General features: G+C 38.0%; 8 protein-coding genes, 1 long non-coding RNA gene, 12 other non-coding genes and 1 pseudogene across 24 annotated transcripts; 8 read left to right on the forward strand and 14 right to left on the reverse strand.

Moving 5' to 3' along the window:
• The first annotated feature begins 656 nt into the window (after window positions 1–656).
• On the forward strand, window positions 657–5,004 carry LOC141614628 (uncharacterized). The gene is made up of 9 exons (XM_074433377.1): window positions 657–909; window positions 1,274–1,366; window positions 1,466–1,547; window positions 1,666–1,722; window positions 1,953–2,017; window positions 2,117–2,212; window positions 2,342–2,428; window positions 2,528–2,608; window positions 4,080–5,004. The coding sequence occupies exons 1-9, from the start codon at window positions 739–741 to the stop codon at window positions 4,704–4,706; spliced, it is 1,359 nt and encodes a 452-aa protein (XP_074289478.1). The 5' UTR covers window positions 657–738; the 3' UTR covers window positions 4,707–5,004.
• An 11,822-nt stretch (window positions 5,005–16,826) lies between these two features.
• LOC141614635 (uncharacterized protein At5g41620-like) lies at window positions 16,827–20,390 on the forward strand. 2 transcript variants are annotated; one of them, XM_074433385.1, is made up of 3 exons: window positions 16,827–17,738; window positions 18,147–18,251; window positions 18,866–20,390. In XM_074433385.1, the coding sequence occupies exons 1-3, from the start codon at window positions 17,220–17,222 to the stop codon at window positions 20,114–20,116; spliced, it is 1,875 nt and encodes a 624-aa protein (XP_074289486.1). In that variant the 5' UTR covers window positions 16,827–17,219; the 3' UTR covers window positions 20,117–20,390. The 2 variants fall into 2 exon arrangements, with proteins under 2 accessions (XP_074289486.1, XP_074289491.1); XM_074433390.1 differs by having other exon boundaries at window positions 18,150–18,251.
• A 5,910-nt stretch (window positions 20,391–26,300) lies between these two features.
• On the reverse strand, window positions 26,301–28,333 carry LOC141614644 (pentatricopeptide repeat-containing protein At4g32430, mitochondrial-like; annotated as a pseudogene).
• Window positions 28,334–32,518: 4,185 nt separating this feature from the next.
• On the forward strand, window positions 32,519–35,679 carry LOC141619247 (NAC domain-containing protein 60-like). Of its 2 annotated transcripts, none has more exons than XM_074436300.1 (4): window positions 32,519–32,938; window positions 33,705–33,958; window positions 34,041–34,325; window positions 35,103–35,679. In XM_074436300.1, exons 1-4 carry the CDS (start codon window positions 32,665–32,667, stop codon window positions 35,586–35,588), a joined length of 1,299 nt encoding a protein of 432 aa, XP_074292401.1. In that variant the 5' UTR covers window positions 32,519–32,664; the 3' UTR covers window positions 35,589–35,679. The 2 variants fall into 2 exon arrangements, with proteins under 2 accessions (XP_074292401.1, XP_074292444.1); XM_074436343.1 differs by having other exon boundaries at window positions 32,521–32,938; window positions 35,286–35,679.
• Window positions 35,680–37,585: 1,906 nt separating this feature from the next.
• Window positions 37,586–41,378, forward strand: LOC141614649 (uncharacterized). The gene is made up of 3 exons (XM_074433398.1): window positions 37,586–37,734; window positions 37,860–38,038; window positions 40,968–41,378. The coding sequence occupies exons 2-3, from the start codon at window positions 37,880–37,882 to the stop codon at window positions 41,133–41,135; spliced, it is 327 nt and encodes a 108-aa protein (XP_074289499.1). The 5' UTR covers window positions 37,586–37,734; window positions 37,860–37,879; the 3' UTR covers window positions 41,136–41,378.
• A 1,804-nt stretch (window positions 41,379–43,182) lies between these two features.
• LOC141614657 (putative calcium-binding protein At1g02270) lies at window positions 43,183–46,252 on the forward strand. The gene is made up of 10 exons (XM_074433405.1): window positions 43,183–43,397; window positions 43,521–43,616; window positions 43,729–43,834; window positions 43,935–44,155; window positions 44,250–44,323; window positions 44,506–44,620; window positions 45,249–45,374; window positions 45,480–45,590; window positions 45,678–45,788; window positions 45,894–46,252. Exons 1-10 carry the CDS (start codon window positions 43,323–43,325, stop codon window positions 46,122–46,124), a joined length of 1,266 nt encoding a protein of 421 aa, XP_074289506.1. The 5' UTR covers window positions 43,183–43,322; the 3' UTR covers window positions 46,125–46,252.
• Window positions 46,253–46,373: 121 nt separating this feature from the next.
• TRNAC-GCA (transfer RNA cysteine (anticodon GCA)) lies at window positions 46,374–46,445 on the reverse strand. The gene has a single exon. It is a non-coding gene; the product is annotated as a tRNA-Cys (tRNA).
• A 3,063-nt stretch (window positions 46,446–49,508) lies between these two features.
• On the reverse strand, window positions 49,509–49,580 carry TRNAC-GCA (transfer RNA cysteine (anticodon GCA)). Its single transcript has one exon. It is a non-coding gene; the product is annotated as a tRNA-Cys (tRNA).
• Window positions 49,581–50,683: 1,103 nt separating this feature from the next.
• On the reverse strand, window positions 50,684–50,755 carry TRNAC-GCA (transfer RNA cysteine (anticodon GCA)). The gene has a single exon. It is a non-coding gene; the product is annotated as a tRNA-Cys (tRNA).
• A 1,095-nt stretch (window positions 50,756–51,850) lies between these two features.
• Window positions 51,851–51,922, reverse strand: TRNAC-GCA (transfer RNA cysteine (anticodon GCA)). Its single transcript has one exon. It is a non-coding gene; the product is annotated as a tRNA-Cys (tRNA).
• A 1,105-nt stretch (window positions 51,923–53,027) lies between these two features.
• TRNAC-GCA (transfer RNA cysteine (anticodon GCA)) lies at window positions 53,028–53,099 on the reverse strand. Its single transcript has one exon. It is a non-coding gene; the product is annotated as a tRNA-Cys (tRNA).
• Window positions 53,100–54,192: 1,093 nt separating this feature from the next.
• Window positions 54,193–54,264, reverse strand: TRNAC-GCA (transfer RNA cysteine (anticodon GCA)). The gene has a single exon. It is a non-coding gene; the product is annotated as a tRNA-Cys (tRNA).
• A 1,101-nt stretch (window positions 54,265–55,365) lies between these two features.
• On the reverse strand, window positions 55,366–55,437 carry TRNAC-GCA (transfer RNA cysteine (anticodon GCA)). Its single transcript has one exon. It is a non-coding gene; the product is annotated as a tRNA-Cys (tRNA).
• Window positions 55,438–56,505: 1,068 nt separating this feature from the next.
• TRNAC-GCA (transfer RNA cysteine (anticodon GCA)) lies at window positions 56,506–56,577 on the reverse strand. Its single transcript has one exon. It is a non-coding gene; the product is annotated as a tRNA-Cys (tRNA).
• Window positions 56,578–58,561: 1,984 nt separating this feature from the next.
• On the reverse strand, window positions 58,562–58,633 carry TRNAC-GCA (transfer RNA cysteine (anticodon GCA)). The gene has a single exon. It is a non-coding gene; the product is annotated as a tRNA-Cys (tRNA).
• Window positions 58,634–59,785: 1,152 nt separating this feature from the next.
• TRNAC-GCA (transfer RNA cysteine (anticodon GCA)) lies at window positions 59,786–59,857 on the reverse strand. The gene has a single exon. It is a non-coding gene; the product is annotated as a tRNA-Cys (tRNA).
• Window positions 59,858–70,553: 10,696 nt separating this feature from the next.
• On the reverse strand, window positions 70,554–70,625 carry TRNAC-GCA (transfer RNA cysteine (anticodon GCA)). The gene has a single exon. It is a non-coding gene; the product is annotated as a tRNA-Cys (tRNA).
• Window positions 70,626–76,753: 6,128 nt separating this feature from the next.
• Window positions 76,754–77,467, reverse strand: LOC141590294 (uncharacterized). The gene has a single exon (XM_074410896.1). The coding sequence runs from the start codon at window positions 77,465–77,467 to the stop codon at window positions 76,754–76,756; it is 714 nt and encodes a 237-aa protein (XP_074266997.1).
• Window positions 77,468–82,826: 5,359 nt separating this feature from the next.
• Window positions 82,827–82,898, reverse strand: TRNAC-GCA (transfer RNA cysteine (anticodon GCA)). Its single transcript has one exon. It is a non-coding gene; the product is annotated as a tRNA-Cys (tRNA).
• Window positions 82,899–96,740: 13,842 nt separating this feature from the next.
• On the forward strand, window positions 96,741–98,391 carry LOC141619361 (pentatricopeptide repeat-containing protein At1g77405). The gene has a single exon (XM_074436398.1). It carries the CDS (start codon window positions 96,842–96,844, stop codon window positions 98,192–98,194), a length of 1,353 nt encoding a protein of 450 aa, XP_074292499.1. The 5' UTR covers window positions 96,741–96,841; the 3' UTR covers window positions 98,195–98,391.
• A 275-nt stretch (window positions 98,392–98,666) lies between these two features.
• LOC141614661 (iron-sulfur assembly protein IscA-like 1, mitochondrial) lies at window positions 98,667–104,702 on the forward strand. 2 transcript variants are annotated; one of them, XR_012529360.1, is made up of 5 exons: window positions 98,753–98,949; window positions 99,077–99,271; window positions 99,854–99,971; window positions 101,436–101,829; window positions 101,886–104,702. XR_012529360.1 is itself a non-coding variant. In XM_074433408.1 (4 exons), the coding sequence occupies exons 2-4, from the start codon at window positions 99,079–99,081 to the stop codon at window positions 101,527–101,529; spliced, it is 405 nt and encodes a 134-aa protein (XP_074289509.1). In that variant the 5' UTR covers window positions 98,667–98,949; window positions 99,077–99,078; the 3' UTR covers window positions 101,530–101,853. The 2 variants fall into 2 exon arrangements, 1 of the variants encoding a protein (XP_074289509.1); XM_074433408.1 differs by lacking the exon at window positions 101,886–104,702 and having other exon boundaries at window positions 98,667–98,949; window positions 101,436–101,853.
• Window positions 104,703–110,843: 6,141 nt separating this feature from the next.
• On the forward strand, window positions 110,844–112,214 carry LOC141614667 (uncharacterized). Its single transcript, XR_012529361.1, has 2 exons — window positions 110,844–111,362; window positions 111,652–112,214. It is a non-coding gene; the product is annotated as an uncharacterized LOC141614667 (long non-coding RNA).
• Window positions 112,215–144,179: the final 31,965 nt, after the last annotated feature.

The raw sequence follows: 144,179 nt of genomic DNA on the forward strand, positions 1-144,179 counted from the left end.
TATTAATCTATAAATAAAATCGTACCAACCAAGATGAATAACAATTTGACTCGTAAGTCATAACCATCTGATGCTAAACAATTCAAATCAAACCTTACCATACTCAAAACTCAATAAATGCAAATTCTCATTTGTGACGGACTCTATTTGGTCACAAATTGTGACGGACTAAAATTGTAACCATTTAATTGAGATATACGAAGTATTATTTAATGGTAACATTTTATGAGTGATTACTTTTTATCAAGTGGTCACATTTAGCACTGTCACCATTTATAACCACTCACAAGGGAGACCAAGTGCTCAATAAAAACACATATTACGCATAAAACTCAATTGACTCTACCCAAACGACCCGCCTCAAGAACCTGATCTGAACCTAACCCGATACCTAAACTGAAGATCTGAACTTATCCCGAACCCAAATTACCTAAACCATATATAACCCGACCCGAATATTCATTGTTGAAAACTGATCGTTACGCATAAATAACTTGAAAATAACCAACTCCAAAATGATCCGAATTTTGTTAAACCCGAAATTGACCCTACTCTGACAAAAAACTGTTTTAACATACCCGACCCAATCTCGAACCAGTTAACCCGTTTGCTGTGTCTAGTTCTATCCGACTCGAATCCGAACCAGTAAACCAAATTGGTGCCGTCCATTGTAGGGTTTAGCTACGATTCGTTCAGCCATCAAAACCCTTCTTCATCTCCTCCGCAAACAAGACAACAATGGCGTCATGGAGCACAGAAGACATTCTCAGAGACAAGAACATAACTGATCCAAGCTCCATAACCACACTTTCTCTAACCCATAAACCTCTCTCTAATGTCTCTCCTTTACGCCCTTTCATTAACCTTGAAAGACTTGATCTTTCCTTCAATAATCTTTCATCTCTTCAGGTTTTTCCTTCTTTTTTCATTTAATTTGATTCATTTTATTATCTTTTGTTCAAATTTTGTGGAAAGATTTAATTTTTATTGTAAGCGTGAAACGGGTCTAAAACAACTCATATATCCGGGTTAGTAATTAGCATTTGTTAATTAATAACGGAAAATGGCTCACTAAATTAGCTGCGGTTTTTTAATATCTCGCCTTATTCCCTCTGTGACTACGCCCCAATTATTTGTTTACCTTTTATTAAAATGTGTATTTTTATATTGGGTCAGTCTGTAAGGCTGTTACATCCGACCTCCTCTTAACTCGTCATTTGCGGGAACTATTGAGGTACTTGGGTAATGTTGGTTGTTGTTGATGATGTTGTAGGGATTGGAGGTGTGCGTCAAGTTGAAGTGGTTATCTGTGCAACAGAACAAGCTTGATTCTCTGAAAGGCATTGAATCCCTCACTAATCTTACTGTAATTTCTCTAATTAGCTTCCTAATTGTGGTGTGTTACTTCTGAATTGGTGTTATTTTTCGAAAAGGTTGGATTTTGATTGGTTTTGAGTTGAATTAGGTGTGTAATGCTGGGAAAAATAAGATCAGATCAATGGATGAGGTTAAGAATTTGGTTAAATTGTGTGCCTTGATATTAAATGGTGAGTTTTCGGATTATTGGATAGTTTTGCGTTCGTGGATTCAGCTAATGCCGTCTATGTAATGTGTAAACATTGGTGGAGATTGTTATGAGTTTTATGTTTGTTCTGTGACCTGCAGATAATGAGATTTCCTCGATTTCCGGGCTTGATCAACTTTCCGAGTTGAACACTCTTGGTATGTTTCTATTGTTTCACAGTTATCCTTTGTCGAATTGTGTAATGTGTCCCCATTTAATTTCTGTGTACTGCACTTTGAGGCTGTTATGTCTTTTTGTTCTCCCAGTTGCTAGCGTGAGACATAATTTCTAGGCGTGTTAGCTTGTTCATCATAAGATATATTTGTACACTACAATGAGCTATGCTATCGTGTTTCATGTTCTTATATCTGAATTACTTTGCTTGTAGTTCTATCAAGGAATCCGATAAGTAAGATGGGTAATGCATTTGCTAAGCTGAAATCAATTGTAAAGGTGAGCATTTTATAGAGAGATAATTGCTGATTATCGAAGTAAATACAAGTGTGCAAATACTAATAAAACATTTGCTTCTTATGTTATTGGGTGCTTTAGATTTCACTCTCCAACTGCCAGTTAGAAGCGATTGACACATCAATCAAGGCGTGCACTGAACTAGAACAACTACGTCTATCTCACAATGATATTACGGTGTGTATTTGACTTTTTTTTCCTTACTCCACTCCGTTTCTTCCCTCTCTCTCCTTTTGTGATTGCGGTTTTCTCCCTAATTACCAAGAATGGGCAACATTGCTCATCAATATACTTGTTTTCTAACAGACGCTACCAGAAGAACTGAGTCACAATAAGAAACTTCAAATTTTGGACATCGGAAATAACATGCTTTCTAGGTGGTCTGATATAGAGGTATGCTTTGATAGGAACGCAGTAGCATTTCCTTTTTTTTGTCTATTGGTGTAAACTTTTTCTTTAATTATTTTTTTTTGTTTTTTTTGTTTTGGGCAGGCACTTTCTTCATTACGGAATCTGAAAAACCTGAATGTACTTGGCAACCCCATAGCTGAGAAGGCAAAACTTCTTAAGAAGGTAAGGCGTTTTATGACGCTGGCTTCATCTTACATGATTGTAATTGCAGTACAACAATAACAACAACAACATCAGAGCCTTAATCCCAAAATGATTTGGGGTCGGCTGTCATGAATCATAATTGCAGTGATGTTGAACGTACACCTCAATGCGAAAAAATAGAAAAGAAAAAGTGAAAAACAAAAGGAGAGTGAAACATAATACAAAAGTCAGGTAAACTTATAGGTTTTAAAATCGAAGTCCGGATTTCTTTTATAAAATCTTAGAATTTAAATCGAGAATAAAGATTAAAACGATTTTGAAAACTGAAGCAAAACTTGAGGGTCCAGAATAACGATTAAAGTGATTGTAAATTGTAATTGGGTTAATTGACATGAATACTCTGAACTATAAGGGCCCTTCTCAAAATACTCTAGACTATGATTTAACTACCAATAAACTCAACTATTATACCCATTCGCTTTGAATATAATTGGTGTCTCTTTAACCTATTGTAGCAGGTTATGTTAGTTGCGGGCCCAATCATCGTATCCCCTTTTAACATACCTCATCTTCTTCCTTTTCAAAATTAAGATTGCAGGTCATGGTTGAGACAATAAGCTGCTAAATTGTTTCAATCAGTTGAAGAAGACTCGAAACAGCAGAAATATGAGTCTTTAGATGTTTACTCATGTAGTAGCACGCCTCACACTGCCCAGAAATTCGAAACCAATTTCAAGCTCGAAAAACCAAGAAAATTCGCGTCCAATTTGCAGCACAATTGAAAATTTCAAACCCATAAATCCGTTCAAATTAAACTTAAACCCCTAAAGATCGTTTAAATTGAACACTAACTCGAAGCACCAAATCAACCCGGACTTTATGAGAACAAATAAGGTAGATTTGGGGTTTAGGGTTTTCGTGGTGCTCGCCAGCGACAAATGAGGTAGACGTGGCGGTATTGCATCAGTGAGCGACGAGGTGGGGTTTAGGCGGCCTGAGTAGCGGTGTCCTCTGAAAGGTACGGCGATGAGACCTGGCTGGTGGTATGTGTCGTAGCAGGAGACGCATCGAGGAGGAATATGCGTCGCATTAGTGAGCAACAGGGCTGTGGTGGTAGGAGCTTGATGATGGCGTGATGTGTGGAAAAAGGGTGAGAATATCTTGAGGTTGAGTGAGAAAATTGATGGGTGACATGCTTATCAATTAATCAAATCGAATGAGTATAATTGTTGAACCCAGTTAACAGGAGAAAAGAAAAAGGATAGGTAAAAAGAGTTTTAAAAGGAAAAGTGACCGGCTTAACAGGTAGCCAATCAACATATTATAACATAAGCGAATGGTATAATAGTTGAGTTTATTGGTAGTTAAAACAAAGTATAGAGTATTTTGAGAAGGACCCTTATAGTTCAGAGTATTCATGTCAATTAACCCATTGTAATTGCAGTGATGTTGATTGATCTGTGTTAAACTGGTAATGCATTGATTGCAGATCAACAAGCTAGCTCCTAGTTTGCAAATACTTAATTCGAAAAGAATAGAAACGCTGAAAGATGCTCAAAAGAATAAGAAGGTCGAGCATGAGCGGAATGATGTTGAACCCCTAAAGAAAAAGAAGGATATTGGCGAGAGATTAATGGAGAACACTAAAGCCCACAATTTACCAGAAGAAAAGGGAGACTCCTTAAAAAAGCAGAAGTATTCGAAAGATCATGCAGCAAACGAAGGTGCTAACATGGAGCTCAATGAGGAGAATCAAATAAACAAGGGAAAGAAGAAAAAGAACCAGGTCGAGAAAGAAGTGCCAGTGCAAGAAACTGATAAAACTAAAACAGAGAAGAAGGCGAAGAGAAACGCAGAGAAAGCTGGGATTGATGATGTTATCGATGATAAGGAAAGATCTTTTATGGAACTTTTAGATTACAATACCCCGGAGAACATGAATGCTGATGATGGAAAAAGGAAAAACCGCTCTGTAGAGAACGTGAATTCGACAGGTGCTGTGGTAACTTTCCCGGCAAAGAATAAGAAAGCTAAGGGAGCTGGACTTTCTGCCTTTGAATTTATCGATCCAGCTCCAGATGTTGGGTTGGGTGGCCCGTCAGCATGGGATGTGTGAACAAATATTATCTCCCAGTTTCCGCTTTAAAAATTGCTGAGTTTAAGGTACATCCTTTTTCTCGTTGTTTTCATTATGTATTGATTGTTTCAAATGAACGATTCATACTACCCGACCCCAATTTCTCGAGGGCTTACGCTTAGTTATTGTTTGTAATCTTTTCTAACTCTTGGCTCTTGGATATTTAGTCAACATTTTGTGCCTTCATTTCTCCGACCTCTCTTTTACGTGAACATGTGGTTTACACTGTACACAAGCAATTGTGATTTATGAATACAATTTGTGATATTATATTGTATTCTAATATGAACATCTTATTCTGATATGATGATTTATATATTGTGTCTATAAAAATCGGTAGACGAGTAAAATCTGTAGGTTGACTGAATCAATTATACATTAAAATATAATTTTTTTTTATGATGATTGATGAATATCTTATTATACTATCCATGAAATTGTAACTGTTGTTGGAAAATGTTTTCGGTTTTGTTGATCAAGACTTGTACCGATTTTTGATCTGGCCCAGAAGGCCACAACAAAACCTGGTCATTTGCCCGATTCAAAGTCTGAACTTGTACTGTGTTCATTCAGACTATTTGAACCGGTCCGTGGACAGTCTGATCTGAACATTCCCAACTCGTTTGAGCCACCACACTAAGTTAGCCTAGTTTGTAGCCGTTTATTTCCGCTAGAGGTTATTAAATAAACAGCTGGTCTCCCTTAAGACGGCCGCATTTGTCCCGTGGATAGATGGGACAAGACTCGCCCATTCCATAGGCATTATGCTTTTTGCATCATTTATGTATTTGACCCGTTTCTTGTTTAAGACGGATATGTTCGTCTTAAACAAGAATTTATGGTTTTGCAATGAGTTAGCTGACTGGTTTTTACAGACCGGACCGGTTGGCCAATTGGCAAGATGCATAGTCCGTGCATGGACAATTAGACTCTTTGCGGCGCTTTTGGGGCCGAGGCCGAGATGGGTACAATGGCTACTAGAGTCCTACCCAATTTCCCGGTTTATTGTTTATAATGGAATACAAACCACGCTTTCTAGTTTCCGTTTCTGTCCGAGATGGATTTGTTTTTTGGATCTTGTCGGGTTTGGTCACTCGAGCCGGATCAGAGTTGCCAAGTCTATAATGTCTAGATGGGTCCTATGAGTCTAGGACTCCTACCCAATTCCCCGGTTTAATGGAATACGAACCACGCTTTGTAGTTTCTGTTTTCTGGTTGGTAAACACGTGAACAAATTGCATTATCAAATTATATATGATTATTGTGTTGACTAACTTTAATTGTAATATCACTAATATGTAATTATAACACCTGTTTAGCTACTTTGCGTGTGTATATAAGCAATGGTATTGATCAACGCCCTTCTTACACAAGCATAACGCATTTTGCGTGTGTATATAACAGTAATACGTTTCTTCAAGCCAAACCCCCCTTAAACAGCAAGCAAGCTTTTGCAAATGGGTTCTACAACCACCCTACTTTCTAATTCCGATCACGGTGAAACAAACGTGATCTCGGGCATCTCGGCTGTCCACCGCGACATCATTGAAGGCAACGTCCTTAGTCGGCTTGATGGGTTGTCGCTAGCTTCGTTAAGCTGCACTTCCTCGTATTTTAACATGCTCTCGTCTGAGGAATCACTATGGAGGAAGGTTTGTACCTCGGCGTGGCCCTCTATCAACCATCCACGTGTTCACCGGCTTATCTCGGCTGTCCCTAATGGTCACCGTAGATTCTTTTCGGATTCTTTCCCTCTGTTGACGCCGCATGAACAGGTAAGAAATCGTAACTGTCCGACGCTCCCTTCGGAGATCATCTCGGCTGTTGATATTTGGTATCAAGACAAGCTGATTTTCTCTAGGGTCATAGAATCAGAAACAAAGTCTGATGGTTTTTTGCGTTCTTCATTTCGGGTTAACCTGCTAGACTTGAAAGAAGTCTACCCGGCAACCCGAGTCAAAAAGGAGTGGGATGGCGACCCTTGGTTAACCATATCCGAGTTAGAAGAGAACTTAACATTGAGTTGGATCATATTTGACCCGGTCACCCAAAAGAGTGCGAATTTCTCAAGCATAACCCCGGTATCATCAGAAAGGCACTGGAACCCAGGCGAATATGATGTCGAGTATGCAACCATATTGGGTAGTCAACGGGTCGCGTACGTGGAGTGTAAGGTGGTGGTCACGTGCGGAGGGTTAGACCAAGGCGAGTTGCACGTAAAGGAGGCGTGCTTACGAGTAAAAAACATGGATGGGAAACACTTGAATGGGAAAGAGAGTTTACGGTATTTGGTGAATGCTATCGAATTTGGGAAGAGGAAAACGAGGAGAAGCGGAGACGAAGGGAAGAATATGCATGAAGAGTATTTGAAAAGGAAAAGATTGAGATGGGAAAAAAGGGAAAGAGTGTTAGCGGTTGCTTGTAGCGGCGGTGTTGCGGTTGTTGGTGTTGGTGTAGGTATTGTTGGTGTTGTTGGTGTTGGTGGTCTTCTGGTTTATAACATACTTTGCCAAATGATCCAATATTTCATGTAACTATGCATGGTAAATTTTGTTTGTAAATTTGAAGGTGTTACCAACTTATTAAGGAGTTGAGACGTTGAATCCAAGTTAGATGGAAAGGTGTCATGTCTTTGTAAAATAGTTATTACTTTGTTGATAATTATATAAACTTCATTTAATGACATTAATAAGAGTTCCCTTCTAAGGGGATATTGTATAATGATCTTACCAACATCAAATGTGTGTGTATAATTTTGTGAAGTATACTTGTAAGTAGAGTAGGCATTTCGGGCCGGGCCAAGGCGGACGACATGAATCCGGCACAAGTTCGGCACGATACGGTGAAGAAAACGAAGTGGCACAGGTCCGAGACGACCAGGTAAGAGGCAGGCCGCGATGCCAAAATTCGAAAAAAACCGTGCCTAGGCACGGCCCAACACGAGGCACGATCGGCCGGGGCACGACGGTTTTAGGAGTAATAATTAAAAGACCATTAAAAATACCCCAAGCACAACGGGCGACACGAGCCCGACACGACTTTGCCCGGGCCAAGGGACGGACCGTAGTAGGGGGTGAGAAAAGTGGGCCGGCACGACCCGAAAGCACGATTGACTGTGCCTGGGTCGGGCCAAAATTGTGGCTAGGCACGACGAGCAAGGACCCGGGCCGGCACAGCATGACACGGCCCCTTCCCTTTTCTACTTGTACGGAAAGGTAGGTTATGACTTCAAATTCAATTTGCTACCAACTTATTGTAGATGGATAAACAGTAGGGGGGTAGCATTAGGTTCTGAACTTAGAATTTCGACAAGTCATTTCAACTAACTTATGATTTCAACAAGTCATTAATAAGCTACCTTTTCAACTAATAAACAAAATATTTTTAATAAGATTAGCTAGTTTATTAGCTTCTATTTTTCAGCTATCAACTAGATTTTCAGGTTTAATTACGTTTTTTAGACGTCAACTAACTTTTCAGCTAATTTTACTAAACAAATGCATAATAATTTTATTAAACAAAGCCGAAATGAGACAAATACCACATTGTAAGGCCCATATAAGGACTAGTTCAAACAAGTATCCCCTCTCCCTGGCCCAATTCAATGTCTCATAAAGAGCTTGAAGTCCAGCCCAATTAAACAAACACATACATCTTCTCGTGTAGTTGTGTGTGATTCCTACTGCCGTAATCGGCCCCTTAAAGTCTGGGCTAATTGAATACGTTTTCGGTTTTGGTTTCGGATTGACATACCCTAAGAAAATAAAAACGTAAAGAATCAGTAAGTTATAGGGGCTGATCACCGATAACCATAATAAACATAGTATAGTTTGATCAATCACATTCCTAAATAAAACTAAATCAATAATGAGTACTCGTATTACATACAGTAATACTTATGTCTCATTAACAAAATCTACAACATTTCGCTCCTTGTCCGATCTCAAAAGAAAATGAAAATAAGACTTCGATTATTAGAATCTTAACAAGTACTTGGTTCTCTTTCGTTGGGTTAAGGGGCTTGTTGGTTTCCAAATGAGGTGTATCACAGCCAAGGAGATGAATCTCCGAGACGCTATCTTGAGTCTTGTTGCAGGTATTTCTCTGAAGCTGTATCGTTTAAGACGAGTAAAAATGTGTTTGTGGGGGCTCGTTGGTTTTCTGAGGAAGATTTTCACAGCCAAGGAGATGAATCTCCGAGACCCTTGTTTGGGTCTTGTTGCAGGTATTTCTCCGAAGCTCCATCAATCAAGACAAGCAAGTATGGGTGTTTTCCTTTGACCAACGCTGCTCATCCATTAGAGAATGTGGTAGATGTTGAGTTTGAAGAGCGTGTTCAGACTTCAGTCGTACGCCATCAACACGACTTTGTTAACCGATGCAAGTGTTACCTTGTTTTAGCTTATGTTAGTAGTGGTAGTCTTATGTTTTATGTTGTAGTTTATAGGTATGGTTTTAAAACTCTTTCTTCACAGCTGTAAAAAAAACAAAAAACAAAAAAAAAGTACACACTGAGTAGCTCAATATACTCGTCAAATTAGCAAGTTTTCCAAGTCATGTCGAGGCTTATTCAAATAATTTGATCGAGTTGTTCTCATTAGTTATCACCTAATCGCGCCTTATATCTTTTACTCATCAGCTTTAAAAAAAGGGATGTAAAAACACTCTAAGAAAAATGTATGGAATCTCAATTTTCTCATCCTAGAATGTATATTACAAAAAATCCAATTTACTAGAACTACACTTCCACTTTTATCTCATCTTCTATTCAAAAAAGTAAAATTGTCTCTTTCACCTAATTGTTAGCAAAAGCTTAAAAATATCACCAAATTAACCCTACATTTTTTTTTTCTTTTGTATGATTCTTGCCAGTTTACTGATCCAAATAAAGTTAAAGGGTCCCAAATCTTGAGTTGTTTGAAAATATAAAAAAGAAAACAAATAATGGAAAATAAGAATATATGCTATCTCGTCTTTTGATGAAGATAAAAGTTGAAGAAGCATGAGGAAATCAATAGGTTCAAGCAACATCATTATTTTTAGTTTACTTTAGGGACTAAATATATTCAAACTCTTGTATTTTATTTCACAAATTATACTATAAAATTATTCGTTGTTGTCTGTCGTATGGTTCGATCACTTAAAAAGTGATCATTTTATGGTAAAAGGTGGCCATGTTATATTTTTATAAAATTAATATGGAGTACTTTTTAAGAGAGATCATTTTTTTTAATATAAAATGCATTTTTCATTTATCGCATCATACAACGGTCGCACACAATAACTAATTAACCGTCTCTTTTATTTAATTAGGCAAGTACAATTGAACTCTAATGATTGATAGAGGTTTTGTAATCAATCAATTCAACTTTAATCTTTTGTAATCCCAACTTCTAAACAAAAGCAATTATGTTATGATTTGGTGGTTAATCATCAAAAGTTGGATTTGTGTTTGTACCAAAGTACGTAACCTATGACTGATCTTGAAGAAAGGAGGACTTGTTTTGAATGTTTGAACAACAAGTCTCTCTTATGACGACGGTTGTAGACTTTTACGCGTAAAATAGTTACAAAAGCTCCTGCTTGTCCCTCCCTGATTCCAGCACTGTTTGTTTACATTTAACTAAACTATTTTTAGTAAAGTGTAAAAATAATAAACAAATGAATAAGACGTAAGGGTATCATGTAATGTCAAGTTTGTGCATGATTTGTTATTAATGTCATGTATCCTTTAATGTCGAGTTTGTACACGATTTGTTATTAATGTCACGGCCCTGTTCTTTTGGACTTAATTTCAGCTCATTTCAGTTTAGCTTATTTTTATTTAGTTTAGGCATCTAGCCTCTTCACTAATTAATTATTATTTCAGTTCAGTTTAGTTCAATTTCATATAAATTCAGTTTAGTTCAAAAGAACAAAGCCCTAGTAATATTTTGAAACTAACAAGTTGAAGAATAGCAAAGGAAGGTGTTTGGCATGGACCACGAGTCCACAAAGAAAGAAATCGTAGTACAAAGCCCAAAATCAACCTTAAAATTGGTGTAACATGGACATATAAAGAGAGACTACATGAGCTGTTCTGTGCTTTGTTAATAATCATTCAGGTTTTGTATGCACAGGAAATATATTTTGGTCCCCCTAATCTCACTAAAATAGTCAGTCAAAAGAGCCTTATAATTTCCTACTTTGTTGTGGGATTTACTTGATTTACTTTACCTATTTCACGACATTAATCAAAATCACTTCACATTAGTTGCTGATTTAGGGGGCTCGTTAGTAGAGGGCCTCGTTCCTGCTAGCTGAGGAAAAAATTGGTGATGAATTTACGTGATATTATTACTTGTTTGTCTCCTAATTATAAATTCTGGTTCCACCAATACTTCACATATTTTGGTAAATGTAATAAAATGAACTTAATGTAGAAAAGGGTATAATTATGTACCGTAATAAGAGTAAAGTACAAGCATAAGTGCATACTCCCTCCATTCAACTCCACTTTGCATGTTTCTCTTTTACACACTATTCACAAGCGGACATTCAACTTCAATTTTCTCTCGATACATAAGTTAAAATATATTCATGTGGGATCTTATTTGATTCGTCTTTAAGAGTACATTAAAAATATCTAACTTTTATAATTTTTGCAAATACGTAGCTAAAGATATTTACCGCGTAAAAGTCACGTTGACAAACGTGATAAAACAAACATGTAAAGTGGAGTTGAATAGAGGGAGTAATAAATACCACTTCCTCCAGACTAAACTAGCAACTTTCAAAATTCTCCGTACAAATTTGTGGGTAGTAACTAGTGACTAATGAGTAATTTGATCAAGGTAAAAAAAAAGTAACAATTTGCGTAATAGTAAATCTCCTAAAACAAAGGTATTTATCTTATAGCTAAAACGGGTTAAGTGCTCCTTTTTAGATAGACGAGTCATACTTTTGTAACTCCCGAGGTACTCTGTATTATTCTTTTGTCACATCCATGTAAGTGAGCAATACTTATCTCGTTTCAACTATAAACAGATATTTAAATAAGAATTTGAGTTTTCGCAATTAGGTATTGTAAGACCCTGTTTTTTTGGGCTGAATGGAGTTGAACTGAACTGAATTGAGCTAAAATAAGTTGAACTGAACTGAAGTGAGTTGAAGTGGACTGAATAGAGCTGAATTGAACTCAAGTTAACTAAAATAAATAGAGCTAAGTTAAACTAAAGTGAATTGAATTGAGTTAAGTTTAACTGAAATGAGTTAGAGTGAGCTGAATCGATAAACTTAAGTCGAAAGAACATGGCCTAACAATAGGTCTTGGTATAGACGGGTGGGGCGAACAGACGGGTAAAGACCTCTAATAAAATGGATAGGGGGGACAAGGTGGGGCACCCCCATGTACTTCCCACTTTATGGCAAATAGGTATTTTGTGAGGAAAAATAATATCCGTTTATACGTATAGACGGATAGTGTCCGTCTATAATGAGAATTTGTGATGGCCTAATACCAAGGTATTGGGGATTAAAGGTATCGGGGATTAAAGGTATAGTAGGATCATGTATATAATACCGACATAGCACATAGGTTGCTAAGTAGCACAAGATTAGAAAGGAGACGATGACTTTATTATTTAGGATGGTACGTAGCATTTTTGATTTTAGTGACGTATCATAGGCGATTTAGGTACATAGGATAGAAATGCTAATTCTAGTAAACACATGCATGGGCCTTCTTACAAGTGCCAATAATCGAACACTATAATGTGCTAGTGTCCCCTACTTTGTTCCGAGTACAACCATAGCCTAAATAAGGACATTAATGCTTACTTTCTTAACTTAGGCTATTCTCTTTGAATATTGAAAATGAATTTAAATTAAACTGAAGTAAGCTGATTGAATTGAATCGAAATTTACCAAGATAAATAGAGCTGAACTGAATTGACTTGAATAAGAGCTAAAATTAAATACTCCGCAAAAAAGAACAGGACTTTACCATACCATGCATGAATTATGTTCCTAGACCTGGCCACGGACTCGGCTCTACTAGTTGAGCTCTAAATCAACTTGTTATGCCCTATAATTAGGCTAGCTTAGACTTGGCCATAACCGACCTGTTATGCTATTTCTTTTTACGGGTTAGGGCAAGTCGGGCTAGAAGCGGGCTGTTGAATGTTAGGGACGGGCTGTAAGGATCGGCCATGTCTCTTCCTAGGTGGTGTGTGGACGATTTACAATTTCTCGGTTTTTTCCTTTTAAAATAACATTTGGCTCATTTGTACACACTCCATGAAGCTATATTCAGTCGCTGAATCAGAATTTTACATTTTCTTTTCAGCGAATCGAGTGTCCCTACTAATCTCGGTAGTTCCGCCGCAAGTTATATCCTTTTCTCAAAGTTGGAGAATAGTTAATGTCACATTTATTTACCAGGTTAGGGAAATCACTTAAATGAGAAATTGAATCTAGAATTAATTTGTAGGCATTTAATATAGAAGATGAAGTATAGTACTACTAGAAAAGAGAGGGGAGGTTGCACTGCCATGAGGGCCAACTTACTGACTTAAAAGGGTACATACGATGGGGTCAGGATATATAACATGGCCCCATTCGGTACGGCCACCCCAAATTCACTGTCATGCTACCATTATTTTTTGAACAGCAAGTCTCCGTTCTAATGGGCATATTCGTTACAGATAAGCTTGCAACGGGTTAATTATTATAAATAAAACAAAACAAATTGCTACTCTTTATACAATTTACTTTTGTCTTATTTATTCGCATGGGTAGTACTTGACTCGTCGCAAGTTTACGACGAATATGTCCGTTACAAATGAGAATTTGTGTTTTTTGAAATCCAAAAATACCAAAAACAATGATAAGACCAACTTATGTTCATTCAAAAAGGGTAATTGAAAAATCTATTTTAATAGTCATTATTTTATAAGGATGGCTTATATATTCAGTTCAAAATTCGCAGTTTAAATATAATTTGTTATTAGCCTAAAATCATTAGTAAATATACAGTTAATTTAGATGGTTACTCTTTTTTTTTTAATTGATCTTACACTATTAGCTTGTCTCAATAGGATTAGAGATGGAAAAAAGTCGTACCTTGTGTCGGGAAGAGAAAATGGCACGAACCAGGCACGAGAAAGTGAGTTTCGTGTCGTGTCGTGTCGTGTCGTGTCGTGTCGGTGAAATGGAAATGGCGGCCCAGACACAACCCATGACGTGTCATGGCGTGCCTAGATCTGGCAAAACTGACATGAATAAACCGAGCCGAACTTGACCCGCACCCGAACTAAGGACCCAAAACTGACTTGAAAACCAAATTAACCTGACCCTATTCTACCCGATCTGAATGTCTATTATCACTAATTGACCGTTTTTTTCCCAAAATACAACCTACTAGAATATGATTTGAACCGAAAATGACCCGACTCAGCCCAAATTCTTGCAAACCCAACCCCGAATTAACCAAATCCGATTGACCCGCTTGCCAAGCCTAGGCATTGCAACTCCTTTTTTTCGGTCTTATTTCTTTGTATTTTGGGCATTGCCTAAGCATGGAGAATTAATATACAGAACACTCGACATAGTCAATCAATGTAGATGGTGAAATTACTAAGCGGTGTTTATAAGATATTAAGATGGGTTTGAAATTTGTCAACACAAGTACACATCCAATTACTTCAAAACCCTTTCTTTAAAAAACTTATAATTAAGGTTTATTGCATATGTTACTAACTTAACAGACCAATAAGTCTGATGTAAAACGACTGTATGCATACAATCAAGTCATTAACTCATTAGCTCTACTACAAAATGAAAATATAACATGAAATAATATGAGTTTATTCATACAACCATGCCAGATAAGTTAAAATTACGTTGTAACTGTCACAGTCTTAAACTGTATCAAACATGATTCGATACAATAGATGACTCGACTCCACTAAACCCCAAAAATAATACGATTTCTCAAATCCCGACCAAAAACCGACCCAAATAACTCGATTACTAGCTCCATGGAGGACCTCCCTCAACAATCCTCACTGTCAAGTGAACATTACATAATTGAAATCCAAAAACAACAGCAAATAACACACTTAAAAATCCCAACGAATCCATTTTTAAGTGCAAATCAAAATTATGAGCAATAGAGGATGGTAGTGAGTGGGACCAAGACCCTCGTGGGTTGTAAGTTGTCTGCCTTGTAATTTTGTGAGAAAAATGTCCTATAATAAAAATAAAGGACAATTACTCTTTCGAGTCATCTTGTTCTTGCCTAACTCTACGTTTTAAATGGTACCTGTAAAATTTAGGTTTTAACACTTGAAATCTTCCCCTCTTGTGTGTAAATGTACCTTCTCATATTTGCTAAACACAAATTCGTCAGTTATAGACGTACTAAATATCCATCCACTTTAAGCATAAGACAAATAACAAGTTTTATGATGGGGCCTAAAAATGTCACCACTTTAAGCATATTTGATCCGTCTTTCATTTTAAACGGATATATCCATCTATAGTGAGACTAATTGTTTGCTAAATCTTTAGGACTATTCCCTACCCTTTGCAGGTAGTTAATGCATTTGTACAAGAGGGGAATTGTGAGTTATAAATGAGTGTATTATACTGATGAGATTCCAGTGTAATGGTTAAAATAGAAGTATTGCAGGTAATATGTATCAAGTTCGGAACCCCATTACCTATATTGCAATCTAGGAAAAACAAATTCTTTTACCATCTAGCGTGTCTAAGCGTCGCTCAGATAATTAGACGTGGACAGTGGGCCGGGCTAGGTAGCGCTGGAGCGGGCCGTGTTGGGAGGGTTGAGCCCGAGTCCACACCAAGGGATGGGTTGTGGTGGGTCGGGTTGGGGGAGTGACGGCCTAGACCAGCTCGGTTGGGCAAAGTGGTTGGCGAGCTGGGTAGTGTGGGTTGGGAAGGAGAGAACCCGACCCCATCCCGAGCAGATGATATCGGCCATGCAGGCTAGGGGCTGGTCAGTGGGCTGAGGTTTATTGAGCCCGGTTAGGAGGCTGGGCTAGTGTTGTCTAGGCCAACTCACACCGATGTCTGGCTCTACCGATGATGACCCGTCCCAAACCAGACCCTACATGGCACATCATTTGACTTGAAATAACCCGACCCGATAATGTCCCGATCCGAACCTGACTCAACTCGAAAGGGTAGGCTGGCCGAATATGACCTGACCCGACCCCAATAGCCGCCTCTAATGTTACTAGGCTGATACATACTCGATCTAAGCCTATACTATTGTGAAAGTAGCTCAAATATAAGATTGGCTAGCCACATCATAGAGAACATTTAATGCATTTCTTAACCAAGTTAAATTCTTCCAAATAATAAATGTGCTAGTAATAAATGAAAGGTAATTTAAGAATTCAAATACGTTATTTCGAAATTCGTAGAGTACCTGTTATGATGTACAGAACACATTCTACACAACAGCCATAAAGATGAGACAAATCAAACTGCAAGATCACATACACACTCAAAATACCTATGCTTACGTTACACAAGTGATAAAATACATTTGAACTGAATTACGTTAGTCTAGTGTAAAACGATTCACAAATTCTTGTTTACAACCGTTGTAAATGTACAATGAGAGTGTAAACAATTTAAACAATCACTTTTTTTGCATACCATTCATTTGTTATAATTTAGAATCCATTTTATAATACTTGTATATTCGTTTAAAACACTTATGAGTATTTAGATCAACTGAAAAATGAGTTGTTTTAACTTAATCAGAGATCTCGTATTCGAGTCCTAAGAACTCAACAGTTTATAACTCATGAGATTATGAGAGAGAGAGTTTCATCGCCTTAGTGGTCTTATCCAACTTCGCTTTTAACTTAAAACATATCACAATCTTCTTTTATTTTCCTCTTTATTCTTCAAGTGTAATACCATCTTAAACTATAACCGTCTTAAACAAAAATCGTATTAATCGAAACTTATCTCACATTTCTTAACCCCTCAACTCACACGTCCCGTCCTTCTAAGCTCACGTGTATGCCACATCCTCACCCTCTTTTTTCCCCTTTAAAACCAACTTATTTATTTATTTATTTTAATCAAACCATTAAAAGTTATACTTACTTCTCTCTCTACTCTACTCCTCCTTTCTCTCTCTAAAAAACTCCTACAAAAAAAACAAATCTTCAAAAAATAAATAAAAACAAAGCAAATTAAACTCCCAAATTTTATTTATTCATCCCAAAATTCTATTCTTTGTAAAGTTTCCAAATGTAGGGTAGTAGGGTTAGCATTTTTACCTCCTTTACATAATTACATTATTTTGTATATTTTTATATTAGTATTATTATTTCCATAAAAAGTTTGGCGTATACAGAAATATAAATTCTTATTTAAGACGGAAATATCTGTTTTTTAAGGGAAGGGATATGATCATAGTAGTAGTAGTAAGCAACATTGAAAAATATTTGAGAGAAAATAATATTGAAAATGCCAAGATTTTATGAGGAAAAAATCACAAGAAGTGGGCATTGTAGAATAAGGAAAAGGGTATCTTCAAATTCATCAAATTCTTCTTCAATAGTGAAAAATTATAAGTTTAATAAAAGGGTAGTTTTGTTGGGTAAAAGGGTAAATAAAAATAATTACTGTTCTACTAGTGGTACACCAGTTTTACCTACTTGGAAGGTAATTATGGCTGCAGGTTCAAAGTCTCCTATGCAAAAAATGTGTAATTTTGAAGATGGTAGTAATAATAATTACCATAATAATAATAATAATTACCATGGTAATAATAATAATTATGGTAATGGTAATAATAAAGGGAAGGAAGCACTTTCAGCAAGGAAATTAGCAGCAAGTTTGTGGGAAATTAATGGTATGCATTCACCTAATGGGGTAAAAAAAGATGATATTTTTGAAGAAAAAAGAGGAAGGAAAAGCTCTGAAAAATTACATCAACAACATTTGATGTTAGATCAATTTCCTCATCGTAGTCCTGTTTGTGAGGTTAGAATTTTAATTTAATTACTGTTTTTGTTTTGTTTTAATTTACGACTGTGATGATTTATGTTAGCCGACCCAAACAAACTCATGTGTTGATATTATTATTAGTGGGGGAGTATGTTTCTTCTAGTCTTGTCCCATGTTTCGACTAATTTAGCTGATAAAGTTATTGTGTCGGAGAGTCCATTATAAAAATGTTTGAAATTTGTTAGCATCAAAATGTTGTCTAAGTGACAAAAACAATAAATAACTATTGATCTGGACGAAGGGAATTTATTTTTGAAATTGCTTGCTGGTTCAATCCCGAGCATACGTGATAGCTTGCAAGCCCCGTAAATTTGATTGTTTTAATGATTAGAAATTGGTTTTTGATAAAAATGTTAAATGAATGATTAATGTGATGATTTGCAGAAGATGGTTGGATCAAAAGTGGGAAGTCACAGAAGAAGATCTTCAGCAACTTCACAAAAGCTTCAGATCACAGAGTATATGGCAGGTGGGCTACAACCTATAGAGGTACTTACTGTTCACACTGACAATTTTTCAGTTTATTATTTATTTTTATTATTATTATAAAGTTTTTCAAGATTTTGATTTTAATATTTTTCAATTTTTCATCCTTTGTTTGACAATGATATGTTTGTTTTCACATCACAAATTTTCAAACCTTATTTAAACAATGTTAAATACTCCCTACATACCAGACCAATGGTAACACGGTAAAAAATGGGGGTTTTTAAGAAAAAAAGGGTAAAAGCAGGGGCAAATATGGAAAGTAAGCTGAATATAATAAGGATTAATGTTGGGTTGGTACGGCCGTATTAGGTAAGTGTTACCATTTGTCTGGTATAGAGGGAGTAGGAAACAGGGTTCTGAGACGTTAGAGGCAGGTGCCCGTCACAAGTTTGTGATGATTAATGATTATGATTTGTGTTGAGAATGATAGAGTATGATATTGTCAATTAATGTCAATTTTTGTATATAATTTTAGGTTAATAATTTGGAGTACTAGTGCTTTTTGGACCACCTGTGATATTGTTGAGCACTTTTGGCTGACAATGAATTTAGGAATCTTAGGATAATGCATAAAACATGAGCTGATGAGCATGAGCCTCTTTCTAATCATGCAGGTTTCGAACCGTGTTCCGGGAGAGAACAATCTGAATGTCGAAACCCGGTTAAAGGATGTTAATAACAGTCTGATTGCTTCAAAAGAGCTTGTAAAGGTTTTGTTTCGGATTATGTCGCATGAGGAGGAGCAATCGTCGAGGCTGACTTTAGTCTCGGCTTTAAGGGTCGAGCTGGATCGTGCCAGGCTGCAAGTAGATCAGTTGATTCACGAGAAGCGGTTTGATTGTGATCAAATGGAAATGATTTTGAAGGAGTTTGCTGAGGAAAAGGCGGCTTGGAAGAGTAGAGAAAGGCGTAAGATTAAGGAGGCTGTTTCGTCTTTGACGAGGGAGATTGAGATTGAGAGGAAGTTGAGGAGGCAAGCGGAGAGACTGAATAAGAAACTTGGGGCGGAGTTGGCTGATACTAGGGATCATTTTGGAAGGGCAATGAAAGAGCTTGATGGAGAGCGAAGGGCGAGGGAGATATTGGAGCAAACTTGTGACGAGTTAGCGAGAGGTATAGGGGAGGAGAGGATTGAAGTTGAGGAACTTAAGAAAGAGTCGGAAAAAGCACGGGAAGAGGTTGAGAAAGAACGACAAATGCTTCAATTGGCCGATGTGTTACGTGAGGAGAGAGTTCAAATGAAGCTTGAAGAAGCTCGGTATGAATTTGAGGAGAAAAACGCGGCTTTAGAGAGGTTAAAAACCGAGCTTGGGATTTACTCGAAAAGTGAATCCAATATAGAAAACGGATTAGTTGATGAAGAACGGAAAAATGAACAAAGTGATGGTGAATGTGACTCCAGCGACAGCGAGCTGCATTCAATCGAGTTAAACATGGACAATAGCAACAAATGCTATAAGTGGAGCTTCGTGCAGAATGAAACGGGTCAGGCTGATTCAAGACGGGATTCAGTAGACGAAGTATTCAAGGGACGGAGATCACTTTCGGAAAAAATTCAATGGGAAAGCATATGCTTACAGAGAGACACTTCAAATGGCATAGAATGGGACTTCACTGCTGCAAACCTGAAGGTTAAGGAAAAGTCGGAAGTTTGTGAAAATGGCGACAGCAATGAAAAAACCGAGGAATTCAAGAGATATAATCCTGTCAAATCTCAGAGGCTACCATCCTTTCAAGGTGTTGCTAGCCCTACAATGTCTACTGGTAGCACGTCCCGCTTAAGGGAGGCTTGTAGCGCGATTTTGCAGGATTTAGCAGCAAGAAGAGAGCATCTTGAAGGGCAATGTTTAGGAAGCAAGAGATGATTACTGGCTTTACTGCGATTTCCGATACAGCATTGTTCTATCCTCTGTTATCTGCAGTATCAGTGGAATGCTGCTTAAATTTTATTTTTACCAGTCTAATTTTTAATCTTAAGACAGTTATATTTCTTTTGTAAAATTAAACGGGGTCGGAAATATTTATTTCTTTTTTCTACTCTCTTGCTACAAAATTTTGTAAAATTACAATATGTGAATAGAATTCTTGTACAATATATGCATTATTAAATATTTAAATGTAGTTCAATTTTCTGCATTAGCATTACCTGCCACCAATCTCCTTTATTGCCTACTTAATATGATGAGCTTCATTATCACAGCAATAATTACTCCCGTTTCAAGTGAGCCTGTTACTATTAGTTATGTCACTCAAGAAATAGTTACTCCCGTCCCAGGCATGCCCATATAATTATCACCTTAGGATATATTCCATCATCGTATACAATATAGTGCAAAAGTGGTAATTGATCCCAGTTCAAGTCATTTGTTTATCTTTTACTTCGTATATATTTTGGGAGAAACATAATAAGCCCAGTTCAACCTTTTGTGTGCTTAATTACAGATTAGTTATAGCATGTCAGAATTGTCAGCAGAAAACATGAATTTATTCGACATAGATTAACTTGCTTGTGCATGCAATCATCAAGTGTCTGTCTATAATAACATGGAGTAATGCCAATAATCTCAGTTATGATTATTTATTAATTATAAGTCAGAATTAATGATCATGAAGTATGTCATCAACACTAATGACCAACAAAACTTAAATATTAGTCTAATTAATTTTGCCACAGCTCTAAATCTCTAATGTACAAGGACAAAGAAGCTTGTTCTACCTTCATTGACAATTATGACTTCCAAGTCTCTCTTAAAACGATAATATCAGTCTTAAAATTAAAACAGGTTAAAGTATACCCCCACTTCGACCACTTGTATACATGGGAGAAACATTTGTTATTTAATACTATGCAGTATTCTTTTGTCTCATCTATAATACTTAATCCATCTTAAGCTTAAAACGGATGTCTTAATAAGAATTTATATTGTTGTTTTACAATGTTTTCATCTGACTGTTTTTTTTATTAACGGAAGCTTATAGGATAAATCTCTGGGTATCGTTATAGCTTGTAAATCACGTATATCAAATCAATCATTCTTTTTACCAGGATGACATGCTTGAAGTAAATAATCCGACAAGGTTACTTTTGAACAAGCAGGGACATGAGATGGTGAGTCTTTTGTAATTTTACCAAATTTTAACCACTAAACTTTATCTTCTCGGGCTTTTTTTACCCCCTGATTTTGTTATGAACAGGAAGAATAAATAGAGCAGAAATGCATGTGAAATACAGGAATAAGGTTGAGAACTTGAGATGTGTCCAGATTGGTGAGAAGGGCATGTGCTTTATGTGAATGTGTACACGTTGCATTGTCAATTATTTGTTCATACTAATTAATGTAAAACAAATTAAAAATTAGGATTTTCAGTTTTTTTATTGGTTTAGAACTCATTAACACAGATTTTTTGTGAATGTAGTCTTAAAACATAATTTTCGTGTATGTGGGTAACAAATCTCCAAAAGGGCCAAAATGTTATTTGGAGACAAAACATTTCTGACATGTTCAAGCAAATTTCACGTTCCATGGATGGATTTTCGACACCCCGGATTTCGATTTTGTGGGCGGTACTACATGATACGGATCCATTACAACTAACTTTTCACGTTTGATTACAATACTTTTCAAAAATGAATAAGAATCGAACACTAACGATACAACTTAATCTCAAAATGGTTTGGGAGCCGACTAACATAATTTTAAACTGAAAACGTCAATGATAAGTAATTTTAGAAACAAAATTAAAAAAAAAAAAAAATTGACACAAGAGACGAGAAAATGATAATTATTTCTCATTCCGAGTTTCTGACTTAACGGAGATTAATACGTATATGTGTCGATGTCGTGTTTCAAGATTAATGTGTATCAAAATGGTAAACTTTACAAAAGGCACATCAAATTGAAGTATACAAATATTCCTCACAATTTCTAGTACCAACATTATATTACAATAATAACATTACCCCAGTGCTTCAATGGCTCCCGCAAATTGCAGGGTAAGGAGGTTGGATGTAAAGAGCCTTACACTAGTGTTAGCAATACAAAGATGATGTTTCCAAAAGACCCAAGAAGAAAATTGCGTCCAGAACTGCACCGAAACAAAAAAAAAATACAAAAAATAGTTTAGGAAATTAAACAAATGGCTCAAATAATGCACCTTAAGATTTTCTAATTCCACCATAACACAAGGAGGTAATGCCATGATATCCAGTCAAAGCTTTTGCTTGGCAAATGAAAAGAACAGAATATATGGTTCTCTTGATTCCGACAGATCAACCAAGGCATATCCAAGACTATATTACTACTATTAAACTGCTCCAATAACCAAACAAAATACTCGTAATCTGCTGCCGAACAATTAACTAGTTAATCACACATGATAAGCAAGATTATAAGAAGATTATTAAATCAATGTAAAATAGTAAGTTCAGCAAGTCAAATGATGCGCAAAGACGTGGGAGTTACAAGAATAGTCAAGAGACCCTTAATTAAGAGTATTCTAATATTTCTAATTTTGATTATATGGGTAATTAGGACCGTCTCACATCGTGAGTTGCGAGGGTAATCATCTGAATCACCTTAACTATCACTAAGATGAAGCAAATGGAGCCATGAGATTGGTTTTTGACGGTCAAAATAGCATTATTAGAGATGGAGAAGACATGGCATTAGAAGTTAGCATAATATAAGAGGTTTCAATACCGCAATACGACAATAAGGATGAAGATAAGATTTCCGGAATGACAGATATATAAAATAGCTGCATATGACTTAATCTCAGGAATATGAGTGTAATTTATAGGGATATGATTCCAGTACAAGTATAAAGTATTCCTATTATCGTGGCATCGTTTGGTCCTTTGGACTCTAGTGTTAATGTTATCCAGAATCATTACAGAAAGTGAAAAAAAAATAAAACCGCGTCTATGGGTAATGCATCTCTACGTGCATGCATCAATGCATGTAAGAATTGAAGACAGTATGTTTATATGCAAGCATTATAAAAATCATTACAAAAATCTAATAAAAAATGTATTTGTATAGAATTTAAAACAGTGAAAGCTAAGAGGACGGTAAGGATAAGGAGCGTTCGGCTCCGTTCCTAGTTCTCCAGGCACGCCCATTTAGAAAGAAGGGTCAAGGCGCTGCTAGAAAGAAATGCTCATTTATATTATCGATATTCAGTTAAGAGCAATAGCAGACCCAGGAAAGAAAACTTGGCGATTTTTCAGATATTTGGAGGGATAAATCCGCTTTGATCTTTCTGACTGATGATCATTCAAGGGATTAGGAGAAACACCATAGTTAACTATCAATATCCTGTTGCTTCTAATTGTAACAAGTATATCTACAATGCTAGTATAAGTCTGGACTGTAGATCACAGAATGCTATTTTCTTCATGTGCTTAACTGACCTACAGACTACAGCACGAAGAAGTCAAGAAGATACCCGATGGCCTAAGATTAAATGAGCATATTGTCACGGATGGGTTTTCGTCCAACCAGGTTAAGAATCATTTTGTGAGAATAAACTCTGTATTTTATAATACACCATTATCCATTATCAACAATGAGGGAACTCAGAGTCAAGATCAGAATACATCCAAAAGAGAGAAACAGTAGTTAATTACGTCGATTTTGACAACACAACAAATCATCATTAATCAACTCCTTAGGGCTAAACCTACCTACAGAGACAACCTTGTGACTTCCTAGAGCAAAAAAATAATCAAGTGGGGTTGTATAACAATGAATGGAGGATAATAGAACAAGTATGGTGCAATGAGGTCAAATAAATATGCCAAAAAGAAAATCAAAGGTCACCTTACAAATGGAATTCCAGGTTGTCCATGAGGTTCACCTCTAGACCTATGATGCAACAGGAATTATTTTGATGTAAGACCTTCCAATCTTTCGTTGCATCCTTCATAATTTCCCATAGAAAACCTGTCATGTGCTGATTGCATCACTAGAAGCTGAGAATCAACAGATATAATTAACATAATGCACTCAAAAGGTATTCAGATTTATTAATTTTGTAAAAAAGAGAAGTGCAACGTAGTTCGAACACCAAAAATGACGCTGAACTAATGAAGTATCAGAATTCAGAAGCTACTGCAAATCGGAATAATTTTGATGCAAAGACCTTCCATTGCTTCATCATCAGAAGTGAGAATCAATAGATATAATTAACATAATGCACTCTAAGGTATTAAGATTTGAGCATATAAAAAAAAAGGGCAGCCCGGTGCACGATAGCGTCCCCGCTAGGCGAGGGTCCGGGGAAGGGTCCCACCACAAGGGTGTAATTGGGGCAAGCCTTCCCTTGCCTTTTTGGCAAGAGGCCGCTCCAAGGACTTGGACCCGTGACCTCATGGTCACAAAGCAACACCTTAACCGGAGCGCCAAGGCTCCCCTTCAAGATTTGAGCATATATTATAATTAAAAAAAAAAAGATAAGCGGAACACAGTTCGAACACCAAAAATGACGCTGAACTAATGTATCAGAATTCAGAAGCTACTGCAAATCGCCAAATCGGAATAATTGTGCATAAAAAATGCACGTGTATTAGACACATCCGAGTAACATTTCAGGTGTAAGTTTCTTAAGAAGAACGATGTGTGTTAATCACTGTCGAGAAAATGTCCCCAGTATACCAACTACAGAGAGGTAAAAACAAACAAAAGCATAAACCAAAGGCAAAGCCTATAATCACAAACATAACATGCGTGCTAATCTTTGTATGATAAAAACTCTTCGTTTTCTTCCCTTTGTATGATTCAACATCAGATTAGATCAATGACAATCCAATGCATCATAAAAAAAGGGTCCTGTTTATTGTACGGAGCTACCTAGAGGAAAATATTGTATTCTAGTGCACAAACAATATATATTGAAAGCTCCTGTAGAAATATCAACGAAATAGCAACCTAGTATAAGGATATCAGTGTGTCCATGTTTCATTCTCTCTTTGAAACACTGTATGATAACTACTGGGATGAGTTGCATACTTGCATAAGCAATGTTATGTCAACATCAGATTTCGACAGTATTTTTCTTGACCTAATTTTGTTTTAAAGCTCAAAATTTAAATACCTAAAAAACTGGGTCCGATGTGAAACAAATTATCAAATATGAGTCTAAATAGAATCGGAGAAAAAAAAGCCACTATTTTTCAATGTTAAGGTCCTCTGTTCTGGAAGGCATAAAGCAGTTCCAGGACTAATTTGTTATATTAAGAGAAAAAACTCCCATTTTCAGGCAAGTAATTTTTATTTAGGCCAATAAATCAAGGGTGTGTAAATAAGGAGCACCGATAAAGCCGCCAAGTACCATGCCAAGTTCAATAAGCCTAACGGGACCAATCCATTGAAAATACATCACATTAACTCAAAGCAAAAAAAAAATACCAGTATAAGGAAACTCACAATCCCGTGAGAGCTTTTAGGTTGTTTGATACAGGTTAATTGTCAACAATTTTTGGAGCCAACACCAAATAATGTTTCCTTGATATTGAATAGAACGAAGGATCCCTTAACAAGCTGAATGGAGATAGTGTAAGAGAATGTGCTGAATCATCATAACATAGTTTGAGATCCCTGCAAAAGAAAAAATACCACTAGTTTCGTTTAAATTTATTTTCAGTTTCAAATATTCCTTGGAAGTGTCATAACATGGTTTGAAGAATTCGTCGTTTAAAAGAAAATGGAACTGACCATCTGCGCGAATGAAGGCATAAGTTCTCTGAATCATTTTGAGAGTTTGACTCCTTTCAAACTTGGCTTCAAAAAAATGGCACCTTGAATGTAACCTTTGCAATGCTCGATTAACTCATCAAACTTACAAACTTGAAAATCCCATATGGGGGATGTCGTTAGTATATGTAAGATAATCTAAGAGGTAAAGTCATTGAGAATTTGAGAGGCACTACTAATGACTTGGGTTAAAACTCGTCAACTTCAAAACTACCCTTAAATTCTCATGGCTCCCATTACAAGAAAAAAGATAGGCATCAAGAGCTAAGCTTCTCCAAAGCGGGCTTTGACAGCACAAAATATGAAAACCATTCCAAGACTCTTCAACTGCAAATGCATGTGGGGCATACCGTTTCACCGATGACCACCAAGCTCCTATTAGGTCTCACCCTCTAGTCCTATGCGCCTAGCCAAATGGTAAATCTCCACAGACCTCAGGGATGTGTCATCCAGAAGAAGACCGTGCATAATCAAGGAACCATCAATACTACCCACATTAACCCAGCTCAATCCAGCTTCCTTTCTAACTCTCCTATCTCTCATTTGTCTCCTCATTGCCGCTACTTTATCCAGCCCCCTTTCTCAGCATATAAATTTGCATCAGAATATACAAGACTGATTCCTCAGGCTGCAATTCTTTCAATGCATTTGCCAATCTCTCACTCAACTCCATATCCCCATGTGTCCTGTACGCCCCTAACAAACTCTGCAATGCTGAGAATGACGGCTTCCCGAGAATCTGATGAACAAACTCTTCTGCTTCTTTCAGTTGTCCTGCATGACCTAACATATCCACCGTACAAGCATAATGCTCCGATACCGGAACAATGTTATTGTGCTTTACCATTATGTCCCTTCCATTTCTACAACATGCGGTAAGCAAGGACAAGACGGTAATTGAGTCAGGTCTTACCCCTTTGTGCTTCATCTAGTAATATATTGTCATGACTGAATCATAGTCCACATGCCTAGCCTTGGCTGATATCATTGATGTCCAAGCAAATTGAGTTTTCCGAATGCTTCCTTAAATATCCCAATGGTCTCGGAGAGACTTCCTCGTTTTGCATACATGTCAGAGAGGGCAGCTGAAACAATTAGATTGGAATTTAGTCCCTGTTTGAGGTTTGTACAGAGAGAGTGACATCTTTGTCCCTATCTTAGTGAAATAGCTTCAGCGGATTTAATTGCACTTAATATGCTCCCAAATGTATATTGATTAGGACGGGCAGACATTGCAGATTGAATGCTTCAAAAGCTACTTGCTACAATCTACTTTGATCATACACAGATATCAGTATTCCAAGATATAACATCCCTATAATGGAGCTCTCCGAAAACCTTCACTGCATCCCCCATTGACTCAGAAGTCAGAAGTTTGCGTACACTGAAATAAGACTATTCGAAACATTCAACTTCGACAATAAATTAATATGCAGACAATAACCATGAATCATTTGACCTTCATTGACCATATTCCTTCGGGTAATTGCACGGAGTAAACCTATGAAGGTCACCTCATTAGCGTAGACCCCATTCACTCTCATCACATGGAAGAGGCTAAGTGCTTCCTCCGGAAATACTGAAATCATTGTATTCCAAGAAACAACATTTCTATCGGCCATGTCTTGGAATACAAGTTTTGCATATCCATTTACCTCACACTTTGCATATGCTGACATCAAAAGGTTACAAACCAAAGCAAATATTCCATAACCCATCTTTATACTCAAACCATGTAGCAACCTCCAGCCTCTAAATTTCCTTTATGTCCACAAGCGGAAATTGCAGCAGTTATAGGAGCTTGCAAAATGTCCACATTGTTTCAATTCCGCAACTTCCCACTTTGCTATACCCACACAATATTTCATTCCAAGATACATGATCCTTGGTGCATCACTTACGAAAACCTCGGAATCCAACCCTGATTTTAGTATGCTAGAATGCAATTGAAATCCAAATAGAAACCCTTGATTATCCACACTAAACGACAAAGCTATAGTACAGGTAACAGGGTCGAAAACAACACCATTTATATTCATGTGAGCAGCGAAACAATTTTAAGAGCACAATCGAATTTTCCAGCTTTACAATACATGCTCATCCATGAACTCGAAACTGACTGATAATGCTGGATGACACAGCAAATCTGTGGAAGGCGGCACTGCTTTCGGGTCACTACGGCCAGCTTTGATAGCCATAGCAGCAACATCTTCATTGATACAAAGATTGAAATTATACAGCATTTATGTCTTAAAGGCTGGAAGGGCTTTAGAACTACAGTTTCGGTGTATCTAGGTGAGCATGACATGGTTTTTGAGGTATGATTTAGATAACCAGTACCGTGCATGGGTATATAAGTTGTCAACTTCTTGAGCCAGCTCGAAATTCTCTATAGCACCCTGATGAAATGATCATACAAGGGAAAATTAGAAAGTATTTGAAAATTTATCACACGTAATTCACGAGATCAAGTTAATCACCATGGGCCTTGACAAATGTTCGAAACTTTAGAGAATCACAACATAAGGAATCAACATGTATGAAATGGCCAAAAACAAAGTTCATGAAGAACCTGAAATTAGCACCCTTTAGCAAAATATTTTTGTTGTACGACGTACTCAGCCTAAAACGAGGTAAGAGACGCTTATCATAAGCTTCACAGTAATCAAGGACTCTATCAACTTCTTCATAGCACTCCACCATGTTGCTATAAACTCCATACCTTTCTTGTTCATGCTATACATCCCTCTCTGTAACGCTCAAATGCTAATAATTTCGGATCACAAACTAATACAACTACCAGCGCATTATGAAAAAACTTTGGACTTTCTCCTAAGATATTCATCAGTAGAGAATACCTCAACATGTTTCAAATAAAGTTGGAACACAAGTAAATTAGCCTTAGTGCCTTACATGAAGCAAGTCTTGAACTATGTTACTCCAACTCTTCTTATTTCCTCTTGTACCCGTGTCCGACACTCGACACTTAGGCATAGGTACGACATTCGCACACATCATTTTAAGCGAATATAGGCATATGCTGCGTATTTCATAAAAAAAAAAAAACGAGTCTGACACTAGGACAAAACCTGGGTTTGATCCTTCTAAACAAGTGTGAGTAACATAGCTCAAGACTTGCTTCATGTAAGGCAAAATATTTTTGTTGTACGACGTACTCACTCTAAGACGAGGTAAGAGACGCTTATTATAAGCTTCACAGTAATCAATGACTCTATCAACTTCTTCATGGCACTCCACCATTTTGCTATAAACTCAATACCTTTCTTGTTCATGCTATACTCCTATACATCCCTATCTGTAACGCTCAAATGCTAATAATTTCGGATCACAAACTAATACAACTACCAGCGCCTTATGAAAAAACTTGGGACTTTCTCCTAAGATATTCCTCAGCAGAGAATACCTCAGCATCTTTAAAATAAAGTTGGAACACAAGTAAATTAGCCTTAGTGCCTTACAGGAAGTAAGTCATCAACTATGTTACTCCAACGCTTCTTATTTCCTCCCGTACCCATGTCCGACACTCGACACTTAGGCATAGGTACGACATTCACACACATCATTTTAAGCGAATATAGGCATATACTCCGCATTTCATAAAAAAACGAGTCCGACACTAGGACAAATACCTGGGTATGATCCTTCTAAACAAGTGTGAGTAACATAGCTACATAGGTCGTCAATCTAACAGTGTAACCGAAAATTTCAACATAATCCAGAAGAATGAGGATCATCTGTTTCATTTCCACGTCCCATCTTGTGTCCCATTACTAAACGGATAATGTGTCAAAAAATAAACGTGACGACTGACGAGATACAAGATGGAGTACAAAAGTGGGACAAAGAATCCGCTCTCGACTCAAAAACCCACAAATGCAACTGTGCAAGACAAACAAAGCAACATTCTGTAGACAATATGGAAACATTACATGGAAATGATCCAAACAAAAATTAGAAACTATGGTTCAGGCAATTCATCAGACAGGTTCTATGCAACTTTATAATGACAGCAAAACACAACCAAGCACATCAATTCAGCAGTTAACATATTATATAGAGATTTCAGCATGCAAGTATGTATTGATAATTAGGTACAGCAATCAATTGAGAGTAAAAGAGGGTACCTACAGTAGTGGTAATGGCGTACAAAACGGAAGCACTATCAAACTAACTTTAGCCATGATTTTGTTTTCTCCTACGTGTCCTCTCTTGTTTTACGACGGAGTTGCTACGAATTCGGTTATTTCGGGTCTGGTGTATTTCGGTTTGTATGGGAATTTATATGGGCTTCAGGTCGGGTTAGGGGCGGAAACGGGTTAGACTATCACCTTTTTATGGATGTTTGTTTTCTTTATTTTTAATTTCAAAAATATACTCCTTCCTACTCTAATTGTTGGTTCCCTTCCTTTTGGCAGCAAAATTGAGGAAATGGATTTGGACTACACAAAACACCCTAACCCACATAGAATTGAATTTGGACCACACAAAACTTACCAAAAAAGGAAAGGAGAATCAACACCCGACTAACATCGGAAAGAAAAGAGGAACCAACAATTAGAGTAGGAGTGAGTAGTTATTTTCAATTTTTATAAATACATAGGGGGTGTTTGGTTGGAACTTTTGGAATGGATTATAATTAATTCAAGTCATTCTAGTGTTTGGGTTTGGGGGTTTTGGAATAGAATTACATACCCAATGGATTTTAACTTCATTCCAACCCATTGAAATCTCATATCGGTATGCACCCAAGTTTCTTTTAGAGAACATTACGGTATAATATATCGTAATCGGAATAATATCAATATTATTGAATAAGTTATTATATTACTGATGTTAGAAGATATTGTGATTGTGCTCAGAGGCTTTTGAGTACTATAAATACCGGTCAATGTAATCGTTGGAAATACGAACAAACATCAATAATATAACAATCGCTTTATGAATTCCTCCCTTCTCCGATTCTGTTAGTTTCTAGATCTATTCCTCCCTTCTCCGATTATGTTGGAAATACGAACAAACATCAATTAAACACTTGTAAATAAATATAGACTAGTGTAGAACCCGCGTAAATGCGCGGTTTTTTAGATAATAATGTAGAAAGACATTAAATATTATATCTTGATACATGCTTAAACGGTATAATAAGAGAGAATATTTGATACTCCCTCTATTTTTTTATATATGACTTTGTCACATTTCGAGACACTCCCTTCTCTCTTCAATATCTCTTAAAATATAAGACTTAATATTATGATATGTATACTCATATGAAAGAGTTTTTCGTAAGGAATTTAATGGTACCATTTTTATATTTTTTGAACAAATATATTTTTGTAAATATTAAAGTCAGAGGCTTACCTTGTAAATGCAAAACGTCATATATAAAAAAATAGAGGGAGTAGTTTTCACACGAAATAAGATTGACTTTTTAGTTGAATATAATTATATAAGTTACTTCATTATTAAATATAATATATTATTATACGATTACATTTATCAAAAGAATAATCTCAGGTAATACTTAGTTATACAATAAAATTAGAGAATTCGCAAAAGGAGATAGTCAACCTATAGTACATTTGTATCAAAAGATAGAAAAATAGAATTAAGAAAAAAAAATTGTGCAGCATATTTTGTCTCATACGTATTATTAATGCAATACCACGTGTATAATAGAATCAAAATATCTCATTAATGTGTGTTTACAAATTAAAATTAGTAATAGTTTTTTCTATTTATGATATAGAATTAATATGATATAATTATGATATAATGTGAGGAGTGTGGATCAATAATAGAGCGGGTGTGGGGACCAATCATAGAACATTTCACTTAAGCAGGAAAATTTTAGAGAACTTTGGGGTCGTTTGGTTGCATATATAGGAACTTGTATTGCCTAGGAAGTCATAAAACACGTGAATTGCAAAAAAATGTTTGGTTGCCATGGAGGAAGTGCAATTCATGTAGGCATTCTAACTTACCTAAGGGGGCCTAGGTAACTTCCTCGTGGAGAAATTGGAATTCATGGGAACTACCAAGTACCAATTCATGTGAATTGGGGTAACCAAACAACATACCTATTTTGCAATTCACATGAATTTAAGTTCCTGCATTATTTAGTGGGTAACCAAACAACCTCTTTTATTTATTTAGTAGTAGGAAAAGATTCTAAATTCTAACTCCATTCCTCTATAATATCGCAATTTATTCCATTCCACTTTTATCCCTCGTTGCAATTGTAAAATAACATGGATAAAACCGATAACCTTGCTCAGAAGGAAGTTGTGAAACGGGGTACAAGAGTAAAGGTCCGGTACGAAGGAATAGACACGTAGAAAAAGCGGCAGAAAAAAGAGCGGTGATCAACATAATAATAATTCATAAAATACATAAACTTACGTCTAGCAGAATTCCAAAGTTGAGCATCTGAAAATTATGTTGGCAGGCAACATGCACACATACACTTTTGGCCTTTGTCCACCCTACCTTTTCTTACTCGTCCAAATTTTGGCACTTCGACCGTCTTAATATTCTAAACATTTTCCTTACTCATACTGTGCAAACTCCATAACTTATACAAGTAAATTTCTATACATCATTGATTACTTAACATATATAGTTGGAGAGATTAGTATAAAATGCCGTCGATGTTAAGGATCGACAATAAATTTGAGATGGAGAGAGTAGTTAACAATAGTTCGATACCGCCTTACAAAAAAACCGGTGTAAGAATGGAGGAGGTAGAAGGGAAAATAGCAGCACCGTCGTCAATGTTTCCGGGATTTAGATTTAGTCCAACTGATGAAGAGTTGATATTGTATTACCTCCATAATAAGATCCATGGGTTTGATAATTCTGTTCAAGTTATTCCTCTTGTTGATATTTGTAAATTTGAGCCTTGGGATTTGCCTGGTATCTTTCTCCTCTCCTCTTCCTACTATCATATCTTATTTATATTGTCCTCGTTTTTTTTGGTGTAAAGGGAAACATAAAGACGATTTTGATCCTAGTGGGAATTAAACCTAGGTCATGAGCAGGGAGCACTGTCTCTCATGACTTTACCAACTAAGCTAGTTGATATTTGTTTTGTCCTCGTAGGCAAACCCAACTCAGTGTTAAACCTTTCATCTCAATCATTTATATATATTTGATTAAAATATACTCGGTAATGATAGAGATTGAAAGGGTAAACAAATGATTGGAACGGAGTGAATACTATTTATATTTCGATCAAGATGACTCAACTTTATCATTAAAGTCAAATGAAAAGACTATAAAAGAAATTGATTATGTGTTATCAATGTATTGAGTTTTGATATTGTAATCCCTATTTTTGGTCATTAATTCAGCTTTTATATTTTTTACAAGGCGTATTTTAATCAAATTAAACAAATGATTACGATGAAAGGAGTCAACAATGTTTATAGGATTCAGATTGCTATTATTGTACGCGATTCTTTTTTCACAAAAACTCCGGAGAGACGGTCTCTCAATAGCGTTATTGAGAGACTTTTCACATGATAGGGTGATGGATCCACTGAATTTCCTTTTTCGCTATCATGTCTCCCACTAAATTAGTGGGAGACGGTTTCTTATGAGACTTACTGTTCTTTTTTTGGACTTTAGATTGTGGTAGTTGATTTAGAGATTGATAAGTGGTGGTTATGTCCCTTACTAGCCAAAGCTATTATCAAATCGGATCAAGAATGGTTTTTCTTTTCGCCCCGTGGAAAGAAGTACCCAAATGGATCGCAAAGTAAAAGGGCCACCGAAATTGGCTATTGGAAAGCTACTGGGAAGGAGCGTGCAGTCAAGTCAGGTTCAAATGTGATTGGAACAAAACGAACTTTGGTATTCCACATTGGTCGTGCTCCCAAAGGGGAAAGAACGGAGTGGACTATGCATGAGTATTGTATGATCGGAAATACTCAGGTATTGGTTATCTCCTATGTTAGCTAGGGAGTATTAGGTACTAATCACTCTTTAACAGTTAACATGGGACGTGATTATGTAGGATGGTTTGGTGGTTTGTCGCCTTAGGAAGAAATGCGATTCTCACATGAATGATGGTTCTAGCAGTGGACATAATAATAATCTCGAGCCAAATTCTTCAGCGATGAGTAATAGCGTAACAAATTCAGGGTGTGGTTTGGACCCTCTAAATAACAATGAAAGGAACAAAACGATTCAAAGTAGTCATGCTTCCCATTCGGTGGAGCAGTTTGATTCTGCATCAGAGGCAAATTGGAAGACTAAAGATGAGATGTTGCAGCATCAATCTTTCACTAATCACACTAAGGTATGTGCTTAATTATATTTGTTGCGCTTGTTTCATTTCGTTTTACCATCAGCGTTCCAAGTACATAATAAAGTCGAATGATTTACTAAACCTTTCATATTTGCAAATATTCGCTAATTCGGTAGCTAAGCTTTCTAAAATTGCGTAGTAATGTTTATCTGCAAATCCCGTAGCGGTGATACTAATCACCGTTTTTGAATGCTGTCGGCAAGTTGCATTTGTTGCCCCTTTCACACAATTAGAAAACGTGTATCAAAATAATTAAGGGAAAAGACTACATAGTTACAGACTTACAGTACATGTTTTCATGATTTTAAATTTATTCAAATTAGGAAAATGGGTTGGCGCCATCAGTTGACACTCAATCTCGGCGCCGCCCTCTCTCATAGAATAAGTGGGGACCCCTACAATAAATGATTAAACGAGGGTGACACCCAATCTCGGCGTCACCCGGTGGCGCCCACAAATAGGATTACATCAAGCTGTACCATAAGCATTGTACAACCAAGGTATAAGAATTTGAATTTATATGTATTTTTTCTGAGCTAATTCAAAGTTCGTATTTTTAATGCGTAAATGGATGAACTCAATACTTTCTAATAAAGCTCATATTCTTTAACATAAACTCGGATACTTTATCAGAAAGCTCAGATTCCCCATACAACATATAGAACCGGTTGTATAGTCCATGAATTGGGTGGCGCCCTATCATTATTTCATCATGTTATTTTACTCATACTAGTTTCGGTTTCTAAAATTGTCGTTTGTGTGAACTAGTATGAGAACTTCAGCTATGAAGATGATCTATATGCTGAAATACTGAACGATAACATCGTTCAGTTAGATGAATGTCCACCAACTTCATCTATGGTGTCTACTACCACTACGGTGGCTATAATCCCGCGCGTCTATAGGCAGCCAGGCCATCCTAGCTTAGCACGGTCATATCCTACTTTTCAGGGTACTTCAAATAGAAGGATAAGGTTGCGAAAAATGAGGCGACTGAGCCCTCACAAGGAGGAAACAGAGGAGCAGTCGGACGAAAACATGATTGCTAGCCCAACCTTGGAGCGATCTTTGAGGAGAAGTATGTTGGGAGGGCCGATGAGGCTACGGATTCGTGGCGGTTACAATCGTCTGTATGTAGTCCTGATAACGATAGCTATGGTGATCATGTTTCTTAGCTATGGCACTAATCCTGCTGGACTCGTCCCCTATACGAAAACGCCGCCATGGCATGTAGTGTCAACTTCTACAGTTTGATGTTATCTTTCGGTTTAAATGTATGTTTACCAAATTGTATAATATTCAACGTTGAATCTTTCAGAAATTTGTACGATTATAACATGTTTGTGTTATGGTTGATGCAAAGTTTATTGGTTGACAATTTGACATTTTTTTTTTTTTTTGACAATATAATAATATTATTAAACCAAAAAACTTGAGGGAGTGTTTGTACACAAAATATGCCAAGGCTGCTTATCAAAAGTACTCTTAAGATATGAAATTGTATGCACTAAATGAATTGAGTGAAGTATGTCTCGAAGCTTGTTGCTCTGAATAATAAAACATGTTTCAGGCAGTCATGAAAGCATCCTGTAAAGCTACTGCATTAGCGTGAAGGAACGATCTTTGACTACCTTACTCTGTTTCGCTTGTTGCTGTAGCTGTGGTTGATACTTTCTGAATTGGTGCTGAGTGTGTACTTCATTATCAAAATATTGGAAGATGACTGTTGGGTTAACCTTTTTTGTATCTTTCTTTGTAAAACTGTGATACAAGCAACTTGGGATTGTTACGAATCCTTCAAAATTGTTTGAACAACATTGCTTGATTTAAGATAGGCAAGCTTCGCATTTCAATTCCTCCTTTTTCTTTCGAATTGTGCAGAACTGAGGTAGGAAGCCAATGAAACGCCTTTCTGCTGAAGCTTTTCCGCCACCAGAACATAGTAACTAAAGCTTCAATTTTTGAGCAGACCTGCTTCGGTAAAGGTAGAACAGATAGGATATGATTAAAAGACGCCATGAGAATCATGTTTATTAAAATAATTTTAGCAGCTTGCGAAAACATTGCTGGCTCCCAGGAGCGAATTTTTTTTTTGGCCACTTTGTCGATCATAAACTGGAATGCTGGAAGTTTCCGCTTCTTTATGTCAATAGGAACCCCCACAATTTGACATATTTTCAGTACTAAGAATTTCAGATTTTGGATATTTGAACTAAGCAACCCAGTACTCCAGTGAATTAGCAGAGACAGAATTTATCGCCCATGAAATTTATATTGATCTTGTAATTTCCGAATCAACCGTACCATCCCTAATTTAATTGTTTTTTTGTTACTTCATTCGCTAAAAAAAGGTTTGTTACAAAGTAATTTGTTGTTATTAAGATTAAGCACAAGAGAATTACAAGATCAATATAAATTCATGGGAATGAAGCTTATACATTGTACCTTAATTATTACTCGGAATGAAGCTTATACATTGTACCTTAATTATTACTCGGAATTTTTTTTATAAAGGTTTTAAGTTCCTTTTATGCATGTATACTTCTTTACTAATCCATGAATTACACTTTACTACACTTTCCCATTATAGTAACCCTTCAATGAATAAACCACCGTACATATGAGCATTTAGAGCGACTAGTAAGAAGTTGTTCTATCCTAAGGAGAGGTATCGAATTTAAACTTGAGAATTGTAGCTTAGAGAGATTTATTGCCCAAGTAGTCCTACCTAGATTTGGCAAAACGGGTCAACAGGTCGGGTTCGGGTCAGACCAATTCGGGTCTTTCTTGGAGTTGGGGTTATTTCGGGTCGGGACGGGTCTTTCCGAATTTCGGGTTTGTTGTTGGGTCTGATTCGGGTCAAGCGGGTCGGGTTATTTCGGGTCAGGTCATTTTCAGGTCAATGAATAATAGAGAAATAGCCCTTTCAAGTCTTTTCGGTTCAACTAGAGTTATATTTTGTCGAGTCATTTTCGGGTTTGGTGGTTTTGGATTGGGTCATTTTCGGGCCGGGTTAGTTAGGGTCAAGAAAAATCGGGTCATATTCGGGTCGGGTCGGGTCCAATTCGGGTTTCGGGTGATGTAGTTCGGGTTGCTCCGGGTCACAGGTCAATCTTTTCGGGTCGGCGCAATCGGATCGGGTTACTTTTGTCAGGTGACTCAGGTCTAGTCCTACCCAACCCAAATCTGAACTAAAATGAATGCTATACACAAAAAAATAAATAAAAAATAAACCAACACAGTTTAATCCCAAATATTTCCCTTCATAGCATTTTCTCTAAACTTTCTCTCTCTAAAAAAGAAAGAAAGAGAAAAACTCCATTCACTACACTGAGCTTGCAAGAGTTGCAACCAACATTGAATCCCTAAATTGGATTCCCTCAATTCCACCTTCTAATTGGTAATTAATCTTTCTTCAATTCCCCGTTTTGATTTCACAATTAGGTTTTCATGATTCATCATTTCATCCCCAATTTGTTAGGGTTTCTTAAATAATGATTGAAATAATGCGGTTTTGATATCTAGGTGGTGGCAAATAACGAAGAATGTCGAGACCAATGTTGTTGGTGTTTTTGTTATTGGTAATGATAATTACTTCGCAATTTGAGTGGAGACAACAAATAGTCACTGATGTTGATGCTAATCATAGTTTATCTCAGAAACAACTTCGTGTTTCGAAGCGAGAAGAAGCTGTTAAAGAGAAGGTTTCTTTCATTTGATTCAGTTCTCGACGTAATTTTCATTTCGGTTCATTCGGATATAGTCTCTTTTTGTTGATAACCCTCCTAACCTGGAATTTGTAGGTGCCCTTTAGGTATTGGGGTAATGTTGTTGTATGAACGGTAACTATTACTCCACCATCCGAATAATTTGTTTACCTTTGATTAAAATACCATTTTCCATGAATATAAAAGGTAAACGAATGATTGAGACGGTCAGAAGGAGGGATTATTATTACTATGTGTGTGTAGCTGTTTGTGGTGTGTTAGGGTTTAGGCTGCATTTAGAGAGTGTGAATTTGGGAATTTAGATGTATGGGTTTTATATGTGGGAAATGCCAAAATGTGGAGTACTCCATAACAATTATTTGATGCAGTTCTAGACGTAATTTTCATTTCGGATCAATCGGATAGTTGGATACTATCTCTTTGCCTTGATAGCACAAAGACAAGACTGGGTACATCTGCCCCTCTTACTCCACAATTTGCATTGATTTTGAGTTTGGTGGTCTATGAATGATGATAACTATTATTCCTAGTATGTGTGTGTAATTTAGGGTTTAATGTTAACATTGCAATTAGGAAGAGAGATTTTGGAGATTTAGATGTATTTATGTCGGGGAAGCTGAAACGTATCTTAGCTTATCGGGTTGTGAGTTGTGTTATGGGTTCCTTCTTCGGATTGTTGATTATTGGTTTGATTCTGTTGATTGCGAATTAGCCGAAATGTATACATGGAGGAAACTGAATTTGGTTGTCATTCCTTGACATTAAGATTGGTGATCATTGGTTTGATTCTGCTCGTTGCGAATTAGTTGAAATGTATACGAGGAGACTGAATTTGGTTGTCATTCCTTGGCATTAAGGGGGCGTTTGGTTGGTCATAGGGTAACGGAATGTAATCAACTAAGGGAAAGGAATGGAAAGGAAACTGATACCCTTTGACTGTCGTCTTTGTTTGTTTAGAAAAGGTAAGGGAATGAGAAAGAAATCTGTCAAACCTAATCACCACCAACACTCACCGCCAACCACCAATACCCATCACCAACCACAACCAACATCACCCTTGCTGGCATCATTGTGATTGCCCGCCGCCGGCGGCTCCGCTGCCAGTGGTGACTCCATCCCACCACACTCGACACAACTTATCCCCTCTCTCCCAAATTTCGAAAGCCCTACTCCACGCCATAATCACCACCCAAAACACCAATAAAGTAGTTTCCCATCACCTGAAACACAGATCTGGGTGTGGTAGACTGGTTTTTTTGTCTTTTTGGTGGTGGTTATGGGGTGGGACAAGGGTTTTGAAGGGTGGAAGAGGGGAGTCGAAGCAAGGAGGCGGAGTCGTCGGCGGCATGGTGGAGTTGCCGGCAGTGGGCAACCTCAGTGGTGCTGTCGACGGTGGTGTTTCCTGTTGGTAGTGGTTGATGCTGGGTCTTGGTAGTTGGTTGTAGGCGTTGGTTGTTGAGTGATGGGTAAATGGGGTAATCAGGAAAGGGTTTTGGAAACCCTTGGGGGGGTGGGGGAATGGATTCGGGGGTATGAAGGGTACTCCTATTCTCCAAAAGGGGTAAAGGGAATGAAAAAATTGATCAACCAAACATTAACAAAGGGAATGGACAAATTATATTCCCTTTCTTGTAACCAAACGCCCCCTAAGATTGTTATAAAGGATAGCAAAGTGTTAACAACGTTTTAGTGGAGAATAGGTTGGGATAAAATTGCGCATTTCTTTTTCCTTTGTATATCAAGACGTTGATCTGCCATAGGTTACGAGCATGGAAAATCATTGTGAAGAATTAACTTTGTTCTCAAAGAACTCCGCGGGAATGTTTTTATGTTTTTGGGAACTATGGGAGTCTTGGTAGTGTATACTGTATACCTTCTTTTAGCTTAATAGATTATACTATGTTAGAGATGCCTCTTTCTTTGTTTATTGGAATCTTTGAAAACTATGGCGATACTTAACTTTATTGATCGCTACGGAGTATATGCTTCTCAATGCAGAGAGCTAATGAACCCTACGAATTACAATGCTTGTTGATTTTTGTTAGGTCAGTATAGTCAAACCATTCTTTATGGGAATTACATTATGTTTACGGCTGCTTTTCTTTCATTACCCAGTGTAGATAGTAGAGCATGGCATTCACATGCCCAAGTTGACGAATATGCATTCCTTATACCATCATTGCAGAGTACTAGTGGAACTTTGATGCTTATTTTTCATTTTGTTCTTTTGAGGGTGTTGGCAACCTACTATACATATATATGTTCCTTTTTTTTTCCTGATTTTTCCCACAGCCACTACTTATTAGCTTTGTTGAAGATTCTTTGTGGCATAAATTCCATTTTCTTTTGAGCATTTCTTTCATGGACTTTTAGGTGTGACATTCATTTGTGAGAATATTTGGACTAATGTGAAAATGCTAGAATTTTAGCCGACTTTTTTAGTGTGAATGGAACTAAGAAAACTGAAAATGTCTTTAAGTTTAGGTAGATATAAAAAAGATAGGATCTTTATCAATAATATGGTATTTGGCTGCCAACTTTCATGTGATGTTCTCGTAATGTTTAGAGTTGCCAAACCAATGAATAGTTATATTTCTAGTGTGATTCTATTAATGTTCGGATAAGTCAGCTGTCTAATACTTTTTATTCAGCCATGTTTTCGGACAGTATCTTTTGAACCTGGCAAATTGTCAATTTGTCATGCACCTTCAGTATCGATAGTTAAGTTATGTACCTTCAGTACACTCTTGAACCTGGCAAATTGTTATGTTTCTTCTATATCTGAAGAGTGACGATTTCCTTTTCACTTGTTAACATTTCCATTTGGTATTCCAAAACATCGCGACTTTCTGGATGTGGTCAATAGTTAACGATATTACTTAACACAAGATCTGATATGTAACAGATAATTTTATCTCAAGAGAAGAACATTCAGAAACTGAATGAGCTTGTAAGGAGTCTGCGGGAACAGCTTTCTGAGTGCCGAAGTAATAATGGAAGTACAAACAGTAGTTTGAACAATTTGACAGAAACTATCTTAGAACTCGAGCGACAACAGTTCTTGGAAGATTAAATGTAAGTGCATCTCATCACTTCGTATGTGGACAGACCGTACTCCAACTGAACGGATTCCATGCTTTTGCCACCTGTGTGTAATTCATGTAGTTTTTAACATAGTAGATAGCTGTAAAATGTCCAACTCCTTGTGTTTTCTAAATCTAAAATCGTTTTTTTTTTACGCTGAAGACATGTAACTGCTATATATCGAGAAATATCTAATGGATGGTAATATATGAGAGCTTCATTGATTGTGAAATTGGTACTTTCGGAAATCCAGCAGGTGTGTTGTTACCTACCACCTTCGTCTTCACTTCTTGTTTTTGACGCTTTGTGACTTCACCCACATGTCGAAAATTTAGTGTGTGAAATGCCGGTTAAGGTCATTGCCGCCCAGACGAGGACTGGCGGAAAATGTTCTTCGGCAGTTTGTATTTGCTACTAGGCCAACTTGAAAGAACCAAAGCTGAAAGTAAGATTGTTTTTCAGTACTTGTATCTGCTACTTGGCCACAACTTGGAAGAACCAATGCTAAGAAGATTCGTCTCTATCACGAGTTTATCATAATACTGCAGAGGTCCCAGAGGACAATTTCATGATCTTTGGCTCATGGCCGTAACCTGTGCTATGGCCTTAATACTTTATTCGTCTTATTCATTTGTTTACTTTTTATTTTTTTATTTTTTGTGACGAGTATTCTAATCAAAGGTAGGTATGGTAGGGACGGAGGGAGGACAACATTAAAAATCATAATTAGAACGTGTACTCAAAAGGCCATACTTGTAAAATCAGTATCAACTTGTTAATGTGCTTGATGTCATACCTATACGGAACACTATTCTTTTGCACAAAATCTCATTATAGACGGCACATATCCGTCTATAACTAAAGACGGGCCAAATACAATACCACATTCCTAATAGGACAAGCAACAAGTGGGGTGGCGGGGGCAAAAAATGTCACCATTTTCAAGTTATTTGACCCATCTTTAGCTATAGACGGTTATATCCGTCCATAACAAGACTAGCTGATTCTTTTGATAAGTTCCGCAAAAAATTAATCGTGAGACGACCTTTCAGTCTCACACGAGTAAGTCTCGTAAAAGAACGTCTCACACAAAAATGATTTAAGGTAAAATCATCACACGCTAAAAACTACTGCGTAACAATAGAAATAAATACTACTCCGTATATGAGATGTTATTATGATAAAATTATCATGAAATCGTCTCATATGTGCATTAGTGACATGACATTGCATACGAGTGGGTAGTTTTGTCATTCTTTTTTGGGTTTTTTTATAACTATTACCTTTGTACTACACTGTTTTAAGAACCAATTGGTCTCCCTTGTGACGGGTTACCATTTGTGGCGGATATTTTGTGAGTTAAAATGGTAACAAAATGGGTTAGTGGAGAAAGGGGACCACATGAATAGTATTGCAGAGAGAGAAAAAGTGGGTACTTTGTGAGGTAAATGGTATCCGTCACTCAAGAGTGACGGATATGTGCCGTCACAAACAAGAATTTGTGTTTAAGAACTACTACCAAAATAATTTTCGTTTAAAAACTACTACCACTAAGTTTGATTTTTTTTTAAAACACTACCAAATTTCATCCAAACCCAATAAAACACAATCTTAGCCATTTATTTTTGAATTTCCATCTTAAATAGTAGTTTTCAAAAAACCCTTCTTTTTTTATTATTTTTGATCGGTATCTAGTCCTATAGTCCTATATTATCCGACGCTATATTATCTTAATGAAAGACGGTCTCTCTACCGACTAACCGACTAACCCTCATGTAACAACCATGGTCATACATTTGAAAAATCAGTTACTAGACGTTAAACTTCACATTTTTTTCAGGGGTTTATTTCTGACCTTCTATACATAGCCCTCTTTCTCCTTGTCCCCTTACTTCCTTTTCAATCTTTTTCAGTATTATTATGCGACGCTTCGCTCTTTTGCACCACCACCACAATTTATGCTTTTATCTTTTTTTTTTTTTTTTTTTTTTTTTTCCATTTCAACATTTTAAATACTTTTGCATATTAATTTCCTCACCCACATGTTATTCTTCCCGTGTAGAAGTATTTTAGTCCTCAAACATCTAAAGCTGAACTTCGCAGAATTATATATTTATATTGTCCTCATTTAACTTTCCGCAAAAGGTATAACAAAGTTTAAGATCATATTGACAGTATGAATTGTCCACAGACGATTTCCTGCACGACTTTCAATATCCTCGCTCCTATTTACAAGCGTCTAGGAGGAGGGGTATGTACTATGTAGCCAATAGTCGTCTACTCGTCTGGTCGGTTTTAGTTTTTTTTTTTTGGTATGATATGTTTTTTTTTTTAACCTTTATTGATGTTTTGAAGGGTTTGCTACTGTTTTCAGATGCGCGAAAGTGACTTTTCAGAGTCTTGGCTTAGTCGAAATGAGAACATATTGGATAGACTGCTTCACTTGAAATCCTCTGTCATTTGCTTGCAGGTGATTCATTATATTCTGATTAGTTTCGTGTTAAAGTCGATTATATCATCATAGGCATTATTAATACAGTAATTTTTTTTTTTTTTACAAAATGGTTAAATTTTTGTTTTAGGAATTTTGGATGGGTAATGAGGAACTGGTGAGAATGTATGAAAAGCGACTTGGTGATGCTGGTTATCTAACTTACAAGCTTGCTCGTACAAACAATCGCGGTGATGGTATATATTGTTCCAATACCTGTTGAAAATCTTACTTTGTTTATGTGCTTCTTCAGTTTTTTCTATGATTCAGGTGTTTATAGATAGCTTATTATTGCAGGTCTCCTTACAGCGATACATCAGAACCATTTCCGGGTGTTAAATTACAGGGAACTGTTATTCAACGACATTGGTGATCGCGTAGCTCAAGTTTTACATGTCGAAGTTTGTGGGAATATTTCTCAGAATGGCAAAATCAACAAAATGAAGGAAGCACTAATTGTAAATACTCACTTGATCTTTCCACACGATTCTAGATATTGTTTCCTACGCCTTCAGCAGGTTCCGCCTTTAATGTCCAGCATAAATTTCTTACATTCCGATTATAATTTACATATCTGCTTTTGTAATTCTGTTCTGTTTTTCCATTCCAAAGGTTTACAAGATTTTACAATATATCAGGTCATATGTCGAGAACTACTCCCTATTTGTACCCGTCATCCTTTGTGGGTATGAATTCAAACTCGACCTATATTCATTGGGTCCAAAATTTAAATTTTTAAAATTTTCTTATCTACTGGATGCCCTGGACGGTTTTAGATGATTCATGTCAGCTGACCCCAAATCATTTTGGGACTAAGGCGCTGATGTTGTTGTTGTTGTTAAGTTGTGTGCTTTGTACATATGGATAGGGATTGGAACGGAAGTAAGAAGGGGCATGTGTATAAATTCTTACGGTCACAAGGCTTCGAATCATCCTATGACATTGCTCACCATTGCGAAAAAAATACTGATGACTTTCAGAAGGTTAGTGTTTTCCCTTTTATGTCCGGTAAACCTAGGGTGAGCAAGTTTAGGTCCGGACCGGAAAAATGGACCGGACCGGACCATTTGGTCTGGACCAAACCCAGACCGAATTTTTTAGGTCCGGTCCTCGGTCCTCATTTTTTGAGTTTTCGGTATTCGGTCTGGTCCGGACCAAACCCGGATATTTTAGGTCCGGACCAAATGGACCGAATTTATGTTTCTAAAGACTATCATTAGAATATTATAATCTAAATTACCATTTTATCTTCACAAGACATTATAAATTAATATTGAGTATTTTTTTCTCAAAAACAATCGTCTAATTATTCATCGACATTTAATTTAGTGAAACTTAAATGTAATTATCATACACGAAATAGTGAAAGAATTAGTTCTAGGTCCATTTCGGTCTAAGACCGGACCAGACCGAATATTTCGGGTTTGGTCCGGTCCAAGACCGAAAGTTTTAGGTCCGGTCTTCGGTCCACAAAAATTTTATTTTCGGTCTTCGGTCCGGTCCGGTTTGGTCCGGTCCGGTCCGGTTTTAGACCGATGCTCAGCCCTACACTAGTGTAAACTATGTTATGTAAGTTACTGAAGGAAGAACATTGTTTGTGCAATTGTGCAGTGGGTGAGTCACCGAAACCACAGAGGTAATATTTGCGGGGTGGACTTCATTTGGCTCCAAAATCCTCGGAAATTTCACAAACCTTTAAAAGAGAGTTTCATGGAAGCGATTTTAGGGAATATAAAGGTGTGTATTTTCGACTTTCCAGTTTCCACCTTTTAGAAACCGTATACATTGTGTGTTGCATCAGTTAACCTGACAGTCGATTTTCTGTAAACATTCAATCCAAAGAACTTGCTGAAAAGCGTCATCACAGGAAGCGGTGGTGATCAGATGTTCGAGATCTTCAGAATCAAAGGGAGTTGCATTACGTACTCTGATTTCTGTGAAGTCCTTGAAGAGGTAGTCTTTGTTTTTTGTTCTCATTTAGAACATTTTAATTATTGCGCTCATTGATTAAACGCGTGACAAACACGGTTCATTGTTTAGTTAGGAATATGTGGACACCCATGCGGAGGCCTAAATGAAGAAGATATCAAGGAAATATGGGAGCGTATAGATGAAGATGGCGATGGAATTGCTGACGTGCCAAACTTTCTGGTAAATTATCACCTAGTTTATCTGGTTAAGTTGCTGACGGGGTTTGGAACCCGTCAGCACCATAAACTGGCTTTACTAATAACTCTGACATTCCGAAATTGGTAGAGGGCATGGAGCTTGTGTTCGGACTCTTGGAATGAAGAACGTGACAAAAAGAGCGTAGAAGAAGTGGGAGAAACTCGAAGCTCCAGAGCTACAATCGGATTTGTGGTAAAAAAGGCCACATTGTTTCCTAAGGAAGCCGAAAAAGGGACATGGCCCGAAAGTTACATGCTTTCCGACCATGCACATTTGACTGTTGAATTTGCTGTGAAGGATGTTCACTGCACTTTGTAGTAATACACTGACATTTTCAAGTTCTCGTGTTCTGTTCAAATAGAAGTATTGTTTTGCGGCCTTCTCGAGTAAGTCGAATCTACCCCGTTCGCAAATCGCAATGTATCCAAAAAGTTCTTTCAAAATATTCAAGTTCTCGTGTTCTGTTCAAATAGAAGTATTGTTTTGCGGCCTTCTCGAGTAAGTCGAATCTACCCCGTTCGCAAATCGCAATGTATCCAAAAAGTTCTTTCAAAATATAAAAAAATAAGGGCCCAACCGGGTTCGAACCGGTGACCTCTTGATCTGCAGTCAAATGCTCTACCACTGAGCTATGGACCCTTTGTTGTTTAGAGAGATTCTCCCATCTTATATAGTTAGTACTCACTTCGTTTTTTTGATGATGTTCTCATTTCTTGAATATATACGTGAGGAATATTTTACCAAAATATAAACATCATAAAGATATAGAGGCAATTTTCTTTAGTATTCAATACCCCTCAAACGATTTTCAGTAATAAATTTGGATGTATAAGAGCATCTCCAATGGACAGCTACAACACGTTGTAGCTTGATTTGCCAATACGGTTTTTTAAGCTATTTTGCTCTTCGACTACATACCGCTCCAATGGTTGGCTACAACACTTTCTAGCTTTATGGGTCCTACAATAGAATTTTCCTCCAATTATAAATTTTACTTTTTTATTTTATTTTTATTTTTTAAAACCAAGCAACATGCTTGGTAGAGCTACAATGCTCATAAACTACATCAATCTTTCCTCACTCCAATGGTAAGCTACTTGCTTGCTATTTTATAAAAATTGCAAGCAAGTCCCTAGAGCAAACCATTGGAGATGCTCTAAATCAACTAGATTTTGTGCCCGTGCGTTGCATGGGTTTCTAAATAATGTTTTATTTTTAACTAAAGTGGTAGAATATGTAAGTTCTTGAATGTGAGAGCGGTAAATTTGCTATTGCTATCGTAAAGTAACTAATGACTTTGAAAATAAGTGTAGTGAACGTTGTGAATTAATTTCAGTTATTCACTCTAATTTCAATTAGTCTTCCGTACGATTGTGTTATATACTGCTCCGTATTATACGGTCTTCATTGGCATATTATGAAAATATTTATTGTCATCTTAGATGATGTAGGTTGTGCCCTAATTATAATTAGCAAGTCTCAATTGTGTCGAATCCGTTATAAGTTTGCGAAGAGTCAGGTACTACCCATGTGTTTAGTTAAGACAAAACAGATTGCTATTATCTAAACACTATGATTTTGTGTTATGTACCCTACATGAGTAGTATTTGACTCGTCGTAAGTTTGTGACGGATATACCCGTCACAAATGAGAACATGTAAATTATAATATGATAAGGATTCCTATATGTCAAACTTCACCCATGCCCGTCTTATATGGCTTAGGAGTTGGGTCTCTAGCAGGATTCCTACGATTTTATTTTAATCAAGTAATTCTCTTATAACTGAAGTGAGATATATGTGGAACTCATATAATTGATGTGATTATTATTTTACCTTCTCAAATTTTGATAGTATTTGACGTGGTAGTATGTAGGACTCTAAAAATAGCTGTGATTATTTTACCCCATTAAATAATTAGATTAGATTAACAATATGGTGAAAATTCAATATAAATGCAAATTAAAACTTAAAACTACTTTTTCTTTTGAAAGAGAAAAGTAAATAATAGATTGACTCGGCGGAAGTACTGAGCAACAATGAATCGTCACATTCAGATTAACCTAACACAACAATCTCGTGATGTAAAAAGTTAAGTAATATCCAATTACGATTCTCGTAAGATTAAACATGCAGCTAATTAAGTCTGGAAGATAATTAGTTACTTAAGTAAATACCTCATCTTCACAAACCACAAAGAGAGTAACATACAAATATACAATGGATCTGTTTTCGAAATCAGTTGATTTAATTTAAAAAGAACAAAATTATGCAAAACATTCATAGAAATCATCTGCAAAATTATTAACCCATCGTCTCCACAATATTTGAAACACATTAAATATGGTTATTGTAATTCAAAGTCCAATTCTTTAAATAAATGTTCAAACAATACTCACTAATCATAAAAAAAAAATGCAATTTATGAAGAACTTATACAATCATCTGGTACACACCGCCGCTTTCATAATCTTGCTTCCTCTTCTAAATTGATTCCAAACAATAGAAAAGAGACGCAAGAAAAAAATTATGAAACATGCGGTGTTTTAATCTCTAAGATGCATGTATATATATACACAATAAAATTGTAGTGTTTGCATTAACATAGGCTTTGACTACTATGAATATACGGGTAACTTGATATATACAATAATATATTATCTTTTATTTTATCTTTTAAGATTAAGATTTATTTTTGGTATTTATTAATATGATATTTATATTTCTAGATTAAGATTAATATTTACAAATTCTGTTTTTTTTTTCTAAGACTAATATTATTTTTTTAATTAGAGTGTTTCAAAAAACTTGGAGTCTCTAGAATTGCCTGAAAAAAGCCTCTTTTATATATATACATTGATTAATAGCATTTTTTTTATCATAAAAACCACTTAAAAAATCATTTTACAATCTTCATTTAAACAGAAGAATTTAATCAATTTTTTATTAATCTGAATTTTGTTGTCAAAAATCACAATGTCAGTTACACGTCTATGATTCATCATGAGGTGATCTAATCCATGAGTCATATGGACTTGATTGACCAAATGACAAACCCGCGCGGCCACACGAAATTAGTGATTTCAACTTTATATAACATGGTATAATGATTTATGAAGCATAATAAGTTGCCACAAAATCAGTGACGGCGATTTAAATAGAATATAACAACAATTGACAAGATACAAATAGTTGATCCCCGTAAATTTTCAAACTTTAACACCGGTACCAAATACAGTTTGGCCGATGTTAAGATTGTTTGAACAAACTTCCCTCATATTTTTTCGAATTGTACGTGTTATTCTACTTTTTTCCAAAAAAAACATCAATGATACCCTTAAATTTAATGAAAACCTATCAGAATACCCAAAGTGCACTAATCCGCCTCTTTTGAACATTTAATTATGCACATGTGTTGGCCTTTTGGCAATAATTTGTCATATCATTAACATATAAAAGCATATAATTCAAGATCAAAACACCTATTTATTAATATTTATCTATAAAATATTGATATTAATTATTTTAATATAATTCTATAAACAAGTTTCTACAACTTATGCAAAATTTAGGTTTTCTCGTGGCAAATTATTTGCTTTTCATTTTTGCTTTAATTTATACTTTTATGACTATTTTGTTAACGTCAACCAAAATCAATGAATAGCATACAGAGCAAAAAAGTTTTTACAAAATATAATAAATAAAGGCCCAACCGGGTTCGAACCGGTGACCTCTTGATCTGCAGTCAAATGCTCTACCACTGAGCTATGGACCCTTTGTTGTTTAGAGGGATTCTCCCATCTTATATAGTGTAGTACTTCCTCCGTTTTTTAATGATGTTCTCATTTCTTGAATATATATGTGAGAAATATTTTAATAAAATAGAAACATCATAAAGATACAGAGGGATTAGCTATTAGCAAATATGTACTCATGTAGTCATGTGAGTCATATACATCAAAACTCAATTTTCTTTAGTATTCAATATCGCTCTCGATTTTCAATAATAAATTTGGATGTATAAATCAATTAATAGCATTTTTTTTGTCATAAATACCATTTAAAAAATCATTTTACAGTCTTCATTTAAATAGTGGAATTTAATCAATTTTTTAATCATCTGAATTTTGGTGTCAAAAATCACAAGGTCAGTTACACGTCTATGATTCATCATGAGGTGATCTAATCCATGACAAATAAGGACTTGATTGACCAAATGACAAAGCCACGAGACCACACGAAATTCGTGATTTCAACTTTATATAACACGGTATAATGATCTATAAAGCATATTAAGTTGCCACAAAATCAGTGATGGCGATTTAAATCAAATATAACGATATTTGACAAGATACAAAGAGTTGATCCCCTTAAATTTTCACAACTTTGACACCGGTACCAACAGAGTTTGGTCGATGTTAAGTTTGTTTGAACCAACTTCCCTCATATTTTTTCGAATTGTACGTGCTATTCTGCTTTTTTCCAAAAAAAACATTAATGATACCCCTAAATTTAATTAAAACCTATCGGAATACCCGAAATACACTAATCCGCCTCTTTTAAACATTTATTTTATGCACTTTTGTTGATCTTTTGACAATAGTTTGTCGTATCATTAACATATAAAAGCATATAATTCAAGATCAGAACACTTATTTATTAATATTTATCTATAAAATATTGATATTAATGATTGTAATATCATTGTATAAATAAGTTTCTACAACTTATGCAAAATTTAGGTTTTCTCATGCCAAATTAATTGCTTTTCATTTTTGCTTTAATTTATACTTTTATGGCTATTTGGTTTAACTTTATTTTAACAGTTTCGGTCAACCAATGAAGTTACAAAAAAGTTTTTACAAAATATTAAAAGTAAGGGCCCAACAGGGTTCGAACCGGTGACCTCTTGATCTGCAGTCAAATGCTCTACCACTGAGCTATGGACCCTTTGTTGTTTGGATCGATTCTCAATCTTATATAAAGTAGTACTCCCTCCGTTTTTTAATAATGTTCTCATTTATTGAATATATATGTCATAAAGATATAGATCAGGGAGTAGCTATTAGCAAATATGTACTCATGTAGTCATGTGAGTGATATACATCAAAACTCAATTTTCTTTAGTATACAATACCGCTTAATCAATTTTCAGTAATAAATTTGGATGTGTAAATCAATTAATAGTATTTTGTTTTGTCATAAACACCATTTAAAAATTCATTTTACAATCTTCATTTAAACTAAGGAATTTAATCAATTTTTTAAAAATCTGAATTTTGGTGTCAAAAATCACAAGGTCAGTTACACGTCTATGACTTATCTTGAGGTGATCTAATCCATGAGTCATATGGACTTGATTAACCAAATGATAAACCCACACGGCCACACGAAATCTCTGATTTCAACTTTATATAACACGATATAATGATCTATGAATCATAATAAGTTGCCACAAAATCACTGATGGCGATTTAAATCAAATATAACGATAATTGACAAGATACAAAGAGTTGATACCCGTAAATTTACACAACTTTAACACCGGTACCAATAGAGTTTTGCCGATGTTAAGATTGTTTGAACAAACTTCCCTCATATTTTTTCGAATTGTACGTGTTATTCTGCTTTTTTCCAAAAAAAAACATCAATAATACCCCTAAACTTAATGAAAACCTATCAGAATACCCAAAATGCACTAATCCGTCTCTTTTAAACATTTATTTTATGCACTTTTGTTGGTCTTTTGACAATAATGTGTCGTATCATTAACATATAAAAGCATATAATTCAAGATCAAAACACCTATTTATTAATATTTATCTATAAAATATTGATATTAATGATTGTAATATCATTGTATAAACAAGTTTCTACAACTTATGCAAAATTTAGGTTTTCTCGTGGCAAATTATTTGCTTTTCGTTTTTGCTTTAATTTATACTTTTATGACTATTTTGTTAACTTTATTTTAACAGTTTCGGTCAACCAAAATCAATGAATAACATACAGAGCAAAAAAAGTTTTTACAAAATATAATAAATAAGGGCCCAACCGGGTTCGAACCGGTGACCTCTTGATCTGCAGTCAAATGCTCTACCACTGAGCTATGGACCCTTTGTTGTTTAGAGGGATTCTCCCATCTTATATAGCGTAGTACTTCCTCCGTTTTTTAATGATGTTCTCATTTCTTGAATATATATGTGAGAAATATTTTAATAAAATAGAAACATCATAAAGATACAGAGGGATTAGCTATTAGCTAATATGTACTCATGTAGTCATGTGAGTCATATACATCAAAACTCAATTTTCTTTAGTATTCAATATCGCTCTCGATTTTCAATAATAAATTTGGATGTATAAATCAATTAATAGCATTTTTTTTGTCATAAATACCATTTAAAAAATCATTTTACAGTCTTCATTTAAATAGTGGAATTTGATCAATTTTTTAATCATCTGAATTTTGGTGTCAAAAATCACAAGGTCAGTTACACGTCTATGATTCATCATGAGGTGATATAATCCATGACAAATAAGGACTTGATTGACCAAATGACAAAGCCACGAGGCCACACGAAATTCGTGATTTCAACTTTATATAACAAGGTATAATGATCTATAAAGCATATTAAGTTGCCACAAAATCAGTGATGGCGATTTAAATCATATATAACGATATTCGACAAGATACAAAGAGTTGATCCCCTTAAATTTTCACAACTTTGACACCGGTACCAACAGAGTTTGGTCGATGTTAAGTTTGTTTGAACCAACTTCCCTCATATTTTTTCGAATTGTACGTGCTATTCTGCTTTTTTCCAAAAAAAAAACATTAATGATACCCCTAAATTTAATTAAAACCTATCGGAATACCCGAAATACACTAATCCGCCTCTTTTAAACATTTATTTTATGCACTTTTGTTGATCTTTTGACAATAGTTTGTCGTATCATTAACATATAAAAGCATATAATTCAAGATCAAAACACTTATTTTTTAATATTTATCTATAAAATATTGATATTAATGATTGTAATATCATTGTATAAATAAGTTTCTACAACTTATGCAAAATTTAGGTTTTCTCATGCCAAATTATTTGCTTTTCGTTTTTGCTTTAATTTATACTTTTATGGCTATTGGGTTTAACTTTATTTTAACAGTTTCGGTCAACCAATGAAGTTACAAAAAAGTTTTTACAAAATATTAAAAATAAGGGCCCAACCGGGTTCGAACCGGTGACCTCTTGATCTGCAGTCAAATGCTCTACCACTGAGCTATGGACCCTTTGTTGTTTGGATCAATTCTCAATCTTATATAAAGTAGTACTCCCTCCGTTTTTTAATAATGTTCTCATTTCTTGAATATATATGTCATAAAGATATAGATCAGGGAGTAGCTATTAGCAAATATGTACTCATGTAGTCATGTGAGTCATATACATCAAAACTCAATTTTCTTTAGTATACAATACCGCTTAATCGATTTTCAGTAATAAATTTGGATGTGTAAATCAATTAATAGTATTTTGTTTTGTCATAAACACCATTTAAAAATTCATTTTACAATCTTCATTTAAACAAAGGAGTTTAATCAATTTTTTAAAAATCTGAATTTTGGTGTCAAAAATCACAAGGTCAGATACACGTCTATGACTTATCTTGAGGTGATCTAATCCATGAGTCATATGGATTTGATTGACCAAATGACAAATCCACACGGCCACACGAAATCCCTGATTTCAACTTTATATAACACGATATAATGATCTATGAAGCATAATAAGTTGCCACAAAATCAGTGATGGCGATTTAAATCAAATATAACGATAATTGACAAGATACAAAGAGTTGATCCCCGTAAATTTGCACAACTTTAATACCGGTACCAATAGAGTTTTGCCGATGTTAAGATTGTTTGAACAAACTTCCCTCATATTTTTTCGAATTGTACGTGTTATTCTGCTTTTTTCCAAAAAAACATCAATAATACCCCTAAACTTAATGAAAACCTATCAGAATACCCAAAATGCACTAATCCGTCTCTTTTAAACATTTATTTTATGCACTTTTGTTGGTCTTTTGACAATAATGTGTCGTATCATTAACATATAAAAGCATATAATTCAAGATCAAAACACCTATTTATTAATATTTATCTATAAAATATTGATATTAATGATTGTAATATCATTGTATAAACAAGTTTCTACAACTTATGCAAAATTTAGGTTTTCTCGTGGCAAATTATTTGCTTTTCGTTTTTGCTTTAATTTATACTTTTATGACTATTTTGTTAACTTTATTTTAACAGTTTCGGTCAACCAAAATCAATGAATAGCATACAGAGCAAAAAAAGTTTTTACAAAATATAATAAATAAGGGCCCAACCGGGTTCGAACCGGTGACCTCTTGATCTGCAGTCAAATGCTCTACCACTGAGCTATGGACCCTTTGTTGTTTAGAGGGATTCTCCCATCTTATATAGCGTAGTACTTCCTCCGTTTTTTAATGATGTTCTCATTTCTTGAATATATATGTGAGAAATATTTTAATAAAATAGAAACATCATAAAGATACACAGGGATTAGCTATTAGTTAATATGTACTCATGTAGTCATGTGAGTCATATACATCAAAACTCAATTTTCTTTAGTATTCAATATCGCTCTCGATTTTCAATAATAAATTTGGATGTATAAATCAATTAATAGCATTTTTTTGTCATAAATACCATTTAAAAAATCATTTTACAGTCTTCATTTAAATAGTGGAATATAATCAATTTTTTAATAATCTGAATTTTGGTGTCAAAAATCACAAGGTCAGTTACACGTCTTTGATTCATCATGAGGTGATCTAATCCATGAGTCATATGGACTTGATTGACCAAATGACAAAGCCACGAGGCCACACGAAATTCGTGATTTCAACTTTATATAACAAGGTATAATGATCTATAAAGCATATTAAGTTGCCACAAAATCAGTGATGGCGATTTAAATCATATATAACGATATTTGACAAGATACAAAGAGTTGATCCCCTTAAATTTTCACAACTTTGACACCGGTACCAACAGAGTTTGGTCGATGTTAAGTTTGTTTGAACCAACTTCCCTCATATTTTTTCGAATTGTACGTGCTATTCTGCTTTTTTCCAAAAAAAACATTAATGATACCCCTAAATTTAATTAAAACCTATCGGAATACCCGAAATACACTAATCCGCCTCTTTTAAACATTTATTTTATGCACTTTTGTTGATCTTTTGACAATAGTTTGTCGTATCATTAACATATAAAAGCATATAATTCAAGATCAGAACACTTATTTATTAATATTTATCTATAAAATATTGATATTAATGATTGTAATATCATTGTATAAATAAGTTTCTACAACTTATGCAAATTTTAGTTTTTTCATGCCAAATTAATTGCTTTTCGTTTTTGCTTTAATTTATACTTTTATGGCTATTTGGTTTAACTTTATTTTAACAGTTTCGGTCAACCAATGAAGTTACAAAAAAGTTTTTACAAAATATTAAAAGTAAGGGCCCAACCGGGTTCGAACCGGTGACCTCTTGATCTGCAGTCAAATGCTCTACCACTGAGCTATGGACCCTTTGTTGTTTGGATCAATTCTCAATCTTATATAAAGTAGTACTCCCTCCGTTTTTTTAATAATGTTCTCATTTCTTGAATATATATGTCATAAAGATATAGATCAGGGAGTAGCTATTAGCAAATATGTACTCATGTAGTCATGTGAGTCATATACATCAAAACTCAATTTTCTTTAGTATACAATACCGCTTAATCGATTTTCAGTAATAAATTTGGATGTGTAAATCAATTAATAGTATTTTGTTTTGTCATAAATACCATTTAAAAAATCATTTTACAATCTTCATTTAAACAAACGATTTTAATCAATTTTTTAAAAATCTGAATTTTGGCGTCAAAAATCACAAGGTCAGTTACACGTCTATGACTTATCTTGAGGTGATCTAATCCATGAGTCATATGGACTTGATTGACCAAATGACAAACCCACACGAAATCCCTGATTTCAACTTTATATAACACGATATAATGATCTATGAAGCATAATAAGTTGCCACAAAATCAGTGATGGCTATTTAAATCAAATATAACGATAATTGACAAGATACAAAGAGTTGATCCCCGTAAATTTACACAACTTTAACACCGGTACCAATAGAGTTTTGCCGATGTTAAGATTGTTTGAACAAACTTCCCTCATATTTTTTCGAATTGTACGTGCTATTCTGCTTTTTTCCAAAAAAACATCAATAATACCCCTAAACTTAATGAAAACCTATCAGAATACCCAAAATGCACTAATCCGTCTCTTTAAACATTTATTTTATGCACTTTTGTTGGTCTTTTGACAATAATGTGTCGTATCATTAACATATAAAAGCATATAATTCAAGATCAAAACACCTATTTATTAATATTTATCTATAAAATATTGATATTAATGATTGTAATATCATTGTATAAACAAGTTTCTACAACTTACGCAAAATTTAGGTTTTCTCGTGGCAAATTATTTGCTAATCGATTTTGCTTTAATGTATACTTTTACGGCTATTTTGTTTAACTTTAATTTAACAGTTTCGGTCAACCAATGAAGTTTATACGTTTTTAAAAAATATAAAAAATAAGGGCCCAACCGGGTTCGAACCGGTGACCTCTTGATCTGCAGTCAAATGCTCTACCACTGAGCTATGGACCCTTTGTTGGTTTGGAGGATTCTCCATCATATATAGTGTAGTACTCCCTCCGTTTTTTTAATAATGTTCTCATTTCTTGAATATATATATGAGGAATATTTTACTAAAATAGAAACATCATAAAAATATAGAGGGAGTAGTATTAGCGAATATGTACTCATGTAGTCATGTGAGTCATATACATCAAAACTCAATTTTCTTTAGTATTCAATACCGCTCAATTGATTTTCAGTAATAAATTTGGATGTATAAATCAATTAATAGCATTTTTTGTCATAAACACCACTTAAAAAATCATTTTACAATCTTCATTTAAACAGGGAAATTAAATCAATTTTTTAATAATCCGATTTTTGGTGTCACAAATCACAAGGTTAGTTACACGTCTATGACTCATCCTGAGGTGGTCTAATCCATGAGTCATATGGACTTGATTGACCAAATGACAAACCCACACGGCCACACGAAATTCGTGATTTCAACTTTATATAACACAGTATAATGATCTATGAAGCATAATAAGTTGCCACAAAATCAGTGATAGCGAATTAAATCAAATATAACGATAATTGACAAGATACAAAGAGTTGATCCCCGTATATTTGCACAACTTTAACACCGGTACCAATAGAGTTTGGCCGATGTTAAGATTGTTTGAACAAACTTCCCTCATATTTTTTCGAATTGTACGTGTTATTCTGCTTTTTTCCAAAAAAATATCAATGATACCCCTAAACTTAATGAAAACCTATCAGAATATCCAAAATGCACTTATCCCCCTCTTTTAAACATTTATTTTATGCACTTTTGTTGGTCTTTTGACAATAATTTGTCGTATCATTAACATATAAAAGCATATAATTCAAAATCAAAACACCTATTTATTAATATTTATCTATAAAATATTGATATTAATGATCTTATTTATATTAATACAAAAGACAATACTCAATCCTCAGCGTGCCACGTCATTAATGCAGTTTTTTTTTTTTTTTTTGAAATTCATGTTATGGTGGGACCCGTGAGTGTGCAATGTATTTATTTCTTCAGATTTTCGTCTTTTTAAACACGCGATAAAATCCGTCTTACAACAAATTCTATGAAATAATATTATGAAAAAATTCTATGAATTAATATTATGAAATAATTTTATACATTCCGTGTAAATAAAATTAATAACATATACGCAGAATGAATTACAAATACGAGTAAATGAAATTGAATTACATAATTTTTAAAACAAAATTACATAATAATAAAATTACATAATTTCAAGAAGGAATAACATTTATATACGAGATTGAACATAAAGCGCAAATGAATTAAATACATATGTTAAAGTTGATTATATTGGATTATATTTCTTGGGAAATGATAAATACAACCCACTAGGTTGTATTTAATTTAATACCCTTCTATATTTGGCATTAATTTAGAAATTAGTGAGTAAATTACACATAAATCAATGCAATTAATGCATATATTAACTATTTATTTCCTCTTTTAGTTGCTTAAATACAACCCACTAGATTGTATTTATCATAACCCATATTTCTTTTATCCGGATGTAAAGTTTTTTTTATGTATGCAATTTTTATTTACAAGAGTAGATTACGTTATTTCCTTATAAACCAGTGTATGTGAACACGTGTTTGTAACAAATTTAAACATAAATTATGTAGATCGTAGATTTAGACCAACTAGATAAGTACAATAGAAATGTAAAAACAAATATACATCCAAAAATATTAATACTGGCCCAAATACATACCCGTGCAATTTTGCACGGGTTTAAAACTAGTTGTAGTATCATTGTATAAACAAGTTTCTACACTTTACGCAAAATTTAGGTTTTCTCGTGGCAAATTATTTGCTTTTCGTTTTTGCTTTAATTTATACTTTTACGGATATTTGGTTTAACTTTATTTTAATAGTTTCGATCAACCAATGAAGTTACAAAAAAGTTTTTACAAAATAGTAAAAGTAAGGGCCCAACCGGGTTTGAACCGGTGACCTCTTGATCTGCAGTCAAATGCTCTACCACTGAGCTATGGACCCTTTGTTGTTTGGAGGGATTCTCCATCTTATATAGTGTAGTACTCCCTACGTTTTTTAATAATGTTCTCATTTCTTGAATATATATGTCATAAAGATATAGATCAGGGAGTAGCTATTAGATCAGGGAGCAAATATATATATATTTTTTTTTTTTTTTTTTTTTTTTTTTTTTTTTTTTTTTTTTTTTTGGAAAAAAAATATGTACTCATGTAGTCATGTGAGTCATATACATCAAAACTCAATTTTCTTTAGTATTCAATACCGCTTAATCGATTTTCAGTAATAAATTTGGATGTGTAAATCAATTAATAGTATTTTATTTTTCCATAAACACCATTTAAAAAATCATTTTACAATCTTCATTTAAACAAAGGAATTTAATCAATTTTTTAAAAATCTGAATTTTGGTGTCAAAAATCACAAGGTCAGTTACACGTCTATGATTTATCTTGAGGTGATCTAATCCATGAGTCATACGGACTTGATTGACCAAATCACAAACCCACACGGCCACACGAAATCCCTGATTTCAACTTTATATAACACGATATAATGATCTATGAAGTATAATAAGTTGCCACAAAATCAGTGATGGCGATTTAAATCAAATATAACGATAATTGACCAGATACAAAGAGTTGATCCCCGTAAATTTGCACAACTTTAACACCGGTACCAATAGAGTTTTGCCGATGTTAAGATTGTTTGAACAAACTTCCCTCATATTTTTTCGAATTGTACGTGTTATTCTGCTTTTTTCCAAAAAAATATCAATAATACCCCTAAACTTAATGAAAACCTATCAGAATACCCAAAATGCACTAATCCGTCTCTTTTAAACATTTATTTTATGCACTTTTATTGGTCTTTTGACAATAATGTGTCGTATCATTAACATATAAAAGCATATAATTCAAGATTAAAACACCTATTTATTAATATTTATCTATAAAATATTGATATTAATGATTGTAATATCATTGTATAAACAAGTTTCTACAACTTACGCAAAATTTAGGTTTTCTCGTGGCAAATTATTTGCTTTTCGGTTTTGCTTTAATGTATACTTTTATGGCTATTTTTGTTTAACTTTAATTGAACAGTTTCGGTTAACCAATGAAGTTTATACGTTTTTAAAAAATATAAAAAATAAGGGCCCAACCGGGTTCGAACCGGTGACCTCTTGATCTGCAGTCAAATGCTCTACCACTGAGCTATGGACCCTTTGTTGTTTAGAAGGATTCTCCATCTTATATAGTGTAGTACTCCCTCCGTTTTTTTAATAATGTTCTCATTTCTTGATTATATATATGATACCGTCGTTTAGTATCAAAAATAATATTTATAACCTAAATACTACTAACAGAAGCTAGTGGCAGTCAGGGTCGAACCACAAGGAGGCAAGCAATTTAAAGTTGTCTAATTTATGTCTAAAGTAACAGTTTTTTGGGGGGTTTGATTTGAATAATCCTATAACTAAAGGCAATAAAATTAAAACTAAATTAAAGAAAATAAATGAGCAATTAAAGGAAATAGATGAAATTAAATATTAAAAGGATGCTAAGATGATCGGTTCACTGTAGTTTCGACGGCAGTATCCTAGGTAAGTCTGAAATAATCACGTAAGACGGGAAACTAATAAGTCCTCTCGGTCCATTCTTAACAGGTAGCATCTTTCGATCATAGCTACGGGTCCCTAAGTATCACTAGTACTAACTCTCGCCCTGAAAAGTGATTCTTAAAAGCCTAAATTTTACCTATCTTTCGATCTCAGTATAATTTAGTCGTTTCAATTGGTAGTCTAATTCCCTCCCCTATCTTTCGATCTAATGGGTCGTTCAATTACTAAGTATTCAACTAGTCGCGTGCACTCGATTTGTCAAATTAAGCAATTTAATCATTTAAAACGGAGCTGATCTCACGTGAGCCGGTCGATCGACCATCTAAGGCAGTCGATCGACCATGACGCGACTCAGGTCTACGAAATCTACGCCGCCTACAATACAGGCCCCCTACATCTTAGCACGAAGGGTTTAGCTACTCATGATAAAATTCATAACAACAATGAAATTTACGATTAACGAAATTTGATGCATGATTAAATAAACTAAGCAAATAAGATGCATAAACGAAATAAGGCTTTGGGAAACTACTCTATGCAATCCTAATCTATGAATGAATAAAAGCAAACTGAAATTAAGGAATCAGAATTACCGAATGAAAGCAGGAAGAAGAATCCGAAAGCACGAACTTTATTAAAGAAAATAAAGCTAATTGTATTGAATGTTAAATGAATGAAATCTGATGCTAAAATCTCTATATTGAATCCTAAAATTAATTCGATCTTGAATCCCTAAAATTCTATTATTATTCTATAATTCGATGATCGTTCTGAAATATAGGGTTCACGTTATATAGGAATATATCGGGACTCTTATTCCTAAAACCTAATTTGCAATGGGCTTCTAACTCTCGTCTTTTAAATTGCGCGTCAGTCTCGTGGTGCGGTCGATCGACCACTAGGACCAGTCGATCGACCAACCTTCGCTGTACAGTAGCTTCTGATAATCGTGCTCTGGTCGATCGACCAAGGGCATCAGTCGATCGACCGCTTCAGCAGATACTTTGCTCCAAAAGCCTCGTAAATTTGTCTTTCAGGCCTCGATACGCGTACCAAGTACGCCTCCCGAGTCTTTACTTCACGTCAGGTCCTATGCCTAGTACTCAGGGACGGATTCGGCTCATTTTCCGCTACATTCTTCCCATTTCTGCAATATTACACAAAAACACGAAAGTAGACGGAAATAGGGAAAATAGTAGCATAAACTACATAATTGAGCTCTGAAATGCATGTAAAATCGGGTGTAAGACATCATATTTAGGACACGCATCAAACTTCCCCAAACCAAACCCTTGTTTGTCCCCAAGCAAGAACCAGACTCGATCTTAAAACCTAATGGAACGCGTTCATTCTCAGAGCTAAATGCAAACTGCAAAGCCTAAACCAGTTTAATGCTAAAAATCAACAATCAATTAGTAATGTGAATCATGCAAACGAGTTATATAGTCGTTAAAAGTTGCTGAATTATCAACTATAAAGACTTATAAAATTGGACTCTCACGGGCCGCTCAAATCACTCAATAAACACAGGTGAATATATGTAAAGATAGAAAGAAGTAATTTTGTAATGACTCTCACCTGACTACGACCTATAAGAACATGCCTGCAATTTAATATGAAAATAATCTCTACAACCGTACATATGCATTCCAACCATTAAAGACCATGACACATGCCGAGCTAAATTTGGATATGTGAGGCTATGGGTAAGAAGAGGCTAAGACGAATTTGGTAAAACAGAGTTATAAGCCAAGCTAGTAATTAAGGGAACCAAATTAATAAATCATTCCAACCTCTTGCTCAAGATTAAACAATAAAGCGGTGCTAACAGTAAGCACAAATCTCACATTCTCCATACAAACTTAATTCCCCATATGATATTAATAGCAGTATGGGAATAAAAATCACCATCTACTCAAAACTTCAACCATGTGATTTTTTTTCCTTTTCTCGGGCTTCAGCAAGCAGTCGATCGACCAAATGGGACGGTCGATAGACTGATCCTTTTTTTTCGAATTCCTGTTTTTTTTTTTTTTTCTTTTTCTTTTCTTTCCCTTCAACATTTCACCAACATATTCTCAACACGAGACATAAAAACCAAAATGCAATACAATATTCCCGAACGACTACCAATACTAGCTGAGCAAGGGTAGGCTAAATATGGAATGTAGCTTATGGGACAAAAGGCAAATTTGGCTTTTGTGGGGCTTATGGGTAAAATGAATAAAGGGGAACCTCTTCCACATGTGTCAACATACCACAAACCCGAATGCATACAGGTATTAAGCAGATCAAGTTCATATTTATGCAAATTGATATAACATGTCTTATAAGGAGTAATTACTCACATCCTAAATGAACTGGTCATGAATGACACCAGTTATAAAGCTCTAAGACTCAGAAAATGATGTAGTTTGCCAAAAATCTAAGTTAAGTCTCAAGATTCAGCGAATAAATTAACGAAAACTCGTAGATATGCATATGTGATTCTACTAATAACATGTCAATTAAGCACGGCTTAGGCATAAACAGATGAAAATGCAATGTCATCATTGAACTACTACCGTTCCAACTCGACCTACATGCTAAAATAAACGTGCAAAATTTTTTGAATTTTTGAAATTTTTCAATTTTTTTGAATTTTTGGATATATATAGGAAATGAAATAAACAATGCAAGACAAAAACTAAACGTGAATGCAAAACAGAATGAATGCAACGCAAAACCCTTCCCCAAACCAAATCACACAATGCCCTCATTGTGCAAAATTATGTGAGAAAATAATCAAGGGAAATGGGAATTTGCGATAATAATAACTGAAAGGACATGAAGGAGACATGGGGAACTCACAAGACTTTAAGCGCGCAAAAGGAAACCTCCCCAAACCAGCGTGAGCTAGGAGGTTTCAGTAGCCAGCAGTGCTACCATAAGGTACCTGAAAACACAAAAGTACCGCGCATAATTCCGAGCAAACAAAGTTGAAGCGGTAATTATGTGCAAAGAATTAAGCTGAAGAAGGAGATAGATGAATGAAAAGGAAAGAAAATAAGGAGAAAACTCCCTAAAACTCCCTTTCGTGCTCCGCAAAACGACCAAACACAGCAGAGGAATGATCGAAAAACAGTGCGAATGGCGGGAAGCGGTCGATCGACCACACAGGCGGTCGATCGACCAGGGCATCAAAAGAAGCTCCGTAGGCTGCAGTGGTCGATCGATCGACTACACACAGTCGATCGATCGATGATATACCGACGAGGACAGTGCTTTCTTCGAATTAACTCAAATAGCGTGAGTCAATATGGTCTAACAACCTACAAATGCACATAATACAGCGCCCAAAATTGCGCTAAACCCAAATTTAAAGTCTATAGCCTAAATAAATCCTAAGCAAACCAAATTAAAGCGAAGTCTCGCGCACACCAAAAAAACAATAAATAGTCTTAACAAAAAAGTAAATAAGTTGTTTTAAAAAGATTTGATCAACTAATAGTTGATCAAGAATGGCCACGGAATAGCCCACTTGCTCGGCTTCTGGCTACAAGAAGTAGCCTCTACAGTGCTCATCCTCTCAGTTGCACTCCTAACAACTCCAATATCCCCAGAACTCAACGGATCAACATCTCTAACATCTTCCCAATCACTGACCTCGTCTGGCTCATCAAAATCCAAATCGGACTCCGTCACATTGACTGGCTCCGCATCCGGCTCCTCATCAGTTGCATAGCTCAGACATCCTAGACCGCCTCTCTGCACAATGGGCTCTCTCACAACTGGAGCAACATGCGGCTTTAAATTCCCCAAACCAACTCCTGCAACAGTCAAAATAGAAGGATCTTCCACCAGTTTGCTCCCAATCTGGGGCGGAGGTGTTATAGCAGAAATAGGAATATGGGCAGGCATATCAGGCAACACAACATAAGATTTAGCTACATTGCAAGTTACTGGGTACATAGCATCCTTCTTCTTATAGGTCTGGGCAAAAACAATGGACTGTTTTTGTGGGAAATAATCTGTATACTTCCCTTAATTTAGAAGGATTATAACGATATAATAAAGATGATCAATGGTCATAAAATAAAATACATAAACAAAAGTAAAGGATTCAGAAATAACCTTTGGTCCTAGCAAATTTGGCCTAAGAACAATATCAAAATTGATATTCGCCTATCAGTTGCACCCAAGACGATATGAGATATGCCCTTTGATTATGCTAGAAATCAATCCAAAATTTTCTGTAAAATTTAGGTTTTTGTGTTTTTTCTGATGAGAGAGGAGGCTAGGTCAAGAAAAGGAATTAGGTTAGAAATAATTCTCTACCTTTCTTTTTATATAGACCGAAACTTGGAGTCAATTAGGAAAGGGAAAATTCTCCTAATTTTCGACCAAGTGAACCGTGACAAGGAGTATTTCCTCCTTAATTTTGGTCTTTCCAAAAATATATAATATGTGTTGAATTGTCATCTAGTGAGGATCGAACCCATGACCTCTTGATATGTGTACCCTCACTATTACCACTATGACACATTCAACTTGTTGATATTAAATACAATTGATTATATTTAATTACGAATTAACAGATTAATTCGTCCAAGCTAACATTATATATATTTAATTAAATATAACTTATTATATTTAATTTACGAATTGGCAGTTAATTCGTCTCAACTTAATATTATTTAATTTTCATTAAATAATTATCTCATCAACACATTGACTAAATTTTTAGTCATTTTGGGTATCAATGTAATTATATTTCTATAACCACATTTCTCAAACACGTCCTATAGGTGTGACCTTTAGGGTCCAGTTGATCACCGCCATCTGTATGATAATAACGTCAAACTTTCTAGCAAGCCAACCGTTATTAGGTAAACGTTAATCAACTGATTAAATATACGAAGTATACTCTTGTGAACCTGTAAGAGATTTACAAATGTTATCACACTAATTTGTGGAGGACACCAGCTCCAACAGTTTTCCTACCTTAAAGGTCAATGTCCATGAGCCAACATCTATAACTGCACCAGCAGTGTGCAGAAGTGGTCTACCCAAAATGATAGGAATGTGAGCATCCTCGGGTATATCTAGCACAATGAAGTCAGCTGGGAAAAAGAACTTTCCTATTTCCACAGGAATGTCCTCTAAGACTCATATAGGCTGAACCGCAGAACGATCAGCCATCTGTACAGTCATATTAGTAACTGCAAACCTAGTCAGTTTCAATTTCTTAGCAAGACTCAAAGGCATAACACTAATACTGGCCCCTAGGTCACACAATGCCTTCTCAATAGAAAAGGTGCCAATATTACATGGGACTGAAAAACTACCTGGGTCTTCTAGCTTATGAGGTGTAGTACGAGTCAAATAGGAAGATGACTCCTCAGTTAATGCGACAGATTGGACAGTATCAAGTGACTTCTTTTTAGACAACAACTGCTTCATAAATTTCATATAGGCAGGCACTTGATTGACTAATTCTAGGAAAGGAACTTGCACATTTAAACTACGAATAACATTTTCAAACTTGTTAAATGATACCTGTTCCTTTGGCGGCACCAATCTCTCTGGATAAGGGGATGTAAGAAACAACTTAGCCCTCTCCTCTAGGTCTCTCATACCGGCATCAGTGGACTTAGGCTGAAAATCCACTACTTTGTCCTTGTTGTAGCTCGAACCTTCTTCAGACCGTCTCAGGAATGAACCATTAACCGTCGTAGGGTCATACTTTGGAACCAGAACTGACCCATCAGCATTTGGATAATCTTGCCTCAATAATTTCGGAGTTGTCGTACCCCGAAATAAGTACTCCCTCAAGTTATCTGGCATTGGAGGACGAAAATGTTCACAATCAGACGTATCTTCAGTCGATCGACCATGTAGGTCAGTCGATCGACTGGCTTCCTCAGGATCAGAAACTTTACTGTTACCCGAGCTGGTCGATCGACCAGGTGTGTCAGTCGATCGACTGATGTACCTGCTGATCGTCTTTTTCTTGCTACTGTTCATTCCAGCCTTTTTCTTGCTTGGTTCCGCCTCATCTTTTTCAGTAACATCTTCGACCATAGTGGGCCCATCAAGGGTAGACCCACTCCTCAAAGTCATCGCATTTAGAGTCTCCTTTTGATCCGGCTGCGACGGTAAGTGCTCCGGAGCTCTAGTTGCACTTTTGCTTGCTAATTGGGCAATTTGGCTCTCCAACATTTTTGTAGAAGTCTCTCTAGCTAGAGACTCCTTTTGCATCAAACCCGACAAATTCTGAACCATGTTTTTCAGTTCAGAAATATCAGAACTTTGAAATTGCTGCTGTTGAGGCACATAGGGAGGCTTTTGATATTTGTTTTCTTTGCTTATGAGGGGGCACATAGTTTTGCTGCTGCGGTGGTGGACCCGGATTAAGGACATTCTGGTTAGTCCACCTCAAATTGGGGTGGACATTAGAGGGATCGGGATAAGTATCAGTCTGCCTAAAATGTTGAAAGGCAGCACATGTTTCATTCGAATTAGTACAAAACTCCGAAACATGTCCCTCTCCTCCACATCTTTTGCATGTAAAGGGACCGTCTGAAACTGCATTAACTTTATATATCCCACCTTTTTGGGATCCCCCAAAATCTAACTTGTCGAATCTCGCGGTAAGGGCCTCTATTGCAGCTGCAGCAGGAGATTCAGCTGCTCTTCTCTGATTCCCTCTAGAATTCCCATGCTCAGCTTTATGGGTGGCCATATCTTCAATAATCTTCCACCCCTTAGTCTCTCCAACATTCTCCTGGAATCTGCCATTAGCTGCAGCATCCAGGATAGCCCTCTGATCATCATAAAGCCCATTATAGAATTGATTACACATGCACCATTGCTCGAACCCATGGTGCGGAATAGATCGCACCAGCCTCTTGAAATGGACCCATGCCTCATGAAAATCCTCATCAGAACCATGTTTAAAGCTTATGATCTGAGCTCTAATCGCATTGGTTTTCGATGCAGAGAAATATTTTTTATAAAATGCTAGGGCCAGCGAATTCCAATAAGTAATCTCATTAGCAGCTCGATCCAGATCTCGGTACCACTCCCTAGCAGCATCACGGAGCGAGAATATGAACATCGTCTCTTTTATCTGGTCCTGGGTCACACCTTGGTGGGGGTATGGAACAACATGATGAGTCGGTGAATATCTCCATATGTTTATTTTGCATCTTCATTTGCAGCTCCCCCAAATTGGTTTCTCTCAACCAAGTTAATGTAGGACGGTTTCGCTTCGAATTTTCTATCCGTCCCAGCTGGCAACGCGAATCCCTTATAGAGATTCTCAGCTTTTGGCTCGGAGTGACTGGCTATACTTGCTTCTTCAGCCATATCTGGAGATGTAACGGTCTCAGCTGAAGAACTAGAAATAGAAGATGAAGGTGGATCCTCCTCAAATAACTCGTTCTCGTAATAACTGGACAGAGTACTCAGCTCTTCTTCTGTCGGCAATACTCTAGATGATCGTCTCAACTCACGCAAAGTCTTCTCGATCTCAGGATCTAACGGTACTAATTCACCACCTTGTGACCTGCGCATAAGAGGAAACTACAAGTAGAATATGAGAACAGTTTAAGAAACGGATGTCCCTTAAACTAGGAAAAAGACTAAAATAAAAACAACTATAAATTAATCAATTGCCTCCCCGGCAACGGCGCCAAAATTTGATACCGTCATTTAGTATCAAAAATAATATTTATAACCTAAATATTACTAACAGAAGCTAGTGGCAGTCAGGGCCGAACCACAAGGAGGCAAGCAATTTAAAGTTGTCTAATTTAAGTCTAAAGTAACAGTTTTTTTTTAGGGGGGGGGGGGGGGGGGTTGATTTGAATAATCCTATAACTAAAGGCAATAAAATTAAAACTAAACTAAAGCAAATAAATGAGCAATTAAAAGAAATAGATGAAATCAAATATTAAAAGGATGCTAAGATGATCGGTTCACTGTAGTTTCGACGGCAGTATCCTAGGTAAGTCTGAAATAAGCACGTAAGACGGAAAAATAAGAAGTCCTCTCGGTCCATTCTTAACAGGTAGCATCTTTCGATCATAGCTACGGGTCCCTAAGTATCACTAGTACTAACTCTCGCCCTGAAAAGTGATTCTTAAAAGCCTAAATTTTACCTATCTTTCGATCTCAGTATAATTTAGTCGTTTCAATTGGTAGTCTAATTCCCTCCCCTATCTTTCGATCTAATGGGTCGGTCAATTACTAAGTATTCAACTAGTCGCGTGCACTCGATTTGTCAAATTAAGCAATTTAATCAATTAAAACGGAGCTGATCTCACGTGAGCCGGTCGATCGACCATCTAAGGCAGTCGATCGACCATGACGCGACTCAGGTCTACGAAATCTACGCCGCCTACACTACAGGTCCCCTACATCTTAGCACGAAGGGTTTAACTACTCATGATAAAATTCATAACAACAATGAAATTTACGATTAACGAAATTTGATGCATGATTAAATAAACTAAGCAAATAAGATGCATAAACGAAATAAGGCTTTGGGAAACTACTTTATGCAATCATAATCTATGAATGAATAAAAGCAAACTGAAATTAAGGAATCAGAATTACCGAATGAAAGCAGGAAGAAGAATCCGAAAGCACGAACTTTATTAAAGAAAATAAAGCTAATTGTATTGAATGTTAACTGAATGAAATCTGATGCTAAAATCTCTATATTGAATCCTAAAATTAATTCGATCTTGAATCCCTAAAATTCTATTATTATTCTATAATTCGATGATCGTTCTGAAACATAGGGTTCACGTTATATAGGAATATATCGTGACTCTTATTCCTAAAACCTAATTTGCAATGGGCTTCTAACTCTCGTCTTTTAAATTGCGCGTCAGTCTCGTGGTGCGGTCGATCGACCACTAGGACCAGTCGATCGACCAACCTTCGATGCACAGTAGCTTCTGATAATCGTGCTCTGGTCGATCGACCAAGGGCATCAGTCGATCGACCGCTTCAGCAGATACTTTGCTCCAAAAGCCTCGTAAATTTGTCTTTCAGGCCTCGATACGCGTACCAAGTTCGCTTCCCGAGTCTTTACTTCACGTCAGGTCCTATGCCTAGTACTCAGGGACGGATTCGGCTCATTTTCCGCTGCATTCTTCCCATTTCTGCAATATTACACAAAAACACGAAAGTAGACGGAAATAGGGAAAATAGTAGCATAAACTACATAATTGAGCTCTGAAATGCGTGTAAAATAGGGTGTAAGACATCATATTTAGGACACGCATCAATATATGAGGAATATTTTACTAAAATAGAAACATCATAAAGATATAGAGGGAGTAGTATTAGCTAATATGTACTCATGTAGTCATGTGAGTCATATACATCAAAACTCAATTTTCTTTAGTATTCAATACCGCTCAATTGATTTTCAGTAATAAATTTGGATGTATAAATCAATTAATAGCATTTTTTATCATAAACACCACTTAAAAAATCATTTTACAATCTTCATTTAAACAAGGAAATTTAATCAATTTTTTGATAATCCGATTTTTGGTGTGAAAAATCACAAGGTCAGTTACACGTCTATGACTCATCATGAGGTGGTCTAATCCATGAGTCATATGGACTTGATTGACCAAATGACAAACCCACACGGCCACACGAAATTCGTGATTTCAACTTTATATAACATGGTATAATGATTTATGAAGCATAATAAGTTGCCACAAAATCAGTGATAGCGAATTAAATCAAATATAACGATAATTGACAAGACACAAAGAGTCGATCCCCGTAAATTTGCACAACTTTAACACCGGTACCAATAGAGTTTGGCCGATGTTAAGATTGTTTGAACAAACTTCCCTCATATTTTTTCGAATTGTATGTGTTATTCTGCTTTTTTCCAAAAAAATATCAATGATACCCCTAAACTTAATGAACACCTATCAGAATACCCAAAATGCACTTATCCCCCTCTTTTAAACATTTATTTTATGCACTTTTGTTGGTCTTTTGACAATAATTTGTCGTATCATTAACATATAAAAGCATATAATTCAAGATCAAAACACCTATTTATTAATATTTATCTATAAAATATTGATATTAATGATTGTAATATCATTGTATAAACAAGTTTCTACAACTTACGCAAAATTTAGGTTTTCTCGTGGCAAATTATTTGCTTTTCGTTTTTGCTTTAATTTATACTTTTACGGATATTTGGTTTAACTTTATTTTAACAGTTTCGATCAACCAATGAAGTTACAAAAAAGTTTTTACAAAATAGTAAAAGTAAGGGCCCAACCGGGTTCGAACCGGTGACCTCTTGATCTGCAGTCAAATGCTCTACCACTGAGCTATGGACCCTTTGTTGTTTGGAGGGATTCTCCATCTTATATAGTGTAGTACTCCCTACGTTTTTTAATAATGTTCTCATTTCTTGAATATATATGTCATAAAGATATAGATCAGGGAGTAGCTATTAGCAAATATGTACTCATGTAGTCATGTGAGTCATATACATCAAAACTCAATTTTCTTTAGTATTCAATACCGCTCAATCGATTTTCAGTAATAAATTTGTATGTATAAATCAATTAGTAGCATTTTTTTTGTCATAAACATCATTTAAAAAATCATTTTACTATCTTCATTTAAACAGAGGAATTTAATCAATTTTTTAATAATCTTAATTTTGGTGTGTCAAAAATCACAATGTCAGTTACACGTCTATGATTCATCATGAGGTGATCTAACACTACTACAGATACAGGCTATAACAACGGTTAAAAACCGTTGTTATATAAAAAAGCGGACGTTGTTAAAGCGTCCGTTGTTAAAGGTTTTAACAACAGTTGGTTTTTCTAAGAAACCCGTTGTGAAAACTATTAACAACGGTTATAAACCGTTGTCGTTACGAGACATTCGTTGTGAAAAGTGTGACTATTTTTTGGTGGGAAAGTTATAACAACGGTTACAATAGAAAAGACTGTTGTTATAACTAAAGACAACATGTTTTTTTTTTTAAATAACCGTTGTTGTTGATTTAAAAAAAAAAATTATATATTACTAGATGCATTCATTATTACTGCCTCTTATAATTTCGATGCATGCATTATTACTGCCAAATCCCTGCATATGAAAGGACAATATATAGAATGAGAAGGGTTATAAGATTTGAAGCAGATATGATGACACAACTTCCTAAACATATATTAATTAAAAAATAACTCAAATGACACATTACTAAGTATAAATTCATGCATTATCTCAATAACCGTTCCATTATATCACTATCTCCACCTTAAACTCTCCAAACCCTAAATCTTTAAAACCTAAAAAACTCCAAACTTCCTTCAACAATGAATGATACCATTCGTAATACATGCATTATGACCAAGTACAACAAGAGTTTCATACGCCGGTTGCTGGAAATCGAGAGGAGGTACATGAGCTACCTTGAGGAAGCTCGGATCGCACTCAAGGACGACAAAAAAAATGGCTTGTTAGAGCCGCAGATAATGCAGCTATATGACGATATAGCATCTGCGGAACGAAGCCTCCAAATAGCAAAGGAGGAGAGGATGAATATCATAGAAGAGAATGCATCTCTCTATGAACATCTAAGAATTGTATTTTTAGCAATGAAATAAGTTTATGTATATATATGTATATATATATATATATATATATATATATATATATATATATATATATATCAATAATTAATTAAGTTTATTATGCATTCCTCTCCATCATCTTCTTCTTTGTTTTATTTTATTTAATTTGTTTTACTAATAAACGCAGAAAAAATAATTAAGCGAATAATAATTCGAGAAAGAACAATAATGATCGAGAAAAACACATGCAAATAAATTATTAGATAAAGAACAATAATAACGGAGATGATGACAAAACCTAAAATCATAAAGCGATAGATATTTACCTAATAATTAGAGAAAGAAAGAGACGATGACAACAACAGTGACGGAGATGATAAAGCGACGATGAGAAAGAGACGATGAGAAAGAGTGTGGTTGAGTGTTTGTGTTTGTGTTTGTGTTTGTGTTTGTGTTTGTGTTTGTGTTTGTGTTTGTGTTTGTGTTTGTGTTTGTGTTTGTGTTTGTGTTTGTGTTTGTGTTTGTGTTTGTGGCTGTAGCTGATGTGTTTGTGTGGTATATATGATGGAAAGTATTGACAACGGTTTTTACACATAAACCCGTTGTCATTAGAGAATATATTAACAAGGGGTCCTTAGAAAACCGTTGTTAAAAAGTATTAACAACGGGTTTATTTATCAACGGTTGTAATGTATTACAGAGTAAACTGTTATTATTAGTTTTTATATTAACAACGGTTGTGCAAGTTTGACCCGTTGTTAAAACCTATAACAACGGTTAACAAGACATAACCGTTGTAATTAAGTTTAGTAAAATTCGCGCCATTCATTCTACAACGTCTTATGGTGATTTTCGTTTATAAGCGTTGTTAAAGGACCGTTGTAGTTGCCTGGATTTGTAGTAGTGTAATCCATGAGTCATATGGACTTGATTGACCAAATGACAAACCCACACGGCCACACGAAATTCCCGATTCCAACTTTATATAACACGATATAATGATCTATGAAGCATAATAAGTTGCCACAAAATCAGTGATGGCGATTTAAATCAAATATAACGATAATTGACAAGATACAAAGAGTTGATCCCCGTAAATTTGCGCAACTTTAACACCGGTACCAATAGAGTTTGGCCGATGTTAAGATTGTTTGAACAAACTTCCCTCATATTTTTTCGAATTGTAAGTGTTATTCTGCCTTTTTCCAAAAAAAACCTCAATGATACCCCAAACTTAATGAAAACCTATCAGAATACCCAAAATACACTAATCAGCCTCTTTTAAACATTTATTTTATGCACTTTTGGTTGTCTTTTGGCATAAATTGCCATATCATTAACATATAAAAGTATATAATTCAAGATCAAACCACCTATTTATTAATAGTTATCTATAAAATATTGATATTAATGATTTTAATATAATTGTATAAACATGACCGATTTGCTATTGTACTCGTGTCATTAATGTGTACATCCCCCTTGGAGTGGGAAGCTCCAAGGGGCGACCCGAGCGCAAGACGATTTTCCAACCGTCTTACGTCTCCTCAACAATCAAGTACCGTCACCAAGGACCTTCAACACAACACAATCACAACAATACAAGACAAATGGAATAACAACATCTAACATATGACCAAATTCATAAATTCAATCCCACATGCATACTAACCGACTCGTGAATGCACTAGTAAGGAAAGACACCCAAGTATGCATACACAATATTGAAATCGGGTAGGATAACTTACCTTTTAGCATAATCCACATCCATCTCATAAAACCGTCTCATCCTACATAAATAATGTAATAACTATCACAATTCACTATATACTATATTACAACATAAAATCTCTCATTATTAGTCACTAATTACTCATTTTACATAACTAAATACTAATTAACCTCTCTTAGTAAACCCTAACTTGAATTACTCATAAGACAAAGAGGAAAAGGTGAGATTTCTACTTGCAAAGGTAGATCGGGACATAGGAGAGGTGTTCTACCATTAATCCAAGCTTGAAGTCCAAGGGAAGGGCATTGGGAGCATTTTAGAGAGAGGGGAGAGGGTTTAGTGTAAGAAGGAAGAAGGAGAAGAATGAATGGGATAGGGTTGGGATAGGATGAAATCCCGAATTTTCTTTCTCGGTTACAGCTCAGCACCACTCGGCCGAGTGACTGGTTCACTCGACCGAGTGGCACTCACTCGGTTGAGTATACCCTTACTCGACCGAGTGTCAACTCACTTGGTCCACTAGAGGTTCTACTCGGTCCACTGGCAGTCTACTAGGTGTAGTCTAGGTCTTACTTGGTCTCGTAGGAGCGTCATCCTTTACTTCCAAATACGTGTGGGTTCCCTCACGCATCCCTAGGTCTAAGTACGGGTCCCACAAATGGCGGGTATTACATGAGGCCAGACTGGAACCGTCCAAAGCTTATTCCACAACCACTTTTCCCGTTCCCAGCTTGATTGCTCAGCCATATCCACGCCCTCACCAGACAATAACTTTTATGTCGTCTTAACCGAGTAGATACCGTCCCACTCTAATCCCCAGAACCATATATCTTGCCCTCTAGTCAAGCTAATCCGCACATTATGAACCCTTTCTCGTTCAAAAGGCAAGAACAGCTGGTTAATTTTCCCGTCATCCCACTTCGTCCCATCTTCTTTAAGAAGGTCAGCTACCAACATAGTCTCATTACCGTTGTGACATGGTGAAATAATCCGGTGATACCGTCGTCAGGTACCAAAAATAAAATACCTAGTTACACTAACAGAAGCTAGCAGTAAGTAGGGTCGATCTCCACAGGGAGGCGGTCACTATCTACTTGTCAACTCGGTCTGTCTACAGTCACTAATGGGGTTTTGAATTGTTTTAACTAAACTAAAAAGATTAAGCAAGAGAAAAGGGGATAAGAGAAATTAACAAGGAAGAGAGAGGGAACTAGGATTTCGGGTAGATGTGGCAGCACAACTACAGAGGAATGGCTATCTCGTCTACGGAGCCTGAACGCGTAGACCTCGTCATTTTCTGCCATACAAAAAGCTGCATTGTGCTCAGCAGCACCACATTTCCCGCAGTAAATCACCTGCTGCGCCATATAATGGAACATAGGTGACGGGTCAAAGGTACTCAAGCCTTCCCTTTGACAATCTTTTACCTAGAACTGTCTAGGTAGGACCTGTAGGACCTATCAAAATAGCACTCAAGGAAAAAGATATGAACTGCCTCAAGGGAAAAATCCCTTAAGGCTAAAGACAGACAAAATTAAACAAATAAATAAAATAGTCGCCTCCCCGGCAACGGCGCCAAAATTTGATATCGTCGTCAGGTACCAAAAATAAAATACCTAGTTACACTAACAGAAGCTAGCAGTAAGTAGGGTTGATCTCCACAGGGAGGCGATCACTATCTACTTGTCAACTCGGTCTGTCTACGGTCACTAATGGGGTTTTGAATTGTTTTAACTAAACTAAAAAAGATTAAGCAAGAGAAAAGGGGATAAGAGAAATTAACAAGGAAGAGAGAGGGAACTAGGATTTCGGGTCATCAATGAACGTCAATTAATTGCAGTTAAGGTCACAGATTAGTCGATGTGTCGGTCTAAGGGGCAACGAATATCTCCTTCCGGTCTCAATTCGCCCTAAAATGCTATTAGCTTAACTTCTGCCCTCACTAAAGCATCCTATTGTTCACTGCAGGTCTCATCCCTTCCAACCTTCCGGTCCAGGTTAAGGCTTACCAAGGTTAAAAAGGCTAATTGCATCGATTCAATCAGCTAGATACAATTAAGGGCAGCGATTAACAACAAAGGACAAAACCACAACGACAACCTATGAAACTAATTAGCAATTAACATTCATTCATCGAATTCCCTAATCCTAGCAGAGAGAATTAGCTAAACATGGTAAAAGAAAGAACAAAAGCAAAGGGAAAAGAAATAAACATTAAATAAAGAGAAAAGGAAAAAGAGAGAATTACAGTAGATCCGGAAAAAGAAAGGAACAGAGAACAGTAGAAAACAGAAGAAAAATAGTGTATGTAGTATTGGGAGAGATACAAATGACGTCTCATCCTTCCTATTTATAGAAAATAGGATTTTTATTTGACCTAATAACGAATTAAGACTAAAAAGCTCGAGCCCAATAGAGATTTACTCGATCGAGGACTTTTATATCACTCGATCGAGCAAAACCAAGCTAAAACCTCTCGATCGAGTACTTTAGGTACTCGATCGAGCACTTATTAAATAGGAACTACTCGATCGAGTAGAAAAAGGGGTCGATCGAACACATTTGTACTCGATCGAGTACTTTCCAGCGCACAATTCCTGCTTCGCGCACTAAACTTCAAATGGCTGCCATTTCTTCGTTACTTGGGCAAACAGGGCGATTCCGGTGGAGTTGGAAAGCTAAGAGGACAAGCTTTCATCTCCAATTAGAATCACCTGAAAATCAGTTGTATAACTCGAGATATGGCTCTTCAAAGTAGGCACTAGTAATTTGAAGTTCTTCCTTTGCTCGCCTAGCTATTTTACTTCTTTGCGCATCTCAAAATAGCTACATTCCCGCTCCAAATTCGCTCTTCTTCCAAATGCATGCTAAACGGACGGTAAAAGGCTCGATTTCCCTATTTTCTGGTCCATTCCTGCAATTAGAACAAAACAAACCAAAGTAGCATATTCGGGGCATTTCGTAACATAAAACTACGATAATAGCATAGAAATACGTGCATAAAAAGGCCTAAAAGGACTATATAAAATGCACGTATCATCCGGCCCGTTTGCGTTCCCGGCACCCATGCATGACCACATACCAACGTATTCCGCCCATCTCCAATCCGTCTCCTCATGCCCTTCTCCAAGACCGTTCTCGCCTCAACAATGCCTCTCCAAGTGTAACTTGGATTGTGGCCAATCACAGCATCCATGAACTCGCCTTAAGGATAATATTTCACCCTCATAATTCGTTCCCACAAGCTGCCCGGACATATAACCAAACGCCATGCCCCTTAGATCGACACATTTTTGCCAAGCGACCCACGATACACCTCGACGTCCTTCCTCATGTCCCGACCAGAAACGGGATACCATCGATCGAAGCTCATCACAAAAGTTAGCAGGGATTTTAAACACACTCATCACATAGGTAGCGAGTGAATTTGCCACAGCCTTTATAAGAACCTCCTTACCTGCCTTAGATAAAATTTTCCCTCGCCTTCCTTGGAGCCTTTTGCTTAACTTATCTCGAATAATATCAGTGATTACCTTCTTAGACCGCCCTATGACCGTGGGTAACCCAAGATACCATTTATGTTCCGCGACTTCCATCACACCCAATCTTTCAGCAACTCTTCGTCGCTGCTCTTCCGCAACCCCTTTACTGAATGAGACCGTTGTCTTGTCGAGATTCATCAATTGTCCCGAGGCCGCTTCATATCTCCTCAATAAATTATTAATAACATCCGCTTCCCCTATCGTTGCTCGTGCAAATAAAATGTTGTCATCCACAAATAGGAGGTGAGAGATAGAAGGAGCAGTACCCGTCACACAAATACCATGGAGTGACTCCTCTTCAACCGCACGTCTCATCAAGTTCGATAAAGCCTCCGCACAAAGAATAAACAGGTACGGGGAAAGCGGATCCCCTTGCCTAAGTCATTTTGCCGGCCGAAACTCCTCTGATGGTGCGCCATTAATAAGAACCGAGAAAGTGACAGTAGAAACACACTCCATAACCCTGTTCACTCATTCTTGATCAAACTTCATAGTATTAAGAACCCGTCGCAAAAAGCCCCACTCCACCCTGTCATATGCTTTCGCCATATCCAACTTTATCGTCATATGCCCCTCCGTATGTCTAGAATTTTTCATATAATGGAACATCTCAAAAGCAATTAAAATATTATCCGTGATTAGACGGCCCGGCGTAAAAGCACTCTGATTTTTTGAAACCATCTCTCCTAAGAACATTTTTAATCTATTAGCAAGGACTTTAGAAACAAATTTTATATACCACATTGCAAATACTAATTGGTCGGAAATCACGAATCTTGTCCGGAGCTTTCTTTTTAGGAATTAAGACAATATTGGTCTTGTTAAACTCCTCCGGCGATGAATCTTCGTGAAGAATTCTAAGAGCTGCCTCGACCACACTAGGTCCAATTAGATGCCAATAACTTAGGCAAAAGAGCCCATTCATCCCACCCGGTCCCGGAGCCTTCAAAGGATGCATTTGATTAAGTGCATCAACTATCTCATCTTAGCTATACTTTGATCTAATAATCATATTCATGTCCTCTGAAACCCATCCCTCAAGCCCTTGTAAAACATCGTCGTAATTCGTTGGGTTCGTCATCACAAATAAATCCTTAAAGTAATCATTCGCCACCTTCGCAATTGCCTAATCTCCTATCCGTTCCACCCCATCATCATCAATCAATTTTCCGATAAAGTTTTTGGTCCGCCTCTCCCCCGCTTTGGTATGGAAAAACTTAGTGTTTAGGTCACCATCTCGAAGCCACAACGCACTTGACCATTGCCTCCAATAAGTTTCTTCCTGGCGATTGAGTTCATCAAATTCGATCACCGGTTTCCTCCTTCGACGTACCTCCTCCTCAGTCCACGAACCCTCATTAAGCCTAGCAAGTTGTTTTCGTTTCTTGTCAATAGTTCAACCAATTTTCCCTATGTTAATCTTCTTCCAAGCTTGTAGCTCCTTTTCACATGCCTTAATCGAAGCAACCAAATTTCCCCTTCCCTTCTCCACTCCACTGATCACCGCCTCCTCACACCTCTCCTCCCCGACCCAAATATGTTCGAATCGAAAACGTCTCTTAGTCACACCACCTGCATCCCTCCTATCAAGAATAAGTCTAATCGGAGCGTGATCAGACCATTCTCGATCCATGTGAAAGAGTCTCGCGTAAGGGAACATATCTAGCCACTTAGTTGTACACATGGCTCGATCAATCATACTTTGTCGATTAGCTTCTCCGCACTGCCCATTATCAAAGGTGAATTTATACCCCTCCCACGCAATATCCCATAACCCACTATCATCGACAGCTGCTTGAAAGTTATTCATCTGCCACTGAGCCCGACTACTCCCCTTCATCTCAGTATAAAAAAGAACCTCGTTGTAATCACTTATGCACACCCACGACAACGTCGATTGTCTACTCAACATGCGTAGAAGCTCTCATGATAAATGTCTATCCACGACAGCCGGACAACCATAGAAACCCGTCACACGCCACTCCCCCACATCGCCTCGGATTGTGAAGTCCATATAGTGGACCGATGCTGACATGAAATTACAATTTATGTCTTTCCTCCATAAAAACGCAAGACCCTCCCGATCTTCCCATACTATCCACCTCCATCCCATTGTAACCATCCAAGCTTTCACGGACCCTCCTCATATCAGGACCACACAATTTTGTCTCGTATAAAAAGAGCATGCCCGGGGCCTCCCTTCGCACTAAGTTATGAGGGCTCGAACCGTGTTGGCATTGTTGTTAAAATCGCGATCCGGATCGTAGGATCGTACGATCCTACGATCCAAAAAGTGGAAAACGATTCAAATCGTCGTAGGATCGTTTTGGTGGTAGGATCGGTATAGGATCAGTCAGGATCGGGTAGGATCGGATAGGATCGAACAGGATCGTGTAGGATCGATGGTAGGATCGTTCAGGATCGTAAAATTCTTATTTGTGCAACAAATTTGTGAGTTGGTTGTTATTCTATACTTACAACTCTAAAATAAAGGTATATGTAATATATTGATATGATTATTAAGACTTTCATGTCATTAAATAAACGTTTTAACATTAAAAATCACAAATTATATCAAATAGTTTACACAAACTTGTTTATCCAAGCTATTTGTAGGATCTTACGATCCTACGATTCGATCCTGCGATCCGATCCTACCACCCCTCTTCGATCCAAAGTAGGATCTCGATCCTGACAACATTGCGTGTTGGGGTTTCCCAATCTCCGACAGTTAAGGCTTAAGAGATTCATTGGGCCTGGAGGGGTTGAGCACCCTCAACCACCGCCTCAAGTATTAAGACGCCTACGTCTGTATTAATCTTCGACCTCTTGACCTCCAGCCCACCCACATCATCATCACGTCTCCTCTTCCCAACCTTAGCTGCAACATCACACCTCTCCCCTCCTATAAATCCCATATCCTGCCTCGTCCAAGACTTACCCCTACACTCACCTTACCACCTCCCTTACCACCTTTCTTCGTAGTCTGACGACCTTGCCCTCCACCATTCCACGCTACTTCTCTGTCCACCTCCATTGCCTGAAATGCCATTGCTACACCCTCCCTCACTCCCTCACCCTCAATAGTCCCGTCCCTACTCTCCTTGGTCTGCCCAGTAGCAGGAAGGTCCTCCTACAATCTCCTTTCCACTATATCATAAGGCTCCAGCCCCTCCTGTTGCCTCACCAGCGCATCCCTATCACTCACAATAGTCACACCATCTCCCATCATTAGCTTCTCACTACCACCATCCTCCGAGTTACTCTTTTTCTTTTTCAGGTCAAGAGCAATGGATTGAAGTTTCTCAATCATATAAGCAATATTCGCCTCAGAATCCCTTTGATTAGCAGCATCGAATTAAGCATTTATGTCCCTTCGAGCCTTCCTTGTACCATCACTTATAGTTTTGACAACCTTCCATGGCGACGCCCGAAGCCATTCCTCAAACGGTAAAGCATCATCCTGATATGGTTCATTCTCGCAATCCTTTTCACCATACCCGATAATCCCACAACCATAACAGAAGATTGGAAGGCGCTCACAATTAACCTGGAACTAAACTACACGCCTCTCTTTCATTTTGATAGGAACTTCGGCTTTCAATTGCTTCCTTACATCATGGAGTATACGAATTCTAATTGCTCTATTAATATCATTGTTAGGGCCCATATTAACATCGACAAACGTACCCAAGATATTTCCAATATTCTTCACATTTAACAGGCTTGATCGTCCCATAATAGGAAGATCGTACACTCGTGACCAAATAGGAAACTGATAAAGAGGGACATCAGTGAGTTTACCATTCGCATTTGGTTCATTGAAACACCAGGCAAATTTATCAAAGTCCCACAGTTTATATCCAAAACCCTAGCTTTGTCACGGTCAGAACCAAATTTAAACACGAACGTCTTCTATTTTGCATCAACAACATTCCCAACAATAGGTTTTGGTGGATTCCACAATTTAATCATGGTGGCAGCCGTGGCACGCACATTTTTAGACCTCGACGCCCATATTTTTCCAACTAGCATCAGGGCATCGCCCTGTCCATTACCCGTGGTATCCTCATCCCATTCGAAGACCTGATTATCACCCTCAACAATAGGCTCTTTCCCATTCCGATTTCGGCCTCGTGTATCTCCCATCATCTGAACCTGCATAAAGAGAACAAAAAGCACAAGAGAACAAACAATAACCGATTCTCACATTCGAAATCGTGAGAAAAAGCCTCGAGAAAGAAGGAGAAATCTAAGAGAAAATAGACAAAACCCTAGGAGACTCTAGACTCTACATGTAACACCCTCGTACACCAAGATGCCTTAACAAGGACCATTTTAATGTATGAAGGCGTTACCATCTCGGATGCCCGAGATAGTAGATCAAATAAACAATAAAAGAACATTTACTAAATAGTTTTAAGTCTTTACAACGTAGAACAGCGTGGCAAGATACAACTTGAATAACTATAAAGACTACTAAACATGAGTGTCGATGACATCTACTCCGATAGCGTGGTGACTCGATTCCCTTCCAAGCCCCGCAAGCATCAATACCAACTGCACCTACTAAACCAACTGCTCACCATCCCCGAATGGAACACCACAGTTTTGAAAACACAACACGGGGTCAGTTTACTGTATAACAAGATAATACAAGTACGATGAGATTAACAACTGATCATCATCCACCTCCAACTCTCAATCACAACATATAACCGACTACACACTAAAGTATGTAGCCCTGCCAGTGGGGGACCGTAGCCTTGCCCACCAAATCCCCGCTCATCAACGAGCGATAACCCTGTCCATTAATGTGCACCTCCCCTCATGTGTCTGGTTCTACAGAGGGCGAAACTAGGGCGTGAAGCCACTCCCGCAAGTGACTCCACTCAGCCGAGGACGCGCCTCGCGAACATCACCAATAACCATCAAAACACCAACATCAATCTCCAATCCAACAACAGCAGATAATCACAATATCAATCGTACAACAATTACCCATAATCTCAAATTAATTAAACAGTAAACCAAGTAGGGAAACCCTAGCTTATCGCTAACCCATGAAAATGCATCCAACAACTAGCCAGGCAAGACTCCGAGACGAATCCTATAAATAGTAACCACATCCTATTACTAGACTACTCCCAAAAACCTACTGAAGGACAACAACGAAAAAACACTTACCTTGAGACGCGGACCGAAGACGGCAACGACGACACCTCGACTCGAAGACTCCAAGCGTGCACCATTCCCCCTTCTTGGTTTAGTGTCTAGGCTAGGTGAGAGAGTATAGAGAGGTGGTGATAACTGATAGAGTGACATATATTTTCATACTCGGCCGAGTAAGCCCTACTCGGTCGAGTGTTACCACTACTCGGCCGAGTAGTCCCTACTAGGTCGAGTAAATAGATACATGTGTCCTCTATCCTCTCTTATATCCCCTCCTACGGCCTTCTCTGGTAACGGTCGGTCAAGGGGTCCTTATACAGGGCGGGTATTACACTATACGCGAAAATAATTTAATTGTTCTATTACTTTTATGGCTATTTTGTTTAACTTTATTTTAAAAGTTTCGGTCAACCAATGAAGTTTTTACAACACAAGACAATAGCAAACATAAATCAATGAAGAGCATATAGAACAAAAAAGTGTTTAAAAAATATAAAAAATAAGGGCCCAACCGGGTTCGAACCGATGACCTCTTGATCTGCAGTCAAATGCTCTACCACTAAGCTATGGACCCTTTGTTGTTTAGAGGGATTCTCCATCTTATATAGTGTAGTACTACCTCCGTTTTTTTAATGATATTCTCATTTCTTGAGTATATATATGTGAGGAATATTTTAATAAAATAGAAACATCATAAGGATATAGAGGGAGTAGCTATTAGCTAATATGTACTCATGTAGTCATGTGAGTCATATGCATCAAAACTCAATTTTCTTTAGTATTCAATACCGCTCAATCGTTTTGCAGTAATAAATTTGGATGTATAAATCAATTAATAGCATTTTTTTTGTCATAAACACCACTTAAAAAATCATTTTACAATCTTCATTTAAACAGAGAAGTTTAATCAACTTTTTAATAATTTGAATTTTGGTGTTCAAAATCACAAGGTCAGTTACACGTCTATGACTCATCATGAGGTGATCTAATCCATGAGTCATATGGACTTGATTGACCAAATGACAAACCCACACGGCCACACGAAATTCGTGATTTCAACTTTATATAACACGGTATAATGATCTATGAAGCATAATAAGTTGCCACAAAATCAGTGATGGCGATTTAAATCAAATATAACGATATAATTGACAAGATACAAAGAGTTGATCCCCGTAAATTTTCACAACTTTAACACCGGTACCAATAGAGTTTGGCCGATATTAAGATTGTTTGAACAAACTTCCCTCATATTTTTTCGAATTGTACGTTCTATTCTGCTTTTTTTCAAAAAAAACATCAATGATACCCCTAAATTTAATGAAAATCTATCAGATTACCCAAAAGCACTAATCTGCCTCTTTTAAACATTTATTTTATGCACTTTTGTTGGTCTTTTGGCAATAATTTGTCATATCATTAACATATAAAAGCATGTAAGTCAAGATCAAAACACCTATTTATTAATATTTATCTATAAAATATTGATATTAATGATTTTAATATCATTGTATAAACAAGTTTCTACAACTTACGCAAAATTTAGGTTTTCTCGTGGCAAATTATTTGCTTTTCGTTTTTGCTTTAATTTATACTTTTACTAGAATAGATCTCGCGCAAATGCGCGGTTTTTTAGATAGATATATTAGAGAAATTAACAGTTTTACAATAGTAATAACTCCATTTAAAATTTAACTATGAAACTTATTATTAGTAATATTTTGTATTAAGAGGTAAGAAAGAGAAGGTTTAACACTTACTCTCCGCATAAAATTGTCGGTTTTATTGAAACTATTTTGTTGACTTTGTTTTAAAAAAATTATTTTTTATATCCTTATATTCACAAAAGTCGTAATATAAACGCGAACGAATGACAGTTATAATACAATTAGATAAGATATGTGTTATAATAAATATATTTATGTATATGTTAAATTAATTTTTTTAAAAAATTAACCGAAATTTAAATGTTTACATGGTATGGAACAGAGATAGAAATTAAGTTAAACTGTAAAAAAATGGGTATATTATTAGTAAGTTTTTCGTTTTAGAAGTAAAAAACAAAAACAATCTATGAATACTCTCAAATTGTAGTACGTTTGTTTCAAAAGACTGAATAGTACAATTAATTACAAAGTATTTGCTAAAAAAATGTTCGTGTTTCAAAAAATAATAATAATGAAAAATTTCTATCACATCATACGTATAATTAGTGCAATTTCATTTATGTAACAAAATCAGAAAATTGTATCAATATGTTTATACAAATTGAAAAAATATTATAACTTCTTTTGATGGGGCATATTCTGCACCGCTGACCAAGTCAACATATTGAGCAAGGTCAAAGATATCCACAGCAAGTCAGCGACTTAGACGACCTAGCCGATGCAGCCCATCGTCCTGTCAGCCTGGGTCTCGGCATGACAACCTGCTAGCCGGGACACATATCCGCGTACTCATATCCAAGACCCCTCGGCGGTGAGTCAACATGGCCCGCCGGCCAGCCATAGGTCCCTCGGCCGAGGGGTAGATCAGTCTTTCCACCTGCTAGCCACTTGGCCACTTGGCCACTACGTGACAAAAGGTGAAGTCTATAAATACTCCTCAACCTTCATTGAGGAAAGGATCCAATCCAGAAATACACCACTTAACCTAAATACACTATTCATCTGGTATAATCTTCCTTATCTCTCTACAATATATTCCTAGCCAATTAGCATACAACTTATACATCTAAGTTTACTGACTTGGGCGTCGGAGTGGGTACGCTTGGCTCAAAGCCAAGCCCTCAGTTCGTTCATTGTTGCAGGAGAGGCCGAGAGGAACGATTAAGACCAAGGGAGAATCCAATTCGAGACACCATTCAACTAGCCAAGGGTGGTAACTATACTTGCTCTGGAATTACACCCGGAACATCTTTAAATGGAATAAAACTATTTATTGGATAGAATAGTATGCCTAGTTGTAGATATGATATAATGTAGCCTAAACGGAAACCGTCCAGGAAACCAGGGCCCAAAATGTGACCCCGAGAAACCTAAACGGAGCACTAGGAGAAGCTGATCCTGTGAAGACACCGGGGGAGCCCAAAGTGGTCGTAGTGGACCTAAGTCCTTCCCGCACCCGCGGGGGGACAGCGTCGCCGCGGCACGCACGAGGCTCGCCCCAAAGGAGCCAGAAGAGTCCGACTCAGCAGAGTCGAAGAAGAAGAAGCCCGAGTGGGAGAAGGAGTCCTTCCCGCTACGAGGAGAGGAGCCGGACTAGGAATGCGAGGAGTCGATCGCCGCGTGTCATTCGGCACGTGGTCAGACAACCCCTCAGTACCTACGTCCTTGAAACCGCTGTGCCAACTAAACTGAAGTTGCCGGCGTTCACATACAAAGGGGATAGCGACCCCACCGACCATACCGAGGCTTTCGAGTCGTACATGTCGGTGTGGGAACAACCCGATGAGGTCTGGTGCCGAGTTTTCCCAACAACCTTGCATGGGATGGCTCAGAGTTGGTACAAAGGGCTCCGCGACGGCTCGGTATACTATTACGCCGATCTAAGGGACGCGTTTATAGCCCAGTACTCTTGCAACAAGAGAAAGGTCGTGGAGACATCGGACCTCCTAACTATCAAACAGGAGGGGGGCGAGTCTCTACGAAGCTATGTGAAGAGGTTCGACGGCAAGGTCCAGCAGATTCGAGAAATTAATCCCGAACTGGCGGCCTTCGCGCTGATGAAGGGCCTCCCAAGGGGAGATTTAAAAAATGAGCTCATCAAGTGCGGAGGCCTGGGCTGGGACGCCGCCAGGGAGATGGCTGACCAAGCCATCAAGGTGGAAGACTATCACAAGACCTGGGTAGGCCCCAGCGAGGCCGAGCACTCAGAGAAGACAAGCCGCCGGGAGGACAATCCCGATGAAAGACGCCGTGACAACGATGAGTCACGATCCGATGAAAGACGCCGCGACAACAATAGGTCACGGTCGGACAGGTCTGCCAGGAAGCAGAACTCGGCGGATGCTGGGGGGAGCTCAGGAGCTCACCACAAAAAACGGTACGATGATCACACCCCCCTAGTCATACCAGCCGCCCGAGGTTTTCGCTGAGCAAGAACGAAGGTCGAGGTGGGAAAGGCCCCCTAGGCCGAGGAGTGACGGTAACACGAGCCAGTACTGTGAGTACCACGGCCACATCGGCCACCTAACCAATGACTGCCGACATCTGAAGAATGCCATCGAAGAGCTGATCCGGAAGGGAAGCCTCGGCAAATATGTCGCCAAAGTCCAAAAACCAGAGGCCGACGGGTCAAACGGCAAACCCAACTCTGAACGGATAGGAATAATCCATGTCATCAGGGGCAACAAGAATGGCGGGTCCGCTCATGGGCACAAACGGCACCTGAACAAGCCGTGTCAGGCCGACAACTTTGTGCCCAACACAGCCACCCCCGCTTCCAACATCCCCGATATGACTATTGGAAAGGAGGACTACGAGGGAGTCAGCGCCCTTCATAGCGACCCACTTACAGTCCGCCTGGGCATAGCCAACCACTTGGTGGAGAGGTGCCTAGTCGACACAGGCGCCTACACAAACGTTATGTACAAAGAATGTTTTCTCAGCCTCGGTCTAAGGATTGAAGACCTGAGCCCCGGCACCAACCCGGTGTACAGCTTTTCCGGAGCCGGTCTGGTACCCCTGGGGTCAATCAGATTACCGGTGAGGTTCGGTGAGGGAGGCGCAGCCAAGGCCGTTATGTCTGAATTCGTAGTCATCGACGGCACGTCTGACTACGACGTTCTCATAGGTCGGATCACTCTGAGCGAGGTCGACGCTGTGATATCCATCCGGGCCCTGACATTGATATACGTCTCGGACCGGGGGGGAGCACATAAACTCGTCTCAAATAACGAGAAGGATCCCGGCGTATGGGAGATACACACCAACGGCCCTTCCAGGACGGATAGCTCGAAAGCCAGCATCGTTATTCTAAGCCCGAACGGAGAGGTGTTTGAGCACGCCTTAAAGCTTACCTCCGTGGCCTCAAACAACGAATCCAAGTACGAGGCAATAATAACCGGGATCGAGCTAGCCAGAACCGCCGGTGCGGAGCATGTCGTGGTGAAAACAGATTCGCTTTCATTGACCAACCAGATCAAAGGAGAGTACAAAGCTCGGGACGATGGGACAACACAGTATCTAGAGAAGGTAAGAGCCGGCGCTTCAAGATTAAAATCCTTCCAGATACAGCACACTCCCAGGTCCGAGAGCGACCGGACCATCGGCATGGTTGAAGGAGCAGAGACCGAAGAGGTGGAGATTGATCCAGGCCGCACCGTAACCATCGGTGTCAACTCGGAACCAAAGTTCGAGCCGAACTCCTGGACTGCTAAAGAAAAATAAAGACGTCTTCGCCTACTCGGCGGCCGAGATGCCAGTGTGAGTCGGGAGGTAATTATTCACAAACTAAACGTACTCCCCACCGCTCGCCCTGTCAAGCAAAGGATGAGGAACTCCTCAGTCGAGAAAGATGAGGCCATCAAGGCCGAGGTAGATAAACTGCTTACGGCGGGCTTTATTATGCCTTGCACTTACCCTGAGTGGTTAGCCAATGTTGTGATGGTAAAGAAATCATCGGGGGCATGGAGAATGTGTGTAGACTTTACCCAACTTAATAAAGCATGCCCCAAAGATTGTTACCCTCTGCCTCGGATAGATAGCTTAATCGACGCCACGGCAGGCTACACCACGCTGAGCCTGCTGGACGCCTTCTCGGGATATCACCAGGTTTTCATGGCTGAGGAAGACATGCCTAAATGCGCATTCATCACCGCTAACGGCACATACATGTACAAAATGATGCCGTTTGGTTTGAAAAACGCCGGCGCAACGTATACAAGGCTGGTGGACAAAGTGTTCCAAAATAAAAAAGGGCGGAACATTGAGGCCTACGTCGACGATGCTATTGTAAAAAGCAAGTCCGACAGCGAGCACCTGGCCGATTTACACGAAACATTTTGTTCACTAAGGAAATACAAGATGAAGCTCAACCCAATGAAATGCAACTTCGGGGTCCGGGCAGGAAAATTCCTCGGAGTACTTGTCAGTGCCAGAGGCATCGATGCAAATCCAGACAAAATCCAAGCAATCCTAGACCTGCCGGAGCCAAGGAATCGAAAAGAGGTTATGATGCTGACCGGAAGAATGGCGGCTCTCGCCCGTTTCATCTCTCGGTCAGCCGACAAGAACACCCCATTCTTCAAAGTTTTGAAAGGGAATAAAGACTTCAGCTGGGGGGAGGAACAGAGCACGGCTTTCAAACAATCGAAAGCTCATCTTCGACTCTCCCAACTCGTCCCGTGCCGATCTTTGGGGAAACGCTGTACCTATACATAGCGATTACCTCGGCCACGGTCGCAGTTGATTATCGGGGAAGAAGACAAACAAAGAACACCCAATCTACTTTGTCACCCATACGCTGTTGCCCGCCGAGAGAAATTACCCACTAATCGAAAAAAGAGCCTTCGCGTCGTCGTTGCCACAAGGAAGTTAAAACCCTACTGACGCGCACCCGTGACGGTCCTAACCGATCACCGTTAGAGAAAGCTTTGGAAAAATTCGAACAATCCGGCAGGCTCATCAAGTGGGCAGTAGAACTCTCCGCTTCGGCATTCAAGACAAACCAAGACCTTCGATAAAAGGGCAAGCACTTGCAGATTTCCTGGCCGAGTGCACGTATCAAGAAGAGCCAAACCCAGGCGTATGGGAGGTCTACACCGACGGCTCCTCCACGACGAACACGGCTCAGAGCCGGCATCCTCATCATCACCCCAAACGGGGACGAGTTCGAGTACGCCTTGAAATTCACCTTCTCGGCCTCGAACAACGAATCCGAATACGAGGCGGTGATAACCGGAGTCGAGCTAGCTAGGGTCGGAGCAGAGCACATTGTGTTGAAGACAGACTCACTTTGTTGGTTACTAACCAAATCGGAGGGGAGTTTGAGGCTCGGGGACGACGGAATGGTAAGGTACCTAGAAAGGGTAAAGGCCGACGTAGCGAAATTGAAGTCTTTCCAAATCCAATGCATCCCCAGATCCGAGAACAACCGGGCCGACGCTCTCTCCAAACTTGCCCACCAACCATCAAGAACGTCACCGAACCGTCTTTGGTAGATATCGGAATGCGAAGAGCATCACCGAGACCGACGGCATGGTGGGCAACGTAGAGGCCGAGACAACGTGGATGACTCCGATAATGAAATACAAACTTACGGGTGAATTACGGAGGGCCGCAATCCCTCGGCCAAAATGAAACGGATCGCCGCCAGGTACTTAGTGTTCGAAGGAGAACCGTACGGAAGGTCCGTAATAAGACCACTCTTGAAGTGTGTCGGTCCGGCCCGACGCAGAGCCGAGCATCGACAGAGATTCACGAGGGCATCTGTGGACACCACATGGGGGCAAGAACGCTAGCCCACAAAGCTCTACGAGCCGGCTACTTCTGGCCCACCATGCTTCAAGATTCCAGAACAAAGACCAAGAAGTGCACGAATCGTCGGATGCATGCCCCGTAATACACGCTCCCTCCGGGGACCTACAACCGGTGCTTAGCCCTCTTCCCTTCGCACAGTGGGGGATGGACATGCTAGGGCCATTCCCAACAGCCTCCGGAGGAAGGAAGTTCTTGATCGTCGCTGTTGATTACTTCACCAAATGGGTTGAAGTCGTAGCAGCGATACCGGCGAAGACCACACGGCCGTCGAAAGGTAAACGGAAAAATGTTATAACTCGTTTCGGATTACCCCAAGTTATAGTATTTGACCACGGCCGAGAGTTCTGGAGTGACCTGATAATGAATTGGTTAGAAGAGCTTGGTATCAAGTTTGCATACTCCTCCGTCGTCGCCACCCACGAGCAACGGGGGCGGAGGCGGCCAACAAAACGATCCTCAACGGTTTGAAGAAGACGGTCGAAGATCTTAAGGGAAAATGGGCCGATGAACTACCGGGCGTCCTATGGTCCCTTCGAACCACGGAGAAAGAAGCAACGGGGTACACCCCTTTCCACCTAGTCTACGGTTGCCCGGCGCCCCGCCAATTGAAGCGCGGTGCCAACATTCGAACGGCTACCTTTAACCCGGTGGAAAACGAGGAAGGCACGAGAGCTTCCTTAGACTGGTCGAAGAAAGCCGAGATACAAAGACGCCTCAACTTGGCAGTATATCAAAACCGGATGAAAAGAGCCTACAACCGAAGAGTCCACAAAAGGGACCTAAGAGTGGGAGACCTAGTCCTAAGAAAGTCGGCTGCCACTAACAAAGGAAACATTCACGGTAAGCTGACGGCCAACTGGGAAGGTCCCTACAAAGTGGTTGAAGAGATGAGGCCGGGTACATATCGGCTGACGGATATGGAGGGTGTGCCTTTGATGAGCCATTGGAACACCGACAACTTAAGAAAGTACTTTGTATAGCGGAGGAGGCGTCCAAGCCCATTGTGGACGCCCCAATGCGTAATCATAGCAAATGAAGACTCACCCAAATTTTCCATCAACGTGCTTGTCCCCTCCATAAGTTGCCACCGGTCAGTCACCCAAAGAAGAAACGTATACTCAGTGCAGTTGAGACGCAAGTCTGGCGGTCAATATGCCTACAGTTACGGATGCTATCGAGCCATAACCCCGATTACCTCGGCCCTAGCCGAGAGCGACGGGGACACAATGACCGATACGCGCTATCGAGCCGTAACCCCGATTACCTCGGCCAAAGCCGAGAGCGACGGGGACACAACGACCGGTATGCTAGAAGAAACGTATACTCAGTGCAGTTGAGACGCAAGTCTGGCGGTCAATATGCCTACAGTTACGGATGCTATCGAGCCGTAACCCCGATTACCTCGGCCTTAGTCGAGAGCGACGGGGACACAATGACCGGTATGCTAGAAGAAATGCTAAAAACGTTAACACAGTTGAGATGTGCATCCTAACTGCCTCGGCCATGCCGACGGTAAAACGAAGGCGCTCAATTAAATAACGCAAAGAGAAGTGAAAAATGATGATCAAAGTCCCGGCCAAAGCCAAGGACCAAAAGATAAAACTTCATTAAAAATGGTTACAAGGAGAGTACAGACGACGGCCGTCCCCATGAGGATAGCCTAAACTCTACCTACCAAAGCTTTACAAAAAGCAAGGAAACGAAGAAAAACAAAAGGTTACAAACTTAGGAATTGAAGCGCCAAAAGATGGCAGGGAGAGAAGGCTCAATAGTTGGCCCCGAACGCCTAAAGCTATCCGAGACGCCGGGTGAGTCTGGTGACGACCGCCCGTCTCCCTATGCCTGTTGCTGTCCTCCATCAGCAGCAGCAGCTTCTTCGGTAGCCGGCTCGGAAGAGGGCTCCACATTCTCAAGTACCTTTTGCACGTCACCCTCCTTCACCTCTGCATCACAGACGGCCTCCGTCTTCTCTCCGCCGCTGCGTCGCAGCCCTCGCCCATCTCGTCCAAAAGTCGCTCAAATTTATCCCACGGGAAAGAACCCTCGGGACGAGCTTCCTTATTGCCACCTTGGTCGCCTCCTCGCCCGATCCCGGAATTGGGCACACATTTTTGGGAGAAGTTCATCTTGGAGCATGGCAATATCCTTCTCCTTTTGAGCAATGGCAGCCTGCGCGTCCCTAAGCGCCTCCGCCTGGTTGTGGAACTGATTCTTCCACTTTTCCCCCTCGGCAACCACGGCGCTATGAGCGTCCTTGTACCTATTCCGCTCCTCCATCATCTTGGCAGTAGCGGCATCAGCTTCCTCAACTTTGGCCCTCTCGGCCCCAGCCTTCTCAACCTCCTCCACGCGCTTCTTGGCAGAAAAGAGATCCAGTTTGAACTTCGCGGCTTCCCCCCTTGCGGCGGAGAGGTCAAGTTTAAGCTTCGCCATCAGCGGCGCAGCTTGGCCCATGGTTTTCTCCTGCTCCGCAATATAGGAGCCGGCTTGTTGGGTCCACTTCGCCAGCCTCTTATACATTTTCACACCCTCCGCCACAAGCTCGGAGGCAGAAATCTTCTGAGCAGAGGAGTCAACAATGACATTTCCGTCACCTGCCCCGGCGGAGGAGCCCACGATGACCTTCTCGGTAGCCCTCTCAGGCTGTTTCCCTGATTGCCGTTCAGTAAGAACGACGGTCGCCGAGGGAGGATCTACAAAAAATTTACACAAAGCATCCATGTCACCTTGCATTGACACATCAGAAAGCCGGTCGTCTGGGATGTCCAGCGAACCAGCTAAATCCGAACCACAAGTCAGATCCGTACCAGTTTGGGCCCTTTTTTTTCGAGGGCCGGATGGATCAGTTTTCCCCCCGGCAACAACGGAAGGAGACGGTGGCTCTTTCCTCTTCTCCCCGACAACGGTAGAAGCAAGCGGTGGCTCCTTAGCAATGGTCACCGACCCCCCAGTAATATCAACGACCTCCACAGGTTCCCTCTGAACCACTGGGGTCGAAGAGGGAGCAGGCACAGACGCCGCCGTCGACCTAGTCGCAGCTTTCTTCGTTCTCTTTGGCACGCCTCTAAGGACCCTTGCCTGGGCCGCCACCGGATCTACCCCTTTCAACTGCTTATCCATGAGCTCGTTGGGGGACGGTCTACGATCGCGCAGTTCGGCCGTAGGATGCTGATCAACGACCTTCCCGTCCTTATCAAGGCCTATCCTCTTCAAAGTACTCTCGGACATTCTCGCCGGACCGGTCAAGAAATCAAACAAAGAATTACATGAAAGAAATGAAACAGCTCTAAAAACAGGAACGTAACGAGCTAAGATGGGCCTCACACCGACCCCACTCACCCTGGCTGAGGGCCGGTATGAGGCCGACGTGGCCAAGCAGCTCATCTTGAAGAATAATCTGAGTCGGGGGCAGCCATCCCTTCTCAGCATCGAACAGCTGCATCGCTCTCTCCTCATCCTCAGTAAGAGGAACCTTCGAAGCGTCCATTTTCACCTTACCCCGGGAGGTACACTCCACATACTCTTCCCGGTTCTCACACCGCAAGTAAACAGGGCTCTGGAAAGACCGGGGCAATGGGTAATCCTCCGGCACTTGGATATACACCCACCGCCGTTGCCAGTCTTTGCAAGAAGTAAGCTTGTTCACGGAGACATAGCTCGGCTCCGTCATCGTACGCCGTACCACCCCACTTTACCGGCAATTGACGGTCGAAGACTGTGGAGTCGGCGGAATAGGTTGACCGTCGGGATCTCCCCCCTAAAGAGACAAAGCCACACAAAGCCAACTATCGTCCTCATGGCCAGCGGATGTAGCTGGGCCACCGCAACGTTCATAGCTCTGATAATGGCCACGACGTATTTATTCAGAGGAAACCGCAGCCCGTACTCCAGATGCCTGATGTACTCGCCGGTGTGACCCGGTGGAGGGCAACAGACCGCCTGACCCTTTTTAGGAATGACAATCTTATACCCCTCACCGAACGAGAAATGGCCTCCGAAAAATCTCTCGCCGGAACAACTGGCGAACTTATGGGACCAACCACGTTCAAGACCAGTCGTGCAGGGCTCGCCGTGATCCGGGACAGACAGCCTCCCACCATCAGAAGGGGTCCCCTCATCCTCATCAGCATCCTCACCCTCATCCTCCCGTCCCTCCAGAATTGGTGGATCGACTACAGGAGAAGGAGACCTAGGGCCCCCAAACCTTATCGGTATGGCGTCTAGTATCTCCTCCCCAACAAGACGCAACGGGGAATCCTCCGCGTGAAGTACTAGTCCGGCGCCGAGTAGCGAGACATAATAGCAACAATTATTTAACAAAATAAAAAGTGAAGAAGTTTGTTTGTTTACCTTGAAGAAAAACACTCGCCGGAATAACAACCCTGAATGTTAGAAGACAGAAGCCCTTGAAAGTTTAGAGAGAAGAAAAATTTTTGGAGAATGAAATTGGTAGCCAATTTCACGGAGCAACTGCCCTATTTATAGGGAAAAGCCCATGGAGGAGGACCAATCAGAGAACAGCCCATGAAGCGTCACCAATCAACGACACGACACGTGTCGGACATGCAACCACGGGATGTCAATCGTTGCAACAGTTATGTCAATCAATTCAACAGTGACCAAACGTCTTCAACACGCCTATTCAAATCTCTCCGCCTATTCACCTTCCTCAACAAATTCCCAAGCAATCAGTTCTCCGCCGGCCACTATGCCAACCAAGCTATGCAGCGCCGGCCGGGGGCAATCAGAAACAACCGGCACTCTCAACCCTGGTCTCCGCAAGCGTCACTTTCTTTTCCACATCGGATGCCCTTTACACATCCATGTGGAGGGGGGATATGGTACGGCCTAAGAAAGACCAGGCAGAGGCAAAAGAGGCCGCCGCGGAAGAAGCCGATGCAGAAAATTTTCTACAAACTACTTGCGCAGAATATACGCTCAGACGTACATCGAAGCCCATACCACGGCATAGACTACGCTGGGGGCAAATTGATGGGGCATATTCTGCACCGCTGACCAAGTCAACATATTGAGCAAGGTCAAAGATATCCACAAAGAAGTCGGCCGACTTAGACGACCTAGCCGATGCGACCCATCTACTGTCACTGGTCTCGGCATGACAACTCGCTAGCCGGGACACATATCCGCGTACTCATATCCAAGACCCCTCGCGGTGAGTCAACATGGCCCGCCGGCCAGCCATAGGTCCCTCGGCCGAGGGGTAGATCAGTCTTTCCACCTGCTAGCCACTTGGCCACTTGGCCACTACGTGACAAAAGGTGAAGTCTATAAATACTCCTCAACCTTCATTGAGGAAAGGATCCAATCCAGAAATACACCACTTAACCTAAATACACTATTCATCTGGTATAATCTTCCTTATCTCTCTACAATATATTCCTAGCCAATTAGCATACAACTTATACATCTAAGTTTACTGACTTGGGCGTCGGAGTGGGTACGCTTGGCTCAAAGCCAAGCCCTCGCCTGCGTTCATTGTTGCGGGGAGAGGCCGAGAGGAACGATTAAGACCAAGGGAGAATCCAATTCGAGACACCATTCAACTAGCCAAGGGTGGTAACTATACTTGCTCTGGAATTACACCCGGAACATCTTTAAATGGAATAAAACTATTTATTGGATAGAATAGTATGCCTAGTTGTAGATATGATATAATGTAGCCTATTTATATCAAGTTTTTTAGGCGGAAAAATTTCAAGAAACTCTTATTCTTTTAGTATAAGGGCGATGGCTATTTTGTTTAACTTTATTTTAACAGTTTCGGTCAACAAGTGTTAATGGAACCAAAAAAACCGGTTAACTGGGTCGGTTAATGTTGACGGCTGATTTTCATCGACGATATTTTCATTCTAAAAGATGATAATGCCCCTTACACAATAACATTACTTTCTCTCACTAAACATATTTCTCTCAAATTCTAATAAAACCATTTAAATTAAGAAGAAAAAAAACCAACGGCAACAATTAAGAACATCGATTGGCAATTAATGGTATTAAACAATTAAAAAATGTTACAAAATACCCAACATCAACTAGAAAAGTAAAAAAAAAAAAAAATCGGCAATTAAAGACATTAAACACGGTTAAAAAATGAACGAACCATAAACGAAAAGTTAAAATTCAACAATTATCCATGGATCAAACATTAAGATTCAAGGTTTAACCATGGGCAAATGTTGAATCTCAGCGTTTAACCATGGAAAAACACGAATTTCAACTTTCGACCATGGAGCAAACCTCGAGTATTAACGTTTGTGCATGGGGAAAAGTTGAAATTCAACTTTCTCCCATGGTTAAATGTGAATTCCAACGTTTGGCCCATGGATGAAAGTTGAATTTCAACTTTTCATCCATGGCCAGCCCTCCTTCCACCACGACAACAACCACGCATACACGTAACAAACACCCCATTGACAACAACAACAACCCCTTCGACGACAACAATAGAACAACTAATTGAAACAATCAACAACAAACAACAAAAATCGACAAAAGATAAATAATTAAAACAATCAAAATTCCGGATGAAATCAAAAACGAAAAAGAAGAATTAAAACTAACTACTAACTACTATTAAAGGTAAACAAATTAATTTTACAATAAAATTACAATACAATTAATCAAACACAACAAAAAGACACAAATTCTTACATAAACTAATTAAAATACAAAAAAAAATTATAAAAAAGGGGGGGTGTCAGTAACCTCGACGGCGGTGGTTGGACAGCAGTCGGAGGGCTGGTGGTGGTCGTAGGGGGGGTGGTGGTGGTGGAAGGTGGCTGTATTTTAGTTGAATTAGAGAGAAAATGGTAAGTTAGTGAGATAGTGTTAGTGAGAGAATGGAGGGTAGGGTCGTCTTTTAAAATCATCGTCAATAGTTACTCAAACGTAGTCGATACTTACAAATTCGGTTTAATGTTTAGTATTCAGCCGAACCGGTTCACCGAACCACAAATGAACGGCCTTAGTTACAACACAAATTAGCTTCCCGCCTGTGAAACCTCATGTTGGTAAAATGTTGCCAACCAAAGCCCTTGGATACCGACACCGAAATGCAGTCGTAAACCAAACACTGGCCTCGATGATTCGAGGCCGTCCATTCGATAAAGCGGTCCAGGGAGCTGCCGAACGCTATCCCTGGACCGCTGATCAAGTATCAGAGATCCTTCGCTCTGTACCGACCTTCTTTTTTCTACCTTCCAGCTCCATTGGTCGCCAAACCAATACGACACGTCATCGTTCTCCTCTTAAGCAACGTAACCTCAGGCTCGAATCCGATAAGCTCCGAAAAGGGTCACTTGTCCTTGGACCCGGACGACATCGTGACCCGGTTCGGATCGATTTTGGTGTCGAAAAAGCTGTCGAATTCTTCAAATGGGTGGAATCGGACGGTTTCGGGTTTACACACGACGAAAGTACAGTAAAAGAGATGGCGTTGGTGTTAGCGAAGGCGAATAAGATTAGTGAACTTTGGGAATTTCTCAAGGAAATGAGCCGTAAGAGAATCGGGGTTGTAACGACAATGTCCGTCACCTGTTTGATGAAATGCCTAGGCGAAGAGGGTTTAGTTAATGAAGCTGTCCGTCTTTTTTATGATATGAAGCGGTTTCATTGCAAACCCGATGTGTTTGCTTATAATACGATTATTTATGCACTTTGTCGCGTTGGGTTTTTTAATAAAGCCAGGTCGTTGTTGCAGCAGATGGAGTTGCCGGGGTTTAGATGTCCGCCTGATACGTTTACTTACACTATTCTCATCAGCTCGATTTGCAAATATAGTATGCAGACGGGGTGCAGGAAGGCCACCAGACGGAGAATGTGGGAGGCGAACCACTTGTTCCGACTCATGCTCTTTAACGGCATTGCTCCCGATATTGTGACTTACAATGCTTTGATTGATGCTTGTTGTAAGACGAATAGGATTGGGCGAGCGCTAGAGCTTTTCGAGGATATGAATCAAAGGGGGTGTGCTCCGACAAGAGTAACTTACGACTCTTTAATTAGGTACTATTGTGCTGTGAACGAGATTGAGACGGGCATCAAGATGCTTAGGAGAATGCAGGAGGCGAATCACGGTACACCTTCTACAAGCTCGTATACTCCTATTATCCATGCTTTGTGTGAAGTGGGGAATGCGGCTGAGGCGTTGGGGTTTGTTGTCGAATTGCTTCGAGGAGGGTCCATTCCTAGGGAGTACACCTATAAGTTGGTTTGTAATGCCCTTCATACCCAGGGAAAGGTTCATCTGCTAGATGAGGAAACTCGTGCCAAAATCGAGGATGGCATAATTACGAGATACAGGATGAAAAGAATGGTTAAACCTGTAATGAACCGTAAGAATTATGATCTACTGATTGAAGAGAATTGATACTGATTTGTAATAAAGCCGCTCATAGGTTAGCTAAGCGTGCTATTAAATTGTAGAACTCGTTAACCCGATTGTCAAAAAAAAAAAAAATCAACTACATTGTTTCTGTCAAATGATTGTAAATCATTTTCATATACCAGTTTGTGTTTGAATCGACCTTTGATGTGAACAAGCAAAATCTGATTCGATCAGAGAAATTCGACCGAGTTTTTAAAAACTTGAATTATGTTTGTGCAAAATGAACCTTAAGTAACTCAAAATTGCAAAACATTATGATGATGGAAATCAAATAGTTCACCAAACCGTATAATAATTACATCTCAATTCTCAAATAGTGATCTTCAATCGTAAAATTTTATTAATCGAATCAAATTTTACTTATACTTGCATAAATATTTTTTCACCGATTTATCCCTATATTCTACCGTAAAAATTCTTATAAGCCACAATCAGCCTATTGTAAAGCAGTTTTACACTAATTTTACGTAAATCGCCTCCAATTCTCAGGCTTAATATGTTTTTCACGAGTTAAATTATATTCTAGCGCAAAAATTCTCACAATAAGTCTCTTGTAAAGCGGTTTTATCGTAGTTTTGCGTAAATGGCCTCCAATTTCACACGAGAATTTCCTCCAGGAATCTCTGGAACAAACTAATTCCAATTTCTAACTGATACAATTAGCTTCCCGCCTATCGCAGAATTTCCCTCTTTTCTAGGGTTTCAAATTCAACATCTTCCCCAATTTGATCATCCAGGTAACATTTATCCTCTCAATTGTTCAAATCTTTGTAATAATTTAATTTAACTATATCATTTTTATGTAATTCACCTGATTAAAACTCTGATTAATTATTTGTATTGATTACTCCATCAAATTAACAGACATGTCAACCATAAAAATAGCGAAAGCCGCCGCCGAAAAGAGCGCGCCGAGCTTAAAACGTCAAGCTTTAAGTGTAACAACTGCCGCCGCCGATCGGATAAAGCGGCTTCTTGAGCAGCGGCAGCGCCCTTACCTTCGGCTCGGCGTCAAGGCTCGCGGCTGTAATGGCTTGTCTTACACGCTCAATTACGCTGGTATGTGTTAATTAATTGATTTTTATCAGTAGCGGAATCAGGATTTGTAGTTAGGTGTGGCGAGATATTAGTGCAGTAAGCTAAAATAGAAGTATAGTCGAAGATTTTAGCTAAAGAATTCTAGTTTTTCGCCGCGCAGCTATTAGCTGGCTACTGCTTTTTGTACTTCGTCTGTTTCATTTGATTGTATACGTTTTGCTAATTACGTGAGGTGATTTAGAAAACAATCGAATGGAATAGAGGAATTTTGTAGCTTTTGATGAGCTAAAATGTTGATGATTGTCATAATTCTGAAGCTGTATAAAGGACAAAGCTTTCTATAGATTGTTCATAGTTATTATGTGAATTGAATGAAAGATTGTTCATGTATGAGAGGCTGAAATGTTTCGAAACTTGAATCGTGTGTAACTTGGAGTTCTTCTGTCGGGGGATGGGTGACATTTTCAGTCTGGGGCGGTGTTATTGTTTAATACTGAAAGCCAAGGCGATAATATTTGACTGATCAGAAATTAAGCGCAGAAGCATTGAAGGTTTCAGGAGTCGGGGATTATTTAACCTTGATTTTGTATTTTGAATGTTCAGATGAGAAAGGGAAATTTGATGAGTTAGTTGAGGACAATGGAGTGAAGATCCTTGTTGATCCTAAAGCTCTGATGCATGTTATTGGAACAACGATGGATTTTGTTGACGACAAGCTCAGGTCCGTATCACCAGACATTTGAGTACTTATCTGCTAACCTATGTTACTCCGACACTTCACTTAGCTGCCGTGTCGCGTATCCGACACCTATTGGTCCGATACCGACACGACACTTTGACACTTCACTTTAGACCAAAAAATTGAAAAATCCGCACAAAATAGCCGTATCCGACACCTCGACACATGTCAGACACGACACCCGTGTCGGAGAGTCAAGGTAACACAGCTGCTAACTGAGCAGCATTCATTTTTGAGCATTATTTTAATCTTTAGGGTTATATGAACCGTTCCAAAAAGGTGCTTTATGTACACACATACGTCCGACCTCGTCTGCCACGGGCGTGAGTCATTTAGGCATTGGGTTAGTGCTATCATTGGCTATATGGATCAAAATGGTCACCGTCTACGTAGCATTTTAGTCCAAAGAACTGGATAGTTTGGCAGATTAAGCTTTCGCATGAGATCCCACAATGATCTGGAAGCAAAATGCTATTGCATGCACTCCTTATTACTTATTAGTTTTAGACTTTTAGTTATCTCTCTTCCTCTCCCTTGACTGATTTGTCCTAAATTTATTTAAGAGAGCATACTTGAGTTGAGATGACAATTCTAGGGTATTTATGGTACTTTCTTCTGAAGGTATTGGATGTTACTCTCTCTGTCCACTAATAGAGTTCTTACTAGTGCGGGAGCAGGTATTAAGAAACCAAGTAAACATGTAGGGTTGTTAGTCAGTCCAAGCCCGAATTGACGAGAAAATGAAAAATCAAAGACCGCACTGATCCGCAAAAGACAAAATCTGACCTGGACCGAGAATTCCGGTCGAAATTCGGAACAGACCTGTATCACGATATCTCTTTTACTAAATAGAAGAAGGATTGCTGCCTTAAAACAAAAAGCTTAATGATTAATGTAGAACAAGAGTTGCACATAATGATACAAGCATTGAAGCTTTCGTCAACTCAATTCAGTTTTAAGCATATGAGTATGACAACAATGCTAGACGAACATAAATTTCTTTAGCAATAATAAAAACTTTCAACTTTGAACTTTACCATCAAAAATTTGTGTGAGGACAACGCGTCTTATGGACTTGAGGCGTGCTGATCTCTCAAGCGGACATGTATATTTTAAAATATACCTATGTGCGACAAGAGTGTCTTTCTTTTCTTTCCAACGAGGGCTTGCATGTAAATGAGTGAAAATTAAGGATAAGCTCCAGAATGAATGGAAGTAGGAACTTTATTAGTGGACTGAGGGAGTATTATATAGTGAAATTTATTTTTTCTTTGTTTTTTCGGTGGAGTTTCTCTGTCTTTAAATTGTTCATGGAAAGATTTTGCGACCTTGGTAATTTTATTAGCCTAATGCTTATAGAAGCTAGCGACCACAATCCAGTTTTATGTGTTGTTACGTGTCCTTCATATTCTGCCTTTGTTTCATTCATGATCATCTTGTTTGCAGATCGGAATTCATTTTTATCAATCCTAATTCAAAGGGGCAATGTGGATGCGGAGAATCATTCATGACAACTAGCAGTACACAAGCTGCTAAGTGAGACTACAACTAGGTTTGAGCGGTTGTCTGGCTTCAGGTACCACCTGTTATTACGAGTCAATCAAATTGCATTGCATCTATCTTTTGTTGCTTGCTGTGCTACACATAGGATCTGACAGAAACAGAGGACATTCTAAGTTTTTTTCTTTTGGTTTACATTGTGAAAATAAATGAGATCTTCTGATATACATGTGAGGCTAACTGGGTTTTGTAAATTATAAAGAGAACTACTAGATATTTCTTCTGTAAATGTTTTCAGTGAGATCTGATTCTGTTTTTTCTGATGATCAAATATTCAAATGTATATTGCAATAGCCTATACATAGTGTTGTTTATACTGAAGTAGGTATCTAAAAGGAAAGGGAACTTTATTAGTGACTTTTTTTCCTTAAGAAGACTATAATAAACTGAAACGCTCCTTCAGAAAATAAGAAAATACTGAAATTGTGTCAATTATTTTTCCTCGACATTGAAGAATGTTGTACGGTTATGAGCCTATTACTCCGTAGTTAGGATGTGAATGGGGCGGAATGATGATGAAAGTAGGTCCTCCATGCCCATGTCCACCAAGCATCACTCCCTCCATACCTAGTCACCCTCCCTCCCCTTCACAGGCATTGTTTTGAAAGAGAATCGTAATGTTAAAATAGCTTTTTGGCAAAACTTCTGAGAGTTTTGGTAGATAAGTTGATTTTATTAGGTGAACTTTTGATCTTTTATGAAACTATAACACCCTTTCCTTGAACCACTTCAAGACACTGTGTGTCTGTTCATCTAAAATCCTCACTTAGCAGCTTGTGTACCTGAAGCCAGACAACCGCTCAAACCTAGTTGTTGAAAAATACTACTCTGTATTATCGAGGAATATGGAACAAAGTCTCGTAATCATATCGTGAAACTATCTGGTACAAAAATTTGTGACCTCGGCCAAATGTCTCTGAAGACTTATTTTTTGGTGAAGTTATTTTGACTTCTTTGCACAATCATCCTTGTTTAATCGAAATGTCTTAGTCTTACTGGTTAAGACATAGGTATTATGAAATATGAACTATAGGTCTCGTGATCGAATCCCCTTCCTATTGTAATGCCCTTGTAGCTCATCTTGCTTTGTTGATTAATATTTTTGTCATGCAAAGGACAAGATAAGTTCTGTAGATTTCATGATCAGTAGTTTTCTTTCTTAAATGAAAATTTAAGATTTTAGTCACAAATTAGACTTTGCATGCAACCCTAGGGAAAAAATTATGATGACAGTTTTAGGACAGTGAAATTCAAAGCTTCTGATTCAACGTCCATAATTAGAACATAAATGCAACTTCTTGGAAGTCAAACAATCTACTTTTATTTTATATTTCCTTGATTAATTTCTTCATTTTTTTGTCCACACTAATTACAGAACCTCTGTTTCATGTTCATGAACATGCACGTAAGCACGTTAGGTTGGGTAGATGACCAAGACTCGATAATTACATTCAGGACTTTATTAGCTTCTTAATCTTGCAATTAATTATGATAGTTAATTATTAGTTATTCTTGGAATTGTGGAATTGCCAATTAGCCTTAAATTAGTGTGATCATTATAGATACTTTTGTGATTAATTGACAAATTCTTATTTAAGACGGGTGTATTGTCTTAAGCTTGAAGCGGGTTAAATAATATGAATAAAACAAAAGAAAAAAGGCAGAATGCATAGGGAAAGACAAAAAAATTATCTTAAATGTTCAAGAGGGGTGATATTCGACCCGTTTTAATATCAAGATGGATTGGAGCCGGCAAACAATGACACGACACGAAAATATGAGACGAGCCCGACATGAAACGGGTTTGGGTTGAGGCTTACTCACCCATTTATGCGTGTGGGTAGACATGAGATTTAATTGGGTTGGATTTGAGTTGAGCTCTTTAAACACGAACCCAACTTGAATGCCCTATTTACTAAATTAGTCCTAATTTTTCTCGATCCTCCGTCGCATAAGATACTTGTACTTTCTAAACATTGACATGACACGAAAACACGACACGAAATTAATAAGTTAGGGTTTAAGCTCGATGACTCATTTATGTAAGTGGTCGACACGAACACGACACAAATTTAATTGGGTCGGGTTTGGGTTGAAGAGTTTGTGACCCGTTTATATGTGACACGAACATGAACCCGACACGACCCGATCTATTTGTCAGGTCTAGGATGAATAGCTCCGTCTTAAGGGAGACTAACTGCAATTAATTAGGATAGTTAATTATTCTTGGAATTGTGTAATTGCCAATTAGCCATAAATTAGTGTGATCATTAGAGATACTTTTGTGATTAATTTAGATTAGAATTTGCTAATCATTATGGGTATTAATCAAAATTTGTGTATGAATGCTAGATTATATTATTGTTTATGTGCCTAACATTAATGAACATTGATGAAGTTTTCCTTACTAGTCAAAGTTTGACATAATTATATATGGAGTACCATTCTTTGGTGAGATCAAATGTTGTCATGTTGCGCAATCTTTTGAAATTGTAATTGCTTTTTTAAAACTTGTACTAGCAAATGGTGTACTATCTCATAGGAATTATGTCTTTTTATGAATGATTTTTCAAATACTTATTGAATAATAAATCCATACTGTATATTATAAGCTTTATTGGGATCAGTGACGGTTTTAAATGATGATTCATGTCAGCTAACCTGAAATCATTTTACGATATAAGCTATGAAGTCTTTATTGCGTAAAGGGTAATATTTTGGACCGTCTTATAGTAAAATTGTTTCCTAGAGCCTTTTTCCATGAAACGTGCACGTATTCTGGAGCGACAATGTTAATAGGTTGTCCCATTTTGTCTGGGACATAAAAGGAGGACAGATAATCTCAGCTTGTGAGGCGGGGGAGATGGCATTACTCGTTCGTATTTTAAGAGTAAAGTGTTTGTGATCGATTAACCCAGAGATCTTTATTGGCTTGGTTTTATTTCATAAACACCATCAGTATAATTCAATTGAAGCCTACCCATGAGCACTTAGATCAACTGGGAAGGGGTTGTTCTAGTTTAACCAGAGGTCTCGTGTTCGAGCCCTGGGAACGCAGCAGTGTTAAAACTCATGAGGGAGAGTTTTACCGCCCTAGTGGTCCTACCCGGCTCGAATCCTGATTAAACCGGATGGTTTACACCAAAAAAAAAATAATTCAATTGAAGCCTTGTAGCAGGAAATTAAGACAATCGTAGCTTCAATTGCAGCTTTCTTGTGAAGCCATTAATTAAATATTTAAAGCCTATACTATTTGTAATTGGTATTGCCTTTACCTTTAGTATTGCTCTATTGTTTGGGCCTAATAGGAGGCACAATGTCCTTCAAATATAAAGAGGATTATTTAATTTAATCTGCGAGGTATAGTTCACAGGATTCTCGTCTTAATAACTAGGCTAAGATTTTAAGTTGTTATTCATTTCGGCATTAATAATCACATTTGATTGAAATTATCGTCCCAAGGGTGAACATTATATGTGTTGTATAACGACTGAACCCAAGAAAGATGCTAATGCAATGGTGTAGCTTACCTCCGATCTTGAAGGCTTGAGGTGAAACAAAGGTCTTGAAGGCTATAATGTAACTTTGAAACGATATAAAATTATTGACAAGGGTTTGAAATTTGAATGATGAGTAAGCTCCTTTAAGATAGGCCATTTTTATCTAAAACAATAAGACAGGGTTTTGAAACCACTTCAAAGCCAAATGTGACCACTTTGGAGAAAATAACCACGGTAGATCGTAAACACTAGTTGGACCATTATGGTACCATTTGACCTGTGTGGAAGTTATTGTTCACAATTGAGCCCATATGGTGTCAAACACATGATTAATAAATAAGTGGCATGAGTGCATAGCAAATACTGCTATTGTATGTATTCAATTGATCACGGGACGACACTGAACTGTTTGTTCATAACTCATACAGTAATTTTAATTAATACGAAGCAAGTGTCTTGCCAAAGGTTGTATTTCATTGTCTCACCGGCTCTTACAAATTGCGGGATAAGAGGGGTCAGAAATACGAAGATTTATGTTAGCAATACAAAGAGATTGTTTTCGATAATCATAATGAAAATTGCAAAACTACATGGAATGGTTGATATTTCATAGTAGAAAAAAAAAGTGCAGTCAGTCAAGTAATTAATTTATTTTATTCTATCATAATTACTTCTTGATACAACCGGACTCACTTGATTTCCAGCTTGAGGGACGAGTCTAAGGAAACGAGTTGATTGCTCCGTTCATAATGAAACGAGTCATTAAATTAGGTTAGATGACAAAACGTTGTATAATTTTATAGGATGTCAAATGAGCGCAATGGGTAATATAATACTTGGGAGATGACTGATGAGGGATTCGAACCTTAAACTTAATATTTACTTCATTATATATCAATCTTAACCACTAGATTAAAACATCTCAAATAACAAAGCGTCTTGCTTGTGACGGGCTAATTCCGTCACAAGCTGAAGACCTCTTACAAAAAGGGAGAGGGGGCAAGGTAGGCACCCCCATGTGCTTCCCCACTCACCCCTCATGGGTATTTTGTGAGAGGAAACGGTATCCGTCACAAACTTGTGACGGATATCGCCGTCTTCAATGAGATTTTGTGCCCAAATAAATGTCAAATACTCTTTTTTCTTTGTTTGTTGACCATTTATTTATTTTTTATAATGTGGTCAAACAATGACACGTGTATCTGCCCATCTTTAGTAGCCAACTAGCCACTACTATACGTACGATTGTACTAATATACGGTAATACCTCCGTATATGGTGTACGGAACAATAGTATGCAACTGTTCCTACACTTGTAATTATGATCCTAATCAATTAGCACTGACAACCTAGGTTGCACGGACACTCCTCCTAATCGGTGTTTTCGTGTCGGACACGACACTCGTCGGACACGCGTCAAAATGTGTCGGACACCTTATCTTTTATTTGGGCACGTGTCTGACGCGTGTCCATCGTATTTTGAGCCGTGTCCATGGTATTTGGACACACCTTCAAACGGATTGATTATAAGTTGATTTTTGGTTTTAGAAATGAGAATAGGTTATATTTAACGTCAAATTTTACCTTCATTTATTTAAATTTAATATCAAATATTTTTTCAAAAATAAAAAACACACATATATAACTACAAAATATATATTTTATTAAATTTAAATAACGTGTCCCGTGTCCTAAATTTCATGGGATGCCGTGTCACGTGTCCGTGTCGTATCCGTGTCCATGTCCGTTTTGGTGCTACCTACCTGATAACTTGGAAAACTCAACAAGGAAACCTTGTAGGAGAATATGAAACTATTTTATTTACCAATTAGTCTCCTTTAAGACATATATATCTGTTTAAGTTAAAACGGGTCAAATAACATGTTACTTGCATAGATTAGATATATTTTGGGGGTGTTTAGTAAACGGCATATTGACCGATTTTTAGCATATTCAAGGTTTTAAGCATGTTTGACCAATCAATATGCTAATTTTAGTGTTTGGTAAACAGCATATTGAAACAGTATATTTGGGGTCAATATGTTGTTTTACAATATGCTGCTTACCCCAACATATTGGTTAGCATATTGTAAAATAGAAATTTTTTCTCCATTTTACAAAGAAAACTAACAATCTACTAATCGTAATCTGTCAATTGTCAAACACTCAAATTAATTCTGCTAATTATAATATGCTAGTCAAACCTTCTGATAAAAATCTGTCATTTATAATCTGCTTTTGCAATCTGCTTATGCTGAAACTAATCCGTTGTTTGCCAAACAGGGCCTTATCTACTTTTATAATCTACTTATGCTGAAATTAATTTGCTGCTACCAAACAAGGCCTTTTTCCTAATATCTAATCTTCTATTTTTGTCTTTTCTATGCAAATGTTATGTTATTTGACCCGTCTTAAATTTAAGACGGATACTTCCGTCTTAAACAAGATTTTGGGGTGGCGGATTGGTCAAATAACAGTCAGTCTCATTGAAGACGGCTATTATTCGTCACAAGCTGAAGACGGATAGTGACCCTCTCACAAAATGCAAGTGGGAGGGCAAGTGGGAGGGCAAGTGGGGCCATGGGGGTATCAACTTGTGATGGAAAGTGTCCGTTTGCATTTTGTGAGAGGGACACTATCCGTCTTCAACTTGTGATGGATAATGTCCGTCTTCAATGAGAATTTGTGATATTTAATAAACGTTACATTGTACTTCTGAAGTTTGGCATTTTGCACGAAATATCCAACTTTTTAACCGGAAATCTTTAAGAGGTCATAACTCGCCTTTATGAGCTCTGAAAATGACATTTTTTTTTCCAAATCGATCATCTTTCCGAGAACTACGTTGAAAAAAAAAGTTTTGTCATATTTGAATCTCGTGACTAGGAGTTTTTGTATGTAAGTTTTTTTATCAAACAAACTTCGAGTGACCATATCTCTTAGTCACGAGTTTCAAAGTCGACATTTTTTTTTCAAATCGTAGTTCTCGAAAAGATAATCAATTTGGGAAAGAAAAATCACCATTTTTTTGAGCTTGTAAACAAGAGTTATGGATGGCTTCTTAAAGTTTTTTGGTTCAAAAAAAGAAATATTTCATACAAAATGTCAAACCTCACGAGTATCACGTTAATTAACCTAGATAAACAACTTTGACTAACTAACAAAAATTAACCTAGATAAACAACTTTAATATGATCATTCAAAACATTTATTAGTTATTTATCCACGAAAGTGGTAATTAAGCCCCTTAACTTTGTTCAATTGGGAAATTAGGCCCCATAAGTTTCAATTGGAGCAATTTAGCCCCTTAACTTTCACCAAAAGTAAAATTCAACCCCATTTTTAAAATTTTTACAAAAAATTTAATTAAAAATATTTTATATTACTATTAAACAATTTATTATATACTAAAAATTACTAATTGTAACTTTACGAAATTGTTCATAATTTATTAATCATTGAAAAATACTTTTACATACATATTTAGTAAATTGTTTATAACTTGTATAGTATTCATACATATATCATAAATTATCTATATACAATAAAATTCAAAAAAATAATTCTCAATATTTAATATAAATATAAAAGTTTTAAAATCATAAAAAGAAATATTTTATAATTGATAAATTGTATTAAAAGTGATTTTAATATAAGAATTTGGTGAAATTTTAAAAAATGAGGTTGAATTTCACTTTTGGTGAAATTTAAGGGGTTTGATTGCTCCAATTGAAACTTATGGGGCCTAATTTCACAATTGAATAGAGTTAAGGAGCCTAATTACCACTTTCGCGGTTATCTATCTCGAGAATCCGCATAAAAACATACTGAGTAACATTTTTGTTATATTCACACGACAAATCAATAATTTTTTTTAGCCTGGAGAAAAAATCCACCAAATAATAATATGAATTAAAGGTTGAAATAGTGTTATGTTACAGATAGAACTAATCCTGCCACACAACTTCACAATTTAATCATCAATTAGTCTCACTATAGACGGATATATCCGTCTAAAATGAAAGACGGGTCAAATATGCTTAAAGTGGTGACATTTTTGGGCCCCACCATGCAACTTGTTGCTTGTCTTATGCTTAAAGTGGGTGGATATTTGGCCCGTCTATAACTATAGACGGATATCTCCCGTCCATATTGAGAATTTGTGTTTAATCATATGTCCTCCTTTTATCTCATCTATAATATTTAATCCGTTTTAAATTTAAAATGATTTTTATGCCTTTATACAAAAATTTGTGTATAACAGTACTCATAAAATTCGATCATTATTTGACCAATCTGCCACACAACTTTTCTTTAAAGATTACTTGTTATTATTCATATTAATATAATACTAGAAATTTTAATATAAGAAATAAATATTTTTAAAGATTACGTGCTATGGTGTACGAGGTACGTCTTACGGTCTTGAGGATAAAAGTCCTAATAGGGAGTACGTTACATGAAAATTTACTGTATTATGAGTGATACTCCGTATGACCTAATGCTGTAGCCATCGATTTATACATCAAATCCAAACTCATGCCAAAGAGTCATAGACACTCCTTTGTGTAATCTTATAGAACAAGTCTTATTTCATTCTTCGGGAGAATGGTATCCATCTTAAGTTAAAACGGATAAAATGTAGTTATTTTACAATAAAATATGAATATTTTCAGAAAAAGAAGTTATTGTTGCCAGTTAACCGTTAGAAAGTGATCATTTTAGTTATAACTTTATATTATTAAATGATCCCTTTATAAAATGGTGACATTAAAACCGTTTGAAGGGTAAAGAGTCGGATATATTTCATATTTTTTCTACCTCAACCACTCATTTACTTTCTTTCTTTCTTTATTATTATTATTATTATTATTATTATTATTATTTGTGATAGGTTTTAATCAAAGGTAAGTAAATGATTAAGATAATTATATGTTATCTTAACAGATGTTGCCCATAAACTTGTGATGAATATTGTATCACCGCTAAATCAATAGTACTTTACAATTTAATAAAACTAATTAATCGTAATGAATTATTTTGATTTAATCTACAATCCGCAAAAAATGAGTCGTCGATTTCAAAACTTTAAAATCAAAATTCTCAAAATCTTATTTAATACAGGAATATTCGACTTAAGCTTGAAACGGGTCAAATCTGATAGATAAGACAAATGCAAAATATCTAAAAATTAGCAAAAAAAAAAAAAAAAAAAAAAAAAGTAGTCCTATCTATAAAGTGAAATTCTACTTTAACCCATTTTAAACTTAAGATAGTTATATCTATCTTACGAGAGACTAGGCTCTGTCAGTGGCGGAGCCAGGATTTTAAGACAGCGGGGGCGAAAGGATAATATTATAAGGGGGCCTCGCAAAAATTCAAAAATTTTAATTATAAATTCCGAAATTTTCAAACGCCAGCGGGGGCGACCACACCACTGGGCTATGTCCTTTTGGACTGCAATTGTCTGATTGAACTGAACTTAATGGATTTTAACTCAGTTGAACTGAACTTAATGGACTGATGAACTAAACTGAACTGGACTAAACAAGACTTGTTGAATAAGGAGGATAATAATAAGTTGAACTCAGCTAAACTGAACCGATATGAACTAGACTGAATTAAACTCAACTTAATAAACCTAAACTGAATTTATAAGAACTGAAACTAAGTGTAAAAGAACAGAGCTTAATTAACCGCAATTATTTAATTATAATTGTAACTTATTATAAATATTAGAAAAATGGTGGCAATGGTGGCAATAAAACTCAAACCAACAAGTAATAATGAATGTATGAAAGCTCATGGCAGCTTACACAACAAGCAATTACTCCCAATCTTACTAATATATCTCTCTCTACTTCTCCTTGACTCCCATTTAATTTTTCCCTTAAAACGCATTTAATTTTGCTCTCGTCTTCTTCCTCCTCACAATTTCTCTACTTCTCTTCCTTCCTTCTATAATTCAATCCCACCTCCACCTTCTCCCAATATACTACTACTACCACCACTACTACTACGACTACTTCATTTACTAAATCATTTCGATATATATATTTTCTCTCTGGTCCGTTACAATTTAATTCAGTTCAATTAAATTCTGGTCGAATCTTTAATTAAGAATTAAAGACACCCCCCTACTACTTCTCTTCAATTCTTTACATACCCTTTTATATATAATGGTGTTCACATGAACTATCCTCCCTAAGTATCAACCTTCCTTACTTATATAAATACCCTTCTTATAATTCTCCTCTAACACACACACACACACAAAAAAAAAAAAATTACAACATCACCTACCCTCCACCAAGTAAGTCTAATCCTTTTATTTACGACTTTCAGAAAGGGACCAATTATTTTCAAACTCGTATATATAATTATATATACGAGTTTATATAAACAATTTTGACTTGTCTTATACAACTTTCAGAAAGGGAACAATTATTTTGAAACGTGTATATATAATTTTATATATACGAGTTTATATATGTTACTAACAATTTTGACTTGTCTTATACAATTTTTCAGAAAGGGAACAATTATTTTGAAACGTGTATATATATCTGTTACTAACGAATTTGACTTGTCTTATTTTTTAGGTGAACGAGAAAATGTTTAGGAGAAACAACAGAGGATCATCATCCGGAATTGTCAACCACCAAGAGCTCGACTTGAAATTGAACTTATCACCACCAAGAAGAGCTGCGAGGGCCCCACCAACTAATAACGTGGTGGGACCTCGCAGGATGTCAAGACGAACATCCCCTGAAGTTTCGCCACCAAGATCATGTGTGTCTTCTGAAGACAATCTCAAGTACTCGAGCAGCCCCGAGACCACGTCAATGGTCTTGGTTGGCTGCCCGAGGTGCCTTATGTATGTCATGCTGTCCGAAGTCGACCCGAGGTGCCCTAAGTGTAAGAGCACCGTCCTCCTCGACTTCCAGCACCCTAACAACTACCTCAACAACGGTGGCAATGACGGCGGTGTTTCAAGTAATTAATTAATTAATTAATTATCTTCATGTCTCGCCGTCTATGAAAATTTAAGGGTGAATTTAATGCTGACGGGTGACAAAATTATGATCATGCCCAATTGCCTATTATCTATATATATTTTAAAAAAAAAAGAAAATTAATTAAATTATCTAATTAGTTAAACTAAGTTTATTTGTATCTGTCCCTTTGTTTGTTTATGTTTTATTGGTAAGGTCGTGTTTGGTTGCTTATAAGACGGGTTTGATTAAAGTTGGTATGAAGTAGATAGGTTCATATCAACTTAAGTAAAAACACCCGTCTTCTTTGCAACCAAATGAGAATGAGAATTTATTCTAAATCTCGTTTTAATTACGAGTTTAGTAGAATTTATATTAGTAGTCCTTTAATTTCTTACGCGTTGTTGTTTAATTTTAATGAATTTCGTCGTATGAATGCCGAGATTATCTAGCATTTTGCTACTTTTACGTGTTGTTAAACGTTACATTTAATTAGTTGATGACAAAATTTAGAAGTTTGCATGAATGAAGTTGACATAAGTAAGTATGGAGAGTTTGTAAAAGTCAAAATTGGATAATTTTTTTAATATTATTTTTAATTTTAATATTGTTTTTGGTGTTGGAAGAAGTTAGGGACCATGTATTTAAAAAAAATCAAATTGTTAATTAATAAGTCAGTACTGGAGTATTTAATTTTAGCACAAAAAAACAGAAACTGAATTGAATAAAAGGAAGAAAATTATGGGACAGTACATGTGATGGCTTATAAATGTTTAACTAATTGTGCGTCATGGTTTAATTAATGGTGGGCAATTACATTGAGCTTGATCTGCATTCAAGGCATGTAAATGATGGGATTAGGACCGGGTTGTAGTCCGATCATCGAGATTCAATTAGGGTCGGGTTATTTTGAATTAGGGTTTTGATATTTGAATCATCACGTGGTTTCGTGTTGGCCTAAATTGAATGATGTCGGGTTTAGGCTATTTCAAGCCTGGTCAAATCAAGTTTATTCCGCATTGTACTTTCTAGGTACTTGGTGGACCGACTTTGATCTAATCTCCAACATTTTTGTTTGCATCATTCAAGGCATGTAAATGAGAGGGGCTTGTAGTCTGATCATCGAGATTGAAATAAGGTCGGGTTATTTTGAATTATGGTGAGTTGGTTTTAATTTGTCTTTTAGTTCAGATCAATCAATCATTTTAATGTGTGAACCATCACGTGTTTTTGTGCTGTCCTAAATCGAAGATGTCATGTTTAGGCCTGTTATAACAGAAGCAAGAAAGAACTGATAAAAACAATAAAGAGACAAACGCACAGATTTACGTGGTTCACTAACGGTGTGTTAGCTACGTCCACAGGGCAGAAGGGAGAGAATTTTATTGATATGTGAGAAGTTTTGATTCTGATTCGAGACGGTATAATCTTTAGGTAGAGGCTTAGAGAGTTTATATAATACTCTCTAAACCTAATACAGAATGACCTAATAAAGGCCCAAGACAGACCTAGCCCAATAACAGACCCCCGCATAGTTATTCGAAGCGGCGGTTAACAGAATCAAGGCACAAACCCAACAAGGCCATTTCAAGCCTGGTCAACTTCAAATTCATTCCGCATTGTACTTTCTAGATACAGGATGGATCAGTTTTGACCTAATCTCCAACATTTTTGTTTGCATCATCCAATTTTATTCAGAATCCGAACTCACGGCCTCTGGATGTTAATATAACCAACATATAAGATGTTTCCTTTCCAATCAATCATTTTGATTTTTGAATCATCACGTGTTTTTATGGTGTCATAATTTAATCGAATAATGTTGGGTTTAGGCCATTTCAAGCCTGTTCAAGTTTATTCCGTATTGTACTTTCTAGATAAGGGCTGAATTGGCTTTGACCTATCTCCAGCATTTTTATCTGCAGCAATCATCCAAGTTTATTCAGAACTCGAACTCATGACCTATGGGTGTTAATCTAACCAACATACAAGATGTTTTGTTTGCAATCAATCATTTTGATTTTTGAATCATCGCGTGTTTTTGTGTTATCATAAATTGAATAATTTCGGGTTTAGGCCATTTCAAGCCTGGTCAACTTCGAGTTTATTCCGTATTGTACTTTTTAGGTACGGGTTGGACCGACTTTGAGCTAATCTCCAACTTTTTTGTTTGCAACTTCCCATTTTATTCAGAATCGAACTCATGACCTATGTTATATAACCAACATATAAAATGTTTCATTTCCAATCAATCAATTTGATTTTTGAATTATCACGTGTGTGCTATCATAATCGAATAATGTCGGGTTTAGGCCATTTATAGCCTAGTCAACTTATAGTTTATTCCGTATTGTACTTTTTAGGTACGGGTTGAATCGACTTTAATTTGACTATTCTTCACCTTTTTTGTTTGCATCATCCGACTTTATTCAAAAGTCGAACTCATGACCTCTAGATGTTAGTATACCCTTGTAGTAATTCTTAATTAAATTTGTAATTGAGAAGGGGCGTATTAGTTGCATAAAAAATCTAGCAATTGGACCACAAGGATTTGTGTTAAGTCTATTAGTTGCATGCCTGAATTTTCCTGTTTTGGCCCAGTTCATCAAACTATTTATACTCTAACTTAGAAAGCTGGATGATCCTTATTTAGTAAGTCTGCATCTCGATCCTAAATTCCTCACTTTCTTAGTTTTCCTTCTCTATGTGCACAACGGCGGCAACATCGATTATGTTTTCGTGTCTTATCTTATGTTCTATCACTTGTCTTTTTGACACAATATTTCTAAACATAAAAACACAATATGTGAAAGTAATTGCTAGTATACTAGATTAGATCACGCGCAATGAATGCACGGTATTTATAGAGTGTTTATTTTTGTATTACTTAATCATGATAAATTAAAATCTCATTAATTTTTCATATTTCACGTCATTATATTTTGATATGAGGGAAAAAAAATTGAACCGTAAACTTATTCAAAAAAACTGAGTAAATTTGAACTGTAAAATAATAGTGGTATTTTATTAATTGTTCTTTTTTCTCGTTGTATTTTGTTTTGAGCAAAAATAAATTAAAATTGAAAATTAATCCAAGAGAGTTGAGTAATGTGTTGAAATGTATTTTTTTATACCACAAAGCTAATGATTCCAATTTATTAATTATCTCAATTTTTTTGTTATGAAAGTAATCAAAACCATTTATAGTTTTGTTTATACATAGTATGAAGTGTATGAGTCAAGTCATTCTCAAATAATAATATCAATAAAAGATTTAATAGTTTATTGTCTTATTACGCTTATATTATTTATAATTTGATGAAAATATTAATTTTAATGAAAAGAAACATATAATGAAATACATTATAATTATTAATACAATTAAATTATCAATAACTTCCTTATTTAAAAAGACGCTTTTTGGAGGGAAAATACGTGAGTTCACCTACTTTTTTAGTAGATAGAAGATTTTTCTACGGACAACATAATTTCAAAATCAACAACGCCACTCAATATACATACTGGCATACATGAGTATAGGATTAAGATAACATAAATTTATGAGAAAATGATTTAAGTGTTACAATATTTTAAAAACATGGACATTACATATTGTATGTGTGAGATACCGAGATTCTATACCATCCTGATGTTAGAATAGAAAATCGATCTTGAGACTCCAACCATCAGTTTAAGCTTTTGGTTGATATGATTTCTTGACATGGTATCAGAGCCACTATGACCAAAAGGTCACGGGTTCGAATCCCACCCCCCTCAATTCCAGAGTGGAATATTAACCCCAAGTATGGGGAGACCTGCAGTTGCATCCACGTTCAAAGGGCCCGTGTGAGTGGATGTGTTAGAATATCTTCAAGCCCAAAGGACATTCGTGTGAGGGGTGTGTTAGAATATAAAATCGATTTCATCAACTTAAACTTTTCGTTGAAATGGTTTCTTGAACCAGTATGACCAAAAGGTCACAGGTTCGAATCTCACCCCTTTCAATTAGCACTAGGCATGGAGAGGCCTGCAATTACTTCTACACTTCAAGCCCAAAGGGCATTTGCTGTGAGGTCGCGTGTTAGAATATAAAACCGATCTTGCGACTCCAACCATTCATCAGTTTAAACTTTTGGTTGAGATGATTTCTTGACACCTGAAACACGATCTCATTTTCCGATTTTTTAATTTATTACGGTGTTGGACTTTTAAAGGACAGTCGTACTGTAATTTGTAGTGTTAACTTATTACCAGGACCCAGTTAACTTACTGATAGGACACTAATAGATACTGTACTACGAAGTAAATGAAAAGCTTATTGTGTATACGCACACAGAAATCACATAATTATTTCGTGTTCATTTATTTCCAAAGTTTTAAATGGTGATCGAGAAAAGTGTGTAATTACATTGAGTTGTGACACCAATTAGTCCATGACATATTATATATACTATACAGTAGTCATTATGTTCTTACAAGAGCTTGGGCAAACTTTATCTATCTTAATTTCAGTCAATTCTTTACGTTTGCTTTTATCACAAGGATTAAGGAATTCAAATATAAATATTTTAAAAAGTACAAATATGAAAAGTATAGATGGGAGAAGAAAAAGCAACTTTTACATTAGTAAAATGGAAATGTAGTGAAATGACTAAGGCAATCAAATGAAGAAAACATAAGAAATGACCATCTAGTGTGTAAAGAGGACTGTCTCACACAATTATAATGTGATATTGTCTACCGTGTTTGGTATTTAATACGGAATAGAATATTACTCCGTATAGGAAGAAATAGATTGCATATTTCATTTACGAGTTTGATTAGTACCATATAATATGATTAATAGAATTGTAAAAAGAGTTTACTTCTAGTAATTAGCAATTTTTTTAAATAAATAGAATTTTATTTTCTTGTAAAATGGCTTAGGTGTTTTTAACCAATATGCATACCGAAAAGGAACATATATAAAATGATAATTTATACTTCAATCTACCATTTTACAATATGTTATTTACGAAACACTCAGAATAGCATGATAACCAGTCAAATATGCTAAAAAACTTCGATATGTCAAAGGATTTTTAACATAATCGTACCATTTACCAAACAGTTTCAATAGTTTTTGGGTTTTATATAAGATGGATTTATATACTCTCTCCGTCTCGGTCATCATATCATACTATATATTAATCTTCTAACTCACTGCTGACATGGCATGATAATAATGCACTAAAGATGACATGTCACATTTATAAACACCAACAAAAAGATCCTCAATTAGACTACCTAAGTGATAAATCATTATTCATTTTTATAAAAAGGATTCCTTCCTTTTTTGCATTTAGTGATTCATAACCTCTAACCTGTACTAATATCATCTATAAAAGAAGGAAACAAATTATTAAAATGTAAACAAGATCATGGAATATATTTTAAAATTCGCAAAATTACTAATGTATTCTTTTAAATTCTTATATTGATGATATTCTTCCCAAAAATAGATGTACTCTTACCATTTTATATCTACAGTAATGGTAAAAAGATACTCCATCAACTAATGTGTTTGTCAGTAATTATTACGTTATAAGACGGTATCATACTATGCCCTGTGTGCATAATTACTGTTCAAGATAGAGGCATAAGAGCAGGGGTTAAAACAGTGTTCGGGGACGAAACTCAGCACAGATATTGCATGTGGCATATCATGAAAAAGCTGCCAGACAAGATCGGAACTAGGCTATATCGAGAAACTAACTTCATGAAAGAGTTGTGCTCCTGTGTTTGGGCAGAAGATATCGAACCTTCTGAGTTTGAGGAACGGTGGTGCTCAGTTATATCCTCGTACTGTGAAAAAAGAAAACTAATTTATTAGAATTATTAATGGATAATTTTTTTTAATAATAATAGACCGTCTGATAGTGTGACTTGTGAGACCATCTTATTTCATAATTTGTTATTGTGTAAGACGATCTCATTAAATAAAATGACAGTCTATTTGTTAATAAATCTGAATCTTTTTTACGAAAATAGATTTTCGGAAATAGTTTTAGATCGTCTTGCTTTATAATTTGTGTATAATTATTTTACATGCTACATTTTTTTTTCGTTTATTTTTTATGTGTATATATACGAGTATAGGAGGGTAAGTTTCTTACCATTAAAAGGTGGTATACTATAATTATAATATGGAGTAAATGTCATTTATAAGACTATACTTTTACTTTATTTCAATAGAAGATGCAGTACTATACACTGTTGTCGACGGTGGACACCCCGGTTTACACCAAAAAAATAGAAGATGCAGTACTCTAGATTATGAGTGGCTATACTTGAGAATTTTTTTCCCGGTCATTTTTTCCACCATTTAAGCGAGATTATACATCCTCTAAATTTTCTAAATGTCTCAATGGACCTATCATAAGGGTCGGGCCATACAGGTCGGGTTAAAATACATGTCGGGTCAAATATGAGTCGTGTCATACGGGTCACGAGTTGGGTTAGAGTCATAATACCGGTCAGAAATTAGTAACTAATGCCTTTTTATAAATTATAATTTTTTTAAAAAAATGTAAAACCTGTTTAATATAAATATTTTTATCTTATTCAATGTTTATCTTAATTATATTGAAAGAATTATAGAAATTAAGTTATTTTGAGAATTATTTTATTATTAAAAGTTATATAAAATTGTTTTTTTAATTATTTTTGAAATTTAAAGTAATGAATATAATATTTTAAAATTATTTTTGAAATATAATATATACGAAGTAAATATTAATACGTTAATAAATATCTTGATTTATCTTTGAGTCAACAAGGCAAACCGTTCGGGTCAGTTTTTGACCATAAAGTAATGGGTCATTTTGTGTTCGAACCGAACGGGTTACAGACTTACAAGTCAAGATTTTCGGGTCTTTACCCTGGAAAAAAACGGGTGAGGCCGGCTCGGGTTTCTGGGTAATTGGGTGAAAATTCGACAAGTCTACATGTCAGTCATATTTTAAATAACTTATCATTTTGTTAAAATAATCTGGCATAAGAATTGTACACGTAACCAACTCTAATATATTCACCAAAATAATCAGCTCTAATTTATTGTGTTTTACATTTATATAAGATTCACTTTAGCTAATATGACTTTCAATTTATTAACAATATATACGAAGTATTAGCTTAAAGGTAATCATCTAATTATAAAACAGCCCGTGAAATTCACGGGTTTAAAACTAGTATTATATTAAAGCTGAAACCATCAGCCTAATAAGATGTCACGTGTCAATAGCCTTATAGTGTGCCATGTGTCAATAACTGTAATTCTAATACTTAATGGAAAAAAATAAAAAAAAATCGAATTAATCGGAAAGGATATTTTGTTTAGTTACAATATTAGGATAATTTTAGAATATCTTTTAAAGAATATATCATGCGGATTGATTGACTTAAATTTGACTAATTAAGTTTTAAATCTGACTAATTAAGGTTAGAATATACCCATAGTGGTATTTTAGAATACTTTTTAGAATCCTCCGGTGAGTTTTTTTTTAAAAAAAGATCTTACTTAAAATATGAGATTTTAAACTGGTTGGCATGATTATATTATAAACCGCATTTTTTCCTTAAAAAATGGTTTGTTCCGATTTGAGAATATTCTCATTCTAATCAGACTATATTTTGACGATTATGAATAATTCTAATTCTAAAATCTACATTTACAAAATTCTAACATGACATTATAAAATAAAAATAAAGAAAAAGAATCGGATACATATACATGTTTACTTGATTGACATACAAAAGGCAACTAATCACGATAAAAATGACGAGGACGGAGGGATTATAAGATTTCAAGCAATTTTCCTAACAATGCATTTTAAGTACAATGTGAATATTGTAATAATAACAATGATTTGAAAATTTAATAGTGTGAGTGTTCTCATGAACTATTCGAGGAGTGGTTCGTCAAATTTTGATCATGATGCATTCCATTCGTTTTAATCAATTTTTTTTAATTATTAAGAAGCATATATATTTAATTAAAGTTAAACAAATAACTGAGACGAGTATAGTAGATTTAAGATGCTTTTAGATATTTTCATCTATCATATAAAAGTGAGAAAATGTAACCTAACAAAAGGGTGATGATAAAATAACTTTTTCAAAAAATAAAACCAATTGTAGAGTCTCCATTAAGACGATACTATCCGGCTTAAGCTTAAGACGGGTTAAGTACATACCACTTGAGTATATAAAAAGGAAAAGTAATTTATCTTATATACATAGGTGGTATGATACTTGACCCGTTTTAAGCATGAGAATTTGTGATCTTTCAATTGCTACATTTTTTTAAACAATTGTATGATTTCTATACAAGAAAAACATAATATCACTCCGAAATTACTAATACCACTCATGTTTGTGAGACAATGAAATGCAAATTAGGATATTATTATTTTCAATTTATATAAGTTGTAGTGACTTTAAAAAATTATCTAACAGCTTCATAGTATTATAAATTAAATAGAAAACAAATAACATGTAGGTAATAAATAAAATACAAATGTTGTTATACTACATAAGTACATAGTAAATTGAAAAAGCTTCGTAAAAACCTAAGGGTAGACATGGAAATTGGTAACACCCGGTGTCGCTATCTCATTCCTTTGGTTAAGTAAGGTTGACTCATTTGGTGTTGGGTCTGATTTCGGCTTGTTTTTATGAGTCATTTCGGCCCCCTTGGGCCAGGCCAATTCGAGTCAGATTATTTCACGACAAGAGAGTAAGAAAGATTTTATTCGTTAATTTGGCAAAAACCTTTTTTCTAAATTAGGGTTAGTAATTGATTTTCTATTTTTATATAAGTAATATCAGCTATATTGCTAAATTAATTATTTCAAGTCATTTTAGGCCCATTTAGATTTCATTTTATAAATATAATACCAACTATCATTAATTCCTCTCATCTATGGACTGAATGCAAGGCAAGTTTGTTGAACATCTATTTATATTTCTTAGAAAATTTATAAGTGGATAAAAAACTAATAAATTCTTTTTAATTCTTTTTCCAAGGTGTTACTCTTAATGAGAAATATGCGCCTTGATTTGGGAAAGTCTGATATCAAAGTTAAAGATATTCGAGAATTTGATGAATGGATAGGACTGTTGGACAAGGTACAATAGAAGGAATGGGTGTTGTGAAAAAGATGATTTACATTATGACATTGAAAGGTAATGAGTAAATAAGGTGTCCCCATTTTAAATATCTCAAATTAACTGTATTAAATGACAAAATGATTTACAATATTGTGAGGCAAGTGTTAAAATAACTCAATAAACAAAATAAAAAAAATAAGTATTTGGACACTAGAAAGCGAATGAATGGGTGCTGGTGATGGTGGGAGATTGTGATAGAGGAGGGGTCTCGATGGGTGGGTAGTAATAGGATGGGGAGTCACACAAGATTACTAGAAACGAGAAGGATTGGGGTCACGCATGAGATGGGGCGGCCGGGATGATGGTTATACTGGAGGAACGAGACGTATGTCGAGGATGGTAGGAGTAAGAGGGGGCATGGTAGTTGGAGGAAGTAGGATATGGTTTAATTTGCAGGGTGGTGGTTAGGTGTAGGGGCTGCTGAGATAGGGGTGGAGAGGGACATCATGGTCTAAGGAGTTGGGTATGGTCACCACTGCGGTGAAGGGTCTGCTGGTGGGTCTCGAGATAGTCGGTCAATGATGACAAATGTTGTTTCGCCTGAGGACCAGGCGATGGTGGGTGGGAGAGGAAGTGAGAGAGAAGGTAGAGAATTGACAGGAGAACAAACAAGAGGGGTAATTTGATAAAAATCGTACAAAAACGAGTAAAATTAATTGCTTATTGCGTAAATAAACAGGTTGTAAAATGGAGTAAAACTCTTAGGACTCGAGTTTTGGACAGATTATGACTCGAATTTTAACAATGTGATGGGCTGTTTGATTGTGATTAAAATGACTAAAACAAACACAAATAACATTGATTTTTGACAGAAACTCTAAGGACTTGATTTGAACACTCAAATGGACTTATTTAAGGACCAACAAACAACACAAGGACAGATTTTAAAGCTAACAAAAGACTCAACCTAAACAAGGCACGAAACAGCCTGTTTTGGACGAAAATAAGACCATAAATAAACTTGTTTAACTTGAATGAAAGCAATGGAATTAATATTTTAATTTAAATGCTTATGAACTAAACATTCAAATAACAATTTCCTCAATGACTTAGGCAACAAAACAGAAACTTTGGGACTATTTTGACACGAAAACAAGAACAAGTAACCGAGATATGACTTAAACTAGATCACGAAGCAGGTTTAAGTCTTGGAATTAAACTCAAGATCACGAAGCAAGAGTTAATTCCGCCTCAAACACTAAGTAATGAGGGGTTTTCTGCACTAAGCAAGAATAAAATTGATTGAAAACTTCAGTTTCAAACTCATATTTTAATTCACTCAAATCTGATTTTTACAAAGAGAAAAGAGCTCCTTAAATAGAGTCCTTGTTGCAATCCTAGCCCTACATCTAAAGTAACATCTAAGGGCTCAAAAGAGTCTTCTAAGAGGACAATAAAACGGCCCCAAGGACCTTACACAAATCATAAAACAAAAACTATAAGACAACTAACATAAAGAGAATTGTTGGCAATAGTACAAGCTTCCTTGGCATGCTCTTCTTATTTATCTTATAAGGACTTCTTGGGCAGATGGTGGGGCTCGTCCATAAGGAGTATAATACCCAAACTTGCAACAAAAAGTACTTTAGAGCCTTCTTAGACAAAAGAAGAAAGCTTGAAAGCGATGTTTAGCACATACTCCAAAACCGTATTCATTGTGACCACTCGGTTTGGTGCTGTCTTTTGCATCTGATTTAAACCCTTTCAACATTAATGATCCTGGGCAAAAAAGGCTCTAAACTCATCATAGAAGAGTCTTAGGCCGGAAAATGGCATGTGTTCTTAGACGAAATTGAAGTTGGACCTCGATTTTGGTGAAGGACCAAAACCGGGTAAAAGGATGCTTGGTGTTGTTGCCATTTTTGCTTCAATCCCTCCCTCTTAAAAAGGACTTGCCCTCAAGTCCTGGAAATCATAATCCTCAATCTCCACATAGCTTGGACTCAAGTCCCCAACATCAAATGTAACATGAATTCCCAAGAGATCAACCTTGTACTTGTTGAACCCAATTTGCTTGATGACTTTGAAAGGACCTTCTTCACTTGCCATGGACTGTTTTTTCCTTTGCTTGATGACCTTACTCTTGCTCATATTCACCCATACAAGGTCTTCTGGCCTGAATACTTGTGTTTGCTTAAGAACCGTGGACATTTCCTTGCATTTGGTGGCCTTAGCATGGATGAGAGGTTCCTTTTCAACTTGTTTCTTGACTCCTTTCCATTCCTCAACAATTGACTCGAAAAATTGTATTTGGGCAGCCTCATTGCCGTGACCATTGCCACTAGCCTTGCACTCGAATTCAAATCAGCTAGTTGAACTTGGAATAGAGAATTTAGTAGGCTCACATTGCAAGCTTTCAAAGAAACCCTCGGTTTGATCTTTCCATTTGAGTAATGCTTGAACCCTTGACTCCTTGAACTCATCTTTGGCATGGACAACATGGACAGTCCCCACGCCATCCTACCCTTGACTCACATTGTCTTCATTGATCAATAATACTTTCTTGGGTGGTTCAAACATGGACTCGGGTGGTAGGGGTGCTAGCACAACTTCCTTTGAACTAAGCTTGAAAGTATAGGTGTTGTCTTGACCATTGTGCATTGAATCTTTATCAAACTCCCATGGCCTGCCAAGTAGAAGATGGCAAGCATCCATAGGTAGAACATCACAAAGAACCTCATCAACATAGCTCTTGCCCATGGAGAAGGACACTAGGCATTGCTTATCCACCTTAATTTCAGCCCCTTTGTTGAGCCACCTCAACTTGTAAGGATTAGGATGATCTTGTGTAGGCAAAGAGAGCTTCTCAATGAGAGTATTAGAAGCCACATTAGTACAACTCCCTCCATCAATGATAAGGTTTCAAACTTTTCCTTGAATGGTATACCTAGACCTAAAGAGTTGTTGTCTTTGGTTTACTTCCATATGTTGGGTACTCAATGCTCTCCAAATGACCAAACACACTCCCTCATCCGGTTCTACAACCATGGCAGCCTCCTCTTGCTTCTTAGGCTCCTCACAATCATCACAAACAAGTATTTCATCCTCACCCCAATGAACTACCTCAAATGTGCTAAGGGCTCTCTTGGTTGGGCACTCTTTAGCATAAAGACCGAATTCTTGACATTGGTAACATTTTTTCAGAGATGTGGTGTTTTTGGGTGGAACCATGAGTGCCTTGCCTTTGTCAAGAGTAGGTGTTTTGTTTTGAGGGGTTGGTTCATCAACCTTGGCCTCGGTTTGGGTTGAGGAGGGGGCTGTTTTTGTGGAGGTAGCTCTCCCCTTTCCCAATTTCTCAACCCTCAAAGATAGGTTCACGGCCTCCTCAAAGGACAACACTTGATGCATTCTTACGTTACTAGCAATCTTAAAATCCAAACCCTCAATAAACCTAGCAATCTTTTGTTCGGGTTGTTCATTGACTTCACATTGCAAGGTTAATTGTTCAAAGTCTCTAAGGTAAGACTCAATGGGTTGTTGGTCTTGTTTAAGTTGAGTGAGCCTAATAAACATGTCTTGAGTGTAGTCTCTAGGCACAAACTTATCCTTAAGTTTCTTTTTCAACTTAGACCATGACTTAATAGCCTCTTTACCATCTCTTCTTCTCTGATTTTTCAAGTTTTCATACCAAAGAGAAGCATAGCCTTTAAGTTTCAAGATTGCAACTTTGAAAGATTTGATATCCGAATAATCTTTAAACTCAAAAACTCTTTCAACGGTTCTAAGCCAATCTAACAAATCCTCGGAGTTTAGACTACCATAAAAATCAGGGATTTCTACCTTTACATCCTTGTTGTGCTCTTGTTGAAAAGCCTCAACCATGGAGTCCTCTGAATCTGAAAATGGCTCCTCTTCTTGGACACCTCGGCCTCCTCTTCCACCTATGTAAGCACGGCCTCTACCTCTGCCCCGTGGTGGTTGTCCTTTTCCTCTTGGTGGTGTTGGAATGTTAGCCATGATAGCATTGAAGGAATCCAACAACAAGTCACATTTTTCAGAAAGTTGAGTGACTTTTGTTTCAATTCCGGTAAGCCTCTCCTCACTCATGGTTGTTTTTTGTGTTTTTGATGTGGTTAAGGTATAATGAACTCACAAAGAAAGGCTTTTTGTTGTTAACCAAAGCTCTGATTACCAATTTGGAGTAAAACTCTTAGGACTCGATTTTTGGACAGATTATGACTCGAATTTTAACAATGTGATGGGCTGTTTGATTGTGATTAAAATGACTAAAACAAACACAAATAACATTGATTTTTCACAGAAACTCTAAGGACTTGATTTGAACACTCAAATGGACTTATTTAAGGACCAACAAACAACACAAAGACAGATTTTAAAGCTAACAAAAGACTCAACCTAAACAAGGCACGAAACAGCCTGTTTTGGACGAAAATAAGACCATAAATAAACTTGTTTAACTTGAATGAAAGCAATGGAATTAATATTTTAATTTAAATGCTTATGAACTAAACATTCAAATAACAATTTCCTCAATGACTTAGGCAACAAAACAGAAACTTTGGGACTGTTTTGACCCGAAAACAAGAACAAGTAACCGAGATATGACTTAAACTAGATCACGAAGCAGGTTTAAGTCTTGGAATTAAACTCAAGATCACGAAGCAAGAGTTAATTCCGCCTCAAACACTAGTAATGAGGGGTTTTCTGCACTAAGCAAGAAGAAAATTGATTGAAAACTTCAGTTTCAAACTCATATTTTAATTCACTCAAATCTGATTTTTACAAAGAGAAAAGAGCTCCTTAAATAGAGTCCTTGTTGCAATCCTAGCCCTACATCTAAAGTAACATCTAAGGGCTCAAAAGAGTCTTCTAAGAGGACAATAAAACGGCCCCAAGGACCTTACACAAATCAGAAAACAAAAACTATAAGACAACTAACATAAAGAGAATTGTTGGCAATAGTACAAGCTTCCTTGGCATGCTCTTCTTATTTATCTTATAAGGACTTCTTGGGCAGCTGGTGGGGCTCGTCCATAAGGAGTGTAATACCTAAACTTGCAGCAAAAAGTACTTTAGAATTTGCTTAGACAAAACAAGAAAGCTTGAAAGCGATGTTTAGCACATACTCCAAAACCGTATTCATTGTGACCACTCGGTTTGGTGCTGTCTTTTGCATCTGATTTAAACCCTTTAAAGATTAATTATCCTGGGCAAAAAGGCTCTAACTCATCATAGAAGAGTCTTAGGCCGGAAAATGGCATGTGTTCTTAGACGGAATTGAAGTTGGACCTCGATTTTGGTGAAGGACCAAAACCGGGTAAAAGGATGCTTGGTGGTGTTGCCATTTTTGCTTCATAAAATCTACAATAATTTTATATCCACTTTTTTATTTCACCTCTCATAAGTTTAAAAGGTTGAGGAAAAAATGCAGAATACTTCGAATAAAATTAAGCAACATAAACTTATCAAAAATGTATGGGTAGACAAATTATTTCGAAAATTTAGTTATTTACTAAATCCAAAAATTACGCAAGTTTTTACTTTCAATAAAATTTCCGTTGTCACCCGTGCAGTCCACGGATTCAAAAACTAGTTTGTTCACCTATTTCAATTTGAGGCGCCTCGATCAATCAATTGTTTACCTTTCTTTTTTTGAAATGCATTTGATGGACAATTTGATCCTATACACTCAATTTAGTTCACTTGTCATCTAATATTTGGTCTCCTCCTTATTCCTTGGTTTTATGCCAAAACCAAGGATAAACAGATGACCGGAACGGAGGGAGTATGATATAATAGCTCCTCTACCTTCCCCAGCTTGCTACAATAACATCTTCCATTGATTACACAATAGCAAATGCAAATGAATATAAATCATTAAATATGAACATAAGTTTGTGAGGCGTTGATTGATGACATGCATCTTTTGCTCTACTTCTGCAAAACGTACCAACCTTGATATTATTACGAGCCATTAGTGTTCTTGGGCATTGGTCTATACTATCAATGCTCACCATGAATACTAGTAAATTCTATTCAATAAACCTTCCAACCATCACTTTATTATTATTCATGCAAGGAAAAGAATCATTTTCATGTACGTATTTCATAAATATTATTGAATCATCATGTATGATCATCAATTTATCACCTTCCACAAACTCTCATTTAAAACCGTCTATTTCCAAGTTTTCTTTGTGTGTTAAATGAGCCACAACCAGTGGCTAAGCCAGGATTTGACATTTTGAAATTTGGGGAGCAAAAAATTCCAACGAGGACAAACTATTAATGTACTAGAGAGGGAGGTTCAAACCTAGCATTTGTCGATTCCCACCACAACATAAACATTTAATTTTAACCAAGTGGTGTTAGTCCAGTGGTAGCTGGGTTAAACCTTGAAGCTTGCAGAAATGCAGGAGTTGAGAGGTCTCAGGTTCGACTACCAGCTGGGGCGATGATCACTTGGCCACTGCAGCCCCCGAAGGGGGTGGCTTACATGGTCCATGTGGTGGTGCGGGAATGCATGGGCCCGGGGGGACTCAACCCTCTCGTCATCAAAAAAAAAAAAAAAACCTAGCATTTGTGAAATGTTATTTTACAATATCACCATCTTAACCATTAGGCTAGGACATTTTCATTGTATGCTTCGAATTATGAGAAAACCAAGCTATATATATCCTTCTTGTATTATTGAAAATACGGAGTAATTCATTAGCAAACATGCAAAGAGACTATGCACGCATGTTCCATTGTACTCAAATAGACATAAGGCTCTCTAGCAAAGGTTGACCAGGCGGGCGAGTTTTTTAGGGAAAAAATATACTCCACAATAATTTTTTAAGGAAAAAAATAACTATGATCGATTAGAAATACAGGTAAGAAATTTATGCCCTAGACAGAATTTAAAGGTAGCTGACTAGCTTCGCCCATGCTCTCTACTTCTCTAGTATAGAACTATGGATAATAACCACAACATACACTTGAGAATCTCTATATATACTCTCTTATAATCTTTTTATTTAGTCTTGCAATGTATTCTTGATGATACTTCAACCCTTTTATTGACATATGCATAATTGTTTTTTATTTGAATATACAATTTCATGGAAAATAATCTATAACAAATGTGAAATTGTTTTTTACATCATATTTATTTTCAACTTCAAAAATGTAGAACTCGTTTTTCACGTTGCTTGGTCGTTCAACGATTACTTGGACTGCTTAAGTTTTTGGAAGTAGTAAAATAAGCAAAGGTATCAATTTACGCTCACACAATAATGTTACCATCACGATATACACAAATTATAATAACATGCAATCTAAGGAATCGTTTGGTTCACCATGGGAAGATAAAATTCCCGGGAAGATTAAATTCATGTGAAGTTGAAAATCACGTGAATTGTAGAAATCTTGTTTAGTTGGATGCGGGAACTTGAATTCATGTGGGAACTCCCACTTACCTAGGGGGGGCTAGGTAAGTGACTTCCTACATTATGTAGGAATTGGAGTTCCATAGGAAGTTCTACTTCCCATGAATTGGGCAACCAAACAAACCTTCATTTAGCTACTTCCCATGATTTTCCAATTCCTATGAATTTGGAAGGCAACCAAACAACCCCTAAGATGCTTCAAAGTGGTATAAGATGTCGGAGTAACTTTTTAAAAAGACGATCTCATATATTACTAGCTCATTTTATGTACGTAGTATATAAAAGGTGTCAAATATTTTATGTTTGTAATCCCCTTGAATAGAGTTGGTAATTCTTATTGATATATATATGGAGTATACAAACAATATGTTGATATATTTACGAGATATGCACAACTATTCTAGCGATATTCTAGGAACGTAATCAGGAGAATATATTTACATAATATTCACAATATTATACTATCTAACGCGCCCCCGCAGTTAGAGTGGTAGGAGGCTGGATGCTCAAACAGTCAAACTGGTACAAAACCGAGTGAAGAGGTGACGAGGAAGTCCTTTGGTGAAAATATCAACATATTGGTGTTCAGACGGGACGTGCAAAACACGGACTTCACCTAATTTGACCTTATCGCGAACAAAATGAATATCAAGCTCGACATGTTTAGTTCGCTGATGTTGGACCGGGTTGCCGGAAAGGTACACTACGGATATATTGTCACAAAAAACAATAGTCGATCGCTGAATTGGGACATGAAGCTCAAGTAATAAATTTCGTAGCCAACTCGTTTCAGCGACGGCTTGTGATACACCCCTATATTCTGCCTCGGCACTTGATCGAGAAATAGTAGCTTGGCGTTTCGAGGACCAAGAGACGAGCTTTTCGCCTAGAAACATAATACCCTGATGTACTGCGACGAGAGTCGGGGCAGCCAACCCAATCGGCATCAGAATAAGCCGTGATATGGATGGAGTGAGAAGGCCGAATAGTAAGATCATGATCAAGCGTGCCTTGAATATACCGGATAATACGTTTCAAAAAATGAAAATGAGAAGCACGGGGATCATGCATAAATAAGCAAACCTGTTGTACGGCATAGACAATGTCGAGACGGGTTATGGTAAGATACTGCAGGGCACCTGCCAAGCTACGGTACAACGAGGGGTCATCAACGGGGGGACCAGAATCAGTACTCAACTTAGAACCGGGATCCACAGGGGTGGAGCTCGGTTTGCAAGAACTCGTATTAGCACGGCTGGCGATGTCCTTAGCATATTGCTGCTGTGACAAAAACAACCCATGGGAGGTACGACAGACACGAATACCCAAAAAATGATGGAGGGGACCAAGGTCAGTCATATCAAATTCCCAAGAGAGAGACGTGATGATAGATTTAACAAGGGCAGCACTTGAAGCGGTAATAACAATGTCGTCGACATAGAGAAGTAAATAAGTTGTGGTCGTAGGTGTCTTATAAATAAATAGAGAAGAGTCACAGACACTGATTTTGAAACCTTGAGAGGTAATATACGTTGCAAACCGATGGTACCAAGCGCGAGGCACTTGTTTGAGGCCTTATAAGGATTTGCGAAGCTTGCATACATGATGAGGAGTAGACAGGTGGCCAAAACCAGGTGGTTGGTGTATATACACTGTTTCTTTCAAGTCCCCTTGTGAAAATGCATTTTTAACATCTAATTGGTGTATAGGCAAGGACCTGGAAACGAAAAGGCTAAGAACTGTGCGGATGGTCGTCGTCTTGACCACCGGACTGAAAGTTTCATCACAATCAATACCCACTTGCCGTTTTTTACCATTAACCACAAGACGTGCCTTGTATCGCTTTAGAGAACCAACTGCATGAAATTTATGTCGAAACAACCACATACAACGAATAATAGATGCATTGTTAGGCCGGCGGACCAAGTACGTCCCAAGTATGATTATCCCGTAAAGCAGTAAATTCGTCCTGCATAGCACGGCTCCAATTACGGTCACAGAGGGCAAGGTCGGGGGATTTGGGTAAGGGAGATATGTCGGGACTAGTGACGAGGGCTGATGCAGGAGTATTATAAGGTAATGATTTATTAATAAGTGGAAATATTTGAAAAATGATTAAAGGATTTAAGATTGATTCAAAACAAGCAACCGTGGTAATTTTGGGAAGAAATCAGTCAGAACCGAAGACAGATCAATGAACACACACGCGGACTGTTCAATACGCTCCAGCATTGTTCACGTGTTTACTTGACGCCCAAGGAAGAGACGTCGAGACTTCTTACCAAAAGGAGTCATATCCTAGTTTAATTATATTTAGGTAATAAGTATTTTGTGTTCAAATAGGATTATCTTATTTTTCTAAGTCGAGTTGGTGTAATACTTTCCTAATTTATTTAGGAAAGCTTAGTTTTCTAATTCTAGATAGAGTAGTTGTTATTTCCTAATTAGTTTAGGAAAGTTTATTATTTTTAGGGAGTTTAAGGTCGGTCTAATTAGTATAAATAGGGGTCTTATGTATTCAGTTTTTACATACATTGAGTTTGGGAATTAATACAAATTTTCTTGTTGCTTATTGCTTGCGAGCTTTGAGTGTCTTATTTCTTTCTTGCATGGGAGAGATTAGAGTGTGAGTTGATCCTTGCGAGGTGAGAGTCATAAAAACCAGTCGTACGTTGCAATCAAGTTCCTTGCGAGGGAGGAGAGAGTGATCACGTCATATCTTTATTATTTTTGTTCAAAACATATAAAAATCAAATAAACAGTTTAATTTCCGCTGCGTATTTTACAACATAAAATGAACAGTCCAACATACTGTTCTAATCCTTAAAAATCGAGTAGATTTTACATCAAGGGCGTTGGGCTTAAATATGCCGTTCATGGCACAAGTTGACATGGTGTGTGTGGGTAGTTTGGGAGGCGGTGGGGGTGGTGGTGGTGGTGGTGGTGGTGGGGGGAAGGGGTGGTGGTTGCGGAAGCTGGAGTGGTGAGTGGGGTCAAAAGAATGTGATCAGGAGACGAAATAGGGGAGTGGGCAGGGGATGAGGCAGGTATAGGCGAGGTGGGGGGAGTGTCGAAGGTGTCGGGTTTGCAGGGGTGGGGGGTGTTGAGGTTGAGGTGTTGGTGGGTCTGGTTGGGGGTCAATGGAGTCGTAGAGGAGGGGATTTGTTGTGTCAGAGGTGGGTTCGAGGAAGGAGTAAGAGTTTGGCTTTGACCGTGATGTTTCTGCGAAAGGGAAACGATTTTAATCGAAGAGCACATGGCGAGACACAATTAATTTACCCATGGAAAGGTCTAGACATCGGTATCCGCGCTGGTTTGGAGGATAACCAATGAAGACACAATGTTTGAAGCGTGGGGCAAGCTTATGTGGTCTGGTGGCTGCGGTATTTGGGTAGCAGAAGCATCCGAATACTCCGAGGTGATCGTATGATGGGTTTTTGAGATAGAGAGCGAAAGTGGGAGTTTTATAATTGAGAGTGGTGGTGGGTAAGATGTTGTGGAGGTGAACGGCGGCATGCAGTGCCTCAACCCAAGATTTGGGTGGAATAGAATCGTGGTTGAGAAGGACAAGGGTGATATTGTTGAGACGCTGGATCATTCTTTCGGATTTTCCATTTTGTGGGGAGATTTGTGGGCACGAAAAACGAAAGACTAGGCCGTGTTTAGTGGCGAAATTGTGAAAATAATTGTTATCGAATTCTCGACCCAAATCGCATTGAAAAGATTTAATTAGCCTATTAAATTGGGTTTTGACGAAATTATTAAATTGAATTAATTTGTCGAAAACCTGTGACTTAAATTTTAGTGGGTATATCCAAACAAATTGGGTAAAATTGTCGATTAAAACCATATAACATTTATGACCGTCTTTGCTTGGTATGGGTGATGTCCATGAGTCACTGTGTATAATATCGAACGGGGCAAGGGCTTGAGACATAGAATCATGAAACGGTAATCGCTTATGCTTACTAATATGGCATGAAGAACAAGAATCATAGTTTGAAAATTTATTACAAGCAATACTTTGACGAGATTTTAAAAAATGCAAAATAGATGCCCCGAGATGTCCGAGACGGGAATGCCATAAGTCGGGGCCGTGGAAAAGAAAAGCTTAAGGCGTGCTTGTGGAAGTGCAGGGCTGACTCGTGGATGGAAGGGTGGACACGGGGTAGAGCTCGCCATCACTGTCACTCCGCAAAATCATTGTCCGAGTCGGAATATCCTTCATAGAAAAGCTAAACGGATCAAATTCAACGTTTACATTATTGTCTTTGGTGAATTTACGTACAGAAATCAGATTTCTAATTATATTAGGTGTGTGAAGGACATAGCGAAGGTGTAGGGAGCGAGAATTAGTAGGTATTAGGGAGGTGCCCGATCTCGAAACTGGAACGCTATTGCCGTTTCTGACATAAATAGAACGAATATTACTCGTATTAAACGGGGAAGTAAGCATACCTGGGTCAGAGGTATAGTGAGGGGATGCACCCGTATCCATATATCATGGGTCAAGCTGAGATTGAACCGAAAGAGCCTGAAAAGCTTGACTTAAGTCTGTTTGTTGAGGGGCTTCGGTCTCCATAACAAAAGCTTATCCTTGGTTACGGGGCTGTTGAGCACGATAATTAGGACACGGCAGACCCTGAGATGCCCATGGTTGAACCTATCCGGGATAAGTGGGGTATGGGCACGGTGGCCGCGTCCATGGGGATGGCCAGGCAGTGGGTGGAGCCCACTGGGACATGAGTTGGGCAATCAGTTGCGAAGGGGTATTAGAATTGTTATTATTAGACCGATTGTTGTTATTGCGATTATTATTATTACGACGAGAAGAACGATTATTACCCGAGTTGCTAGATTGACCTGACTGATGTTGCTGTTGGCGAGGGGGACCGGAGCGGTGGCCTTTGGAGGGTGGTCAACTGTAATACTACGGTTTTCTAAGTTTGTTACTCGGCCGAATATGGCTTAATCGGCCGAGTAGTGTGTCGTGTGTTTCTAGTCAGGCTACTGTTCAGGAATACTCGGCCGAGTATGGTAATACTCGACCGAGTAAGGGATACTCGGCCGAGTATACTCTATACTCGACCGAGTATCCGGCCTGACGGGATTTATTTATGCGGTTTGATTAAAGATGATTAGAGTTATAAAACGGGATTTACAGTTTCACTTTTACTTTTTACAAAACCTAAACCTTCAAACGTAACTCTAATCACCTCTAATCTCCCTCAAGATCGTGGATTGTGTAGACACCTCGTTTCTGCACCTCTCGCAAACCACCCGGTGATGATTGGGCCGCATGTTTGATTCGCGGAACGATTTGTGACAGTTCGTAAGATTATCGTCAAGTGATTGCTCAAATATTAATGTCAACCTCTTAGTTGTCATCTACGTCCTGATACGGTCGTTTTGGCAGTAATTAGAGTACATTCGGAGTCCGGGTCAAAAACCGTCTCCATTTTCTGATAACTGTTAAATCCCGAGTCGGAATGTTCTGGAATGTTCCGGATATTTCTATTCCATATTTCACAAATTTTATCTTTTGGCAAATAATATCCCGTAATATTCATGATAAATATTAAGGAAGATCGGATTATTTCCGTCCTACCATAACTCAAACGCGGAAATCTTTCTTCAGCAGGAGGAAACCTCCTGGGAATAGACGAAGCAGGTGCTGCGCCTCTTCCAAGGGACGCAGTGGCTGCTGCGCCTCTTCCCAGGCCCTTCTTTGCATGATTTACGTATCTTTTTTATATCTTTCCGAGATTCACTTCCAAAGAGTCTCCGAAACCCTATTTCCTTCACGTGATTAGTATAAATAGGAGCCTTCGTTCCTCATATTTCTCACGCGAGTGTCCGCCCTTCTCTTCTCCCTTTGCATTCTAGACTTTGTTCTTACTAATTGGCGCCTACGTGCTTGGACTTCCGACCACGTAAGCTCGGATCTTTCCGGGTACCAGCCTCTCCGTTGCATGACCGACCAATTTGACCAACTACACAATAATCAATCTAATCAACTCTAATTAATCAATCGTTTTCCTCTTACGAGGGCACTCTCTTTGCATTCGCGTCGAGCATCACTAATCGATTTTCTTAGTCCTTCTCGTTTCGTCAACATGTAAGTCTGAGGGTGTAAATCTCTCTTTTGTTTATTGTACCTTTAATTATTGTATAATCAATTGTAAGGTTTATGTCGAAAATACCTCATTAAAACCGATTTCTAAAACCGTCTTTAAAAACCTGTTTTTGCGGATTTCCAGTAGATAACCATCGAGAAAGGACGCAGCAACTGTTGCGCCTCTTCGAAGGAGCGCAGTTCCTGCTGCGCCTCTTCGTGAGGCTGCCGCAGTTCCTGCTTCCTTTCTTCTTCGTTTGTCCTCTGTAATTCGTATTCAAATTCTTTCTTTTGCTTGTTCGTCTATTAATTCTTCATGATAGTTTAATAATCATATGCATATAATTCATCATTCATTCATATGTTTAATTCATTGTTAAATCCGACTTAAATCCCTTATAATCAATATTTGCGGGTTTTCGTCATTAGATTCAGTTCCGGGTTGTAGAGATTCAATTTGTTCATATTGAGTTTCTGGAATTCATCGTTGATATATTTTCATCTGTTTATTCATTAATTCGTCATCATTCATCGTGTTTAGTCTAAATTAATTTAGTTAGTTTGTTTAATTCACCAATTAACATCTTTATTTCATGTAATTAATTCGTCTAATTCCGTCTTATCCATGTTTATCGCTTTCATGACCCCTTCATATGTAAATAATACATTAAATCACTTTTATCCGAGTCAAATAATCTGATCAATCCCTAAAATTAACAATTAACATTAACGATTTGCAGTTCCGGCTTCATAGCCAGAACTCACCCTTGGAACAGACGCAGCGTCTGCTGCGCCTCTTCCAGAGGGCGCAGTCCTGCTGCGCCTGTTCCAGGATCATTTCTGTCCCTGAACTCCGTTTCTGCCTTGACCTAGTTTAATTAGTCTACGTTAATTAACTATTATCCGTAATATCGCTAATTCCTGTTCGTATTTTATTCTTTTATTCTTTTATTTCTTTTTCTCAAATTATCCGTTTTAAAGGTATTTTCGACATAAATCGCCTATTCCGTTGTAATTAATGTAATTTTCATTATTGTAATTTTCTTTTATTGTATTGCTTTTATTGTTTGTATGTTTTCACATGTAAATCAATATTAACTCCTACTTCGACATCAATTGCTTGTTAAATTAATTGTTAACCGGCTTAGTTTAATTCTCACATGTTAGGATTAATCTATGGATGTTGCATTGCATGCATACAACTGACGATATATCAAGTATGAATAAACTCCCTAATCATTAGTAGAGGCCGCTATCGAGGCGGGCGGGATTAGGTGTTCGATCAAAAGAGCTTCCTAATACGTACCCTCACCCCTTACTCCAGATCTCCGTGAGCACCCGTGTTCATTGGCATCCACGAGAGTCATTCTAGACATAGAATGCTAAGGGTAACGATTGCTTAGTGTTCATGTCACTACTTTATGTCTTGACATGACATGAAGTATTCGAACGGTTCCAATTTCCCATAAAAATTGGTGGCGACTCCATACAAAATGCAAACGCTTGTTTCCGCTTCCTCACCAAGCGCCCCCGTGGGCGGCCCGCTGTCCACAGATTGTTCGTGAGTCTTGTTCATTCCTCTATTGTGTCGATTGCGTCGATAAGCCTCTAGTTCTACAAGTTTTGTCAGTTTGTCTTTTTATGGTTTACCCTAGTTTTGTAATTTGGGCAAAAAGGGAGGTTTTGCATGATTGTAATTCGATTGTATGATTATTGTTAGGTGGAGATTTTGTAGAGGAGCCGTTCTAGCTTTCTTGTTGACTCGTATCAGATTTGTGCTAAGGTAGGGTTTCCCTACTAAGTTGATTGTATAATTAATTTAAGATGTCTGTTGTGATTTAATTGATATGAATAATATTGCTGGTTGATCGTTGTTGGTTGATTGTATATTGGAGTATTGGAGTTGAGATGATTGTTGATGATTGCGAGGTACGTCCTCGGCTGAGTGGAGTCACTTGCGGGAGTGGCTTCACGCCCTTGATTCGCCCTTTGTGGAACCCGCCACAAAAGGAGATGTGCACATTAAGGAACATGGGTTATCGCTCGTGTGATGAGCGAGGCTTAGGTGGGCAAGGCTGCGGTCCCCCACTGGCGATGAGGATTATCTGTTGCGGCAGTAATCTGGCAGGGCTACACACGCAAATGTGTAGTCAGTTACGAGATGTGATTGGGAGTTGGAGATTGGTTGTGGAACAGCTGTTTTATCTGTTGCATTTTGTCTTATTTTGATTATGCAGTGAACTGACCCCGTTGTATTTTTCTAAAATCTATGGTGATCCATTCGGGGATGGTGAGCAGATTGTGACAGGTGATGATGGTCTTTAGCTATGGGGACGAGATGAGAAGTCATCACTTCGAGTCTAGCTTCCGCTGTTACGAGTTTAGCTGTTTAAGATTTCAGTTGTTTAGAGTATTAGTAAACATTTCTTTTGGTTTGGTTTTGGAACAATGTAATCGTAAACTTTATATACTTAATAAATGTTGTGGAATTGTTTCTTTTGATATACTATCTTTGGGCAACGGAGATGGTAACAGTCTCTCATGCTTAGGTGGTCCTTGGTAAGGCACCTTGGTATGTGGGTGTATTACAACGTGGTATCAGAGCGATGATTCTGGAACCTAAAACCAATGAACCTAATGAACATAGGGAGTCTAAATAAAATGAACCCGAGGAGAGTTGTTTGGAGCTAGCGCAAAGACTTGGGAGACGTTCCAAAGTCGCATTGAGGCCCTTACAATTTCGAGTCGGTCAACATGGGGGTGTCGTGGGGATCGTTGTGTGTTTAAAGTTATGTGTGTTGTACTTATAGCTGTGAATCTTGTGCAGTTGTTGGATGAAATGAAAAAGTTAATTGTGTAGTTGAACATGATAGACTTTGAGCATGATATGTGATTTATTACTTGGCCTTTGGAAGGGTAGTAAAGTATTGAATATAGAATTGCATGTTTATGTATGTTATCGTAAGTATAGCTCGTTTTGGCATGACTCGGTCGAGCAGGGCGGGTACTCGACCGAGTAGGGGATACTCGGCTGGGTAACCAAGCACTCGACCGAGTGTTCGTTTGTGTATACGATGCAGTAGCCACTGGTTGTGATCACTCGGCCGAGTAATAGTTATACTCGACCGAGTAAGGTATACTCGACCGAGTATCTTTCATACTCGACCGAATGTGTTATCTGTGTTTTTGAAGTTGGCTAATGGAGTGGAATACTCGGCCGAGTAGTCTCATTACTCGACCGAGTAGTCCTTACTCAACCGAGTATTTCACCGTACTCGGCCGAGTACTTCTCTGGTGGAGGGTTTTGTTTATTTTGAGCCGTAGGCTATGTGCTTACGTTTCCTTGCATTTATCAGCTTAAAATGCCGCCAAAGAGGTCAGCTGCATACATCCAAGCTTCTGAGATGTCTGTAGATGAGATTGCCCGTGCCCCGTATGATTGAGTAGCAATATGCACTCATGGAGACACTCAAGAATGTGGGTAAGGGAAGCTAGAAACCGGTGGACGCATCCCATCTAAGCACCATCATTGCTCGCTTCCACCCCTCGACTTATGAGGTCATTGGTGAGCCAAAGTTGCTCGATAACTGGCACCGTGAGATGGAGAGTCTTCTTGAGGTCGTGAAGTGTCCGGCGGAGATGGCGGTAGAACAAGTGGCGTACTACCTAAGAGGTGAGGCTGGGGTTTGGTGGCAGAATGTGAAAGAGGATGCTAGAGCATACTACAAGGACCAGGGATACGATACTATACCGTGGGCAGATCTCAAGAGCGCTATGAGGGAGCATTTTGTGCCGGAACACATCCGTCACAAGCTGAGAGCCGAGTTTGATTCTTTCACCATGGCTGATGAGATGTGTGACACCCCCATACTCCAAGTGCCTTACCAGGACCACTTAAGGTATAAGAACGTTACCATCTCGCTTAGCCGAGGCAATGATAATCAAATGACAATGAAGAAACATAATTTAAATAACAATATAGTTTAAAGTGACTACATGATCAAAACCAAAACTGTTAAACTGAAATACAAGATTCTCAGACGGTCTACCGCTAAAACTATCAAAGCTCTAAAACATCGTCTGACACAGCGGAAGACTTCTAACTGCCACGTGATGACTCATCCCAGCTATCCCATACGCGTCAATTCATACCTGCTCAATAACTGCTCACCACCCCCGAATGGATCACCACAGTTTTTAAAACATTTAAACGGGGTCAGTACTAATTACACAATCAAAGTCACACTGAAACAATCATACAAACAGCTCACACACAATCCCAATCTCCATCTCCAATCACCTCATAACTGACTACACACTAAAGTGTGTAGCCCTGCCAGAGTACCCATCGCAACAGATACTCCTCGCCGCCAGTGGGGGACCGCAGCCGTTCCCACCTAAGCCCCACTCATCTCCATCGAGCGATAAACCCATGTTCATTAATGTGCACATCCCTCTTGTGGCGGGTTCCACAGGAGGCGAATTAAGGGCGTGAAGCCACTCCCGCAAGTGACTCCACTCAGCCAGGGACGCACCCCGAAGAACACAGACAGATACAACAACAGTCAACGACAATAAACAACAACCATCACAACACCAACAATTACCAACAACCAATTCCAGTACGATAATTACTCAATAACAATAACAATAACCACACAATCATGTAACTAATACTGAGTAGGGAAACCCTACCTGGAATGCAACACAAACAGCAGACGATCTAGCAGCTGTCTCAAAACCTTTCCTCTACGAACCCTCCTCCTATACACATAATCATACAATCACTACCACATCAACATAAACATAGAAAACCCCCAATCCCAAAAATAGGGTTTAACCAAAACTACCCAAATGCTATATGATGGGGCATATTCTGCACCCGCTGACCGAGTCAACATCTTGACCAAGGTCAAAGCTAAAAGACAGCAAGTCAACAGAAGGACGGGCTAACCGACGCAGCCTATCGGCCTATCACTTGGGTCTCGGTCTCGGCAACTAGCCGACCGAGAGACATATCCGCGTACTCACATCCAGTCCCCTCGGCATGGAGTCAACCAGGCCTGCCGGCCTGCCATGGGTCCCTCGGCCGAGGGTAAGATAGTCTTTCCACCTGCTACGCCACTTGGCCACTTGGCCACTACGTGACAAAAGGTGAAAGTATATAAATACTCCACTTCTCTCAACGAGAAAAGGATCCCAAAATATCATCTAATAATCTCATAATCTGGTATAAACTCTCTTATCTCTCTACAATATATCTTGCCAAGTTAACATACAACTTATCCCTCTAAGTTCACTGACTTAAGTGTCGGAGTGAGTACGTTCGGCCCCAAGCCGAGCCCTCAGTTTGTTCATTGTTACAGGAGAGAGCGAAAGGAAGAGACAAGCAAAGACATCGTTCCACAAGCTCAATTGGTCACAAAACTTGCTCTGGAATTACACCCGGAACAATTGGCGCCGCCTGTGGGGATCACGCGTACTAAAAGCTAGTTACCTACATTCCAAAACAAAACAAAACAAAAAACCATCCAGCGAGCTAAGATGTCAAAACAACAAGAAATTGTGAGTGACGAAACTACATACTACCAGGATGACACGTTCCCCAATTCTGAGATCAGGCAGTCCCCCACCGGCCAAGTCACTGACGTGGCGTACGGGATGCCGAATATGCCAGAAACACCGCTGCCGACCGGCCAAGTCACCGTAATGGGACATGTGGTCGATGCGGCCAAATTTAAGCTATTCCTGGACCTGATGGGTGGTACACCGGTTACCCCTGTCACGCCGACAGGGGCGGCAGCGCCTCCACAGGTGACCAGGGCCCATAAAGTGACTCCGAACAACTTGACCGGAGTGATACAAGGAGCTGGGCATGCCAAGACGCCGGCGGTGCCCGTGGTGCCAGTGGCAGACCTAAGTCCTTCCCCCCCTCGCGGGAGGACTGCGTCGCCGCGGCAACCACGAGGCCTGTCCCGGAGGAACGAGAGAAGTCCGACTCACCAGAGTCGGACAAGAAGCCCCTCACGCCAGAGGGAGAGAAGCCGGACTAAGGTTGCGAGGAGCCGATCGCCGCGTGTCATTCGACACGTGTTCAGACAGCCCCTCAGTGTCTATGTCCTAGAGGTCCCGGTGCCAACTAAGCTAAAGCTGCCGGCCTTATCGTACAAAGGGGATAGCGACCCAACCGACCATGCCGAGGCTTTCGAGTCATACATGTCGGTATGGGAGCAACCTGATGAGGTTTGGTGCCGAGTCTTCCCAACGACCCTGCATGGGATGGCTCAGAGTTGGTACAAGGGGCTGCCCAATGGCTCGGTATACTGTTATGCCGACCTAAGGGACAATTTCATAGCCCAGTACTCTTGCAATAAGAGGAGGTCCGTGGAGACGTCGGACCTCCTAACTATCCGATAGGGGAGGACGAGTCTCTCTGAAGCTATGTGAAGAGGTTCGACGCCAAGGTTCAGCAGATTCGTGAGCTGAACACCGAACTGGCGGCCTTCGCACTGATGAAAGGCCTCCCGAAAGGGGATTTAAAAAACGAGCTCATCAAGTGCGAGGATCTCAACCTGGACTCCGCCAGAAAGATGGCCGACCAAGCCATAAAGGTGGAGGACTATCACAAGACCTGGGTAGGCCACAGTGAAGCTGGGCACTCAGATAGGAAGAGCCGCCGGGACAACACGGATGAAGGTCGCCGTGACGGGAATAGGTCACGGCCTGACAGATCTGCTAGAAAACAGAACTCGGCGGGCGCCGGGGGGAGTTCGGGACCGTACTACCAAAAACGGTACAGTGGTCTCACCCCCCTGGTCGCATCTCCTGCCGAGGTCTTCACCCTAAGCAAGAATGAGGGGCAGAAGTGGGAAAGGCCCCCCAAGGCGAGGGGGGACGGTGACACGAGCCAGTACTGCGAGTACCACGGCCACACCGGTCATTTAACTGACAACTGCCGGCATCTGAAGAATGCCATCGAGGAGCTGATCCGGAAAGGGAGCCTCAGTAAGTATGTGGCCTGAGGCCCAAGAACGGATGTCGGCGGGGCAAATAAAAAATCCGTCTTTGAACGGATAGGAGTAATCCAGGTTGTCATCGGGGGCAACGAGAACGGTGGGTCAGCTCATGGGCACAAACGGCACTTGAATGAGCTATACCAAGCCATCAACTTTGTGCCCAAAACAGCGATCCCCGCTTCCACCATCCCCGATATAACCATTGGGAAGAAGGACTACGAGGGATTCGTTGCCCCGCACAGCGACCCACTTGTAGTCCACCTAGACATCACCAACCATCTGGTCAAGAGGTGCCTGATTGACACAGGCGCCTACACGAACATCATGTTCAGGGAGTGCTTTCTCAATCTTGGTCTGAAGATTGAGGACTTGAGCCCCTGTACCAACCCGTTGTATAGCTTCTCTGGGGCCGGCCTGGTACCCCTGGGGTCAATCAGACTGCCGATGATGTTCGGCGAAGGGAATGCGGCCAAGAATGTTCTATCTGAGTTCGTGGTGATCGACGGTTCGTCTGCCTACAATGTTCTTATAGGCCGAGTCACTTTGAGCGAGGCCGATGCTGTGATGTCCATCTGGGCCCTGACATTAATGTACGTCTCGGACCGGGGGTAAGCACAAAAGCTCGTCTCAAAGGACGAGAGAGATGAAATCGTCAACATCCAAGTATCTGCGAGAGGGTGCAACATGCAATCCCTCAAAGTGGCGAAGAAATCAGAGAAAGGAAAGAGCCCATCCCTGCAGCAGGAGGCCGGACCGATGGATACTAACGTCGGCATGGTCGAAGGAGCCGAGACCGAGGAAGTGGAAATTGACCCAGGACGCACCGTAACTGTCGGTGTCAACCTAGAGCCAAAATTCAGGGCCGATCTCCTAGACCTGTTGAGGAAGAACAAAGACGTCTTCGCATACTCAGCAGCCGAGATGCCAGGCGTAAGCCGGGAGGTGATCGTTCACAAGCTGAACGTACTCTCCACCGGTCGCCCTGTCAAGCAGAAGATGAGAAACTCCTCGGCCGAGAAGGATGAGGCCGTCAAAGCCGAAGTAGACAAATTACTAGAGGCGGGCTTTATCATGCCTTGTACTTACCCTGAATGGCTAGCTAATGTTGTAATGGTGAGGAAATCTTCGGGGGCGTGGAGGATGTGTGTTGATTTTACCAATCTTAATAAAGCGTGCCCTAAAGAGTGTTATCCCTTGCCTCGAATAGATAGTTTAATAGACGCCACAAGAGCTAAACTATCGAGCTCGCTAGACGCCTTCTCAGGGTATCATCAGGTATTCATGGCCGAAGAAGACATGCCTAAGTGCGCATTCATCACCGGTAACGGCACATACATGTATAAAATGATGCCGTTCGGTTTGAAGAACGCTGGCGCAACTTACACCAGGCTGGTGGACAAAGTGTTCCAAAATCAAAAAAGGCGAAACATCGAAGCTTACGTCGACGATGCTATTGTAAAAAGCAAGTCTGACAGCGAGCACCTAGCCGATTTAGACGAGACATTTTGTTCACTAAGGAAATATAGAATGAAGCTCAACCCAAAGAAATGCAACTTCGGTGTCCGAGCCGGCAAGTTCATCAGCGTGCTTGTCAGCGCCAGGGGAATTGATGCCAATCCAGAGAAAGTCCAAGCAATACTAGACTTGCCGGAGCCGAGGAATCGAAAAGAGGTTATGACGCTGACCGGGAGGATGGCGGCTCTTGCCCGCTTTATCTCTCGGTCGACCGACAAGAGCACTCCATTCTTTACAGTGCTGAAGGGGAATAAAGACTTTAGCTGGGGGGAGCAACAGAGCACAGCTTTCGTGCAATCGAAAGCTCACCTCGACACCGCGACCCTGTCCGGGTGCCGACGCTGGGGGAGACGCTATATCTGTATTTAGCAGTTACCTCGGCCACGGTCAGTGCCGTAATCGTCAGGGAAGAAAACAAGCAGCAATTCCCAATTTACTTTATCAGCCATACACTGCTGGCCGCCGAAAGAAACTACCCACTGATTGAAAAAGCAGACCTCGCCGTCGTCGTTGCCGCAAGGAAGTTAAAACCCTACTTCGATGCACATCCCGTGACGGTCTTAACCGACCAGCCATTGGAGACGGCATTGGAAAAATTCGAAAAATCCGGCAGGCTTATCAAATGGGCAGTGGAACTCTCCGCCTTTGGCATTCAGTACAAGCCGAGGCCTTCGATAAAGGGGCAAGCGCTTGCAGACTTCCTGGCCGAGTGCGCATATCAAGAAGAATCACGACCCGGCATGTGGGAAGTGTTTACCGACGGGTCCTCCACGGCGAACAGCTCAGGAGCCGGCATCTTTATCATCAGCCCTAACGGGGACGAGTTTGAGTACGCCTTGAAGTTTACCATCTCGGCCTCAAATAACGAATCTGAATATGAGGCGGTGA

Source organism: Silene latifolia, chromosome 1 (genome assembly GCF_048544455.1).
Source record: "Silene latifolia isolate original U9 population chromosome 1, ASM4854445v1, whole genome shotgun sequence".
NCBI classification, from domain to species: domain Eukaryota; kingdom Viridiplantae; phylum Streptophyta; class Magnoliopsida; order Caryophyllales; family Caryophyllaceae; genus Silene; species Silene latifolia.

Coding starts and splice junctions, on each gene's coding strand:
- LOC141614628 (XM_074433377.1), top strand. CDS start 739: ATGGCGTCATGGAGCACAGAAGACATTCTCAGAGACAAGAACATAACT. Junction 2,213..2,341: donor TATCTCACAATGATATTACG/GTGTGTATTTGA, acceptor GTTTTCTAACAG/ACGCTACCAGAAGAACTGAG. Junction 2,429..2,527: donor CTAGGTGGTCTGATATAGAG/GTATGCTTTGAT, acceptor TGTTTTGGGCAG/GCACTTTCTTCATTACGGAA.
- LOC141614635 (XM_074433385.1), top strand. CDS start 17,220: ATGCCAAGATTTTATGAGGAAAAAATCACAAGAAGTGGGCATTGTAGA. Junction 17,739..18,146: donor ATCGTAGTCCTGTTTGTGAG/GTTAGAATTTTA, acceptor GATGATTTGCAG/AAGATGGTTGGATCAAAAGT. Junction 18,252..18,865: donor GTGGGCTACAACCTATAGAG/GTACTTACTGTT, acceptor CTAATCATGCAG/GTTTCGAACCGTGTTCCGGG.
- LOC141619247 (XM_074436300.1), top strand. CDS start 32,665: ATGCCGTCGATGTTAAGGATCGACAATAAATTTGAGATGGAGAGAGTA. Junction 32,939..33,704: donor TGAGCCTTGGGATTTGCCTG/GTATCTTTCTCC, acceptor GTCCCTTACTAG/CCAAAGCTATTATCAAATCG. Junction 33,959..34,040: donor GTATGATCGGAAATACTCAG/GTATTGGTTATC, acceptor GTGATTATGTAG/GATGGTTTGGTGGTTTGTCG.
- LOC141614649 (XM_074433398.1), top strand. CDS start 37,880: ATGTCGAGACCAATGTTGTTGGTGTTTTTGTTATTGGTAATGATAATT. Junction 38,039..40,967: donor AAGAAGCTGTTAAAGAGAAG/GTTTCTTTCATT, acceptor GATATGTAACAG/ATAATTTTATCTCAAGAGAA.
- LOC141614657 (XM_074433405.1), top strand. CDS start 43,323: ATGAATTGTCCACAGACGATTTCCTGCACGACTTTCAATATCCTCGCT. Junction 43,835..43,934: donor TACAAACAATCGCGGTGATG/GTATATATTGTT, acceptor TTATTATTGCAG/GTCTCCTTACAGCGATACAT. Junction 45,789..45,893: donor CTGACGTGCCAAACTTTCTG/GTAAATTATCAC, acceptor CGAAATTGGTAG/AGGGCATGGAGCTTGTGTTC.
- LOC141590294 (XM_074410896.1), bottom strand. CDS start 77,467: ATGAGACGTGCGGTTGAAGAGGAGTCACTCCATGGTATTTGTGTGACG.
- LOC141619361 (XM_074436398.1), top strand. CDS start 96,842: ATGTTGCCAACCAAAGCCCTTGGATACCGACACCGAAATGCAGTCGTA.
- LOC141614661 (XM_074433408.1), top strand. CDS start 99,079: ATGTCAACCATAAAAATAGCGAAAGCCGCCGCCGAAAAGAGCGCGCCG. Junction 99,272..99,853: donor TTACACGCTCAATTACGCTG/GTATGTGTTAAT, acceptor TTGAATGTTCAG/ATGAGAAAGGGAAATTTGAT. Junction 99,972..101,435: donor TTTGTTGACGACAAGCTCAG/GTCCGTATCACC, acceptor TCTTGTTTGCAG/ATCGGAATTCATTTTTATCA.